The 144,179-nt window shown below is 38.0% G+C and overlaps 3 protein-coding genes and 1 pseudogene across 6 annotated transcripts in view; 2 read left to right on the top strand and 2 right to left on the bottom strand.

Annotated features, from left to right (window-relative positions):
- Positions 1-7,058, top strand: part of LOC114287332 (protein DEFECTIVE IN MERISTEM SILENCING 3) — a 17,277-nt gene extending 10,219 nt beyond the window's left edge. For both annotated transcript variants that reach the window (XM_028230652.2, XM_082884336.1), the window contains 7 exons: positions 2,856-2,999; positions 3,180-3,294; positions 3,810-4,047; positions 4,473-4,664; positions 4,751-5,071; positions 5,672-5,897; positions 6,373-7,058. In XM_028230652.2, the coding sequence (XP_028086453.2) occupies positions 2,856-2,999; positions 3,180-3,294; positions 3,810-4,047; positions 4,473-4,664; positions 4,751-5,071; positions 5,672-5,897; positions 6,373-6,408 (1,272 nt within the window). In that variant the 3' untranslated portion in view covers positions 6,409-7,058. The remainder of the gene's footprint in view (positions 1-2,855; positions 3,000-3,179; positions 3,295-3,809; positions 4,048-4,472; positions 4,665-4,750; positions 5,072-5,671; positions 5,898-6,372) is intronic.
- Positions 7,059-39,003: 31,945 nt separating this feature from the next.
- LOC114287333 (CLP protease regulatory subunit CLPX1, mitochondrial) lies at positions 39,004-72,352 on the top strand. Of its 2 annotated transcripts, none has more exons than XM_082884364.1 (15): positions 39,004-40,264; positions 40,832-40,893; positions 41,064-41,164; positions 41,943-42,026; positions 42,591-42,637; positions 60,551-60,625; positions 60,734-60,811; positions 64,357-64,413; positions 65,916-65,986; positions 66,080-66,179; positions 66,406-66,510; positions 66,653-66,715; positions 67,043-67,165; positions 71,872-72,027; positions 72,130-72,352. In XM_082884364.1, the coding sequence occupies exons 1-15, from the start codon at positions 39,731-39,733 to the stop codon at positions 72,196-72,198; spliced, it is 1,725 nt and encodes a 574-aa protein (XP_082740490.1). In that variant the 5' UTR covers positions 39,004-39,730; the 3' UTR covers positions 72,199-72,352. The 2 variants fall into 2 exon arrangements, with proteins under 2 accessions (XP_082740490.1, XP_082740497.1); XM_082884371.1 differs by having other exon boundaries at positions 39,210-40,264; positions 41,060-41,164.
- On the bottom strand, positions 48,406-51,369 carry LOC145797377 (large ribosomal subunit protein uL10z pseudogene; annotated as a pseudogene). The gene has a single exon (XR_014338848.1). The product of XR_014338848.1 is annotated as a large ribosomal subunit protein uL10z pseudogene (transcript).
- A 34,713-nt stretch (positions 72,353-107,065) lies between the features above and the next one.
- LOC114304472 (uncharacterized) lies at positions 107,066-113,738 on the bottom strand. Its single transcript, XM_082914096.1, has 2 exons — positions 113,634-113,738; positions 107,066-107,629 (listed from the first exon to the last, which is right to left on the bottom strand). The coding sequence occupies exons 1-2, from the start codon at positions 113,736-113,738 to the stop codon at positions 107,066-107,068; spliced, it is 669 nt and encodes a 222-aa protein (XP_082770222.1).
- Between the last annotated feature and the right edge of the window lie 30,441 nt (positions 113,739-144,179).

Here is a 144,179-nt window from a genome sequence, read left to right as displayed (position 1 = left end):
GAGGATGTCTCATATGAAGAGCGGCCAGTTCAAATTTTAGATGCTCGAGAACAAGTGTTGAGTGAAGGTGTTGTGGAGGCACCATGGAGTTGAGGAGGCAACTTGGGAATGAGAGGCGGAAGTCTGCTCCAAGTATTCGGATTTGTTTAAGAACGCTTAGTTGTTCTAGATTGTAATCACTCTTATGTTTGAGAATAAATAGTTGATATTGTAAACCATTTCTTGTTGTAATTGTTGTTGTCTTTTAAGCATGAGAACTATTGTAGGATTGTTACAATTGTTGTTGAACTCGTGCTTGTGATTATCATATTAGTAGTTGTTCGATTGTGGCCTTGGCCCACAGAAAGATTTTGATAATGATAGTAAAATGTTATTGAGATTAAGATCTTCATGTTATAATTGAATTGTTGTCATTGTGGATTCTTTTTGTCATTAGTGTGGTTGTTACCACTCAGAGCCTTGTTGTTTTGTTCTTGTTCTTTGGACGTGTTGGTAAGAGGTGTAACCAAATTTCGGGGGTGAAATTTCCTAAGGGGGGAAGGTTGTGATATACCGTGGTTTTAGGTTTGAATTGTTTTGCATAGTGGAGTAGTATGTACTTCTTTCGATGTTTTGTTCATTATTTTGAGTCGTTGAAATTTCTTTCTACTCTTACTTAACCTCTTTTAATGTTTCCGAGTTGAAAATTTTGAGTTTTGTGGGTTAGAACTTGCCTTGGGGTGTAAAATCATTTTCTGGGCTGCCTGGCAAAACCGCTTGTGCGGATTGGTGGAATCGCTTGAGTGGAACCACTCAGTGGAGGGGTTTTTTTGCGGAATTAGGAACCGCTTGAGCGGATTTGGGTGGATTTTTTGGGCCGCCTCTAGGTCATTTTGCTCGTGAAGAGCAATACCAAACCGCTCGTGCGAAATTGGAACCGCACGAGCAGATTCGGTGCGTCACTCTCGAATTTCGTGCTCTTTTTTTCCCAAAACTGAAGCCAAAAGGGTGTTTTGACCACTTTTTAAGTTCTCTCTGTGTATATATATATCCATTTTTGCTCTCCTTTCTCTCTACAAACCACCAAATTTCAATCTTCTCTCTAAGATATAGCAAGATCTATCAAGAATTTGAGAGGGCTTCTTACACTGAATCGAAGAGAGCAACGAGGGCTACGTTCTCACCGATTAAATCGAGTTTTCATCAACATCTATTTTTAGGGTTTTTCTTTCCTTCCTCTTCCAAACTTGAGGTAGGGATTCTCTTAGAGCTATATATACATTTTTGCAAGTTAATGTTGATTTTGGAACTTCCTCTTATAGTATTGAACTTTGATTTTGGCTCATGAGTTCTTGATGTTGATTTTAAAAGTGGGTTTTCTCAATGTTTTTCTAAAAACTCTTGAGGATATGAACTATATTGTTAAGGAGGGATGTTGTCTTGGAAAAATCCTTTCAAAAATGAAGAAAAACGTAGTTTTGTGGAAACCCTAGGTATTGGGTTTTTTTTTTTTTTTGGAAAATGATAAGAGGTTAAGAAATCTATGGTTGTTTTGTATTACGTGATAGAGATATTCCTATGATTGTGTATAAAGAGGAAATCACATGGAAAGAAAATGAGAAATGGTTAAATTGAAGCTTGTTGTATAGCTTATTATTGGTTGGTCTTGAAGTGACCAAGTGGAAAAATAGATATTAACATGTGGAGAATACATGAATGTTGTGGTTGTTATATCATCCTTTAGAATTATATTATGATGATTAATATATGAAAAATGCTTGAAGGGTAATGTTGTATTATTTTGTCTCTTGTAATGTGATACGATATTGCATTGATAATAGATGTGGAAAGTGATCACAAATGGAGAATTGTGTGGGGGAAATTGAAAATGGATTATGATTGGACATTTTTGCATCGCCATGTCATTTTAGCATTGATGCGGTTGATTTTAATTGTTGCATTGGAAAAAGGAAATTGTTTTGTGAAATAAGATTACATTGATTTGTTTTTGGAGTAAATACGTTGGTAAGTCCGGATAGGGGTGCAGTTGGTATTGGTTCAGTTGGTATTGGTTAAGTTGGCCAGAGTGTTCACGGTGAAAGACTGAAAACACGCGCGGAGAAGATACCACGTGCCTTCGGGTTAGCTACTGGTAAAGTGAGGATTTGATAGTGCTTGTTATGCCTACTTGCAGATACCAACCTAGGGATTACCTGAGTTGTATTTACCTCTCCGTTGAACTACATTGAAATTATTTTATTATTAAATTTTCAAGATTGCATTGTGCACAAAAGTTTCAAAGGATAAAGATATATGTTTTTGAACGTGGTTTGGCATATGCATTCATCCCATGAGATTGTATAAAATGTATATACTTTGTTAAGATTTTCCTATTGGGATTTGTGCTCACTCTTATTGGATTTTGTATGAGAAAGGATGTGGCGATCCTACCAAGTTAGAGGCGTGGAGATATGTTTTGAGAGCACAAGGCTCTTTTCGTTGTTGCAACTATTTTTGACAAGGCAAGGGCTTTATGTGTATGGGTTTGAAATCACTTTTGTGTAACCGGGCTTAAGCCTTGGAATTTATAGCCCGTGAGGGTATTAATTCGTGCTAAACTTCTTTGCTACATGCTATAGATTCATATTTTAGAAATGTTGAATATATAACCGCATGTGAAACATTCTTTTGTATATCTCTTAATGGTTAATGAATACAAATGTTGGAGATTTGAGGATAATGTTAATATTGAGTTTTGGTTTCCGTTTACATTAAACAATGGAAGTTAGTGGATCTATATTGTGTAAATTTTCGGGGCGTGACAATATTTTCTTGGAAATGATATTTGTAGATATCTGATGATTTGTTTCTTTCAGCTTACGGTCCATACAAATGCTTTATCCATCCAAGATTCATCAGCACTGAAGCAAGTTGGTCAGAATGATTCCTGTCTAACTCCAAGGGATGAAGTGCAAAATGGAGCATTCTGTCAGGGAGAAACAGTTTCATTTACTTCTAAGGTTGTTAAGGATTATTTGAAGTTGAGTCATAATGTTATGGTCAATGGATCTCGTGTTTTAGTTCTCATCCTGGTTATGACAAAGTTGTTCATGGTGCATATATCCTGTTAAACTGTTTATATACATTATAAGTGGGGGTTGGTCAATTGGAGTAACTTTGTGTTGCTTTAATTCCTGCAGAAGCTCCAGGATGATCTACAAATGATAGGCCTAAAAATAAAAGAGCATGAAGACAATGTAAAAAATATGAAGGCTCAGAAAAACAGCTTGGATGACTCGATTCTCGACATGCAAGGTATATTATTTTCTAATTTTTAGTTTGGGTCACCGTCTTTGTAAAATTTACTGTCTAATTTTCTAATTAAATGTTTTAGGATATTACGTTTTTGGAAAAAAAAAAAAAAAAAAAAGAAACTGCCAGAAATTAGCTTGATTGGTATATGTTGTCATAGCAAAAGGGAAGATGCAGCATTCAAGTGCCAATTAGCAAAAATTATGTGTCCTAAGCCCATAAGCAGAGGCCACATAGTGTGCTCCGTGAGTGTGATTGGTTTTCGTCAATAATGCATTTCTAATGAGCATAACTCATTAAATTTCTCCAATTTCTGTTGTACCCCTTGTTCACACCGAAGATCAACTTCATGCTTTTTTATTACGATTACATGGAATTAAGTTATTATGTTAGTAAGATCTGCATTCAAACTTTAATAATTTTGAGTTTGAAGAAGTTAGGATCTTGATTCTCTTGCGATAATGTATGATTTACTTGTGTCATTCGCTTATATTTTTTCCTGATAATTATTATCTTAGTTAATCTTGGGAAATATCATTCATCAAGTATGCCTATGATGGAAGATGAGGATCATACTGGTGTGGACAGTGAGGAGGAACCATTAGAACATATAATAGGGCACGAGAAATCCGCAGCTGGCATTTTGTGCTTGCTGAAAACTCGCCATGGCAATGAGGCTTCTAATCTTCTGTTGACCAAGGATGTGTTGGGTATTGTTGCTACACTTGGGAAAGTGGATGATGACAATCTCAGCAGGTTGGTTTGAAATTGCAGTCTTCTGTGTTTTTAATTGTTTACTTTGTACTATTGTCATTGCTTCTTATTTAACTGTGTTCGATCATTTTTCAGCTATTTTGACATGGACATGGTAAAGAATTAATTGTCCCATCCTAATGATATATAGCTCTAGTGATTGAATAGCTGTAATCTGGTAAATGTTTAGTATATTATTAGGTTCATTTGAAGTTTGCATGGACGTGTGTGTTTTTGGATGGGTGCAATGAGTGTAGTTGTTACATTGATGTCTTGGCAGTTCTGATGTTAAGATGGTTTGCTACCTTTACTGGCTCATGGATGGTAGACTTCCTACAGCATGTTGATTAAGGTGTAGTCAGAGTCTTACAGTTATTAGTGATCTATAGTATACTTGACATGTTCTGTTTTTCCAACTCTGGAGTCAGGCTTCTCTCGGAGTACTTGGGTATAGAAACTATGTTGGCAGTTGTCTGCAAGACTTATGATGGTGTTAAAGCTCTGGAAACATACGAAAATGATGGTTCTGTAAGTAAAAGATCTGGTCTTCATGGGCTTGGAACTTCCATAGGGAGGCATTTGGATGGCCGTTTTCAAGTCATTTGTCTTGAAAGTTTAAGGTATGTGGCCCCATGTATCATCTTTTTCTTGTGCAATCTGGAGTTCTAGTTTGTTGATATTATAAAACATTTATTTTTCTTGTCAGACAATTCCATGGCGAGTTTGTAGCTGAGGACCCCCAGATGCAGCTTGATCTTTTCAAGCCAAGATTACCCAATGGCGAGACTCCGCGCGGATTTCTTGGGTTTGCAGTGAATATGGTTAACATTGATAATTTCAACTTATTTTGTGTCACAGCCGATGGGCATGGCCTTAGGGAGACTCTTTTCTATAATCTCTTCTCCCATCTTCAAGTGTACAGTTCAAGGGCAGACATGTTACAGGCTCTTCCTTGTATAAGTGATGGAGCCATATCTTTAGATGGTGGGATAATAAAAACTACTGGCATGTTTTCTTTGGGCGATCGGTAAGAACCTCAACCTAATAGGGTAATATTTTTTTCAATTATATATATGATAATAAACTCCCCCCCATATTCTCCTCTTCGAAATTTTATGATTTGTTGCAAATCTAAGGAATGTTTATGATTTACTTCTAATGCGTCTTTGAAATTAAGACCACTTTCTGAAGTTCTGTTGTGTTGTCAACTAAGGTGGTTGAAATATCCTCCCTTGCTTTTTGACAAATAGAATATTTATGATGTGCCAACTATGTCTTTGTTCCCTTCAAAAGTTCAGGATTCTGAGGATAGTTGCAATCCATGTGATTTTCTTTCAGCCACTAGCTGATGTTCAATCTGCATTTGGTCTGTAAGGTTAAACTCGTTATGGCTGTCCAAAAGAAATTTTCCTGTCATTCTAGCAAATTTTCGTTTCTGTTCAAATGTTCTTCCTGCTGGTGTTATCTCTAACAATTTGAACCGTTTTCCCTTGCATATATTTATGATCTTTATATTGCATCAAATAAGTTTGTGTTATTTTTCTTGATGAAACTGTCAAGTCTAATTACAATTTTGATCTTTGTTCCTGCTGCTGCATTGTTCCTTTTGAATCTATCTGAATATAAGGGAAGGCATAGATGTAAAATTCCCCAAAAGCCACGGGGCCTCAAAACAACCTGCAAACTATTTTGAAACTGAAAAGCGGATAAAGGAGATGCAATGGAAAAAAGAGAGAGTTCTGGAAGATATGCAGAGGGAACAAGCATTACTGGACAATATGAGGATTAATTTTGAAATGAAAAAGCAGGAGTTTGTCAAGTACCTGGCAGAAAGCGCAGTATATGCAACTCAGGTAATGTCTTGAGCATATCTTGAGTAACATACTAACAATTTGTTATTGTTTACCAATGGTAGTAGTAATTATTTTCTGAACTCAAATCAGTGGTTGCCAAGCCGACAAATAAAAGTAAATGATCTATATTCTGTAAGTTGACAAGGACTGATGTTAAATGCCATGTACAAATTTGATCATAATTTTCTTGTTTAGTTGGGATGTGTAGGGGCACATACATTTGTTGCCTAAAACCACTTCATGCTCAAAGTACTATTCTGGTAATTGGGTATTGAATTTGTGTCCTAAAAAATTGATCATAATTATACAAATGTGGGAAGGGCATGAAACTGTTCAATCGTGCTCAATTTTTACCGGCTAATTTACCTCCTGAAAGACCAGATGAGCAAACCTATTAGCGCTTAAAGTGTTCTGTATGATGTTTAATCATTTATCTTTTGTAATTATTTTTTAGATGTCTTAATATTATGTGCAGGCTCAGGCTGGGAGAGACAGATTGACTCCGAGATGATATTTGCATTGAAGAACGAACCAAGTACGTACATTATGAATGCAGCCGAAGTGTACAGTTTGTCAATTTGTACCTCAACTCTAGCTGGGACACTCATTTTCTGGTTGTGAATGGAAGTGCATCTTGATTGAAAGATGAGGAATTGTTGCTTCAACCTCTGGTTTTGCCGTGGCAAGGATTAGCTCAGGCATCTGTGGTCCTCTGTTCTTGTGGGTAAATAATCTCGCACTTGATTGTCCATTGAAGACATAGTTGTGCCCAGAACTGCATGGAGCAACAATTATTTTCAGTCTATTGTGCACGCAACTTGTCGATGTCGGTCCGAGGCTGTCAGTTTGCATCATTTTCTGATGTGTGTACTTATGTAACTGTACTTAGGCCTCAATTCTGTATGCATTTTTCATGTAATCGCCTAGGCTGCAATAAATCGTTACTCGTTCATTCGAGGAAGCATCCTTTTAATTTAGGAGCAAGGGTTGAGTTGTATTTGCTGCAGATATTGTCACCATGTTATTTTGTTTTTAAAATAGGGGCTTAGGTATTAGGGTATCTCTTGGAGCTTAGGTTGTTGAAGTTTTGCACTTGTATGAGGTGGGCCCTAATTTGGGTTGGATTACCCATGAACCTAGTGAATTCCTTGTGTGAGCTTATTTTTCGGCGGTTCAGCTTCAGCAGTTGGAGATCAACTGACTTGTGCTTGTGGAGCCATTTTTTCTCAAGTTTTCACCTATAAGATCGTGGGAAATATAAAAAGATGGTTTTGACTTATATTCCTTATCAGATCATAATTAGGATAAATCTGCAGCAATGATTTTATGTAGAGAAACATGAGACATGCAGAAATTGAAGTAATCGAGTTTGTAAATAACTCGGATTTTTTAACTTTGCTTTTTTTTGAAAAAAATATTTCTCAAATGGAGGTATTTTTAAATTTATTTCTCAAATTTAAATTAACACACTTCAAAAAAAATATTTGAATTTGAAAAGGCTTAAATTTGAGAAATACGCTTTAAAAAGGCTTGATTGTGTTTTTTTTTTTTTTCTTTGTTTCTTTTAAAAAAAATGAACTCCTACGGTGTGCATATATTTTTGGGTGGGTGTTGGAACTTGAAGGAAGTGGCTGAGCATTTGAGATTGTTTTAGGAGGAAATTTGGGAAGCCCCAACGTCGGCATTTGGGATTGTTTGGTTTACATGTTTCTTGTTTCTGTAAAATAGAAAATATATTTTTGTTTTGTTTCATTTTTATTTTTGGTCGAGGGAGTTCTAAGTTGAAATGGGGAGATTGAAATCATCTTCATTATATCGGACCATCCAATAGTAGTGAAAAAGATCACATATGGTTGGATTGACTTTTCTTTAATTTGAAATAATGCTAAAATTTGCATAATTATTTTACAACAGTTAAATGATGTAATGACAATCATCCATCATAACTATGTAGGGGGGGGGGATTCATAATAACCACATTACAATAAGGCATAACTAAATAATAAATATTATAACTAAACATGTGCTACATCAGTCCAAATCCTCTATGGTTTAGTGCATTAGCTCCAATGACCCCCAAGCCCTCCATGCTTCCTCTCTCTTCTTTATTTTTCCCCTCCCCCTTTATATCGGCTTTTGCTTCAATTGCCACCAACACCACCGTTGCACTACCATAATCTAAAAACCCTATCTTTTTTCTTCTCATCCTCCTTCTCCTTTCTCTTCAACTCCCATTAACAACACCAACACACCACTACAATCTACTTTTCATTCCCCTTCCTCTTCTCCTCATCTCATCCACTTCCTCGCACAATTGGCGCAAACCCTAGATCTAGGGTTTTTAGTGGCAAAAAAGAGAATCGAGAGAAAAGAGGCTCGCGACAGTGGTAGCTGGGCAGTAATGGCATAGGGCGGGGATGGGTTGGGAAAGATTGCTAGAGTTGGGATAAGCGTGGACTGTGCAACTGATGATGGTGGCTAGGCGGTGGTAGCTAGATACAGATCAAGAGAGAGAGAAAGAGAGAGAAGGGGGCTTGCGACGGTGGCACTAGATTGGGATTGACCAAAGCTGGTGCGAAAGGCAAGAGGAGGTCGAAGGTGGTCGTGTTGGTGAGGGTCATCAGAGAGTAGCTTTGGTGGTGTCTTTTGTCTTTTTTTCTCTCTCAGCTTCAACGTGAAAAAAAAAAACAAAAACAAAAACAAACAAACAAACAAACAAAAACGCATTGTTTTTGGTACGAGTGATCTCAACCTTCCATTCCTCTGACTTTTGACATGGCGCACTCTTAGCAAAAGAACTACATATCACACTACACCACTAGTACTCGAGGGGATGTAGACTCGATGGTACATACTCTAAAATAGGACTCCGGATCCTCTATAGTGCTTTTCTGTAGTGGTTCCTGTAGTACCCTAAAACAAAATTATTTTGAGGCAAAATTTTCTAAAAAAAAAAATAATAAAAAGAAAAAGAAAAGAAAAGTAGAAGCTAAGAGAGAAGAAAGGAATAGAGCATCACTGGCAGCCCCATGCTTTCTCCGACAACCTTCGTTTCTACCAACCGCCCACTCATCATCTTCCCCTTTCTCTCTTCCACTGCCTTAGTTGCCACCAGTACCACCTTCGGCGACTTCGATCACACCATGGGAAGGGAAACAACACAGCTCTGAAGATATCCTCTCTTTTCTCTTCTTTCTTCTTCTCCTTCCCTCTTCCCATTCGTCTTTGCTCTGGCTACCACCACAACTCTTGCACCATCTCTAACCCAAACCTTAGATCTAGGGTTTTTACGATATGAAACCCTAGATCTAGGGTTTGCGTTGAGACCTTCCGCTTTCATACCTTGTCAAAAAACTCTTATGCCACAATCGTCATCGCCACCACCACTTTGCAGCCTCCGCCACAACAGATTGCAATTGTGATTGTATGTGTGTGTGTGCGTGCGTGTGTGTGTGTAAGAAAGAGAGAGAGAGAGAGAGAGCAAGTAGGTGAGGGTAGTAGAGCGATGGAGAATAGACAAGGGAAGCTATGAAAATGGTGGGGAGAGGAGGCGGATCTGGGGGGTAAGCTGGGGAGAGGAAATGAATCTTAAGAGTTGTTGGGAAGAGTGGGTAGGTCGCCGAAAGTGGTGTTGATGGCACAGAAGGGGTTTGGTCAGGGAGAGGAGGGAAAAAGAAGAGGAAGGGTTGGCCGCTGTTAGAAATAAGGCCCCGTTTGTTTTCAGAGGTAGAATGGAGGGGATTCATAGTGAAGGGATTAAGTAAAATTGTGTTTGTTTTGATAATAGTTCTTAGTGTAGAAATTGTTAAATTATTTTTATATAAAATAATAAAACAAATAAAAAAAATATAAAAAATTAAACATTAATATTTTAAAAAAATTCCCAATATATAAAAAATAAAAAAAATAAAAAAATTTATAATCCCCTTACTATTTTTCTAATACCATCTCCACCTCCACCTCCTCCATCTCAATCTCCCTTCCAACCTCCATCTATATCACCTCCTCCATCTTAATCCCCTCCTCAACTCTACAAATAAACACAACACTAAATAACTCTACCTCCATCCTAATCTCCTTTCATTTATTTAACCCCAAAACAAACGAACCTAAAGGTTGACGAAAGAGTGGAAGATGTTGATGCTTCTTTGCTTTTCTCTCTTCCAAATTATTATTATTACTTCTTCTTCTTCTTCTTCTTCTTCTTCTTCTTCTTTCTTTTTTTTTTTTTTTTTTTTTTGAGGAGGGGAGGGTTTTGTGCACCAAAACGATCTCATTTTGTTGGTGCAATACAAAATGCACAGCAAGAAAATACTTCGAAAGATCTAGACTCCTGAAATTGAGTTGTATTATAGAATTTCCCCTCATGAAGAGAGTTTGGATTCCAGGGTTTTACTTATTTGGGAAAATAGAAAGGTCCAGCTTTCATGAACCTATAATCAACTTTTACTTTTAGACTTTTGGAACAATAATGATGACATGCTTGTGAGCATCAAATTGCATACTTTACATTCTTTCAATTCACAGTATTATTAGGTTCACACACATTTATTATTTTTTCTTAATTCACGCCACTTAATCCCCTCATTTTGAACCTTTTAACCATATTCAACCTTAATTTTAAGTCATTGCACACAAGTAGGTGTAACCTCGTTGTCGACACCACCTTGGTTGCCTTTATCTACCTAGTCCTAGGGCACGGTTAAGTAGTATTTTAAGTCCCGTTTATTTGGAGTTATACTAATACTTTGGTATTACTAACACCTTGTTTGTTTTGAGAGATTTCCTTGAGACTACTAATACCTTGGTATTACTAATACCTTTGGAAGGGAGATTCATAGTGAGAAGGTAGAGATGGTATTAGAAAAATAGTGAGGGGATTAGAAATTTTTTTATTTTTTTATTTTTTATATATTAGGAATTTTTTTAAAATATTAATGTTTAATTTTTATATTTTTTTATTTGTTTTATTATTTTATATAAAAATAATTTAATAATTTCTCACTATTAATTCCCTTACTATCAATCATCTCTATTCTATTTCTGAAAACAAATGGAAGTATTGGTGATTGATAGAGACTAGACCCATGTAATGTGCTTAGATCATCTAATAATTTTTCCATGTTTTCAGAAAGCAGAATAATGTTGCTCATTGTTTAGCTAAAAAGGCCTTGTGTCATGTTTATCCAAGGATTTGGATGAAAGATGTTGCTTCTTCTTTTCTTTCTATAATTTTGATGAAGGCTTGCTCTATTTTGCAAACTAGCCTCAAGCACTTTAAACATCTAAAAAAATAGAAGGAAATTACAACCAAAAAAAAAAAAATCTTGACTCTAATAACAAAATAAACTTTTAATTTTTAATTTATCAATTTAAACTTTAATTTTGAATTTGTTTTTAATCTAAGCTATTTTTTTGTTTTCGTTAACTAAAATAGATGAAAAAGGATATTTTAGTAATTAAACTCAACAAAAAAAATACATTTTAGACATTTTATATACACTTATATTAAATTTAATGGTTAAAATACAAATTTTTCATTGATTTTACTTGATGAAAATATGCGAATGATTTAGATTAAAAAAATTAAAAGATTATGATTTAAATTAATAAAATAAAAAATTTAGAATTTATTTTGCCACAAAGGTCAAATCTGGAGGTTTATTTATTTTTTCTTATGATTTTCTCATAAATAAAATAAATTTAGGATAAATTACCAATAGGTCCTCATAATTAGATTTAATTCTTATTAAGTCCTATAGAAAAGTAGTCCTAGTAAAATCATTGCTGTAAATAAATTTTTGTAACGATTTTTTGAATGTCTCTAAAAACTAACAATTAGTGACTTTTTTTTATCACACTTTTATAAATTGTCGCTAAAACTTACAATTAGTGACTTTTTTGTGACGAATTTTTCAAACTATCACTGAAAATTGAAAATTAGTGACAATTTTTTTAAACTATCGCTAAAGTTTATAATTAGTAACTCTTTTGTAACAAAATTTTCAAGTTGTCGTTGAAAATTAACAATTATTGATTTTTTTTTAATAATGTTTGATAAAAAATACCGTTAATTATCACGGGACCTATTGGACAATAAGTCCCCATAAAATTAATCTAGCTCTCTCATTCCTAATCCAGTTATAATAGGTTAATTTTTAATTCTAGGGCACTCAGGCCAAAAGTTTATTTCTGAAATTTTTTTGCCTATACCTCCAAGCTTAAATCTTTTTTTGGCCAAAAGGTCATTGATCTATTCAAAATGACAACTATCTATCCAAAACTTACTCACTTGTCTATCTGTTTAAATATCACATATTTGTACATATGTTATATATTTGTCCAACAATTTATTTAAATGTCACTTATGTGTACACGTGTCACATATTTATTCACTAATCTATTCAATGTCACATATCTGTTCATCTTAGCGCCACCAGACGCCAGCCATTGGCCAATTTTCAATGTGTGTCATTATCACTAAGTTTTGATAATAAAAAATATATATATATATGGCCTCATTGACGTAAATTTTTCACCACTTAACCCTTAATTATACTAATAAGTTTCTACTCCATAGCCCCCTACCCCCTCATTCATTCTCTTTATATGTTTAATTTTTATTTTTTATGTGAATGTTAATGTTTATTAATTATAAATTACATAAAAAAAACAAATCATCTGTTTACTAGTTACAATTTAATTCTATATAAAATTATCATATACATATTTATTTAAGTTACAAATTTTATAATAGAATAAGAATGATATTTTTCTTGAATTATACATATATCGTAACATACTTTTTATTTAATTTTTTAAATAATTTTTAATATTGCTTCAATTTCTATAAATAAAATAAAGTAAATTAAATATTTAAAATGACTCAATAATTTAGATTACTACTCCTCCAATTTAATAATTATTTCTACTATCAATCTATGCTTCTTTTAATATATTATAATTTAATATCATATAAAATTATTATATATACATACATATATATATATATTTAAGTTACATTTTTATAATACAAAGGGACGAAAATTCTTCTTCACAATTGTAAACATCACAACTAGTTTCAAAAGAATTTTATATGTATGTGCATGTTGACATGCACATTAACGATTAATAAAATTTATAGAATAATATTTTAATTTTTCCTCTTATCTCACACATGACATGATTAAGACTGCAAATAAATCGAGTTCTCGGCTCATTTGTTTATTGTGCTCGATTACTCAATCTGAGTTTGACTTGGTTCGTTAATATTAGCCGAGCTTGAGCTCTCGAAACTCGATAATTAATTTTTTTTATTGTGAAAAATTACATTATTTAATAAAAAATTAAATAAAATTATTTATATTTAAATATTTATATATTTAAAATATAAATAATATTTTACGCTTTTAGTTAATATATAAATAATATATTTATTTTATAATTTAAATAAAGATAAATGAGTCGAACTTGACAGGCCGAATTTATTCGAGTTCGAGTTCGGCTCCTTTATTAAACGAGCTTAAAAGTCAAGTTCGAACTCATTTATTTACTTAACGAACTGAGTCAAGTTCGCAAACAATTCGATTCGTTTGCAACCCTAAACATGATCAATTACTAGTAGTAAGAGCTTCTCCTATGATAAAAGGGTTGTCATCGCTTCAAAAAATCGAAAAGCGCAATTTTGAACTTTTCAATAATTAGTTAAACCTTGTGTCATATTTTAATGTAGTTAATTTTTTTTAAAAGCCAAATTTGACATAAGATCTGACTATGACAAAAAATCGATAGCCTTTTTGTTTTAACATCTCTCAGACTCACTTGTGGCAAGAAAAACAAAATAAACAAAAATTTGCATAATTGAAATAATATTGTTAAAATATAATTTTTTTGACACTTTTTTTTTTTTTTTGGTTACGGGGAAATCCTCCCTACTCTCTCACAGGTCCAAGGCAGCGCCCCTTTGTAGAGATCACCAAGGTGTCTTGTTAGCCGTTCCGAGCGAGGAGACTATAACTTGGGAACTTGTCCCAACCTTCCAAGACAAGCACCGCTTAAGTCAAGACTCGCACAGCGGGAGAGCATTGAACCCACACCAAGTGCTGGTTAGACAACTTGAGGTCCAACCTCCTAACCAACTATAACCTGGGAACTTGTCCCGACCTCCCAAGACAAGCTCCGACCTCCCAAGACAAGCTTCGCTTAAGTCAAGACTCGCACAGCGGGGGAGTATTGAACCCACACTAAGTGCTGGTTAGACAACTTGAGGTCCAACCTCCTAACCAACTGTGCTACTCCCAGAAAATTGGCTCAGTGAGAATTTGAACTCATAACCTGCGGACTTAATCCTCATGTTCTTTCCACAAAGCCACCTACCCGTGGGTTGCAATTTTTGACACTCTTTGTTTATTGGTATGACTTGTTTATGAACAAATTTGTTTATTGGTATAATAATAACTAGTTATTTGTTATCGAAACATCTCCAATGGTGCGTTACTACAATGGCCTAAAGTCAAATCTTGACAAGCCACAGGGCGTCTTTAATACTGTGCCAAATCTTTGAGCCAAATTATTTTTAATTATACCCTTAACAAAAAATTAAAGTAAAAATCATTCAATAATGTGTCAAATCTTAAGCCATTAAATTCTGCGCCAAAATTTGCCCGCATCAATAAAGGCAATTATTTGAGAAATAAATCTAATAATTAAAAATTAATGTAAGAATTGATTGTGCAAAAATAATATAAAAACTAATAAAATAATAAAATTTCTTTTTGCACGGTAAAAGTAAAAAAAAAAAAAAAAAGAAGAAAAAAAGAAATTGGCAAAGTCATTTTAGCTTTTCACAATAAAGTTGCTCTTAAATATTATATTTGAGAAATGTCACTATAAGAGCATCCCACCGGAAGCCCTAAACCCCCTCCTTATCTATTTTAAAGGGTAGATAGTTCCCTATATACTTGCATCAGCTCCTCTAAACAATGACTTCCCATTTGTATAGAGTCATTGTAACTCTTATATATATATATATATATATATATATATATATATATATATTTTATGTTTTTTTCACTTTGCTTTGTTTAGCGACTACAGTATACATTTATGATTTTTATTTTTAAAAAATTTATAATTAAAAATTATATTTTAATAAAAAAATAGGGAATTTGTTAATAGAATAGAGAAAGAATAGATAGTCTGTTGGGAAAAGTAAATGGAAAAGTGATTCTTAAAATAGAAAATGATTTTTTTAATAATATTTTAGGATAAAATTTAGGTAAACTGGTGGGGATGCTCTAAGAAAGCCAATGTTATTTTTTCTAAGAGTAAATTGGTGATAAATTTAATCTAAAGAGGATATAAGATATTAAGTCTAGTAATATTTTTTTTTATTAATGACAGGTCCATTATTTATGAAATAGTTTGGTAAAAAGTTCTTTGGTTATTTTGGAAGGATGGTTTGCTTTCAATTTTACCGATTAATTTATTTGTTGATTTTTTTTTATCTGTTAACTTTTTTGACTATATGTTCAAATTTATATCTATCTGTTCAAATTTTTTGTCTATCTATTCAAATTTATATCTATCTGTTGAATTTTTTTTCCCTTTATGTTCAATTTTTTCCCCCATCTATTCAAAATTTTAGGTTTTTCTCTCTATCAATTTAAAATCTGTGAGTTTCTCTCTCGATCTATTTAAAAAATGTCTAGATTTATCTCTCTGTTTAAAATTTGTGGATTTTTTTTTGTCTCTCTATAGATCAAAATTATCTGTTCAATTTAAGATCAAACACAACATTATCTATTCAATTTTTGATTAGATATAGAGCTATAGATCAAACTAATCTATTCAATTTTAGATCAAACACAATATTATCTGTTCAATTTTAGATCAAACACAACAAATCAAAAACAATATTATCTGTCCAAAACACAATAGATCAAAAACAATATTATCTGTCCAAAATAGATAATATATACGAGGAGAGAAAGAGGGGGAGGAGGAGGTGAAATCAACAAATTCAATAACTGGATATGGATATGTGTTTTCTTCATCATATTCATCAATAGTGCTAAAGCAATCATCTTCATCAGCACCAAAGCAATTGTCTTTTTTAGTACCACCAAGACTAACCCTAGCTACTTCATCACCCTTCTCTTGGACTTTCTTCAACAACAAGAACAACTCAGATATACACGTAGATATATATATATATATATATATATATATATATAGAAGATGGGGGGTTTTATCTGTTGAAATCAAACTCAATGTTGCCATGATTTCAATGTGTTTTTGGGGTTATCTTGCCATGACATAACTCTGATTTTTGTTGATTAAGTTATTTCATGCTTGGTCTTAATAGGTGTAGTGTAATCCACTTTATTTGCCTTGCATTTACCATGTCTTATGCCCCTCATGCTAGCTTGTTTTGGCTTCCTTCCATGCATGTTTTAGTATCATTTTGACATGTTCTAGGGTTGTTTTGGGTTGCCTTTGCCATATCCTTCATGCTTTGTATAGCTGTAGTACAATTGGCCTTACTAGCTTTGTGTTTTGTTGGCTCATGCATGCTATCTTTGAGCTATTTGGATGATTTGGCATCATTTAATATTTCATTTTAGAGCTTATAACATGCTTATATTCCCACTTCTTTCATGTTTTGAATGCCTTTAAGTGTTGTGCATTGTTGCCTTACTTAAAGCCTAGCATGTATGCCATCTTACCTAGGCCTTTAAGCCTCCATCTTAGCATGTTTTGGTCATTATTTTGACCTATTTCAGCTCTGTCCATGGTTGGTTCATGCATATGTGCCATGTATTGCATGCTCCCTTTGTAGTCCTCTTTAGTAGCTTCATGCTTTAAGGACCTTTGCATGCTATACTTATTTTGTTTGAATGATTTGACATCATTTCTTACTTAATTTCAGTGCATTTAGTGTTGTTACACTTCTATGTTTATCACTCCTCGAGCACTCTTGAGAGTTGTGCTCTTAGGCCTAGTTGGTTGGCCAATGCATTGTGCATGCATGCCTTGCCTTTTTGTGCCTTTGTTTCATTATCATGGCCTCTATTTTGGACATGGCTGAGGTCTATCCATTTTGGTTTAAGTCTATTGAGCATTGTGTATGCCATGTTACATTGCATCGTGCATGTTATGTTATTGTTTGCATTGCGCATGCCATGCTCTTGATTTGCATTGTGTATGCCATGATCATATTGTATTGAGTATGCTAGGGGACATTTGCATTGTGTATGCTAGTTGCATTGTATCATATTGTTGCATGCTTATGTTGTCTTGCATTGAATATGCATACATTAGTATTGTACATTGTGCATGCCATTAGCCTTGTTAGGTTGTTCGTGTTGCATGCTTGTGTTGCATTTTGTTTAGAGTAGGTGTTAGCCCAAACACGAGAAACGAGGGACGTTACATACTTAAAGTGATGAAACGTGCCTTAATTCCCGGTCTCCGATGCTCTTGATCATACATGATAGAGTTTTAGGATTTATGTGTTTACTTGTGCATTCATTTCATATTGAATTGTGCAACTTCGCCTCTTGACCATCATGCATTAAAATGCGCGATTGGTGGCTCGAGGGTTGAGAACCACACTCCCTTGAGCTCGTGTAATGATAGGGGGGATGGTTGTGCACACATATCTTGCAAATACATTGCCATGCCCTTTCTTGCTCTCTGTTGCAGCAAAGTGGAGTCTGGCAGCAACAACTGGTCGGCCAACCAGTAAAGCTGGCTGGCCGAAAACTTTTTCTTGTTTTCAGCACAAAAAGTGGTCGGCAGGTGGTCTCTAATGCTAACAACTGGTCGGCAGCCCTCATTTAGGTTCCCATGGTGGAGTTTAAGCTTTCTGGAGCTTGGTGCAAGGTTCTGAGGACAATTGCAAACAGAGGCAAATTGGGGCATCGCGATGGATTTTCGAACGAGGCGACCGGGCATGCATGCATTCTTCTCCCTCTGAAGCTCCTGTTTTATTGCTTTCCTTAGCAGCCATGCTTAGATAGCTAGCTTATGCTTTGTTTTGTATTTTAATAGTTAATGCGTTTAGCTATTTCAATTTGTTTTGTAATAGTTAGTTAACTAGGATTAGTTAATTAGCTTTACTCTGTAATAATTAGTTTAATTAGCTTAGATTAGCTAGTTAGCTCTTTATTCGGTCCCTCCGTCGAGAGGGCAAAATGTTGTAATAAGTATGCGTGTGTGTAACGCATGTCTTCCAACCCCCATTTCTTTCTCCCTTTTACTTAACCGCTTACGATGGTTAGTTTTAAGGCATATTTCGATTAGCATACCTTATGCTTTGCATGCGTGCATCAATTCATCTGTTTTGCATGCACCGGGCTCGGCGCATCATACTAACTGCATTGTATTTCAATTCCAAGTTCAATACACGTATCGAATTGTTGCATTTCACATGACATTCTTAGGATAACTGAGCCTATTTGAGTTGCATTCTCTTATGTGTTGCATTAGCCATCTTAACATGAGCTAGGATCATGCATGATTTCTAACTAGTTTTTTGTTTTGGCTCGGAGTACACTGTGAGTGTTTACGCTTTAGCATACTGTATGTGTGTTACTGATTGCCATAAAAGCATGCTTGCCATGTGGCTAACTGCTTATTTGATATAACTGCTTGAATGCTTGTGAGTGAATGTTGGATTATTTGAATTGGAACAATTCATCAAAATTCGCATTTTAGCCTACTTGCGAGTAGCAAACTTCAGATCATTTTCACAAACGAACATGCAATGTTTTGTTCCAAATTAGGCAATCTAGTCTATACTTGTATGCTGTGCGCATCACATAGTAATTCTAGCCAATTAACTGGAATAAGAGCACATGTGTTTTCAAAAACAAAATATCATGCTTAGTAAAGGCCGATTTTTTGATCGGGCGAGCGGGGGTGCTCATTGCATGACCTTTCCCTCTCATACCCAAGTTCCCGAGCCGAGACAACTTTGGTGATGACAGACACGTGGCCTTTGGCACGAGTCAGGGTTTCCTAAATTCCCCAAAAAATAAAACATTTTGGTGGCAACTCTGTATTCGCCAAAGCAGTCCATGTTTGGTACTTCTTTATTAAAATCAATTTTCCAAAACGATTTGCCGGATTTGGACTCTTTAGTGATTTATCAGTCTTACATCGCATATTGTAAGATTAGATTCAGAACCGTGACATTTAAGTCCGAACTGTAGTAGCTCAGAACAAAACGAGATCTGTCCCATCGCGAGCGCGGATATTGGAGAGTTCCCGGGAGCGCGTCTACAATATGGTTGAATCACAATTAAATGAAACTACCAATTGCTACAATTAAGATAAATAATATTTTGATATAATCATTATGCAAGAGGCCCACCAAGAACAGGGTTATCTTGATTTTTCATGAACAAAGTTAAATTGCAGTTTAAAAAAAAAAACCCAATGAAATATCTTGATATTGGAGTAAATCACAAACTTAATATGCATTAGTTTTACAAAATAAACAGTAAATATGTATACACAGATAAAGAGATAGATATATACATATATATATATATATGTATTGTGGAGAAGTGTGGTTTGGAAATACTCTCTGGATCTTGTAGGACGCTCTTGATCCTCAGCTAATCACCTAAAAAGGAATGAACACTCCGGTCGGAGGTGTCGGAATGAACACTCCGGTCGGAGGTGTCGGAATTAGCACTCCGACGGATAAGTCAGTATATACTCTCTTGGTTACTTTTATCTCAAGTTAATCAATCTTGTTCTTACATACCTTTTCTTAGCTGATACTCTTCTTATTTATAGCCGTCCTTGATGTTGATGGTTGGGCCCACCTTTTGTCCAACGAACAAACTCTTATTCGGCTTCCTGTTCTTATTCGGCCTGGTTTACACCTGAGCCTTCAACAGATCTAGTTATTCGACATGTCCCTCCGGGATAGAGTCGTATAGCACACGACTTGATTTCCTTCTTTAAAATATTCGGCTTACCTACGTAACAACATTTTTTGCTCCCATAATTACCCCCCAAACATCCTACTAATGGCAGTTAGTCGGCATGTTTAGTTTTGGACTTAGAGGGTCAAAAAATATGGCGGTTTTCCTTATTCCAATGCAAGCATCAGAACGCCTACTTTTTTTAGGCATGATTACAATTTCTTGCCCCTTCGTACGCTTCATTCATTTAATACGATTTGAAATCGTGTTGTCTCTTCATCTGTATGTTTTTTCGAATGCACAAGGTCTCTCGCCGCCTGTCAGTTCACTTCCCTTGCTTTACGCTCTCTGTAACTTCTTTCCGTTCTTCATTGTCCTTCTCATTTCTTGTAAGTTTCTCTCTTCCATTTCGACTCCTTTTCCTTGTTTGTTTACTGTTTAGAGTGTCCACTTTACTTGCTATGATGACGAAACATTTGAGAGCCCTTCTTTCTGCAGATCGAGTCTCTGGTTTTCGTCGCCATTTTTCTATTCCTGACGACGTCCATCTGTCACTCTTGGCAGAGAATGTGATTGACATGGAGAGAACCAATGAGAGTATAATCGTCTTTCCTCTCCTGTTAATTGTTGAGGGAGGAGTCCGTTTCCCCCTTCATTCACTTTTGAGGGTTGTCCTTCGCCATTGGGGTTTAATTCCTTCTCAGTCGAATGTAAATTTCTACTGTATAATAATGGGAATTGTAGAACTAAACCGACGCCTTAGGCTTAACCTTGGAATCCCTGCTATTTGGCATTGTTATGCTTTAGCTAAATCCTCTGGTCAGCAGGGGCGCTATTTCTTCACGGCCAAGGACACCGACCATCATCTAGTGATAATGCTTGCCAGTTCTGGCAAGCGTGTTGATGATGTTATGGTCGTCGTCCGTGGTAACTGGGAATTCGGCGAGGGTGAAGATCGTCAAGATCCAGTGCCTAAGTGAAGGGGCGAACCAGGTGGCCGTTTAATCCCCCACAAATTTTTATTAAATATTTACTTGGTTCAAATCCTATGTACTTACTATTTTATTTGTGCAGGAAACGATTTGAAAAAAGTTCTCGTTTCGGCCGACGACGCTATACTTGCACAAATCAAAACCGTACTCCAGTTCTTCGGCCTTTCGAATCTCCATGAACAAGGGAGAGCGGCCCACATTCTTTTGAGATACGAACCAACCTATACTACTTTTTTGGCCGTAGATAATATTCCAATTATTTTTTTGAGCTTCAAGAACCTTAGGCAGATTGGTTTCGAGGCTTCAAACTCAGAGCCGACGGACGAACAAGCAGCGGAAGGGGTCGCTGAGCAGCCGAATTAATCGTCCCAAGATGAATCCGACGGATTAGAGGAGGAGGTTGACGTGGCACTAAATTTGGCTTTTGAAGAAGCTGGCCTTAATCCTCCATCCACTTCTGGCCAAGCGGACATGTCTTTTGAAGATATTTTCACCAACTTGGGGGACTTACCTAGCTCATATCCTGACAGCATGGCTGGCAAGTCGCTTACTCAAATGGCCAGGTGTAAAAATGTCGAAAGGATGGCTGCTCGTAGGAGAACCGAAGCCGAGCGAAATGAGCCTCCGCCCCCTCCACCCGACGTTAGGGTAGAAACTCCACATGCTCCTGTTGAGGAGGTGGTTCAGACTGATGTGGCCGAAACGGAGCCCGTTGTCGATCAACAGGAAGGCTAAGTAACGGAGCAAAAGGGCGAAAAACGTCCGGCCGAACAAGAAGCAGGCTATTCAGAAGACCTAATGGATAAAAGACCACGAATGGAAGAGTCGAACCTGTTCGTGCCATTTATAATACAACCAAGGGTAAGGAACACTTCTGATGCATTTGTTGTAAAAGATCCAACTGTGGCCTTGAGCTTGGCCTCCTCCATTTTTTTGCCAGTTGACAGAACAACCTTTAGGGCAGAGCACGATCTGCTGTCCATCGCACGAGCCGCTTAATTGGCAATATTGGTACGTGATCCTTGTTCGTAATTTTGCATGGCTAACCAAAAGAAAATTTTACATTGGCTTACCGATTTCTTGTTTTGTAGGCGGCGGGAAGGATAGCTGAGATTGGTCGTCGCCAACATGACGCTATCGAACAGATCAGCTTTCTGACGATTGAGGTAGAAAACGAGAAGGGAAAAACAGCAGAGGCCTCCCTCAGAGCTGAATCTGAGGCAATGAAAGCGACAGTAGAAAGAGCAAGGGCCAATGTCGAAGCTGATAAGGCCAAGACTGCTGACTAGCTGAGATTGGCCGCCGAGGAAAAGGTGAATGCTAGCGAAAAGACGCTCAAATTGGCCAACGAGACAATTGCCAAGCTGGAGGCTGATTTGGAAGAGTCGAAGAGGGTGATGGCAAACACCGAATCTGAGATTTCCTAATCATTCCAAGCTGGCAAGGATGCGGCCTTGGAGAGTTATGTAGAAGAAGTACCGAAGTTCAAGAATAGGGGGTTCAAACAAGGCTGGCTCAAGGCCTTAGCTGTCGCTAACGTGGCATCGGACCAGCCGATTCTGTACGAGCAGGTAGACGTTGAGCCGCTGGCGTCTGACCCTGAAGACTGACCTAGAGTCCAAGTACTTTTTGTTTCGTTTTGGTATCCTGTGTATGTAGGTTTTGTTAGATTTTTGACTATTTATTTTTGTGAGAAGCCGACATAAGATAGTTTTCATTTGTAAAATGACTTCTATTTGTGTTCAATTTATGAATGAAAATTGGTTTTGCCTTTCTGCCTGATGTATGTACTTGTTAACGGCTAAGTAAGATGTAAAAAGATGAAATGAATGGAACAAACTATTGAATTAATCCAGTGCAAGAATAACTGTAAAACACTACGACTTAGCTGAATATAGTAGTGAATATGCCCTTGCCCCAACAAGTTGAACAGGACCGCCTAAAAACGGCAGTTCAAGGATTAGCTGGGGCACAAAAACAATTCGGCTAAGAGCTCTGATATTTAGGCCGAATAGATTGATGAATCTGCCCTTGCCTTAGCAAAATTATTGAACAGGAACAACCTAAAAACGGCAGTTTAAGGATTGGCTAGGAGCTCTGATATTTAGGCCAAACAGATTGATGAATCTACCATTGCCCCAGCGAAATTATTGAACAGGACCGCCTACAAACAGCAGTTCAAGGATTGGCTGGGGCATAATAACAATTCAACTATGAGCTCTAATATTTAGGCTGAACAAATTGATGAATCTGCCCTTGCCCCAGCAAAATTAAACAGGACCGCCTACAAATGGCAGTTCAAGGATTGGCTGGGGCACAATAACAATTCGGCTAGGAGTTTTGATATTTAGGCCGAATAGATTGATGAATCTGCCCTTGCCCTAGCAAAATTATTGAACAGGACCACCAACAAACGGCAGTTCAAGGATTAGTTAGGGCACAATAACAATTCGGCTAGGAGCTCTGATATTTAAGCTGAATAGATTGATGAATCTGCCCTTGCCCCAGCAAAATTATTGAACAGGACCGCCTACAAATGGCAGGTCAAGGATTGGCTGGGGCACAATAACAATTCGGCTAGGAGCTCCGATATTTAGGCCGAATAGCTTGATGAGTCTGCCCATGTCCCAGTAAGCTGATGAACAGGAACTTTGGTCTACGTCAACTCATGGTGCGGAGTATTGAGGGGAACACTTTGGGAACGCTGCACCTGTGATTAATAAGGATGGTGGGGGCTGCGTTCGTTTAGGGTCCAAATTTGGCAGATCACAGGTGGAAGAAGAGTAGTGGGTTTGAACTAGATGTCTAGAAGGCTATTTTTCAACAGTAGAAGAGAAGGTAAGACACTGGCTGAGCTGGATTCAGCGATGAATCGAGGTGGCGAACCGTTGCGAACGGGGAGTAGGATGTCGGGAGAACGCAAAAGGCATCATTCTCCGCGTCGTCGAATCAGGTCACCTAGGAACAAAAGGCAACAGTGAGAGAACTCCCTTCGCTCGGGTAGTGAGGCCAATAGGGCATCGCGCCCACTGAGTTTTTCAGTCTTCGTAGGGAACAAACCGATGACAGAGGCGGACTCCATCATTCGCGATCTAAACGTGGCAGTGGAATTCGTCTGACAGATTTTTTCGCCGGAAGTCCAGTAGTAGATGGTTGGGCAACCTGATTTCAAAGTTTTTCAAGAGGGCGTCCATGGAGCGGTGAAGGGACTTTACACTTCATATGAAATCGGCATGCGCCTGCGTGCCGCGCGAAGAATGATAGAGCAAAGGGATGCTTGCATTCAGAGCTTGCTAGCCCGTGCGGAGAGAGCCGAAAATGAGTTAAAGAAGATTAGCACCTCTAGGACTCATTCGGCGAGTGAAGTGAATCCTATTGTTGCGGAGCGAGTAAACCGCCAAATTTTGGATTACACAATCGCTGACCGAGACATGGCCAGCATGTTCGCAATCAAATCGGCGAAGGCTAGGTCTTACGAAAAAGGCTTCCATGACAGTCGCAAAATTAGAATAGACAAGACCAAGGAAAAGCTAGCCAAAGAGGTCTATTGATGCGAAAATCGCGGATTTAAACATGGATAGACAAAGACACTCCAGGCTGTGGGCATTGACCCGGCGTCACCCTTATACTAGGGTTATACATTTCTGTTCGAGGCTTTTGAAGCCGAGAAGACTGACGATGAGGGCGGCGCCGAATAATTTTGACGATTTTTTTTTGTTTGTGTAAAGCGTGTACTTATGATCTGTTGAATAAAATGCGTTGTTCTGAATGTAGGCATGTGTAGACACCCCATTTTTGACCGACCGTAAGACTCAGACGTCACCGATTGAGCGCTTGGTGATGTTGCATAATGTGCTCGTTCAGAAGTTTCAGAGTCGCGGCCGTAAGCCCTGCCTCCGGACTTCCGAACCCTTTTCTGTGCCTTGTCTCGGTTTGCGAACCAGACTCGGTTTTCTCTGTTTCTTTTCCTGAAGGGAGGGAGAGGTCTCGTAGACCATCTCTCAATGTCCGTAGGCTACATTTGGTGGCCGTAGGCCATTTTGCCCATTTCGGAGTCCGGTTCCCGATTTTCGGAGCCGTCAGGCCGTGTGCCTCGGTTCGGGACCGCTTAACCATCTCCTATTGCTCTGATTTTTGGCATACATCTTATTTTCTCCCTTTTGAGGGACACTGGGGGCTGAGAAACCCACTTCGAGGTCGAATACCATTTTCGGTGCTTAACGGCCCATTTCCGGGACCCCGAACTGCGTGTTTTGGCTCCGGAACATTCGTTTTGCAACGGTTTTCGCTCATTTTTGGCAGGTACCTCTGTTTTATCACAAGGAAGGTCACTGAAGGGTGGGAGGCCAGCAATTGTTGCAGCAACCAGTTATCTCTCCTCCGGGGCCTCCCGGCGCCCGTTTTTGCAACTTCCGGGCTAATGTTGAATACCTTAGGGGTAGTGTTGCCAACTTTCAACCACATATCTGTGATCTACACATCTGGGAGGCCACTAAAAGTTGGTGGCCGGCCATTAAGGTCACCTGACCCTTTTGACCCCTTTCTTCCGGGCTAATGTTGAACCCCTTGGACATTTTTTCTTGAACTTTCAACCACATATCTGTGATCTACACATCTGGGAGGCCCCTAAAAGTTCATGGCCGGCCATTAAGTCAACTTGACCCTTTTGACCCCCTCTTTCCGAGCCATTGTTGAACCCCTTGAGCCCACTTTCTTGGAATTTCAATTACATGGTTGTGTTGTACACACATAGGGCTACCTGCCCAATATCTGGCCGGCCAGAAAAGCTTGTTGACCCTTTTGACCCCTAGCCGGCCGGCTAGGGGGTGTGGCCGGCCGGCCACCTCCAGCAAAAGTATGAGGCCGGCCGTATTCTCCTCACTGTACCTTTTCCAGCTGTTGGGCAATATCCCCCAGATATTTTCTGTATCCGGGGGATATTTCGTGGGAGAGTTTTCCTCTCCATTTCATCCCCCTTTTACACCCCTTTCTTGACCTGATAACCAGCTGAGGGTCTTCTTCTTGAGGGTTAGAAAAATTCCTCTCCAAGCACAAACCCTAAACTCCATTGTCATCCTTCTCAATTCTCCAAAAAACCCTAACTTCTTAACCTTCATTCCTTCTACACCACCAAGCTCTACCACCACCATCTCATTTCCAGCAGCAAGGGAGGATTCTTGAAGGCTAAAGAAGTTGCAAATCAACCCAAGAAGCAACAAAATCTCGAATCTTCAAGGGTAAGTTACACTTTTACCCTTTTGACCCTTTATCTTGTTCCATTTCTAAGCCTCATTTATTTTTGGTTTCAAGCTTCGGCCCTAACTGAAAAGGGCCATATTTTGAGCTCATCTTCACTTCTCATTAAGGGCTCAACCCTGTTTGAGCCCTCCATAATACACTTACTTCATTGACCATCTTGTATGTCATAGTTTTGCATGTTATTTTTGACCCATGAGCAATTTATTTTCGAGCATATTGTAAACTGATATAGGGCTTATTTTGAGCCCCTCTTCAACATTGGAGAAGGGCTCAACATTGTTTGGTGTCTCCATGTGTCACTTGTAGTTCAATCCCTTATTTGGCCCCATTTTTGCATAAGTTGATAGCCCTCTTGGCTTCTGTTTTTGGACCTTGGTCTGAACTGAAAGTGGCCTTGTTTTGTCCTATACTTCATGTTTCATGCACACTTTTTTTCTGTTTGGTGATTATTTTATATACTTCATGTTTTAGCACCTTTTGAGCCTCATTTTGCATCACATGTTTAGCATATTTGTATACTGATTTTGAGGCTGCCATATATTGTAAATGTTCATATTTTTGGTCCATCTTCAGTGTTGTAGAAGGAAATTTTTCAGTTTGGGTTTAGCTTATACCACTTGCTTCATTACCCCTATCTTGGCCCCTATGCTTGTATGCTATTTTTGCCATACCTATATTTGCTGTTTGGCCATGTTTATAACTGGAAAAGTGCTTATTTTGGGGCTGTCTAGCTTCTGTCTTTGCATTGCATGTCCATGTTGTGCATGTTTGGCATGGCTATAGGCCATTTCGGGTGCTTAATGTTGCATTTCGGGACATTTTCTTACATTTCATGTCGTTTCGCTTCATTTCGGGACTGTTTTCCCCATATTTTGTTGCTGAAATTTCATTAGCATGCTTGCATATCATTTTTGCCATCTTGCCATGTCATTTTAGCACCGCCTCGGTTTGCGTGCCCGTGTGCACGCATTTCGAGGCACTCCATTTTTATCCGACGGCATCCGATGTGAGTGTGGCTGAGGCTCACTTATGTTGGTATAAGCCCATTTGTCATTTCCATGTCATTTGCATTGCATTTGTCACTGCCTCGGTTTGCGTGCCCGTGTGCACGCATTTCGAGGCACTCCATTTTTATCCGACGGCATCCGATGTGAGTGTGGCTGAGGCTCACTTATGTTGGTATAAGCACATTTGTCATTTCCATGTCATTTTCATTGTATCTGTCATCGCCTCGGTTTGCGTGCCCGTGTGCACGTACTTCGAGGCATCTCATTTTCATTGTATCTGTCATCGCCTCGGTTTGCGTGCCCGTGTGCACGTACTTCGAGGCATCTCATTTTCATTGCATTCCGTCATTTTCTCGGTTTGCGTGCCCGAGTGCACGTATTTTGAGGCCTATCATTCCATAGCATTATGTATGTTAGGATTGTATATTAGTTGCATTTCATGCATATCATGCATATTGCATCATGTCCGGAATAGGAATTAGCCCGGGCACGGGAAACGAGGTACATTTCGTACTCCGAGTGACAGAATGTGTCTCAATTCCCCAGTCACCGACACTCCGGATTATCCATGATGGAGTTAGGTTTTAGCTGTAGTTTCATGTGCATTCATCCTATATTGAGTGGTGCATTTCGACTCTTCGGCCATCATGCCTCGGTATGCGTGATTGGTGGCACGAGGATCGAGACATGCATATATCTGTGCAAATACATTGCTGTGCCCCTTTCCTGCTCTCTGTTGCAGCAAAATCAGGAATCAGCAGTTTTTCGGGATTCGGCACGCATTTCGAGGATAACTGCTAAACAGAGGCTAATTGGGGCATTCCGGTGGATTTCCGCGCAAGACAACCCGGACATGCGTCATCCATCAGAAGCAAGACAGTCCCTGGCTTGCACGCCAGTTTTATTTGTTTTCCTAGTTAATTCATTAATTAATTAGAAATCTGTAATATTCTTTTATTCGGGACTGTAATATTTAGACTGTATTATTTATTCGGACCCTCCGAGTGAGGGCACAACTGTAATAAGTGTGGGTGAGTGTGATGTATGTCTTCCAACCCCATGTCTTTCTCCCTTTTATTTATCCGCTTTTGTTGGTTAGATTAGGGCATATTTAAATTAGCATACAGTATGATAGCATGTTTGCATTCATCCATCTGTTTTGCATGCATCGGGCTCGGCGCATCATACTAACTGCATTTGTATTTCAATTCCAAGTTGAATACATGATAGTTGTAGCATTTCACATGCCATCTTAGAATAGCCGAGCCTACTATAATTGCATTTTGCATGTGTCGCATTAGGCATTTCTGTATATTTAGGATCATGCATGATTTCTAACATAATTTCTATTTTGGCTTGGAGTACTCAGTGAGTTTTTATGCTTTAGCATCCTTGCATGCGTGTGAGTGAATGCCATGATAGCTTGCTTACCATGAGGCTATTTGCTTATCTGACATAACTGCCTGAATGCCTGTGGGTGAAGGTTGGGTTGTTTAAATTGGAATAAATCATCAAATGCTTCAAAGCCTACCTGCGGGTAGCAAACCCTTTTCAAAAACAAACAAGAAGTGTTTTGTTCCAATCTAGGCGACCTGGTCTATACTTATATGTTGTGAGCATCACATAGTAACCTAGGCTAATAAACCGGAATAAGAACTCGCAATGTTTTCAAAAATCGATATCATGGTTAATAGAGGCCGGTCTATGACCGGGCGAGCGGGGGTGCTCACGAAGTGACCTTCCCCAATCATACCCAAGTTCCCGAGCCGAAGCAGCTTTGGTGATGACGGACACGTGGCCTTTTGGCACCGAGTCAGGGTTTCCTAAATTTCCCAAAATAAAATATTTAGGTGGCGACTCTGTATCTGGCAAAGCAGTCCATGTTTGGCACTACTTTTTCAAAAATCAGTTTTCTCAAAACGATTTGCCAGATTTGGACTCTTTGGTTCAGATTAGGAACCGTGACGAACATTTGAGAGTCCGAGCTGTAGCAAGGCCCCCCCGCGGGCTTGTTACAGCATGCAATTTCGATTAATGCTTGCAGATTTATTATTTATGCAGTTCGCGATAACCAGGAAAGGCACTCCAGATTCGGAGACTTATTCGGCCTAGACGTGTAAGTCACGTAGGGTGCTCCGAATTCGAAGTCTTTTGTGTTATCCCATTGTTATTCACAAAGGGCGTTCTGAATTCAGAGGATTTATTCGGCCCAAAAGTGCCTTGCACCGATAGGGCTCCGAATTTGGAGGCTTTCAACTTGGCCAATCGTGAATTCTATGAAGGGCGCTCCGAATCCGGAGGCTTAATCGGCCTAAAAGTGCCTTGCACTGATAGGGCTTCGAATTCGGAGGCTTTTAACTTGGCCAATCGTGAATTCCACGAAGGGCGCTCCAAATCCGGAGGCTTAATCGGCTCAAAAATGTCATTCACTGATGGGGCTCCGAATTTAGAGGTTTTTAACTTGGCCAATCGTGAAATCCATGAAAGGCGCTCCGAATCCGGAGGCTTAAACGGCTCAAAAGTGTCATTCATTGATGGGGCTCCGAATTCGGAGGTTTTTAACTTGGCCAATCGTGAAATCCACGAAAGGCGCTCTGAATTCAAAGGCTTAATCGGCCCAAAAGTGTCATTCACTGATGGGGCTCCAAATTCGGAGGCTTTTAACTTGGCCAATCGTGAATTCCACGAAGGGCGCTCCGAATCCGAATGCTTAATATACCCAAAAGTGTCATTCACTGATGGGGCTCCGAATTCGGAGGCTTTTACTTGGCCAATCGTGAATTCCACGAAGGGCACTTCAAATCCAGAGGCTTAATCACCCCAAAAGTGTCATTCACTGATGGGGCTCCGAATTCGGAGGTTTTTAACTTGGCCAATCGTGAATTCTATGAAGGGCGCTCCGAATTCGGAGGCTTAATCGGCCCAAAAGTGTCATTCATTGATGGGGCTCCGAATTCAGAGGTTTTTAACTTGGCCAATCGTGAAATCCACGAAAGACGCTCCGAATTCGAAGGCTTAATCGGCCCAAAAGTGTCATTCACTGATGGGGCTCCAAATTCGGAGGCTTTTAACTTGGCCAATCGTGAATTCCACGAAGGGCGCTCCGAATCCAAATGCTTAATCTACCCAAAAGTGTCATTCACTGATGGGGCTCCGAATTCGGAGGCTTTTACTTAGCCAATCGTGAATTCCACGAAGGGCACTTCGAATCCAGAGGCTTAATCGCCCCAAAAGTGTCATTCACTGATGGGGCTTCGAATTCGGAGGTTTTTAACTTGGCCAATCGTGAATTCCACGAAGAGCGCTCCGAATCTAGAGGCTTAATCGGCCCAAAAATGCCTTGCACTGATGGGGCTTCAAATTCGGAGGCTTTTAACTTGGCTAATCGTGAATTCCACGAAGGGCGCTCCGAATCCGGAGGCTTAATCGGTGCAAAAGTGTCATTCACTGATGGAGCTCCAAATTTGGAGGCTTTTAACTTGGCCAATCATGAATTCCATGAAGGGTGCTCCAAATTCGGAGGCTTAATCGGCCCAAAAGTGTCACTCACTGATGGGGCTCTGAATTCGGAGGTTTTTAACTTGGCCAATCGTGAATTCCATGAAGGGCGCTCCGAATCCGGAGGCTTAATTGGCCCAAAAGTGCCTTGCACCGATGGGGCTCCGAATTCAGAGGCTTTTAACTTTGACCAATCGTGAATTCCACGAAGGGCGCTCTGAATCCGGAGGCTTTCATCTTCGAACTAAGATTTCATATAGCGAGATAAGAAGTCTTGCATTATAAAAGTGAAAATTATACACGGTGAACATTCAAAATAAGTTATCATTCCCCACAAATCGGGTTAATGATAAAATTTACGCAAATGCATGAAATTCCAAGGACGTGGCAGACTTCTCCCAAACATGTCTTTGAGCCGATATACCCATGTTCCCGCGATTGAATCGATCTGATAGGGGCTGTCCTAGTTAGGACCCAATTTTCCGTCAGCTGGATTCCTGGTAGCTGACAGTACCTTTTTTAAGACCAATTCTCCTGGTGTATAATGGCGTAGCTGAACATGTTGATTATACGACTTAGCAAGCTGTTGTTGGTATCGTGCCATGGATACAAGGGCTCGGTCTCGTCGTTCTTCAATCAGAGTCAAATCCAAAGCCAATATCATGTCATTTCGGCCTATATAAAAAACTTTCGATTTCAAGGTTGGGAGGCCGATCTCCATGGAGATGATTGCCTGGGTTCTGAAGCACAAAGCAAATGACATTTCCCCAGTGGATCGCCTTGGAGTAGTGTGATGAGCCCACAATACACTCGGCAATTCTTCGACCCATCTGCCTTTAGCTTTTTCCAGCCCCTTCTTGATGCCGTCCAAGATGGCTTTTTTGGAGGCTTCAGCTTGACCATTGCTCTGTGGATAAGCCGGGATAGAGAAGTAGGGCCGAATACCATACGTGCTGCATAATTCTCGGTAGACGCCACAATCAAATTGGGTGTCGTTGTCTGAAATGAGTGTTCTTGGAATGCCGAATCGTGTTATGATATTCTTCCACACAAAATGCCTAACATCAGTATCTCGAATGTATGTCAGTGCCTCCGTTTTGACCCATTTTGCGACGTAATCTGTCGCGAAAATCAAGAATCGCTTGTTCCCTAGGGCCCGTGGCAATGACTCGATGATATCAGGCCCCCATTGAGTAGACGGCCAAGGACTAGTGATTGAACTCAACTCCTTAGCAGTCAAATGGGGGGAAAAACTTCTATCACTGTTCATATTTCTTGACCTAACACTTGGCATCAGCTCTCATGGTCGGGCAATAGTACCCCTGTGTTACAGCTCGATGAGCCAAAGAATGCCCACCAGAATGGGCACCACAATTACTTTTGTGTATTTCAATCAAGAGTTCTTCGACTTTATCCGGATGAACACATTCTAGGTATAGACCAGAAAGGGATTTTTTGTAGAGCTTTCCCTGCGGATCTAAGGAATATCGTAGGGCTTTGTTTCATAATTTGTGCGCTTCTTTCTTGGGGGCAATGCTCGGCTCAGAAATGAATCCTACATCAATTGTTCGTTTAATTTTTGAGTTGATGACGGAGGCTAGGCAAGCCAGGGCATCTGCATGTGTGTTCTGATCCCGGGTTATTTGATTTAGTTCATGATAATCGAATTTTGCTAGCAAAGAATTCGCCATTTTCATATAAGCTGTCATACGGTCATTTTTGGCTACGTATTCCCCCTTCAATTGGTTGATGACTAGCTTTGAGTCGCAGAAGATAAGCAGACGCTGAGCACCAAGGAGAAGTGCATTTCGCAAGCCGGTTAATAATACTTCGTATTCGGTCTCATTGTTCGATGCCTCGAAGCCCAGTTTGACAGCCTGCTCGATTATTGCCCCGTCAGGAGCCATGATTACTACGCTCGCCCCACTGTCACCTTGGTTGGATGATTTGTCACAATACAACTACCAAACGTCCTCAACGTAAATTCTCCAGTTCAGCTTGGGTTTTTTTGATCAGACTTAAAGTCGGCGAGGCTTCTAGTGAATTCGGCCACAAAGTGGCGAGCACTTGCCCCTTGATTGAGGTTCTGGACATAAATTGAATATCCTACTGGCCGAGTTCGAGAGCCCATTTTGAAACGCATCCTGATGCTTCTGTACTACGAAGTACTGACTGGAGGGGGTAGTCCGTTAGTACCCCAATGGTATGCCCCTAAAAGTAATGCATCAGTTTTTTTGCTGCCACAATGAGAGTAAGGACGAGTTTTTCCAACGGAAGGTAATGTGTTTCGGCGTTAACCATTGCTTTGCTCACATAATAAACTGGCTGTTGCTCCCCAAGTCCTTCCTTTATCAGTACGGCGCTGACGGCCAGGTCGGAAACTGCCAGATATAAAATGAGCGGATCACCTGCTGAAGGTGTTGTCAAGAGTGGAACTGATCGGAGGTAAGTCTTCAAGCCATCCAAAGCGGCTTCGCATTTGGAGGTCTATTCAAAAGCTTTACCCTGCCGAAGGGTATGAAAGAATTGTCGACAGCGGTCTATGGAACGACTGATGAACTTGTTGAGTACGGCGGCCATCCCCATCAGCTTTTGAACCTCTTTGACCAACTGAGGAGAGCCGAGTTCTAGAATTGTAGTGATTTGCCTCGGGTTGGCTTCAATTCCGCGGTGGTTAACATTGTAGCCATGGAATTTGCCGGATCCGATGCCAAATGCACATTTGGAAGCGTTCAGCTTCATTTTGTATTTGCGAAGAATGCCGAATGTCTCTCCCAGATCGGCTAGATGAGTTTGCTTTTCTTTAGATTTGACCACCATATCGTCAATGTATACTTCCATAGTACGGCCAAGTTGCTCCTTGAACATGGTAGTGACTAGTCTTTAGTAGGTTGCCCCCGCATTCTTCAGCCTGAAAGACATAACCTTATAGCAATAGGTTCCTCTTGGGGTGAGGAATGCAGTTTTGTCTTGGTCCTCCGGATGCATGGCAATTTGATGGTAGCCTCTGTAGGCATCTAGGAAGCTTATACGTTGATGATGTGCCGTTGCATCGACGAGTTGGCCTATTCTGGGGAAGGGAAAGCAATCCTTGGGACAAGCTTTGTTTAAGTCTGTGAAATTCACACAAACATGCCAAGTTCTATTTTTCTTCTTTACAACCACAGTATTCGACAGCCATGTAGGATAGGTCACTTCGTGGATTGCCCCTGCATTAAGCAATCGGTTGACTTCCTAGTAGTGTGTTCCGCGGCGGACCGTCGACTTTTTTGAATAATCGGCTTACATTTGGGATCAACGTGTAAAAGATGCTGAGAAACAGATGGATCCACTCCCGGCATTTCATATGGTGATCATGCAAATACATCAAGGTTGCTGAGTAAGAAGGAAATTAGTTGTTCCCTGTCAACTTTATTCAAGGAAGCGCCGACCATGAAGAACCTGTCGGGATTTTCGTCAATTTCAACTCCATCCAGGGCTCTAGTTGTCTTTTCACTTAGGAGGTGTCCAACGTTGTCTAGGCTCTCTCGATCTAGCACCTCAATTGAATTCACTTCCAGTTCTCTCTGTGTCTTTGCGACAAGAAGATAACATGCTTGCGCCGATTTCTGGGAACCACGAATTTGTTCAATATCGCGTTCAGTCGGGAAATGAAGTAATTGATGATAGGTGCTTGGCAAGGCCTACATAGCATGCAGCCAAGTTCATCCCATGATGAGATTATATGGCGAAAGAAGCTTGACAAGCAAAAATTCCACATCCACTGACCGGGAGCTTGCCTGAACGGGTAGTGTGATCTTGCCCAATTGATATTCCGGATTAGCGTTGAAGCCGAATAACGGATAAGGAGCTGGAGACAGGTCCGACTCAGTAAAGTCGAGTTTGATGAAGGTCTTGTAGCACATAACTTCCGAAGTACTCCCCTGGTCAATGAGTACACGTTCAACAATGAATCGGTTTACGCGTAGTTCGATGACCAAGGGATCAATGTGGGGGAGTGTTACGCCGACCAAATCAGAATCATCGAAAGTAATACTCGCAGCTTCATGGGGTCGTTTCGTTGGTGTGATATGCTTTTGGAGGTTAAGTGTAACTGAATTGTATGTATCGCGGATGCCGTCGGCAAGTTGTATATCATATGGATCACACCGAGTGGAGGTGAATCCTGCCGTAAAGCAATTGTTTTGGTTGAGTTATTATTTCGGACGTGTTGTTCAAGCCAATCGTTTTGTACCAACTCTTCTAGGTGATCCTTCAACGCATAACAACTATCAGTATCATGACCATGGTCTTTGTGATATTCGCACCGCTTATCCCGTCTCCTCGTGTCGGGAGGTCCCACCATCTTGGGTGGCCACTTGAAGTACATAAGGTGTTGAACTTTAGACATAAGTGTGCTGATTGGCTCTGACAACTCTGTATATTTCTTGTCCGCGCGCCTGGTGCGCTTGCTATCTACTTGCAGTTGTTCATTAGCCCGGTGTGAACATTGGTCGCTTGATCGGCGTGAATCACGTCTTTTATCTCGCTTAGCTCGATTCCGTGGTTCAGGGCTCCGTGATGGTACAGAATTTATCGGCTGAACGATTTCAGATGGGGCCGTCTTGTTGGCCTTGTGCTCGGCTTTGACCCGCAAGGCATCATCCTCCACTTTGCAATATTTCTCGATTTTCTTCATCAACGACCATACTATTTTGGGGGGCCTTCTGGTCAAGGAACTGCGGAGGGCACTGTCAGGATGTAATTCCATTTTAAAGGCGGTGATGGCCATGGAGTCATTGCAGGCATTATCTACTAAATTAAAGTATTCTCAATAGCGCGCCGAATACGCACGTAGGGTCTCCCCTGGTTGGATTTGGATTCCCTAGAGAGAATCAGCCTGCTTCGGCTGGACTTCATTGGTGATGAACCTTGCCCTGAAGGATTTTTGGAGTTGATGGAAGCTCTTAATCTATGCCAGTTTCAATTTATAATACCATCTGACGGCCCATGGTCTCATACTGCTTGGAAATATTTGACACATGCGGGCCTCGTCGTTTGCATGAAGCGTCATGGCTTGCTTATAATGATAAATGTGATTGGTGGGGTCCGATTTTCCATCGTATAAGGTGAACGATGGAGCTTTGAACTTTTTGGGTAGCACTGCCCTTGCGATCCGTTGCACAAAGGGGTCATGCTGATCCTCTTTGTCTGAATCATTTCTTCTTCGCTTGTTCCGCGCTCGCGGACTTCCTTCGGAAGAACTGGAGACTTCAACTCATCCCTTCCTTTGGGTTCTGGAGATGATGAGTCAGAATCACTGCCATTGTCATGTGTCCGAATTCGAGGTCGTCGACCATCCTTTCGTAGAGGTCATGCTAGATCTTGGCACGCGGCTTGTTGGGTTTTTGCCACCTCCAAGGCCAAATCCTGTCGAAGGCGCTCGTTCTCAGCCATCATGTTTTCCAACCTCTGTTCATTTTGCTTTGCCTGATCTATAATCACTTGCATTGTCTCATGTGCTGATGTTGAAGGTGAGGTCTTGGCAACTGAGTCGAAGTTTAAGGCCCTTCGTGCGGCAATGTTCTCTGGCCCAAGCATGTTGCTTGGAATGGTATCATCTCGTGGCGTAAGGTCGTCAGCGACTACCGGAGGATCTTCCGTCATGCCCGCCATGGATGTGCTGGAGTATTCCCACAGACGGCGCCAATTGTGGAGAAGTGTGGTTTGGAAATACTTTCTGGATCCTCTAGGACGCTCTTGATCCTCAGCTAGTCACCTGAAAGGGAATGAACAATCCGGTCGGGGGTGCCGGAATTAGCACTCCGACAGATAAGTCAGTATATACTCTCTTGGTTACTTTTATCTCAAGTTAATCAATCTTGTTCTCACATACCTTTTCTTAGTTGATACTCTTCTTATTTATAGTTGTCCTTGATGTTGATGGTTGGGCCCATCTTTCATCCAACGAACAAACTCTTATTCGGCTTCCTATTCTTATTCAGCCCGGTTTACACCTGAGCCTTCGGCAGATCTGGTTATTCGACCTGTCCTTTCGGGATAGAGCTATATGGCACACGACTTGGTTTCCTTCTTTAAAATATTCGGCTTACCTACGTAATAACATTTTTGGCCCCCATATATATATAGAGACCTTGCATCTGAGCGGTGGTGGCATCCAAGAGAAGAATAAGAGAGAGGGCGATAGAGAGAATGCGACGTCTAGTAGCCTCCATTTCCCTTGTACTGTGAAGATATAAAAATGATGGGAAAAAAAGAATAAACAAAAGAAAGATAGAAAAATGACTGTATTATTAAAGCACAAAAACAAATAAGAAATGAAGCTTTCAAGTAATCAATAAGAAGCCATCAATGAACACACACAAAGTATCTAGATTAGAGAGAGAAAGATAAAAACCTTGCAATTCGAGGAGCTGCGAGGGAGCAACCGCCAATTGAGTTTCCTTGGGTGATGGATCTCAGGCGACGGTGACCAACAACGAGGTGAATTCGTGCTTCGGTTGCAGTGACCGCGAAGGAGGGGAGAGGAGCAACAGAGAGGGAGAGGCAGAGAGAGAGAGAGAGAGGGAGAGAGGTGCTGGTTTGGGTTTAGAAATCACACACACACACACACACATATATATATATATATATATATATATTACATCATTACTGACTAAATATTTTTAGTCGCCAATTAATTTTTTAAATCCCTTCAAAATTTGAAATGTCTCCCTCAAAATATTTTAGTTTTTTGGCGACTAAAATATTTTTTTGTCGCTGAAAATGAGTTTTTGGCGACCAAACTTTTGGTTGCCAAAGATAAAAAATAATTTTTTATTTTACATTCGGCGCCTAAATTGTTTTAGTAGCCAAAACTCAATATATGGTGACTAAAATATTTTTTTGTCGCTAAAAATATGTTTTTTGTGACTAAACTTTTAGTTGCCAAAGATAAAAAATAATTTGTTATTCTACATTTGGTGACTAAATTGTTTTAGTAGCCAAAACTCAATATACGACGACTAAAATAATTTTTTTTCGCTAATTTTTTTATTTTTAGCGACTAAAATTTTTTTTAGTCGTCAATAATCAATATACCCCGACTAAAAAAAATTAGTAGCTAAATATTGTACTTTTGCTGACTAAAAAATTTTTTGGTCGCCAATTCCACAACTTTTGGTGACTACATTTGTTTTAGTTGCCAAACGTGCATTTTGTTGTAGTGTCTATTGTAGACGTTGGTGGGAGCCACGAGGGCTCCGATGATGGAGAGAGAGTAGATCAGTGGAGAGAACAATGTGGCGAATCGGTGGCGGAGGTAGCAACAGACTCCAACGGTGTAACGCTTCTGGTTGATGTTGATGCGACGGCGCTAGCGATGCCAGATCTTTATTAGAGCGAACATTCGGCTGGCACGACACATGTTTCCAAAGACACCTTGGTCGGCACAGTGAGTGCCGCTGCCAGGAACGCGGGGGATACGGAAGACAACGCGGCTGGTGCCCAAGCCTTGGCAGAGGTCTGGTGGCTGGCCTTTTTGGAGACGAACACAAAGAGAAAAAAAGAAGAAGAGAGAAGAGAGAGAAAATGGAGGGTTTGGTGTTGTGTTTCACTGTTTAATATATATGCATAATTTAGTTATTGTACTTGAACTTGTCATTTTGACAAAATATTCCAACATATAAACCTTGACCAAATAAAATTGAAATTTAGAGTTTTAAACTGAGTGCCTTTTTTTCTATTGTATTTATAAAAACTAAAATTAAAATGTCATTTATGAATCATATAAGAGCAAGGAGTAAAAGAGATATTGCTACATCTTAACTATTATTACTTCTAATAAACAAGTGGAAACTCAATCTTCAATTTCATGGTAAATTTTGACAATAAAACTATAAGAGCAAGAAGGAGAAAAAGAGATATTGCTAAATCTTAACTATTCTTACTTCTAATAAACAAGTGGAAACTCAATCTTCAATTTCACGGTAAATTTTGACAATAAAACTATGAGTTAAAACTAGCCATAGGGGTCATGTTCTAGCACTTTCGTTTGCTGATTTTATTTTTATTTTTTAAAAGTTAAAAATAAAAACTTATTTGATATTTTATTTTTATTTAAGAAAATATAATTTAATTTTTTTTTTACTCACTCTCTCCAATCTATCAACACTCATTTAGGTTCCGTTTCGGATTAGAGTTTGGGCTAAAATAGTCATATAAGACAAAATAGATTATTTTAGTCAAATAGAATAAAATGTCACATTCAACTCATAATCATTTTATTTTTTTTCTCATAAAAATAAAAAAAACTAAAAAACTTATTCCAAACAAATTTTTTTTTTACCCAAAATTAAAATAATTAAAAAATCAACTTGCATTCCAAAAACCTTAAAGTAAGTTGATGAGTTCTCATATTTTTAGTAACTCTTTAGATAGTCACCAACTTCATCACTTGCCACCATTTGACCACCCTCCGATCACTTTTTATGGCCTCTCACTGCCAGCCATTACGTGTATCCACCATCCATCGTCCATCACTAACTTGAACAATTCATTAAATACAATTTTTAATTTTTACATTTAAAATATTATTTACACCAAATAAAATTTATATATATATTTTTTGAGAGAATTATATACAGATAGGAAAAAGAAAAAAAAAAATTATAATCACATGAAAAATGCATTTGTGGTGACATAGGAAAAGGAAAAAAAAAATTATAACAGCATGAAAAATGCATTTGTGATGACATAAATAAAAAGTTATGGGATGCTAATGTTAATTTTTTTTCTCCCCCCTTTGTTTTTTGGCAAGTAGAAAGTTGGAAACTGAAACCACAGCCAAATTTCTGTGGGTCTTCTTGGATATTTTTATGCAGCTTGTCTGTTTCTGGTATGTGAAACTTGCACGGTTTGCACTTTGTTTTTCTGTTCTTCATCGTAGTTCCACATATATCTTTGGGAATCCTCATATACATGATAATCTCAAAATCTAACGAAGACCCACTTCAAATCACCTCCAATTCTGTCTAACCCTTGTCCCTATTTTCCTTCTCATCCCCTATATGAACCCCAAAATTCGATCTTTGTAATAGAATTTTCCTTCATTTTCTCTAATTTATTTTTTCCCGGGAAAATCCCGTAGACCTACAACCATGGCTGCTGCACTAAGATCAAAATCATCTAGAGACACGGTCACTCAATTCAGATTCTTCATACTCAACCACTTGCACGGTGGTGGTCGTATGCTTAGTTCCTTTTCCAATTACAGAACCAAATGGGACAATTCATTCTCTAACACTCACAGCCATTTCACTTCATTTAAACGAGTCTCAGTTCATGGGGATTTGGTCGATAGGGGCACTGGAATTAGCGATAATCGAAGGTTTTTGCCTAGTTTTGTCAAGAATAGGAGGAAATCTGGGTATGCCTGTAATATTTTGAATTCTTATGGAGAACCCCCTGAGATTTGGCAACCTCCTGGAGATGGAATTGCAGTCCGTCCAGGTGTGAAATTGGTTCGGGTTTCGGATGGGGACACTGCGACCACGGGTTCGGGAGGTGGGTATGGGTCGACTTCGAAAGATGGGAGTTGGGGAGGATCGAATTTGGGTAACAATTTTCCGACCCCCAGAGAGATCTGTAAAGGGCTTGATAAGTTTGTAATTGGGCAGGAGAGGGCAAAGAAGGTGATTCTCAATTTAATTGCTTCACTGTTATTGTTCTATGCTCAACTTGAACTCTCTCTCTCTCTCTTTTTTTTTCCTAATTGATTATTTGAAGATGTTGAATTTGAAATGCAATCTATATGTGGTATTGTTCATGCAAGATATGTTAAAAAGGAAGGTGCTTTTCGGAGGACAACACCATGTGTTGTTTTCTGAAACTGGGTTTTATTTTTGGACAGGTAGTTGTACTCACTGAATTCAATCACTGCTGATCCGTGTCTAATGGTAGTTATACTGTTTTTTATTATGGTTTTTTTGACATTGCCATTTTGTTGTGCGGCATTGAATTCCTCAATGCATACAAGGACTCTTTTGTGGGTTCTGCTATTGAAGTAGAAAAAGAAAAAAGAAAAGAAGAGAAAAAGAAATGAAATTAAGTTTGTATTGCAAAACACATATTGGAGCTAATTGTATGTACAACATACAGTTGATTGATTTCTGGTTGTTGATGGTGTAATTTAATGTGGAACATTTGTTTTGATAGAGTTTGTCTAATACAGGCTCCCTAATTGTATGTCCTGATTACAGGTGCTTTCGGTGGCAGTTTACAATCACTATAAGAGGATTTCTAATGACTCTTCACAGAAGTGGTTAGTCCTAAACCTTTGGTTGCCAACAATTATCTTTTATTTCTTTTATATGTATTACTCTTGGAAATAATTCCAGTTGCAATCTACGTGCTGTTTGCTTCATAATGCTTATGGCAATGTCTATGATTATATTCACTGCTAACATTTATCACTACAACTTGGAAAGTAAGGCCTGCAGGAGACTCAGTCAATGACAAAACAGATGCCATGGGTGATGAGTCTGTGGAACTTGAGAAAAGTAATGTGCTTCTAATGGGGCCAACAGGTTCAGGTAATCTAGCATTGTATTACCTTGAATCTCCTTTGATTTTTGTGCTTCAATGTGTATACTTTGTGCCCGAATATTGAAGTGTGGTAAAGAATCTTAAGTCAAACTGCAACTTTTAGGAAGGCTAGTGGTTTGAATTTGGTTGGATAATTGTAATTTTCAAGGCATGTGCCAGGTGTGCTTGAAAATCTCTCTCTCTCTCTCTCTCCACACATGCACTCACGCTTTAGGCATGTGAATATCATATGAGATATCTCAGTTACAAACATCTGTTGTGAATGCTAGTCTATGGTTTGATCTAACATTAAAAAGTATCTATGCTTTAGTGTGATTCTTTAGTCTGCATATGAAGTATCAAGATATTTTTATACATTTTTAGCTAATACAATAGTCTTTTGTTTTTTTTCATTATTGCTGCCATGTTGTGATTTCTACAACAAACCATTGAAATGTTAATTATAATAGATCTCTCTTTCTGTAAACATCCACGTTGGTGCAAAAAAAATTAGTGCACAAGGCTCCCGTTAAAGCAGGGTTTGGGATTTGGAGAAGTTGTTTCTGACTCAAACCCGCGCCACCTGGTGAAAAAATTAGTTTGTTGAATTTTCTTTTAAATGATTAAAAAAAAAAAAAAAAATACATTTATAGTTTCTTAGCATAAATTTTGCAGTCTCAAAATTGATGAAAGCAAATTTTTAGTAGATGTAACTTCCCCTGTTCTGACCTGTTATCTTCAGTTACTGGTTTTCTCTCTTAATCGTGTAATGCATTTCAAGGACAGGGAAGACATTACTCGCCAAAACTTTGGCACGGTTGGTGAATGTTCCCTTTGTTATTGCGGATGCCACTACACTAACTCAGGCAAGTTGGTAGCTCTTCCTCATGGCTATCCCTCTGATTTTGTCTTCTGCTACTTTTTATGCAAAATAATAGTTTGGCCTCCCATGTACTAAGGCTTTGAGCTTTGATATTCTGTATGTGCAGAAAAATTCAAATCTCTCATAAGTTTGCTTGCTTGTAAATCTGAAGGTTTAGAATCATGTTTTGTTGTAATGTGCAAATTACTCTCTCTTTAGTGGATGATGTGATCTGGAAGTTCAATTTTCTCTTGGAACATGTTCAATTCATGATTAGTCTGAACAGAATGATCGAAAGTTGTTTTGGTTTTAAGCATGCATCTTGTTTTCTCTCTCTCTCAAATATGAAATTCACCTTTTGACAACCTAAAGAAAAGATAGCCATTTTTTCACTGTTAATTTTATAGTTTTTACCCTTTTTTATTTGAAAATACTGACAAATTTTATGCTTTGAATTTCTTTTCTATATTTGAGGTTTGGTTGTGATTTTTCCAGTTATAATGGGATACTGAGTTTGGTGCTGAGATATTTGATTTTGCTGACCATGACAACATATTGTTCTTTGCAGGCAGGATATGTTGGGGAAGATGTGGAGTCCATATTATACAAGCTGCTTATGGTAAATTTCTACAACACCCCCCATCCAAAACACCTACACAGGGACGGAGCCATGTCCCCTCCCACATTCCAGTTATCCCCTCTGCATGTATATATAATTTGGCAGAGTTTGGATTATGCTGTTAATGGCCCCCTTCCTGTAATAGTTAAAGCTCTTGAGTGTGTAACCACTAATTGTAGTTTCAGGAAAAAAACAAGTTTTTATATTTATTTTTTTGTAAAAAATGGTTTTAATTTGTGGCTAGGAAACTTCCAGCACCATAACTGTCTCCACTCTATCTGAGTAAAAATTATTAGCTGCTCTTCATTCCAATTATTAATTGACACTGTTTACATTGTGATGTAGATCATGGAAAGAAGAAAAAGAGCAAATCTGGAATTTCACATGAAGCATATTTAGGGCATCAAGAATTAAAGATTTGGAATAATTTTGAGTCTTCATACCATTATAGTAGGTTTTAGTAATTAAGGGTATAATGGTAATTCCAATAATTGTTGGACATGGGTTGTAGGGGTCATCCATGGGTTTTATTTTGGGTCAAGTTATTAAATGGGTTATTATATATGGGTTTTATTATGTCTAAAATAAACATAGTGATTAAAAGTGTAAGTTTTCTATTTTGATGTTGAAATAGAATTAGAAGTCGTTAAAGTTTCCTATTATGATTGAAGTAGAATTGGAAGTCATAGTTGGTCTAGAATATTAGTAGCTGCTAAATATTTTTAGTTTCTAAATTTGAGAAATAGTCCTTATAGAATTAGGAATTTTTAGCCTATAAATATATGTGTAATCTCAATAATTCAATAGAAGAGTTAATATTATGAAAATTTGAGATTGTGTTTGTGTGATTGGTCTATCCCTTGTGAGTGTGAAGCACTTTTCTCTCTCTCTCGCTCTCTCTCTGTCTTTCTTCTTCTTCTTCTTCTTCTTCTATCCAGTAAGGTTACTGTTCACATCATTGTTCACAGTGCTCAGAACAACCACCCAATTGTCCCTGAACACTTGTATTTTCATTCCCAAAACCCTACCTTTTTACAAATCTGTAAACTCCTTTTTTTTTTTTTAAATACTTTTGCATTTACAAAATCCCACCAAATCCAGCCGTATAAGGCTAATGTTACTGCTGCCAGTATACTTAACCCGGTCTCACTACTTTCAGCAAGGATACTATTCATAGTGCTCAGAACAGTCACCCAACTGTTCCTAAACACTTGTGTTTTCATCCCGAAATCCCTACCTTTTTACAAATCCGTAAACTCCTATTTTTTTTTTTTTTTTAAATACTTTTGCATCCACAAAATCCCACCAAATCCAGCCCTATAAGTCTATTATTGCTGCTGCCAGTATACTTAACCCGGGCTCACTACTTGTAGAAAAGTAATCCCTACTCGTCCTGCATCAGTTTGGTATCAGAGCTTCAAGATCCTACTTTTATTCTCCACTTTTTTTTTTTTTTTTGACATAGTTTTTTTTATTGAATACTATGGTGACAAATGATAAATTGAATTCCAAGTTTGAAGCCTTCTCCAAAGATTATGAGGCTACCAAGGAGGATGTTGCAACGATAAAGAGTGATGTGCATACTATCAAAACAACTTTGAATGGATTAAAATCTTCCATGGAAAGATTGTTGGCTGCTGTTTTGGAGAAGACTCATATTTAGGAGTAAAAGGATGATGGTGTTGAAGATTTTGAAGAAACTATGAAAGAACAAGATGAACATACTTGCTAATATTGAGGATATTGACGAAAGGAAGGTAAAAATTAATTTGCTTACTAAAGAAAGCATGAAAGATCATCATGATAAATGTTCTAAAGCCAAGGAAGCCAAAGGGAATGATGAGAATGCCACTGAATTTTCTGCTCTTCACAAGAAAAATGAAATTCACATTGATTTTATTGTTCCTGACAAATTCGATGTGGTCAATGGAGTGATGACAACATTAAGCTTTTTGATTTTCTCATTGTTCGGTCAAAACAATCAAGTTGAATGGTTGCAAGTGCAAAATTCCATAATCCTTATACTTCAACATTATAAAACTCAAGGTCGAGTTTTTTTGAATGGAGGGGAGAATGATGAAGATCATGGAAAGAAGAAAAAGAGCAAATCTGGAATTTCACGTGAAGCACATTTAGGGCATCAAGAATTAAAGATTTGGAATAATTTTGAGTTTTCATGTCGTTATAGTAGGTTTTAGTAATTAAGGATGCACTGGTAATTCCAATAATTGTTGGACATGAGTTGTAGAGGTCATCCATGGGTTTTATCTTGGGCCAAGTTATTAAATGGGTTATTGCTGGAAATTTGTGTTAATGCATATAATAAGATAGTGGCATGTATATAATATGATAGTGGTGTTGGTGGTAGATAGTGGCATGTATAGAATATGATAGTGGTGTTGGTGGTAGATAGTGGCATGTATATAATATGATAGTGGCAGATAGTGGTAATATATAATATGTAAGTGGCATATAATGGGTTATAATGATGTTTGTAATATCTCCTATATAAGGAGTGTCATTTGGTCTTGTAAAATAAGAAGTTTTGAATATAACAGAAATATATTCCTTCTTCCTCATATTTTCGGAGTTCTTCTTCCTCATATTTTCTAAGTCTTCTTCCTCATATTTTCGGAGTTCTTCTTCCTCATATTTTCTAAGTTGGTATCAGAGCAACAAAAAACACAGCAGCCCTAAAACCGTCATAGCCATGTCGGAAGTCACGTCCGAAACCACTTCAACCCCTGCCGCTGCCATTCCGGTGAAAACGTCCAACTCTCACTCTGTCCAAATCACCACCATTCGCCTAAATGGTGATAATTTTCTCCGCTGGTCACAATCTGTCCGGATGTATATCCGTGGGCAAGGAAAGATCGGTTACATCACTGGTGACAAGAAGGCTCCTGCTGTTAATGATCCGCTGTTTGACAGTTGGGACGCTGAAAACTCCATGGTTATGACATGGTTGGTCAATTCCATGGAGGAGGATATAAGCTCTAATTACATGTGCTATCCTACTGCACAAGAATTGTGGGATAATGTTAGTCAGATGTATTCTGACCTAGGAAATCAATCTCAAGTTTTCGAATTAACTTTGAAGTTGGGAGAGATTCGTCAAGGAGATGATTCCGTCACCAAATATTTTAATTCGTTGAAAAGGTTGTGGCAGGATCTTGACATCTTCAACACATACGAATGGAAATCGGTTGACGACTGCAACCACCACAAGAAAACTGTGGAAGACAGCCGTATTTACAAGTTTCTTGCCGGCCTCAACATTGAGTTCGATGAAGTGCGAGGAAGAATTATTGGCAGACCTCCTCTCCCATCCATTGGCGAAGTATTTGCCGAAGTCAGAAGGGAAGAGAGTCGAAGGAGCGTCATGCTTAAGAAAAAAGGTACTGGTGAATCAATTGAAATTTCTGCTTTAATTAGCGATGCTGCGGCCAACAAGGCTGCAAATTACCAGCGCAGGTTTGATGATAAGCCACGGGTCTGGTGTGATTTTTGCAACAAGCCTCGCCATACACGCGAAACGTGTTGGAAGATCCATGGCAAACCTGTCAACTGGAAAAGCAGCAAACAAGGAGAGAAGAATCGTGGCTTTCCTACCGCTAATGAAGCCGATTCAGGTCCCTTCAACAAAGAGCAAATTGATCAACTCTTAAAGCTGATAAAATCCAACTCCTCATCCGGTACTCCTAGTGTTTTGTTGGCACAAACAGGTAGAAATCCTAAAGCCTTCTCTTGCCTAAACTTCTCTCCGTGGATCATAGATTCCGGTGCCTCCGATCACATGACTAGTTTTTCCCATTTATTTAGTACCTATTTCCCTTGTTCTGGTCATGACAAAATCAGAATAGCCGATGGTAGTTTTTCACCTATTGCAGGAAAAGGATTTATTAAACTAACTGAGAAAATTAATCTCAATGCTGTTCTTCACGTCCCCAACTTAGCCTGTAACCTTTTGTCTGTCAGTAAACTATCTAAGGATTCTAATTGTCGTGTTACATTTTTCGAATCCCATTGTGAATTTCAGGACCAGAACTCGGGGAAGATGATTGGGCGTGCTAGGATGCTTGAAGGTCTTTACTACTTTGATGAAGTACCTGTTAGTAATAAAAAAGCTCAGAGCTTTAATAGTACTAGTTCAATCTCTGTTCGAGAAAAAATAATGCTATGGCACTATAGGCTAGGACATCCTAGTTTTCTTTATCTGAAACATTTATTTCCAGAATTATTTAAAGGGATTGATTGTTCTTCTTTTCATTGTGAAAGTTGCATTTTTGCAAAATTTCGTCGCTCTACTTATTTGCCAAAACCTTACCAGGCTTCCAAACCTTTTTATTTGATTCATAGTGATGTTTGGGGCCCTTCTAAAATCACTACTCTTTCTGGTAAAAGATGGTTTGTTACATTTATTGATGACCATACCCGCTTATGTTGGATTTATTTGATGAATAAAAAATCTGACGTGAAAAATTTATTCACAAATTTTTACAATATGATTGAAAACCAATTTCAAACCAAAATTGGTATTTTACATTCTGATAATGGAACAGAATATTTCAATGAGCAGTTGGGTGAGTTTTTGGAAAAAAAGGGAATTTTTCATCAATCTACATGTCGGGATACCCCTCAACAAAATGGCATTGCAGAACGAAAAAATAAACATCTACTTGAAGTAGCACGTGCTATAATGTTTTACATGCATGTTCCTAAATATTTATGGGGTGAAGCAATTTTAACAGCCTCTTATTTGATAAACAGGATGCCTACAAAGGTGTTAACATACAAAACACCTTTCGATTGTCTCAAAACTTTTTTCCCTGACACGAGGTTGTTTTCTGATTTACCCGCCAAAGTTTTTGGATGTACTGCCTATGTTCATGTTCCCAGTCAATTTCGTTCAAAACTTGACCCCCGTGCTATAAAATGTGTTTTTTTGGGTTATTCCTCAAACAAAAAGGGGTATAAGTGTTTCGATCCTCAAACCAAGAAATTTCATGTGAGTATGGATGTGTCATTTGTGGAAACAAAATCCTATTTCCCCAACACTTCTCTTCAGGGGGAGACAAGTGGAGTAGAAGACTGTTTTTGGGATATTTCTATCCCGCTCCCCAATGTCATTTATCCTACACAAAAACCACATCTGTCTGATAATGATCACTTAGGAGAACCAAGTTCTATGGTGCCTAGTCAAGAAAATTCTTGTTTAGGGGGAGAAGTACTACAAAATGATCTAAATCCTGAGCTTTAGGTTTATACTAGGAAGCGATTTCATCTGAGGAATAATGACCCGAATGTCCATCCTAATGACCCAAATGTCCACCCGAGTTCTGGCATGGAAATTTTAGGTAATCCTATTCCTTCTATTTCCGACCTTGATGTTCCTATAGCAATTAGGAAAGGTGTCCGAAATTGCATTAAACATCCTATTGTGTAAAAATAAATTGATATTGTAAAATAAATTGTATTATTATTGATTGATGTATTACAAGATTGATATTTTGTATTACAAATCAGAGTGGCATTATATAGGAGAGGGTTTGGGTAGTAGGTGAGGAGTAGTGGAGTGTAGTAGGTGAGTGTGAGTAGTGGAGTGTAGTAGGTGAGTGTGAATGGTAAATTCTAACAGCCCCCCGCAAACTCAAGGAGGAGAGAAACTAACCAACTTGAGTTTGGAGAGAGTAACAAAACAAGAAAATACATAAAAAAGGATAGGAGACACTGTATGGTCGTGTCAGACCGTTGGTGAAGACACTGTATGGGGTGTCATAACGTTGTAGAGGACACTGTATGGTGGTGTCAGACCGATGTAGAAGACAGTTTATGGGGTCATGTCGGACCGTTGTAGAAGACAATGTTGTGACAGTTTACGGAGTCTTGCTGGACCCTTGTAGAAACTAACCGGAATCAATGTCGGGACAGTTTACAGAGTCTTGTCGGACCCTTGTAGAAACTAACCGGAATCTATGTCGGGACAGTTTACAGAGTCTTGTCGGACCCTTGTAGAAACTAACCGGAATCTATGTCGGGACAGTTTACAGAGTCTTGTCGGACCCATAAAGGAGCTAACCGGAATCAATGTCGGGACAGTTTACAGAGTCTTGTCGGACCCATAAAAAAATCGCATCCTCAAAAGGTGCGCTCAATTTTTCAAAAGGCGTGCCATCAAAAGGCGTGCCGGACATGATGGCGAGGCACGTGGGCGCCTTGGCTTGCGTGCCCGTTTGTCGGCGTCAAAAGGCGCGCGATGCGCGTGGCTGCCTCGGCTATTTAACCATGACAGAGCCTGAGGCCGAGGCAGAAGCAAAAAAACTGCGAAATCCTCTGTAAAACTCTTCGTTGTGCTGAGAGAGAGAGGCTGTAACACTGTTGTGCTGAGAGAGAAACTCTGTAATACGCTGTAACACTCTGTTGCCCAAAAAAATGGCCTCGTCCTCGTCTTCCCGTGGACTGCTCACCCTCTTTCCCGACCTCAACGAGTCAACGAGAGAGAGAACTGGTGCGGTGGCACTGGAACCTCAACCAAACACCGCTGGGTATACTCCGTTGAACTTTTCGATGCGGTCTGTGGAGCAAAGAATGGCAGTGCTGTCGGATGTGGAGGCCAATCAGTATACTTTGAAGGTATGTGTGGAAAGCATGACGGCGGTCACAAACCTGTCGAACCGGCTGCAGAGTAGGACAAATGAGGTGCAGCAGTTAAACTCCCAACTGGCTCTGCTCCAACGCATGTATAAGGATGCGCGAGCAGAGATAAGTGTGCTGAAGGCGGAAAATAAGGAACTGAAGCGGAAGGCCACCGTGATGTTCCGATTTGGAGGACCGCCAGATGCTGCAGTGGAGGAGCAGACTGGAGGCAAAAAGAAGAGGCCGGCGGCAGAGTAGAGAAGAAAAATCCCACTGTGGGTGTGGATGTTTTGTGTTGGTTTGTTGTTGTTGTTTTTTTTTTTTTTTTTTTTTTTTTGTTGTAAAATGATGATCGGGATGAGCCCCAACATGAATAAAATGAGTGTGGTAGCAGTTCGTCTTCTGCCTTGGTTTTTTTTTTTTTTGTTTTTTTTTTTTTATTTTTTATTTTTTATTTTTTTGTAATAAGGAAAGAGGGTGATGCTCACGAGTTGTATAATAAGGAAAATTGATGGAAAAAGAAAGATAATAAAAAAATAAAATAAAATAGAACAAAATAAAATAAAAGTATGAGTAGTGGAAATATATTATAATAAATATAATGTGCAAAGCAAGTTGTGTGTCGGTTTCTTTTCAAAGAAGATGGAGTAAAAATAATAAAAAAAAAAAAAAGAAAAAGAAAGCTAAGTGGGTTTTCAAAGGATGGAATAAAAGAATAAAAAAGGAAAAGTTTGTGCAGAACCATCAAGTTCCTGATTTAAGAAGTCTAAAAGAAGAGAGTGGGGTGAATAAAGTAAAAAACATAATATAAATTAAAAATAAAAAAGGGGTAGTAGGGAACTGAGTGGTGCACGGCTCATCCTCGGCAATGCCATTGGGAAGGCTCCAAAAGATAAGATATTCAAGAAGACCCCACTTTGTCACCCTTCTTGATAAGCTCCACAGGGGTAATAATTTCAACAGTACCCTTGTTAATTTTGGTTGGAATATTGAGCACCTGGAAGAAAGATGTCTGGGAAGGGTCTAGTCCAGTGTTTCCAGGAGGGACAACGACATCACAAGGAGCTACCAAACCAACACGAGCAGGAGCTCCAACCTTGTACTTGGCGACCTCTTCGCTGACTTCCTTCAAATCACCCTTGGTGAAAATCAAACCCACATTTCCCTGGAGGAGGGGAATGAGATTGAGGAAAGCTGTGTTGCCAGTCTTCTCAGTATGAATCCTGATAGACCTCTTCATCATAGTGTTCTTACCCATCAAAACCACCGAATCGCCACGCAGACCTTTGCGAATGTTCTGCAACTGGTTCGATCCGACATTATCAGCCGCCACGATCAAGATCTGAGAGTACTCCTCGAGAAGTTGGCACAGTTTGTGATCGTAAGCGATCTTCTTATCAGCCTTGGATGTTTTCACCGCCATTGATGCTCGAATCTACTGAACTATTTATAAAAAATACAGTGCCTATATGAACAGAACAAAGGAAAACCCTAAGCAAAACCGAGGGCCAAGACAAGAAGCTGAGAGCTTTGTCAAGGCGGACAGCGAACGGAGCTGTCGCTTTAACCTCCCTCTACTACTGCTACCTTCGGATTGAGAGGTGTGAGCTGAAGAGAGAGAAAAAACCCTAGTTGCAGTAGGGAAGAGAGCCGGCTGATGCTGACTTCTGCTCGATTACCATTGATGGAAGTTCGGACAAAAATATATTGCAGCAGCGGTGGTCCACGGACTGCACAGGAGAGAGACTGTGAGTTTTGTGCTTGGACAGCAGCTGGGGAGGAAGCACATGCAGAGTGATCAAGGTATGTGTAGAGGTCCGGCGGGCGGCCAAGGCGAGACTGCCGCCCGCCGGTGAAGCAGAATGACTAGGTTGTTAAACTTGGCTCTGATACCATGTAAAAATAAATTGATATTGTAAAATAAATTGTATTATTATTGATTGATGTATTACAAGATTGATATTTTGTATTACAAATCAGAGTGGCATTATATAGGAGAGGGTTTGGGTAGTAGGTGAGGAGTAGTGGAGTGTAGTAGGTGAGTGTGAGTAGTGGAGTGTAGTAGGTGAGTGTGAATGGTAAATTCTAACATATTGCAAATTACCTCTCCTATCAAAGACTGTCTAAAAACCATAGAGCTTTCACATCTAGGATTTCACACTTGTTTGTTCCAAGGAATATACATGAAGCATTGGATGATCCGAATTGGAAATTAGCAGTCATGGAGGAGATGAATGCTTTAAGGAGAAGTGGTACTTGGGAGATAGTTGATCTACCCAAAGACAAGAAAATAGTTGGGTGTAAATGGGTGTTTACGATAAAATGTAACGCAGATGGCAGCGTTGAGAGATACAAGGCGAGACTGGTGGCTAAAGGCTTCACTCAAACTTATGGGATCGACTATCAGGAGACGTTTGCTCCTGTTGCTAAAATAAATTCCATCAGAGTACTGTTATCTCTTGCAGTAAATTCAGATTGGCCTCTACATCAACTTGACATTAAAAATGCATTTCTCAATGGTGATCTTGAAGAGGAGGTGTTCATGAGCCTACCGCCGGGATTTGAGCAGAGACTTGGAAGCGACAGAGTATGCAGATTGAACAAGTCATTATACGGACTCAAACAATCATCAAGAGCGTGGTTTGAACGCTTTGGGAAGGCAGTTATCAGTTTTGGCTTCTCGCAGAGTCAAGCAGATCACACAATATTTTATAAACATTCAAAAAACAGTAAAATTGCAATTTTGATTGTTTATGTTGATGACATCATTTTAACAGGTAATGATGAAGCAGAGTTAGCAGCCCTCAAAGAGAAACTCGCAAAAGAATTTCACATTAAGGATCTGGGAGCCCTCAAGTATTTCCTCGGAATGGAATTTGCAAGATCCAAGGAAGGTATATTCGTTAATCAGAGAAAATATGTTCTTGATCTCCTTGGAGAAACAGGTATGCTTGGTTGTAAGATGGCGGAGACTCCGATCGAGCCTAACTTGAAGTTACAAGCTGCTAAGGCTGAAGAAGTCAAAGAGAGGGAACAATATCAGCGACTTGTAGGGAAATTGATTTACTTGTCTCATACGCGGCCTGATATTGCCTTTGCAGTCAGCATGGTAAGTCAGTTCATGCACTCACCAGGGGCAGAGCACTTTGAGGCCGTTTATAAGATCTTAAGATATTTGAAAGGAACTCCAGGGAGAGGCTTACTGTTCAAGAAACATGGACATCTTCAAGTTGAAGTATACACAGATGCAGACTGGGCAGGAAGTGTTACAGACAGGAGATCAACATCCGGATACTGCTCCTTTGTAGGTGGGAACCTAGTTACATGGCGGAGTAAAAAACAGAATGTGGTCGCTAGAAGTAGTGCAGAAGCAGAGTTCAGAGCTGTTGCCCATGGAATCTGTGAAGTAATGTGGATTAAAAGAATTCTTGAAGAATTAAAGCTTTCTCACCCGACACCTATGAAGGTCTATTGTGACAACAAAGCAGCTATATCTATAGCTCATAATCCAGTTCTACATGATCGCACAAAACATATAGAAGTGGATAAACATTTCATCAAGGAGAAAATCAATGCTGGCATAATCTGTATGACCTACCTTCCAACAGGTGAACAATTAGCTGATGTGCTAACGAAGGGACTACACAAGAAGCAATTTGATAAGCTGACTAGCAAGCTGGCTATGGAAGATATCTTCAAACCAGCTTGAGGGGGAGTGCTGGAAATTTGTGTTAATGCATATAATAAGATAGTGGCATGTATATAATATGATAGTGGTGTTGGTGGTAGATAGTGGCATGTATAGAATATGATAGTGGTGTTGGTGGTAGATAGTGGCATGTATAGAATATGATAGTGGTGTTGGTGGTAGATAGTGGCATGTATATAATATGATAGTGGCAGATAGTGGTAATATATAATATGTAAGTGGCATATAATGGGTTATAATGATGTTTGTAATATCTCCTATATAAGGAGTGTCATTTGGTCTTGTAAAATAAGAAGTTTTGAATATAACAGAAATATATTCCTTCTTCCTCATATTTTCGGAGTTCTTCTTCCTCATATTTTCTAAGTCTTCTTCCTCATATTTTCGGAGTTCTTCTTCCTCATATTTTCTAAGTGTTATATATGGGTTTTATTATGTCTAAGTTTTCTATTTTGATATTGAAGTAGAATTAGATGTCGTTAAAGTTTCCTGTTATGATTGAAATAGAATTGGAAGTCATAGTTGGTCTAGAATATTAGTAGTTACTGAATATTTTTAGTTTCCAAATTTGAGAAATAGTCCTTATAGAATTAGGAGAGTCTTTAGCCTATAAATGTATATGCAATCTCAATAATTCAATAGAACAGTTAATATTATGAAAATTTGAGATTGTGTTTATGTGATTAGCCTATCCCTTGCGAGAGTGAAGCACTTCTCTCTCTCTCTCTCTCTCTCTCTCTCTCTCTTCTATCCAGCAAGGTTACTGTTCACTTCATTGTTCACAGTGCTCAGAACAACCACCCAACTGTCCCTAAACACCTGTGTTTTCATTCCCAAAACCCTACCTTTTAAAAATCCGTAAACTCTTATTTTTTTAAATACTTTTGCATCTACAAAATCCAACTTTATAAGTCTATTGTTGTTGCTGCTAGTATACTTAACTCGGGCTCACTACTTGTAGGAAAGTAATCCCTAGTTGTCCTACATCACATTGTCTCCTAAAACACTAACAAAAGTGATAGGTCTTGTTGTCTTAACCATAACTATCACTTTGGAGCACTACTTGGACTTGCTTCCTCTTTACATCACTGTCCACTATACACTAAATACAACTCCCATCCCCTTCCCTTTTCACTCCTCCCTTTTCTTTTCTATTTTGTTGTTTTTGTTGCTTTTACTTTTATTGTTATAGTTTATTTTGTAGTTGTTCTAGGTAAGATGGTCAAATCGAGTACTATTTAATAGATGACTATGTGAATATGTATATAAAAAACTATTTATTTTGTTTGGTCCATTAAAAATATTTGTTTATAATAATTATTTTGTCTTATACATTTTAATGCATTGCAAATTAAGGTTTGAAATTATAGATGATGGTGAAAAGTTTGTGGACCTCTGGGAAGATGGTAGTATTTCAATGGCTTGAGTTGAGATCACCGGAGGTGAGAAGGAGAAGACTAAGGTAGCCTTAGAGATAGAGAGGGTGGTAGTGAGAAACCTTGAACACTTAGGTTTCGATGTGTTGTTTTGTGACCACAATGGTGTTGGTATGTTGTGGTTGCATGCATGATACCCTTGTATAGATTCTTGGAGTACTGGAGCCCAAGCTACTTGAGGGCAGGTGGCAAGTTCTCCTTAGCTAGACAAGTTGGTGATATCAGCCCTACTATTGCATCGTATGTTCAAACCTTGGGAAGTCTGTATCATAAGAGTTGCAAGGTAGGTATGATATTTTGGTAGGTGTATAATGGCATGCAACTGTGAGAATATTATGCTAATTATGTAAATATATTAGATTGATTGTGTGAATATTAGATTGATTGTAAGAATATAGGTTTATTCTTATTTCCTCTTTTAGACTAGGTCTATATACCTTGGTTGTACTCTTTGTATTATACACAATAGAATATATAGAAGTCATTCAGAATTTTTACATGGTATCAGAGATGAGTTTGAAACCCTAGTCCCATCATCGTCTTCATCTTAGCTGATCCAAGAGTCAACTATGACGCATTCTGGTTATTTGCTTTTTGGTCATCGTCTTCATCTTTTTCATCTTCTCGCTATTTGCTTTCTGGTTCATGGGTCATAAGAGTTGTGTTTCTTGCTTGCATCACGATCGCGACTTCGCAACTTCTCTGTCTCTTCATGATTGCGATTTCTCTCTCTCTGTGGTCCGAAGCTCTCTGGACAAATTTCGCAACCTGGTTGGTGCGAAATCACTACCCTTCAACTTCCCGATTGCCTCTAGTTCGCAAACCTTTGACTCGCGACTTCTTCTCGCTCCTCTCTGACTCGCAATTGTCCCTGGTGTGTGGTTGTCTGGTTGCTTTATTGCATCTACTGGTGGCATTGAAGTGAAGTTACCTCTCAGCTTCTCTCTCTCTCGCAAGGGCTTTGTCTGAGGCTGGTTCAAAACCCCTATCTTTTGGTTGGTCACTTATTGGTATTTGACCCATCGGATTTTGCATATGAAATCCACTAGTATTGATTATTCTCATTATTTTCTGATATTTCATTTAGACCCTACACTCTTTTTGTTTTTATATTGTGATTTTCGATATATTGGTTTGTTACATTTGCCCCATTAGACTTCTACTTAGTACCCTTTGACCCCTGGTTTGGCTATTTAGGGTTTATTTCACTCGAACCTCTTAGCTTTTTGATTATTGTGATGTCTCTGGTTTTTGATGAGTGTGCTTTCTGCCATCAACAAGGCCATTGGAAGTATCAATGTCCCAAGAAGGGACATCTGCCTGCCTTATCTTCTTAGTAGTCTTAGACCTAGTTCTGCTTCCCTTATATTGCATCTGCACCGGTTCTTGATCCTAACTTGGCTTTCTCGAGTGCTCAGATTAGTCAGCTTCAACATATACTATCTACTTCCTAGCCATCTGCCTTTATTGTTTCCTCTCTTCATTTAAGTTTGCTTGGGTCTTCTTCAAGTATCTCTGTCTATCTAGATTTTTGACTCTGGTGCCTTTCATCATATGACTCCCCATCTCTCCTTACATCAAAATTGTACTCCCTTTCATATTACTGTCAATGACACTAATGGGTCTAGTATGTTTGTTATATCTGTTGGGTCTGTTCTACCGTTTGTTATGTTTGCTGTCTCTGTTCCATTTGCCTTATATGTTCCGTAGTTATCTGTTAGTTTATTATCTATCAGTCATCTTGATATCTGTGATTTTGATGCTATCTTTTTTTCTTCTATTTGTTCTGTGCAGAATCGGATGTCCAAGCAGCAGATTGGAACTGGCCGTAGAATTGGAGACCTCTATGTGGTGGAGAGCTTGCATCTACCTATGACCACCTCTTCGACTGCCTTTTCCTCTTTTCAGTTAGATTCTCTGTCAAGTCCTTTCTATTTGTGACATTCCAAATAAGGGTATTTGTCCGCTAACCGCCTACGATCTTTAGCTCAGTTAGGTATATTGGTTAAAGTTTCTCCTAGTCAACTTATCGAGTGTTAGGGGTGTAAACTTACCAAAATGATAGCCTTACCTTTTCGTAAAAGTATTTCTATATTTGATACATCGTTTTTTTTAGTTCATACTTATGTCTGGGGTCTTTCTCCTCTTCTCACTAAAACGGGTTCTTCATACTATGTGTCATTTGTTGATTGCTGCACTTGTTACCCTCGAGTGTGTCTTATGACTCATAAGTCTGACTTCTGCCAGATATACCGTACTTTTCAGTCTATGGTCACTATACAGTTTGGGTCTACTATTAAATTGTTACGGTTTGACTTGGGTGGAAAATATTTTAAAACTGAGTTTTATGAGTATTTAGCCAATTTGGGTACCATTCACCAGACTTCTTGTATTGATACACCTGCCTATAATGGTCGCGCTGAGCGTAAACATCGTCATCTCCTTGAGACAGCTAGGTTTCTCCTTCTCTCTGCATCTGTTCCGGCTCCGTTTTGGGGTAATATAGTTCTTACTGCTACTTTTCTTCTCAACCGTATGTCTACTCCCCTTCTCTCTGGTTGGTCTCCTTATGATGCTCTATTTTCTCAACTTCCCAATTACTTCCTTCTTCGTGTGTTTAGATTTGCTTGTTTTGTCCTTTTACCCCGTAAAGATAAAGACAAAACCGAGTGTCAGGTCTCTCTTGTGTGTCTCTTTGGGTTACAGTCTCACTAAAAAATGTTATTATTGTTATGACCCTGTTTCCCATCATCTATATGTCTCTTGCCATGTTACCTTTCTTGAACGTCTACCTTACTTTTAGGTTCCTTCTCTCACAGTCCTAATTTCATATTAATCCATTTCTTTCTGAGGTCCCTTCTGATGAGTACATCTTTACTATTCCCCATGAGCTTGTTTCCTTTTCTCTTCCTCATTTTCCTTCTCCTCCTCCTCTTCCTCCGTTGTTAGTTTATTCTCGGCGCAAGGCTCTCCGTTCACAGTTGTTTCTGTTCCTGCTGCTGATCCCCTGCTTCTGACGACTCTGATCTTGCTAACGATAAGTATACTCTTCGTATCCGTAAACAGGTAGTCAAACTTGGTTTTGCTAAAACATATTTTTCTTCTTCATACTGCACCTTTTTGTCTGCTATTCACTCTTTTTCAGAACCGTAGTTTTACAAGGAGGCCTGTCAGGATTCTAATTGGGTTCGAGCTATGGAGGATAAGCTGTCTGCTTTGCAGAAAACTACTAGTTGAGAGCTAGTTCCGTTGTCTACTGGCAAAAATCTGGTTAGTTGCAAATGGGTCTATAAAGTCAAGACTCACTCTAATGGTTTTCTTGAGCTCTACAAAACTCACCTGGTTGCCAAAGGTTTCTCATAGGAGTATGGTATTGTTTATGAGGAGACATTTGCCCCTATTTCCAAGATGACTATTGTCCGTACTCGGATTTTTGTTGCTTCTGTTCGTCATTGGTCTCTCTATCAGATGGATGTTAATAATGCTTTTCTTAATGGCCATCTCACTGAAAAAGTTTACATGCATCCTCCCCCTGTCCTTTCCTATTCCTCTAGATAGATTTGTTGCTCTGTATAGTTTGAAGCAATCTCCTCGTGCTTGGTATGATCACTTTCAGGCCGCTGTCACTCAGCTCAGGTTTCATCCTTGTGCTCAGGATTTTGTTTTGTTTCTCCTTCACACCTCTGTTGGTTTTGTTGCCTTGTTACTGTATGTGGATGACATGATCATCACTGGCTCTGTCTCTTTTGCTATCTCTGAGGTCAAGTAACATTTTTTCCGTACCTTCAAAATGAAGGATCTGGGCCCCTTGAGGTGTTTTCTTGGTATTGAGGTAGCTTTTTCTCGTAAAGGCTACTTTCTGTTTTAGGCTAAGGGGTGGTTTGGGATGTTCTAAATAAGTGTACTTTTTGACTTTTTATAAAAAAAAAATGTGTAGAAAAGTAGAGAAAGTGATTAGAAAAGTAGAGAGGAGATATTAATAGATGTTAATTGATGTGACCCAAATAAATGTATATATGCAAAAAAAGTACACTTTTTAAGGTCAACCCAAACAAGCACTAAGTATGCAAATGAGGTTATTCACCGTGCTGGTCTTATTGGTCTTATTGACACTAAGATTTCTGATACCCCTATTGAGCTTAATGTGAAGCTTAACAGTATTGATGTTGCCTCTCTGGATGATCCTACTTTATATCGAAAACTTGTGAGTTGCGTAGTCTATCTAACCGTCACTCGCCTTGATCTTGCCCATGTTGTTCATGTGGTTAGCCAGTTCGTTTCTGCTCTTTGTTCTACACATTGGCCTGCTTTGGTTCACGTTTTTCGCTATCTTCGGAGTACTATATTTCACGGCTGACTATTGTCCTCCACTTCCTTTTTGGACTTGGTGGTTTATATTGATTCTAATTGGGCTGGCGATGTTACTGATCGTAAGTCTACTTTTGGCTTCTGTATGTTTCTTGGTCATTCCTTGATTTTTTGGAAGAGTAAGAAACAAACTGTTGTTGCACGTTCCACTGCCGAGGCTGAGTTCTGTTCTATGGCTTATGCTACTGCTGAGATTGTTTGGTTTCGTTGTCTCTTATTTGATTCGGATGTACCTCAGTCGTCTCTGACCTCTCTTTACTATGACAATTGCAGTGCTATTCAAATTGCCCATAACACTATCTTCCATGAGCGAATGAAACACATTGAGATTGATTGTAATTTTATTTGTCAGCATCTGCAGTCTGGCTTCCTTTCGTCTCTTCGGCACTTCAGCTTACTTACTTCTTTACCAAGACTCACACCACTGCTCGTTTTCAGTTCCTTCTTGGCTAACTCTTAGTGTTTTCTACTAAAACATCTTGAGTTTAAGCGGGCGTGTGAGAATATTATGCTAATTATGTAAGTATATTAGATTGATTGTAAGAATATAGGTTTATTCTTATTACGTTTTTTAGATTAGGTTTATATAATTCGGTTGTACTCTTTGTATTATACACAATAGAATATACAGAAATCATTCAGAATTCTTATAGCAACATGCATGGGTGTAAGGTCAATGTCCCCTTTATAAGCCTGGTTAAGGTGGAACTGTCACAGCAGGGAGACAACCAAGCCACCTTGACGAACCCTGGGTCTTATTCTCCAATTCACAATCCTCCAATGATCCCGTGCCTAGGTCTTGCTCCCAACCTAGGCAGCCATGTGGTTGAAGAAAACAAGTGAGCACATAGGCGAGCCAAGGTCTCAGCCCTAGGCCGCCAATTGAACATAGGTGAGCCAAGGGCCCAACCTTAGGATGCCACGTGAGCATAGGTGACCCAAGGGCCCAACTATGCTGCTGTAGGGAGAGAATGTGCTTCCTATTGGAATGAGGTATGAAGGACCATGGCAAGCAAGGGCTCTAGGTGAACCATGGTGCTGCCAAGCGAGTTGGCTTCGCTGCATGAGGTAGGCCATGTCAGGCTCTTCATACTACGACTTATTTGCCTTGGAGCTCTTATGTTTAAGGTAGCAACCGCACTAGCAAGCTCCATACTTGGTGGTGTGTATGCCCCAGCTTAGGCTAGGCATACAACCCCAACTGATCATGGTGCCTCGGAGGTTTGCCACACGGGGGTGTGATGGCGATGACACGGCGCCCAAAGGGCTCACCACATGCCGGGCGTGTTACAACTTACATACAAGTACTCACATACTTATTTAGCCTTGTGCTCCGAAGCTTTGCTTCTTTATTTTGTAGCACCACATCCTTCCATGTTATCCTTCCATGTTGTATTATTTAGTTGTGGCCTCTATTGTTTTCCCTATTGAATCACTTTAGGTTCATGCTGAATGCCTTTCTGTTCCTATCTACCGTATTCTTCTCAAAATCCTCAATTGGAAAAAATCAAATTTCTTGCAAGTAACATTCTTTATCGGACTAAATAATGTTCCAATGAAAAAAAAGGGGCAAGTGTAATACAAATTGGTCCGAAATTCAGTGCACCTATGTTTAGGGAAGAACAGACTTAGTGCTAAGTAACATTTTATTTCCTTGGATAATGCATTTGTTACCTTTCAAAATTCATCTTGAACACTTTTTTGTACCATAAGTTTTTCATTTCATAGGATCTTTCGTTCTTATGAGGGCTGGTATTATCTCAGGTTGCTGACTATAATGTGGCAGCTGCTCAGCAAGGCATTGTGTATATTGATGAAGTTGACAAGATTACAAAAAAGGTTTATCTAACACTATTTGAGGGTCGAGAATTATCTTTTGTTTATTTTCTAAATCTGAAATTGCTATTGTCTGCACTCTTCCTATAATTTTCATTTTTCATATTGCAGGCTGAGAGCCTCAATATAAGCAGGGATGTATCGGGTGAGGGTGTCCAGCAGGCATTACTAAAAATGTTGGAAGGAACGGTAAATGCATCTTCTACTTGGTATACTATGAGTTTAGTTAAATGGGAAATACTTGTTGGTCCATTGGGCACTATGGAGGAACTGAAGGGTTTTTGTTCATTTTTTTTGCGGCATTCTTATGACCCATCTGTTGATAATTAGTCCAATTTATTTAAACACACTTGATTAGTCACACTGGCAATGATGATGGTCAAATAAACAAGAATTACAGCTGCAATCCTTAATCCCAAGTTTCTAATAGCATGAAGGTTATCACCCTGAGAGATAAATTAAGTTAAAACAGACTTAAGACAAAAATAATGAAGCATATTAGATTATTTCACTGAGTTTTATTGTTCTAGCCATTCTTCTGAATGGAGTTCACTCTGTAGTGAATCACCTTCCCTCAATCAAGATGTTTGTTGGTGTTGGCGAATCTGCTTGAAATTATTTTTAATTTGTAAACCACTGGCTTCATTATCCTATAGGTTCTCCACTCCCTATGCATGTTATCTCTTTGAAGTCTCAGGAACATATTTTGAATATGGTCATCAAAAGCATGTTCAAGGAAATTTTTGGAATTACCCTTCTGCTGATTTTTTTTTTTAAGGGCAGGCAACGAATGTGTAAATCACCTTCCTGGAATCAGCAGGTCATGTTAGACTTGACAGGGAATATTCTGGTTTAGGTCACCATCTATCTCGCTCTCCTGGACTTAAATATTGGGGTAAATTACAAATACACCCCCGAGGTTTGTTTAAAATACGGATTGCTCCCCGTGGTTTGAAAAATACCCCATTGTTAGGATTTTTCATTTAACAAAATTAACTGAAAAAATGAAATTCATAACTATTCTCGTATACAATAATAAAATTACTTGAATTATTAATTGAAATATATTTCTAACATCATTAAAAACTGTTAATTGACTTGATTATTTATTTATAAAAGAGTTCATTTATTATGAAATTAGAAACTTCGAGAGGTGGGATGTAATTTCCAAAACTACAGAGGCCAAATCGTATTTTAAGTAAAACTCAGGTGGTGTATTTGTAATTTACCGTAAATATTTCACAACTGGGTCCATGTAATTGCCTCAAAGTAATTGAAAGTTCTATCTTCCCATTTTTAGTGCTTTACCAAAAAGACTCCTTGAATTCCAAAATTATATTTAATATGTGATACCCATCTCTTGCATCTCTTATCCTTTATCCATTGAGCTTGTATCTTTCATTAATTTATTTGGGTTGAAATGAGGTGCTGCAAATTTATTTATTTATATATTTTTTGGGTTGGTAAGCGGTTAGTTTTATACCAAAAAAAGGAGATATTACAGTGATGCTCAAGACACGACTCCTATGGTCAACACAGCTTAGAGAAGTGATACCCAAGCCACAGGCTTGGACAAAATAGTACACCTAACCTAATAAGATAAATCTCTTACAACTCGGGAGGCTAAATGAAACTAACATGCCCAAGAACCCCCATAAAACAAATAAAAAACCTTCACAGAAAAAATAAAGAGTAGTTGATGCAGGACAACTTTAGGATACTTGAGTATTGCCGCCTACGATAGTCAACGGGTATTCTGGTGGGTTTTGTTATGGAAAGCTTCTAGTGTTAGGGTTTTGTGAAGGAGAAGAAATTTTGTAGGGTTGTTAGATGAAAACGGATAATGTGGGCTTAATTTTCAAGAGTTATAAGTTGCAGTATTTTTTAATCTAATCTCAGTATCTTTTTGGCCAACAACTATTTTATGATGTTTTAGTTGGAATGGCCAAAGGATAGGGAACAGGTTGGGGATGATTTGAACTTGATTTGCTAAGGTTTAGGTGTTAAAAAGGGTGCTTGTTTATTTATCCAAAAAAAAAAAAGGGGCTGTTTATGGCCATGAACAATAACATGAGAATAGTAAATTGGGTATGTTGACAAAGAAAAAGAGAAGGAAATAGATGATCCTCACAAGGATTAGGCAAATTCACACAAAAACAATCTCAATTTTTTATTTTTATTTTAAATCTCAACTCTATTAAAAATAAAGATTTTTCCTATTCCTCTTAGGTGTGTTTGATTGAAGGGATAAAGGGGGGATTATTTATTGTGCGGCTTGTAATTCGGGAGAAGTATTCAATCCGGCATTTATTTTTTTTTTAGTTCGCCAGACATGGAGTTCGGTCGGACTCCTTATCCCTCATGTGGGGAACTATTGTATCCTGGGGGGGTAAGGACAAATTTCGGGGGACTATCCACTGTTAGGATTAGGTGGTGAAATAATCATTTTGACCCTCTACTATTTAATTATGTATTATATTTAGTAAAATTCAATAAAATTTAAATGTCTCAATTTAAAAATAAAATAATTTTATTTAACTTTTTATTGATGTTTTATTTATTTAATTTTTTAAAATAATTTTTTATAGACATTTTATTGATGTTTTATTTTAAAATTTTGTTTATATTTTATTTAATTTCATTATTTAAATTTTAATAGATGTTTTATTTAATTTCATTGTTTAATTATTATTATTTTTAAAAATAAATTTATTTAAAATTTTAATTAAAAAAATAACATATATTTTTATTGATATTTTATTTATTTAATTTTAAAAAAATAAATTTATTTAATTGTGTAAAAAATAAAATAAAATAAAATTTTATTTAATCTAGCTAAAAATAATTAAAATATTGAAGATATGTTTAATATTGCTATTTCTTAGTAAACAATTGAAAAATGGTAAATTAGTCTTTTGTTCATTTATCCTATCTAGTTCGTCTAACCAAACATTGGATTCATTAAAAATAGTCATTTTCAGACATCTAATCTCATGAAAAAATAAACACGGGATGCACATCCAATCCAACCAAATGGTCCGGGGAATTCACAATCTCAGGATTCAAGTCTGATAGATTCTAATTTCCCCTTATCCAGTCCGTCCAATCAAACACACCCTTGTGGACTATGATATCATAATTAGAAATTAAGAAATTTTGACCAAATAGCATATTATGGATCTAATCAAGACTCCTAAAAAAAAAAAAAAACCCAGTAATATATTCGTACCCATAAAAGACCCATGGGTGACTGCTACAAGCCTACAACCCATGTCCAGCAAATAACAAAAGTACTAAAATACCCCCAGCTACTAATACTTAATATAATGGCATAAGATCTATCCAACATCACACTAAATTAAAATAAACACAAATAAAAACTCACTCCATGATACCCTAAACATACCCCATGTAAAGCTTTCAGATTTTCCATCCTTTTTCTTCTTTCCATTTTCTTCATCACTAGCATAAAGTGAAAGAAAAGAAAAGACCAAAAACATTAAAAACAAAAAAATTGCAAAAATTCTCTTTTTTGTCCCTTTATGACTAGTTTTTGGTACCTTTTTTAGCTACTGCACTTGATTGCTGATTATCTCAACTTGACAATATCTTTCTAATCCATTCAATTTTGAAATTAGTTGGAAGAGAGGAATCTTCTTTTGCACTTAATATTTGCTATGATAATGAAGAGGTTAATTAACTGTATTCTGATTTATGAAGCTTTCTCTGTCCAGGTAGTCAACGTCCCAGAGAAGGGGGCTCGAAAGCATCCTAGAGGTGACAATGTTCAGGTACACAGGCACTAGATTATTGTGCAAATATGTTTAGCATGATAGTTTGGATGAATGTGCTTACACTGAGTATAAGAAGTGTCAAACCAATCTAGACCTGAAATCTCATTGTGAAACCATAATATTTTAAAACAGAAATGCGTTAACTCTCCCAAAAAACCAGGAATTATAATTTTGTTATCTTCCTGTAGGTCATAATTCACAGGATTTTAATTACCAAGTGATATGCAATGATCTAAAACAGCAACAAAACTATAACAGGATATATAATAAGAGTCTACTGAGCATAATTTATGACTTTGTGATCATAGAATTACTTATAATTGAAAACTCAGAGATGCATACTTTAGTGGTTTGTTGTTTTAATGTGGTTTCGTCTTGGATTTTTGAGTGGCTGAGAAGTTTAATGGGAAGCACTTAATCAGGAATGTCTGGGCTTATAGGAAGGATAAAAATTCTAGCATATAAAAAGTAACAAGAGTTTGCCTTCCTTTGTTCATTTTTCTCGCATTTGTTTGATTTCAATTGATAAAGATGCAAAACTTCAAAAAATAAATAAATAAATAAAAGAAAAGAAAGTGTTACTGTTTCTTGAATTAGTTAAACATCTCTTATTATTTTTCCTAAACATATGACAAATGTATTCTATACGTATCACCATTTTTTGATAGAAGCATCTTGTTACATGGACTCTTCCATTTCCCTTGAAATACCCATTTTCGCTGGATATGACAAGGGTAAGGGTGTGGGATATGTGCTGGACACCTGTACCCAATTCATACACTTGAATCTACTAATCTTTTTATGATTTTGTGGAAGAAGAAACTAACATATGCTAATAAAGAAAACATTTGTAGCCTCTTACATGGTTGAGAGAGAGAAATTCCATATTTTCCTAAATAATATTTAATCTCAAGTACATTCATAATTTACAACATCTTGGCCCTGTTTGGTAGAGCTGTGGGAAAGTGTTTATAGCTTATGCCTCAACAGCTTATAGCTTATAACTTTCAGCCAGCTTATTCTTAAAGCATCTCCTGCCCCACTCAAAGAATAAGCTGATTTCTGACTTCCAAAAAGCTATAAGCTATAAGCTAAACTAAACACATCAAAATAGCTTAAATTAAGCTGAAAGCTGAAATAAGCTGTAATTAAGCTCTGCCAAACAGACACCTTATCTAAGACAATATATGTGTCCATGATGCGTCCTGATACCTATATCCAATTTTCAGATACATGTCCCAATATCCTAAGGTTTAAATTTATGACAGGCACTCGCACCAGATACTCGTTTCCAAGTCCATGTAACACAATCTTTAGTTCTCTTTTTCAGTAATACTTCCAATTCCAATTTTTTTGCTGTTTCTAATATCTGATTAGGGTTAAATTAAGTCATCAGATAAGTTTTAACCTGATGGCTTTGCTTTGGATGGATCATCTCAGTCTTTCTGCTCTGGCTCATAAATCAGTTTATATATTCCTGGTGTTTATATTTTTCACAGGTTGATACAAAAGATATTCTCTTTATATGTGGGGGTGCCTTCATCAACTTGGAGAAAACTATCTCAGAAAGGTAATTACTAAAAGTAATTTTTTTTGCCTTCTCTACAGTATTAACTCTTTTGAGCTTTACTATAACTTGTAAGATCAATACTTCCAATTTCAGGCGTCAAGATTCTTCTATTGGGTTTGGTGCTCCAGTCCGTGCAAACATGAGGAGCAGTGGCATTACAAGCGCTGTTGTGGCATCATCACTATTGGAAACTGTAAGCTCATTCCAATCTTTTTATTGATTAAATAGCTGCCTGAAAGCCTTCTCTCTTTATGTGTACATATATATTGATATTTACAAGAAGAAAAACAAGTTTTCTTACTCGCATTGTGGAGTGTGAAGATACTTATAGATTTGATATTTACAAAAAGAAAAACCAGTTTTGTCTTACACCGCGAATTATGAAAGATACATTCTGTATGAACTATCATGTTTGGCAGGTTGAGAGCAGCGATCTTATTGCATATGGTTTGATACCTGAATTTGTTGGACGATTTCCCATCCTTGTTAGTTTGTCGGCTCTCACCGAGAACCAACTTGTTCAGGTATTTTTGCAGACATGTGCATTTGTTAGTTGTCTTGTATACCTGGCCTGCTGGTCTGTTTGTTTATTCTTCTTTTTCTTATTTTTAATATGAAATTTAATTGTTTGTCAATCTTAAATAAATGCTCAATAATGTTTTGTAGGTGTTAAGAGAGCCAAAAAATGCCTTGGGGAAGCAATACAAAAAGATGTTTACAATGAACGGAGTAAGTTTTTTTTTTGTCAGGCCTCTCTTCTCCCAAGTCGGTTTGTAGAAATTTAAGTTTAAAAGTTTGACATTGAGTCGCGGATCTGTGGCAATGGGTGTCATTCAATTTTTTTTTCTCCCATGAACGTATAAGTTTTCTTGTCGGGCCTCTCTTCTCCCAAGTCGGTTTGTAGAAAACTAAAGTTCAAAAGTTTGACACTCTGAGTCGCAGATCTGTGGTAATGGGTATCATTCAATTTTTTTTTGCCCCCTGTGGTTCTAGACCGGTATTATTCTTTTATTGACCTGGTAGACAATATGTATGAAATGTTCTTGGATTTACCAGGTGAAGTTGCATTTCACAGAAAATGCATTGAGATTAATTGCTAGGAAAGCAATAACAAAGGATACTGGTGCTCGGGGTCTAAGATCCATCTTGGAGAATATTTTGATGGATGCCATGTATGAGGTATGTCAGACCATTTTTTTATCCACTAATTTTGGTCTATGTACAAGTCAGGAAAGGATGCATATGTGGAAGTTGTAAGTTAACAGATTATCTTGCTTGAACTTGAACAGTTGAACTTAAAAGGGATAGTGATGTGGGTATACATTAAGTTTCCATTAGAAAAATAAATGTCCTTGACAAAGCTTTGATTGAGTCTTGGAACCAAGGTTTCAAGTATGGTTGCGGTTGCTGTAAATTGTAATGGTAACGGTTGCGGCAATTGGAGCCATCAAAATTTTCATTTTTTAAACTACTTTGAAAAAAATTATCGATACATATGTTTTTATTTTAGAATCACATTTGTTGAGATTTAAAATGGTTTTTAGAAGATTTAGGCCTTGTTTGGGATGATCTAAATAAGTGTACTTTTTGACTTTTTATGAAATATGGATTGGGTTTGAAGTGATGTGGTAGAGAGGTGATGTGATTTAAATAAGATGATGTGACTTAAATAGGATAGTGACTTTTTGACTTTTTGTGTTATGCCAAACTTAGCCTTAGTCCTATATTTTTTTGAGCAATGCTATACTTACCATTTGGTTTGACCATTTACATTTACCATTTGATGTGGCACACTCTACCATCATTGATACAATAGATTCCACATACATAACATTAATATCTAAGGGTTGGGGAGCGTGATAAATGAAAATGGTAAAATATAAATAGTCACCATAGCATTTGTCTTCCTTTTTTTTAATTTTTAATTTTAACGTGATCTAATATATATGTACTAAATTATATTGACATTTAATGATTTCATGTATCATAAATTCATGATGCACCACTTTACTCTTATTTTTTTATTAAAAGTTTGGCCTAATAACCTTGAGGTCATGGATTGAAATCTCGAGGCAATCACTTTGTGCATTATACCAAAGGTTAGGTGTGTACTTAATATTTCCCTTTCCAAACACATATTAATGTGTACTAATTGGGCGTTGTTTTTTAATAGGTATAGACTAATAATGTTGTGTTGTGTTTCAAGTTTGCAAGTTACATATGTTCAATAAAAAAATTTGAATATCATTGCAATTGTTAGAATTTCCCATCTTTACCTTCACCTACTCCACTACACACTCCACTTCACCTACCTCCACTTCACCACACACTCCACTTCACCTAACCCACTATCACCTCCACTACACCTACTACCACATTTTCTTCTATATATAGATTGTATAGGAATTGTAATTCATCAATCTTGTAATCAATCAGAATCAATCAATAATACATCAGTTTATTTTACATGGTATCAGAGCAGGTTTAGAATCAAATAATTCTGCTTGACCGGCGGGCGGCAGTCTCGCCTTGGCCGCCCGCCGGATCTCTACACATACCTTCACTCCGCTGCCACAAATTCCATATGAACTCTTCTCTGCCTTACAATGGCTCAATCAACTTACTGAGCTCTAATGATGCCTGACTTGGTGTCGGGGAAAACCCACTTGTCTGTTTGGGGCTTAATCGTGATCCTCTTCACGCCCGGGTATGTCTCAAGCCCATGCATGTCAATTTCATTATCAAAATTCTGAGACCACATCTTCGCTGGGTTAGAACTTGGAAATCCTCCATAAGAGCCTGAAGACAGTTCGCTAACCTAAGCCATGAGCTTACTAGATCAGCCCTGGGACGACACCGTTGCTGGTCCTCGTCCGGAAAACGGCCTCGGAAAGCTCCGTAAACAACACACCTTCACTGTGCGACCGAGCAAAGACTCGGAGGGTGGAGGTGCGGAGGAGGGTATGAGGGTAACGAGGAGCATCATGATACTGAAACCACCGCCGGCTCAGAACGGTTCGCCTCCGGTTTCGCCTGCTGGATCTACGCCATCTCCATCCTCGACTCGCTCTCCATCGTAGGTCCGACCGGCAACCCGTTCCAACAGTCCGTTACATTCGGACCCACATTCTCTGGCGCTGCCGCCGCCGCCGCCATCGGAAACGACCTGCCCTTGGCCACCAGACACAAATTCTGGCTTTGTAGATGAAAATTCTGGTGCAGCCTGAACCTACACACCTCACTGCTACCACACTTTTCCTCTCTCTTTTCCTTTTGCCAGTTTGAACTCACGTGGGTGGTCCTTTTGGCACACGGTTTTGATCAAAACAAGCATCTAGTTTCAAAGGATTAAATATATTATATAAATTTTTTTATTTTAAATTATTCTCCACCCACAAACACAATCATCCTATTCTTCAGCTTTTACTTTTCTTTTCTCTCCCACCAACACATCTTTTCCATCCATTCCCACCACACCTTTTTTTCGTTTTTAATATTTCCACCTTCGCTTCTTTTCTTTCTTTCCTTTTCTTTTTATTTATTTCTTTATTTATTCATCTGTCCCAGCAAAATAAAATAAAATAAAATAAAAATTAAATACATAAATAAATAAATAAAAAAAAAAAAAAACAAAACCAAAACAAAACAAAATACACCCTCTTTTATTCATGGGGGGTTCACCCCGATCCAAATTTTCAAAACCACAAAACAACATTACAAAAAAAAAAAAAAAAAAAAAAAAAAAAAAAAAAAAAAAAAAAAACAAACAAACTTCCACAGGCGGGATTTTTCTTATCTACTCTGCCGCCGGCCTTTTCTTCTTGCCTCCGTCCTGAGCGGCCCTTGACGGTACGGCCTCCGTGTTTTCCACGCCGCCGGGCAAGTTCACTCCCCCATACTCCTCCACTGCAGCATATGGCGGACCTCCAAATCGGAACATCACGGTGGCCTTCCACTTCAGCTCCTTGTTTTCTGCCCTTAGCACGCTTATCTCTGCTCGCGCATCCTTATACATGCGTTGGAGCAGAGCCAGTTGGACGTTTAATTGCTGCACCTCATTTGTTCTACTCTGCAGCCGGTGCGACAAGTTTGTGACCGCCGTCATGGACTCCACACATGCCTTCAACGTATACTGATTGGCCTCCACATCCGACTGCACCGCCATTTTTTGCTCCACCGACCGCATCGGAAAGTTCAACGGAGCAAACACAGAGGTGTTTGGTTGAGGTTCACTGGCCACCGCACCAGTGATTTCTCGTGTAGGCTCGTTCAGTTCTGGAAAGAGCGTGAGCAGGTTCTGGGTAGCTGGACGGGACGAAGAGGCCATGTTTTGGGTTGCTCAGTGTTTCTGCGCAGGGTTTACAGAGTGTTTCAGACTGCCAAAATTCAGAGGTTTCAAACTGGTTTGCACAGCCTCTGCCTCAACCTTGGTTAAATAGCCAGGGCCGATCCGCGCATCGCGCGCCACTTGCCGACAGACGACACTCGGGCACGCAAGCCAAGGCGCCCACGTGCCTCGCCATCATGTCCGGCACACCTTTTGATGAATTGGGCACGCCTTTTGATGGCACGCCTTTTTATGGATTGGGCACGCCTTTTGATGGCACGCCTTTTGAAAAATTGGGCGCACCTTTTGAGGATGCGATTTTTTCAAGGGTCCGACAAGACTCTGTAAACTGTCCCGACATTGATTCCGGTTAGTTCCTTTATGGGTCCGACAAGACTCTGTAAACTGTCCCGACATTGATTCCGGTTAGCTCCTTTATGGGTCCGACAAGACTCTGTAAACTGTCACAACATTGTCTGCTACAACGGTCCGACATGACCCCATAAACTGTCTTCTACATCGGTCCGACATGACCCCGTAAACTGTCCTGCTACAACGGTCCGACATGACCCCGTAAACTGTCTTCTACATCTGACACGACCACACAGTGTCTGCTTCAACGGTCCGACATGACCCCGTAAACTGTCTGCTACAACGGTCTGACACGACCATACCGTGTCTCCTATCCTGTTTTATTTTATTTATCAGTTTATTTTTTCTGTTTTGTAACTCTCTCCAAACTCAAGTTGGTTAGTTTCTCTCCTCCTTGAGTTTGCGGGGGGCTGTTAGAATTTCCCATCTTTACCTTCACCTACTCCACTACACACTCCACTTCACCTACCTCCACTTCACCACACACTCCACTTCACCTAACCCACTATCACCTCCACTACACCTACTACCACATTTTCTTCTATATATAGATTGTATAGGAATTGTAATTCATCAATCTTGTAATCAATCAGAATCAATCAATAATACATCAGTTTATTTTACAGCAATTATTTTATTAAACAAACTAAAATGATATGATCCATGTCTTCAAGTTACACAAGTAACACAACATACAACTTACAAGGTACAACTGCATGTAAAAATTATGTTTAATCTTTAATGTTGAGTGAATAAATAAATAAATAACAGGCTGAAAGAGGAGAAAATGAGCAAAAAATTGGCTTCAAATATAGCAGATGCCGCCACTATTATGTAACAGTTGCAGCCCATTTTTAAACTATGCTTGGAACACTAGAGTTAAATATTTCAATTTTTTTCCGTGTGCTGATTATTTGTAGAAATTGCCAAATTTTGTACACAAAATTAGTAATTTTTTTGAGAGAATTAATATTTATGGAATAAGAACACCTGAAATTGAAATTCAGGAATGTTTTTCTGTGTGAAATTGCTATTCATCACAATCATTTGTGCAAAAACTTTATGATTTAGTCACAATCCACAAATGTTACTGATGTTCTGTTTCTTCACAGTGATTCACTTGTTTGAAGAATATTATCTTTTTATTCTTTTAATAACTGTGATTTTATATTTGAATCTTTTGCAGATTCCAGATGTAAGAACCGGTAATGATATAATAGATGCTGTTGTAGTTGATGAGGAGGCTGTTGGATCAGAGGGACGCGGGTGTGGAGCCAAAATCCTCTATGGGAAGGGTGGATTGGACCGCTATCTTTCACAAAATAAATTAAAAGATATAGAGGTCGAAATCACTCAACCATATATGTATCTTGTCAAATTAGTGTTGTATGCACTGAGTTTCCAATAATTTTTGGGGCAATTGCCCTTCGATGTTGTGTTGCAGATGGGTGCAGAGGTCTCTGATGCGGAATCCGAGGTGGAACCGGAGCTTCCTTCAATTGTTGCTTTGTAACCATTTCCTGAAGGTTTATATTTCTGGTCTCACCCAATGTACAATAATATAAAATTTAAATGAAAAACATTAGTTTAATAGATTAACTATGCAATTATTTGTCTTCTGGTGTTTTCAATTCAATTATGAAGTAACCCAGTCCCATCTGATAAAATGAGACTTCAATTTTTGTCATGGACCTCTATGGGTCACTACTAGTATCTTGCTGATTGTTTGAAACTCTGCTCCTGTCCTATAGGAAAGTAAACTAGTTCAATTTCTATGTGGATATGCTGACTTCATAGAATCAGAATAATATTGTATTATCAACAGTCATTATGCTTTCAATTATTTGTTGAGTTATTTTACGCCAAACTATCCTCAATTATTAGAAAATCCCACTTTTCCCTTCAACTATGAAAATATATCACTTTCATCCTTGCAGATCACCTTTAAAAGGGGTGTACTTGTATCATTTTCATAGTTGAAGGGGTCAATATGGGAGGATATAGTGATATTCATTAATAATTGAGGGATCTTAAGTCACGTTTGTTTGGCGGAGTAGGTTGGATGGAATTATTAGTAAAATGATAGTTAGTGAAGAGATTGTTAATGTGGAGATGGCTAGTGAGGAGATTAAGTAAAAGTGTGTCTGTTTTGATGATAGAGGAAGAGATGGTTAGTGATGGGGTTGTTAAATTATTTTTATATAAAATAAAAAAAGAATTTCTATATTTTAAAAAAAAAATTCTGAAAGAAATATAAAATTTTTTTTACAAACAACAAGCTGCACTTGGGTACCAAAAAAAAAAAAAAAAAATTGTACTTTTCAATCGACCGGATACACTTAATCCCCTTATTATTTTTTTTAATCTTACCAAATCAGCAAATCTAATCCGGTTACTGGGAGGGATTGTTAATACCACTGGACTAACACTCCACTTACAAGAGTGAACCAAATATGATTTCATGGACCCGGGAGGCATCTTAGTCTAATCTCACCCTCCAAACTTTCAAAGAAACGTAATCTTAGTATAATTAACCCTTATTTCTTCAAAGAATTTGTGGAAAAAGTGTATAGTTAAGTGTAGGGTAAATTACACTTGGTACCTTTGCATTTTCACCAAATTTTTACTTTGATCTCTTCACTTTCAATTGTAATAGTTTATTTCTTACACTTCTAAGTCAAGTTTCAATCTCATCTTCTTATTCATCTGGCGTTAATAAAGCTAATGGAAAATGAAAATCAATTGTAACGTTCCAATTTTCTAACCTAAATGATAATACAACAATCATGGCTCTTTCAAGGAAAACCGAATATAAATCCCCAAACTTATATTACATGATACAATAGTTTTTTATGCAACAATATATTAATCCAACAACAAGTAAATAAACAAATATATACTTCCAAGGGTTTACAAGTTTCCAAGGTTTGAGTCTGGTTACATAAAACGATTATTCAAACCTACATATATAGAGTCCTTAGCTTACACATAGAGTCACAGCAAAATGAGAATCTCGTACTCGCAACACATATTTTCTCGCATTTAGTTAGGCGGCATCACAACATCTTTTCCTGCACAAAAATCCCGTAAGGTGAGCATAAAGCCCAATAGGAAATTCTTAACAAAGTATATACATTTTATACAAGTCTCAAGAGATAGAATGTACATGCCATGTTATGTCTGTTTTGAAGATAAATCACATTTTCATCTTTTGAAAAACATCATGCTCAATGATGTTATGCAATTTCAATTGTTCAAAATTTAACAATTTATTTCAAGGGCGGTAAATACGACTCTGGTAATCCTTAGGTCGGTGTCTGCAAGTAGACCATACAAGTACTACCAATTTGTCATTTTTATCGGTATTAACCGGAAGGCTCGACACCTATTCGCGCGTTTTCGGTCTTTCACCCCGGACTCTCAGGCCAACTTATTCAATATCATCTACACTACCTATCAAGGCTTACTAATGCATTTATCCCAAAACCATTCCATGAAAGCTTATTTCTCAACATTATTTTCTCAATGCAAGTTTTCAAATCAACTTTCAAAGTTTAATGTAATTAAATGATTGATATGCCAATAACACAAGATGAATATAAATACTGTTATTCCAATTCATCATCCAAGGAATAAGACAATTCCCTCTTCTCAAGTATCATCAACAATTAGTCATTTCAAAACTATTTTAACGTTTTGAACAATAATTTTCAAAATGAACAACAATTCTCATATTCCCTAAAATTCATCATTTATATAAATATAAATAAGAAAATTTTCAAACGTCCATTTATTTTGACACACAAAATAAATATAACAATATCATTCATGGATTTTCAGTCTCTAAAAAAAAATCTCCAAATTCTAGGTTTTCTTACCAAAACTATAAAACTCAAATCTTTTGAAAGAAAACTTTCCAAAATCATATTTTTTTCAGTCAATGAAAATCAAAACTCATAAGATAATTTTAAAAGAACAAAAGACAATCCCACTTTCAAAATCGCTCAACTTCTTGAATCAACAATTAGTTTTCAAAGCTATCGAAAGATGATTTCGAAAATCATATAGATCTTGCAAAAATATATATATGACTCTAAGAAAATCCTTATCTCAAGTTTTGAAGAAGAAATGAGATGAAACCCCAAAATTTACAATGTCGAAACTCGATCACCATAGCACACAACGAAGCCCTCAAGAAGTTACATAGCTTTGATGAAGAACTTTGGTCTAACTCCCAACGGATTTGGAGGAATCAAAGTGAGAAGATGACTTCTAGAGAGAGAAGCTCTAGATCTGAAAATTTTGGAGAGTTTTAGAGAGAGAGAGAGAGAGAACTGAAAAAGTGATCTGAAATCTCCCCTTACGGACTAATATAACATGGTCCGCTTGAGCGTGAAATACACTTTCCCGTAAGCAATTTCGAATGCATTTTGTATTTTTGCTTTCGGCGAGCTGTCCGAGCAACTGGACCCCCGTACGTTGACCGAGTCAAAATCGGGATCACTACAGCCTCCCCTTTTAAAGAATTTTGTTCCTGAAATTTCAAATCAAACTACCCAAACAAAGGGGGTTTCTAGCGATCAAAACCACGCTATTTCATTTTAAAATTACAATATTAACTCTCAACCAATATATATATATATATATATATTTTTTAATTTCCACCATGGTTATCTCATTAACAACAACCGTCCACATCAACCTAACACATGAAACAAAGAAATGACAATCCGTAACTACTTCATGGTTAATATAACAACATACATAACAACATGTGGTCAACAATTTTAACACATTTCCCTCAAACACTAGGGAATATTACAAGGAAAAACAATTTAAGCATTTTCAAACAAATCCGAATACTTAGAGCGGACTTCCGCCTCCCGTTCCCACGTTGCTTCTGCAACTAGGGGTGTGCATAATACCGCCGAAACCGTCAAAACCGCACCGAACCGCACCGCCAAGGCAAATTCGTTATTATTTGTCAATCGAACCGCCGGTTTTTGGTAAGAAAAATGGCAAATTCTAGTGACACTTTCATCAATCCGCCGGTTTCTATTTTTCTTCCAAACCGCACCGCACCGACCCGCACCGCTATTAAATCATGTTTTATAGGATTCTAAAAATTCTTTTTGTAGCTTCCACAGATGCTTGTAATGAACTGATGGCATAGTCGTTGATATTATCATGTTGTTGCTACACTTGCTGCATCAGAAGAAACCTTCGCAAGATGCTTAACATCATGATATCTCTCGTCTTTTTTTTACTCTTTGATTTAAGTTTTGTAATTTGAATTATATTTTTTATAAACCGCCAATCCGCCCGAACCGCCAAGGCAAATCCGCCATTATTTGCCAACTGAACCGCCGGTTTTTGATAAGGAAAATGACAAATTCTAGTGACACTTTTATCAATCCGCCACCCGCCATACGGTTTCTATTTTTCTCTAAAACCGCACCGACCCGCACCGCGCACACCCCTATCTGCAACCCCATGGTGTCTCTACAACATCTTTACCAACGGTATAGTTTTTCCCTGTAACACTTGCTCTCGGGTATCTAATATTTGAACCGGTCGTTCTTCATAAGAGGCATCCTCATCTACTTCCAAGTCAACCCAATCAAGCACATGAAAAGGGTCCGGTTCATACTTCCTAAGCATAGCTACATGAAACACGTTGTGAATTCCCGAAAGTTGTGGCGGTAAAGCTAACCGGTATGTCACTTCCCCAATTCACTCTAAGATCTCAAAAGGCCCAATGAACCTTGGAGATAATCTGCTACTCTTACAAAATCTCATCAAACCCCGCCTTGGTGAGATTTTTAGAAACACATGGTCACCAACTTCAAAAGATAAATGTCGTCTCCTCTTATCGGCATAACTCTTTTGTCGGCTTTAGGCCGTAGCTAACCTCTTTTGTCGACCCCCGTAAGTTGACCGGGTCAAAATCGGGATCGCTACATCAATCGACTAAAGTGAGATTTTGGTAAAAATGTGAGGATTAAAGTGAGATTTTAGTGAAGTGCATAGGTGTTAATGAGATAAAATGTCACATATGCTGCAAATGAAAAATTCCACCCACTTTGTTAATGGTGAATGAATGGAATGGTGAAATTGAAACTTGATTTAAAATGTGAAGGGTTGATTATTACAATTGAAAGTGAATTGATCAATATGAGATTTTGGTAAAAGTGCCAGTGTACTAAGTATAATTTAGCCTTAAATGTGCGGTTTAAAGTGATATAATTTTATAATTAAGGGTTTAAATGTATGGTTTATTATTTAATAAAAAATAAATAATATTCAGTGAAAATTGAGGGACCATTTGTATAATTAATTTGAAATAAAATATACATTTAATAAAAATTTTAGTCTCTCAAAGAATGCGTCTTGTGTTATTTTGGTTCTAATGTTTCAAATGTGTCAATTTGACATCAAATGTATTAGTTTTGTTACTAAATGGTCCCTACTTCTGTTGTCGTCTACAATTAATAACAAAAGTAAGGGTGTTTTTGTCACAAAGTATGTGATTTATTTTAATTTGGTATCCGATGTTTTCAATTGTGTCAATTTAGTCTTCAGTTGTTTGAGAAATGCTAGATTAGTATATTTTTTGGTTTTTTACGAAAAAATATGAAATGTGGGTTATGGTTAAAGTGATATGATAAAGAGATGATGTGACCTGAATAATAAGTGATATGATCTAAATATGATAATATGCTAAATAGACATGTGTTATTTTAGCACATGTCAAACAACCAGTCATAGGTGTTTGACAAAAATACCTTTTTGTTATCAATTGTAAACGAAAATAGAGGTATAAACTATTTATTGACAAAATTAATAAGTAGGGACCAAATTGACATATTTAAAATATTGAGTACTAAATGTCACAAAATATATATTTTGGGACTATTTGTGTAACTAATCCCTAAAATATATTTTTAAAAATCCAAAATAAAAGTAGAATTGAATAAAGTAAGAGTATGACAATAGTAAAAAGAATTGGGTCAGGATAGGATTAGGGGTGATAAATGAGCTGAACAATTAATTATATAAGTTTGATTTGAAAATTTTAACGAGTTTTAAAATTTGTTCAAGCATGTTCGTTAAATTTTCGAGCTGAACTTAAATAGTTTGGTATTTTTATATAGTTTTAAACTTATTGAATCGAGTTGAACAAACAATATGACCTTGATTTAAAAAATTTAGATCATCCCAACCCAAACTCAACCTATATTTCACAAAAAGTCAAAAAGTACACTTATTTAGATCATCCTAAACAAACCCTAAAAATTAAATAATATTCAATGAAAATTGAGGGACCGTTTGTAAAATTAATTTGAAATAAAATATACAGTTAATAAAATTTTTGGTCTCTCAAAGAATGCATCTTGTGTTTTTTTGGTTATGATGTTTCAAATGTGTCAATTTCACACAAAATGTATTAGTTTTGTTATGTGATTTATTTTATTTTTGGTCTCCGATGTTTTCAATCGTGTCAATTTAATCTTCAGTTGTTTGAGAAATGCTAGATTAGTATACTTTTTGATTTTTTACGAAAAATATAAAATATGGGTTATGGTTGAAGTGATATTATAGAGAGGTGATGTGACCCAAATAAGAAGTGATGTGATCTAGATAAGATAATGGGCTAAATAAATATGTGTTATTTTAGCACATGTCAAACAACCTGTCATAAGTAGTTTGACAAAAATACTTTTTTGTTATCAATTGTAAACGAAAATAGAGGTATGAACTATTTATTGACAAAACCAAATTGACATATTTAAAATATTGAGTACTAAATGTCACAAAATATATATTTTGAGACTATTTGTGTAACTAATCCCTAAAATATATTTTAAAAAATTCAAAATAAAAATAGAATTGAATAAAGTAAGAGTATGACAATAGTAAAAAGAATTGGGTCAGGATAGGATTAGGGGTGATAAATGAGCTGAACAATTAATTATATAAGTTTGATTTGAAAATTTTAACGAGTTTTAAAATTTGTTCAAGCATGCTCGTTAAATTTTTGAGCTGAACTTAAATAGTTTGGTATTTTTATTTAGTTTTAAATTTATTGAATCGAGTTGAACGAACAATATGACCTTGATTTAAAAATTTTAACAAGTTTTAAAATATATTTAAGATTGACTTATTTATTTAACAAATTAATCTTGAACGAATTTTTAACAAATTAAATAGGAGTCGAATTCAAACAGTTTGATTGAATGCAATGATGCTAGACACAATGCAATTGGGGGTCCAATGTGGGATTGTGATACATCATTAGAGATACAGCCCCAAGTTGGCATCTCATTTTGGTTGGTTCATCCTGTGTTTACAGAAATTACTGCCCTATCAAACCACCTAGAAAATGTTTTATGTATGCAAAATTATGCATACTCTGATTTGTGTCTATCAAATATGTTTGTGGGCTCATTTTACTTGTTTTGATTTGATCATGGAATTAATGCACATTTCAATCTCTCTCAATAATTGTTGTAGATTGCAAAATGCTTTGCAATTTTGCACAATTATTGAATTCAATCATTGTGTTGAATTGTTTTTTTCTACAAATGACAGCAGTGTAATTTAGGGGTGCCAGAAAATATTAAATGACATTTTTATATCAAAATTTAATCCAAATAATACTAGGCGAATGTGTTGATGATCTTTTTATCTCGATGAAAAAGGTGAGTTTAATAATAATAATAAATGCCAACGCAAAAAATGTGTCAGAGTGCATGTTCGGGCGATCTCTCTCCTTTCTTCTGGCTTTCGGTTATTAGACCATACGTCCTCTTTCATACACAACAATACTACACGCTCCGAAAAAACAAGCACAAGCACACGACTCCACCCACTTGTGATTGATTAAAATAAATAAATAAATAAATAAATAAAAAAAATACATGATTGATCCACGTCATTTTAAAGTTATAAGAGTCCTAAACATGTTTGATACATCCCAATGGATCCTAATGCCTTCAATAGACCCAAGATAGATTCAAGGAAAAATTACATCGATAGTCCTTATATTTTTAATTAGCTCAATTTTGATTCATAATTTTAAATTTTGTGTCAATTTGATCTAATTAGTAATGTTGTTAGTGTTTTTGACGAAAAATGATTATTGAATTGATTGAGATTAACTCACTAGTGGGATTTAATATGATACAACTAAATGGGAACGAGTAGTAAGTGTGATTTAAATGAATAGTAAATCAAGTCCAATTGAGTAGTGTTAAGCAGTAATAAAGTGGAGTTTGATTGTGTGGTAAATTAAGTCTCATTAAGTAATAAACAGTGTTTAATTGGATAGTAAGTTAAGTTTGATGGAGTATTAAGTAAACAATTAACGAGTAGTAAGTAGAGTATCAACAGCAATAAGTGGCGTCTTATTAAATAATAAGTAGGGTTTAATTTAGTGGTAAGTAGAATTTTATTGAGTAGTAAGTGCACTGTAATGAAATAGTAAATGGAAACTCATTGAGTAGTAAGTGAAACCAAATTTGAGTAAATATTGGAGTCTATTAAAGTAGTAAGTGGCAGCTCATTAAGTAATAAGTGAAACCAAAATTGAGTAGAAAGTGAAGTGTGATAAAATAGTTAGTGGAAACTTATTGAATAGTAAGTAAAGACTACTGAAATGATAGCACATTGCTTAATCTTCAAGTAAGTTATGAGTAATATTTTGCGGTTATGTTATAAAATTACTTCTTTAGTTTGATTTGGTTTTAAGATTTTTATAATTTCATTCTAAATTTGAAAAATCTGTAAGTAATTGTTTGGTCATAAGTTTATTCTTAAACAAATCAAATTAAATCATGCTCACTCCTAATAAAGAAGTTTACTAATATGACTCTAATTACCATTTGTTGCGAGTTAATTTATTACTAAATACAATTAATCTTATAAGTTTGATATAATTATACTCATAATCAATAGCACAACAAGTTATAATCAAAGATCACAAAGTTCATTACTGAGAGGGAGCTTTTATGAGCATTGGGGTCGAGCTAGGCCCAGGCGTAGTAATAGGTTGTTCTATGGGCCACAGTGGAAACGGCTTAGCGAGTGGACCTTAGTGTTAGCTCGGTCCAAATATGGTTACAGTCACCACGGTCGGAGTGATGATAATTAACTCAGTCATAGTATTCGAAGCCGAGGTATTTGGGCTTCTTATGGTGGACCTTGCTCTTGTTAGCTTGGTCAAAGCTTGCTGTAGTTAACTTGGTCTCAACAGACAAAACCGAGGTACAAGTGAACAAAGAGCCGAGCTATGTGTTGCATGTGAAGGCGTTGGATTAAGTATGACAAAGGGCTAGTGTTAGCTCGGTCATACTGTCATCTAACCGAGGTAAAACCATCTCACTTGATTTAAGTAGTGAGGGGGGTGTTGAAGGATAAACATTATCTTTCAGGTGTGTGATTCCTAGGAGGACTCTACATGGAGGAATAAGAGTCCTAATAGGATTGTGCCAGGAAAAAACTATAAAAGCTCACAACATAAACTATGTAGAGGTAACACAACATTGATTCTCGAATACACAGAGCTTTTGTTTATTTATCTATTTTGTTGACTTAGGCATCAGAGAGGTATCCGGCATACACAAGCTGGCTAGCTCACGTTTGTGTTTTCAGGGAGTAAAGTGACGACGTTTGGAGGAGTGCAGACTTGATCAATAGGATTATACGAGAACATTATTTCGTGCTCGTACAATTGGCACCGTCTGTGGGAATTCCACAAAGAACAAAACCTTTTGATCAAGCTTTCCTCTCTAGTTGGAAGCAATGGCGCAAAATGAAGACTTACCGCAATCAGCCATTGATGGGCAAACCTCGGAGGGGGGTGGGAGGTGTAAAGGTTATCCCTCCTATGGCGGATTTAGAACCCCAGTGACAGAACCCCCGGAGGGATGCAAGGGGGAGACGGGGCGGCAGCCCCCATTGCTCTCAAAGTCCTGATAGACAGAGGCGGAGGCTAGATCCTCAAGTTCTGGAGGATTGCGCAAGGGACCAAGACGAGTTGATACGAAGGATGGCGGCGGACATGGAGTCAATGAAATGCCAGATAAAGGGAAAATGAGTGGCGACAAGAGAGGAGCGCAAAGGCAACACGCCCCTTCGTCGCTTTGAAGATCGTGACAGGCATACCACACCATCGCAAGCAGAAAGTAGGAGCCTTAGAACAGGCGACACTCAATCGAGGACCTCCAAGACTCGTTACTCTAGGTCTGAGAGAACGAGAATTGAGAGGTCGTATACCGAGGGAAGCACCTATTGGCCCTGGCACACGCACCAGACGTCATCTAGGCACACGGAGCTGCCTAAATCATCTAACTTGCAAATTGTGCTTGAAAAAAAGGCCCGGTGGAAGGAGGACACCAGGGCTCGCGACCTGCGTAGAATTTCAGCCCTTCAGCGGTTGGCCCCTCGGACGCATGGGAGCGTCAAGGTAGGAATGCCAATGCTGCGCCTTGCTTACGAACCTGCAGACAAAGTATTAGCGAGGTTACAGAGCTCGTCGTTCGTTCCGGCAATTGAGAACGCACCACTACCCTCACGCTTCTACTGGCCCAAATTCACCACTTATAAGGGGAAGTCCGACCCCTACATACACCTGAGCCACTTCTGCCAGGTTATGGCAGTATACCGGCAAAACGAAGCTTTAATGTGCATCCTATTTCCATCCAGCCTTGGTGACCTAGGTTTAACTTGGTTTGAAAGGCTACCAGAGGGGGCAGCATTGCCTCATAGGCGCAGCTGGCAGAAACGTTCGTGACTAGATTCAGGACGAACACCAAGACACCAGTGGAGATCGACCAGCTACTCTCTATTGACATGGGCGAAAAAGAGACGTTGAGGTCTTACAACAATCGCTACTGGGAAACCTTCAACCAGATTGGGGATTGCCCTACGAACCTCGCCATTGCGCAATACAAATGGGCCTGCCAGTCGGTAACAAATTGAGGGACTCAATTACTATGACGCCACCCATCATGATGAAGCCCTTAATGGAGAGAGTGCACCAACATGTTCGCGTGGAGGAAGATAGCGCCCGTGCTAAGGCAAAATCCGGCACAACAGCAATGCCAGATAAAAAGACTACAGTAAAAGTCAACACGGTAGAGCAACCTAACAGGAATGGGCGAGGCAGGCGGGCCAAGTGAACAAAGAGCCGAGCTATGTGTTGCATGTGAAGGCGCTAGATTAAGTATGACAAAGGGCTAGTGTTAGCTCGGTCATACTGTCATCCAACCGAGGTAAAACCATCTCACTTGGTTTAAGCAGTGAGGGGGGTGTGGAAGGATAAACATTATCTTTCAGGAGTGTGATTCCTAGGAGGACTCTACATGGAGGAATAAAAGTCCTACTAGGATTGTGCCAGACAAAAACTATAAAAGCTCACAGCATAACATATGTAGAGGTAACACAACTTTGATTCTCGAATACACAGAGCTTTTGTCTATTTGTCTATTTTGCTGACTTAGGCATCGGAGAGGTATCCGGCCCACACCCGCCGGCTAGCTCACGTTTGTGTTTTCAGGGAGTAAAGCGACGATATTTGGAGGAGCGTAGACTTGATCAATAAGATTATACGAGAACATTATTTCGTACTCGTACAATTACTATACATATAGTACATATCAAAAAAAGAATGTGTATTATAAATTTTCTCTATAAACACAAGAATACATACGAATGTGTATATATTTCAATATTAAATAAATAACATCATTTTTTTTTATTCATGTAACTAACAAAATACTATTGAGATATTAGCTAAATTTTATTTAAATTAATAAATTTTGAAGAAAGTTCAATAGAATTATGTTAAATTTTATGATACTTAATATACTTTTTAAATTTTAAAAAAGATTTGTCTAATTTTTTGATATAAATAATTTAATGTGAAACATTATATAAACGTCATACTATTGAAAAATTATTTTTTGATTAAGGAGTGCCACTTAGCCATATCTGTTATCAATCACAAATCACCATATGTTATTTCCAATCACCTAATACAGAATTATAGACCCCACCTCTTTCACTAATCATAACACATTTGAAATATCACATTAACTATGTTCCATGAGTACCAAATAACTTTCTCACACCACTGTTAGTTATTAAAAAAAAAAAAAAAGTCACATCACATCACTGATAAAACCGGTGACTCCTGGTGACCTATCCCTTTTTTTTTATTAGAAAACTCCTTTTTGGTATCATACATGAAAACGTCTTTCATGTATTGTAGTTGAACCCAATTAACCAACACAAAATTTATCTTTCTACCAGGCGAAGTGTTGGTCCATTTCTCTCTACTGTAGATAGAAGTTTTCGGTATGGAATAGCGGTGCATTCCTTCACATTTTCGCCATGGCTTCATCATCCAGGTCTAATTTCATCCCATGAGATCATGGACATTGGAGAGCCGGTTTCATAGGCGAGAGATTTGCTATGAAGAAGTTATGTGAAGTCGCTTATATAAAGTCGGCTTTTAGTGCTGTGTTGCGCAAGATGGCAAATTGTCATAGGTTTTGTTATGTTTTGATGTTGCAAATGTCAAGGGTTGGAGTATTTATTTTATTTTCTTCTCTTTGAAGTTTGTAAGCGTGCAAGTTTTAGTCTCCATTTTAGGTTTGTGGTGGTGGGTCACTCTTTGCTTCTTTGTAGGTTTGTTTTCCTTTATTTCAGTTGTATTACTCTTAGCCTGTACTTCTTTTTCACTATGGAATGAGTTCGATTAAAAAAATAAAAAAAGAGAAAAGAAAAGAAAAAGGAGGGAAAAAGTAACTGATTGAGTGAAAACTATTAACTTAGTTAGGCGATTCAAGAGGGGAGTGAATTAAGTTTTTAAATAAATTGTTAAATTAAAATTTAAATCAAATAATAAATAAATGAAAATGCACAATAATATAAAATAGAGTAATGAAATAAAATAAACAAAGGAAAGAGAAAACAAACTCAGCGATTTATAGTGGTTCGGCATAACCGGAATTTACGTTCACTCCTCAAGTTCCTCCTTGAGAATTCTCTACTATTCTTGAAATAATAACTACATCACTAGTTTCACGAGTACTACTGAACTTTTAGAACAAGTGACCAATCCCAATCACTCTAACCAACTAGTTTAGAAGCCGGTGTCTAGTTACACCTCACCAAGTGATTTTATTCCAAAAATCACTCACAAAAACTCTCACCCCCCTCCCCCCCCAAGAATAATAAGAGGATACAAAACCTTTTTACAATTTTGCTCAAACTTTCAACAATTTTTCTCTCAAAAGAAATAATAAATCACTAAAAGAACACAACACAATATTTGAGAATACTTCGATATCACATAATTTTCTCTTTTTCACTTCTTATTTTTCTCTAAGCAAAATACTTCTTTTATAACCAAAAATATATCCGTTGGAAAAGAGAGACGCTCCACGCACGACTGACATATCCATTGAAGAAGGGAGACACTCCTCTTTTAACAACTCAATCACGTGGAGAAGCTTCATGCAGAGAAGACAATTTTTTGCAGCTCGGGCACGCCGCTATAGCTTTACCTCTTTCAAATTTATAGGGAGAAGTTTGAAATTATAGGCCAAAGCTCGCTTCCAATGAATAGTAAAATTTTAAATTATAGGCCAAAGGTCACTCTCGATTAATAGTGAAATACTATTTGCACAATAACTTTTCTATTAAAATATATGATGCACAGAAAATTCTATTCAAATAATATTTTTGAACGCATCATATATATACAAGCATGTAGCAAAACAGATAATATTTTGTGTTAAACGATATAAAATATGTATCATATAAAATCATAATATATCTAATGTATTTTAGAAATCATCAAAATCAAACAATATGATTAAGAATCTCTCCCTTTTTTTATGAAGGCAATACATGCATAAACTTGACACAAAATTTTACATGAATAAATACAATATGAAAATATTCAACAATAATAATATAGGCATTTATTTGCATTTTCTACCCCTTTGTGATAGATTCTTTGTCAAAAAATTCATATATAAATCATATTGCTTCTCCCTCTTGGACATATTCAAGATAAAATATTGATATACGAATTATTTATAGAGAACGAGAATTTTCAGCACCCAAAATGAAAATCATATGCACAATTTTTTAGGGATATAACAAATAATCTGATTTGACAAAAAATGTAATAATTTTTCTTATTTATCTCTCGTCGGCAAAAAAAATATGATGCAATGGCGCCGAAGATATTGACTAACAAAAGATTTGAGTAGATATGCATTAATTATTGTACCAATGGTGTGCATTAAAAATGACAAAGATGATGCGCAAAGATACTAATCCTTCAAGTGTTCCTAGTAAAAAAGAAATCAATTTGTTCACAATCATGTCATTCCTTACCTTGTCTATCAATGATTTTGGCTTAAATGAGGTGCCTGAGATTCAGGCAAATGAAGAGTTATCCATAGTGCATTCACACGCTATTCTAGTAATTGAGAGTCCTAGTATATTTGGTAATCGTAATGATACTGAGGCTATTAATAATGCTATGACTCTTAGTACTCAGACAATGACTGTGGTTCCCAATATGGCTCATTGACTTCAAGTAAGAATCCAAAAGAATCATCGATTAAAAGAAGTGGTGATCTATTTAAAACAACAATTTGCTAAAACTCGTCAGGCGAAGATAAGTCTAGACTGAAAAAATTTACAGTTGGAGAATGCGGTGCAATATTATGAAACCATTATAATGTCAAGACTCACAGAGATAAAAAAAATAAGGAGGTTCATGTTCAGGAGGCTCATGAAAAGCTATTGAAAGAAGTTAAGCGCAAAAAATTTGTGAAGCCTACTTAGAACTCACATGTAATCTAAAAATATTTTCTCATCTGAAATAAAAATGCAAGCATTTATTTTTTCCTCTTTGTCAAAAACTTCTCCTCATTTGACATAATTTTTTTTTTTTTTTGGGTGCACATAAGAAGTAAGATAAAAAATTTCATTTGATAATATTATAAACTCCCCCTGAAGTTATGCATATAATCAGAATATAAAATTCCCCCTAAGAATGTGCTTCTTTGCCTATTTCAATCTCAAAATATCACATAATTAAAGTCTCCCCCTAAAGTAATGCACAAAGAAATTATACATATTACATAAATTTAAAGAAATAAATTACCAATTTATAATACCAAAGGTCATAAAGATCCGGCAAAACACAACTATAGCGAGTGCATTAGTGAAAAAATAGAAAAAAAATAAAAATGAAACCAATTATTTCATACCAGGTAGAAGCAGTTGGTATAAAAGAAAAAAAAACGTTTGTAGCAAAAACAACCATAAAGAAATATTACACATTGCAAAAAAAAAATTTAACATTTTAATAGGGAAACGATACTGGTAGATGTGAGGGTCGATGACGATGATGAAGATCTGTGGCGATGGTGAGAATCAGAGATAATGGTGAAAATCTGTGATGGATTTTGTGTGGATCGAAGATGGATTTGGATGGACGATGGTGGTGATGGAGGTAGTATCAAAGAATGGGAGGAAGTGAGAACAAATGAGAGAGAGAGAGAGAGAGTTTATAAAGAAAATAATCACATAAAAAAGTTGGAGTTTATTTTTACTTTAAGATTACTACTACTCCATTTCTATTGTGACTTAAAAAAAATATTAATACAAGTAATTCATATTCATGCATTTTATAAGATGTAATCATATTAAGTCATGCATTTGACAAGAAGTGCACAATTGAAATTTCAGATTTTTCAAAATACAGAATATAGCCAAAATCAACAAGATAACCGATGGGAATGGCCCAGAAAAGAGAGAGGGAGAGAGAGTTAGGACTTTTGTAGCGATCATAATTTTCTTTAGTCATTATTTATTATTATTATTATCTTATTTTATTTTTGGCTCCATTAATTGCGTGATTACATGAGAATTTAATGTGTTATTTAGTTAATTTAATGTGATAATTAATTAATTTCAAGTGTTATTTAATTATATATAATAAATCAAAATATTTAAATATTTATATTTGTTATAGATATATATAAAAAAAGAGGTGTTATATATATATATATATATATTTAATCCTATATTTATATTTATATATATTATAATTATATTGTATTATATATTACAACAATGATTCATGCCCCTTTTCCTCCCATCCCCTTTGACTCCCTCTCTCTCTCATTGGTTACATTTTCTTTTTTTTTCTGCTCCTCCAATTACCACCTGCCACGTGGCAAATGGGGGGTGAGGGAGTGACCCCAAAAGGGGGTCTCAAGTATTATTCTATATATTATAATAGTTGATTAAATTCTAATAGGATTAGATTTTAATATAATATAATATGTAATCAACTAGGTTTAGAGTTGATAAGAAAAAAAAGAAGACAAAAAAAAAAAAAAAGAGAGGGGAAGCCGTCGGAACGAGAGAGAGAGAGAGAGATTGATTGAGATCAAGAGTTGATAAGAAAAAAGAGAAGACAAAAAAAAAAAAAAAAAAAGAGAGGGCAAGCCGTCGGAAAGAGAGAGAGAGACAGATTGATTGAGATCAAGAGTTGATAAGAAAAAAAAGAAGACAAAAAAAAAAAAAGAGAGAGGGCAAACCGTCGGAAAGAGAGAGAGAGATAGATTGATTGAGATCAAGAGTTGATAAGAAAAAAAAGAAGACAAAAAAAAAAAAAGAGAGAGGGCAAGCCGTCGGAAAAAGAGAGAGAGAGAGAGAGATTGATTGAGATCAAGAGTTGATAAGAAAAAAAAAGAAGACAAAAAAAAAAAAAAAAAGAGAGGGCAAGCCGTCGGAAAGAGAGAGAGAGAGAGATTGATTGAGATCAAGAAGAAAGCCACGGGAAGAAAAGAAAAAAAAAGGGAGACAACGGAGAGAGACAGAGGAGAGGAAAAAATAAAAGGATAGGTGCCGTTTGGTAACACTTACGTTTTCAGTTTTCTATTTATATTTACAAAAATTTAAAAAACTCAAATAAAAACTTGTTTGGTAAAATTTTTGATTTATAAATCAGTGGTCTCAGTTTATAAATTTGGCCAAAAAATGAAAACACAAAAAATGTGTTTCCATTTTGTGTTTTGAGTTTTTTTTTTTACCACCCAACACTAGCCACCACCCGCCACCATTTTCCACCACCGTCTTCCGCCACCCCCACCCACCCCCACCACCACCTACCACCACCACTCACTACCCACCAGCCACCACCCGTCACCACCACCACCCACCATCCATTTATCATCTACCCGCCACCACCCGCCACCACCACTCACCACCCACCTGCCATTACTATCCACCACCTGCCACCCATCACCACCACCCACCTGCCACCCACCCATCACTACCACCCACCACCCACCTGCCACCACCACCTACCACCCATCACCACCACCCACCACCTACCACCACCACCACTACCATCACCCACCACCCACCACCCATTTGCTACCACCCATCACCCGCCACTGTCACCCACCCACCCACTATCACCACCCACCGCCACCCACCTGCCACCACCACCCACCACCCACCACCCACTCGCTACCACCCTCCACCGTCACCCACCCACCCACCCACCACCACCACCACCACCGGCCATCTACCCGCCAACACCACCACCGGCCACCACCCGCCATCCGCCACCCAACTGCCACCACCACCCGCCACCACCACCACCACCCACCTGTTACCACTACCAGCTATCCACTGCCCACTGTCACCATTTTCCACCACCGTCGTCCGCCGCCACTTGACATTTCTCACTCTTTTTTATATTTTTAAAATTTTTTAAACATTTTGTCAATTACCAAACGCGTTTGTAGTTTATGTTTTTTTAAAAATAAGCAAAAAATAAACAAAAGCCAGTTTATAAAATTTTTGTAAATATAAACTGAAAACGTAAACGTTACCAAACACACCCTTAGAGTTTTGTTTTGGTGATTCCTTTAGTTCTTTAAATATTTTATTGATCTTCAAAATAATTGTGAGTACAAAACTCACTTCTCTTGATTTATGTTTAATTCTTGTTTTTATTTATTTATTTTTATTTATTTGATATTAGTTTGATTTTGTATTTACATAAAGATGATAGATTAATTTTAATTATTTTGACTAGTGGTGTATGTAAAGTTTAGGGTTCTTAGATAATTGATTGATTTTAATTATTTTGTTTAATTGTGTATGTAAGGTTTAGGGTTTTTAGTTGATTGATTGATTTTAATTATTTTGATTAGTTGTGTATGTCAGATTTACGGTTTTTATATGAATTTATTTTATGGTTGTAATCACCCTCATGATTATATAAAACTAAAATTAATATGGTCATATGAAATTAAAATTAATTAGGAACCCATAGATAAATTCCTTATACTCCATCATGATTTTATGGATTGCTATTTTATTTGAGTGATGATGAGAAAAAGTGTATAATAAAAAACAAGTGAGGATTATGAGATTTATTTGAATGCCTTAGGCTTGGCATTGTTATGTTTATTCTCATGAGTGAGATGTTTTGTATATATATATTGTTGCATCGTTCTCATGAGTAGACGAGTGCTTTGATTTACGTACGCACGTATATGCTAACCATCCGGGGAGTGTGAGTCAAACTCGGGACGATATCCCCGTGTAAGTTTGGCTTCGAAGCTGTGTTAAGTATACAGGAGGCACACGGGATATATGTGTAGGCCAGAAGTGGAGGGCCGAAGTGGTGGAGTTAAGGTACAAAGAATTTAATTATGAATTTATTGGTATAGTGTGAATTGTATTGATTTGTACATTTTGAAAAATAGTAAACGACCTCGATAAATTATGAAATTTGAGCAGTGGTATGTATACGTGATTCTAGACAACTATTGTGTTTTAGCTTTTTATTAAAAAGATCGATTAGAACTTATAATCGGATGATCTTGATTATTGTAGTTTTGATTCATTTTAACAATGCAGAGTTTAGAGGCTGTTTTAACCCACGAAACGATCTCATTGTTTTTTGGTTTCGCGCAAACTGAAGTAAAACATTATTCTGCACACTTTTAGTGTTTTGAACTTTCCGAAAAAAATCATCTTAGGGTAGTTTTTGTTCATATTCAGCTTTAGATTTTTCGATTGAATTCCGTTTAGGTTTTTCTATCAAGCTTTTCTCTCAACCTGTTCAGTTTATGTTAAATTCGTTCGCATAGTCTTTTAGAAAATTTGATTCTGTACAACTTTTGTTCTTTGAGTTTTGGTGAATTCGAATTATTTAAGTATGAAACGGTGTATTTTTATACTTCTTTAGCAAGTTACTTATGATTAAATTATACTAACTTTGTTTTTTTGCAGGATGGTGGGTCTTTCTAACTTTTTTATGCAAGGTTGACCCACCATATTTTGGGGCGTGACAACTTTGGTATTGACTCTATAGGTCTGTAAAGTCATAGAAAGTGTTTTTCAAGAAAATTTTTACAACAAAAGAAACACAAACATCACATAGGAGTATTCATCATACTAAGTTCAGTTCTAATATAACAAAATTATTCTTCATTAAGAGGCTTGGTAAATATGTTAGCTAATTGACAATGTATAGGCACAAATTTGAGTTCAATGTCAACTGTAAGTACATGATCTCTTAGAAAATGATGCCTTATTTTAATGTGTTTAGTGCATGAGTGCCGAATAGGATTTTTAGAAAGGTTAATGGCACTTGTGTTGTCACATTTTATAGGAATATGATCATAGTGAAGTCCAAAATCTTGAAGTTACTGCTTCATCTAAAGTAATTGTGCACAACAACCAGCGACGGCAATGTATTTTGTTTCAACGGTTGACAAAGCCACTAAGTTTTGTTTCTTGGAAAACCAAGAAGTGAATAAGTGTGCAAGAAAATGACAAGTGTCACTAGTGCTTTTATGGTCAAGTCTACATCCCGCAAAGTCGGCATCCGAGTAATTGAAAAGTTGAAAAGTGGTTCCCTTAGATACCATAAACTCAAATTTGGAGTGCTATAACAATTCTGGTTTAGACCCAACCCAGTAAATGCTTTGGATCCATTTTTCATTGCCTTATATAGTTGTTCATGTCTTGTTTGCCCTTACTCCTCCTTGGGATGCGTTGGTTGCATTTGGATCAGGTTGGTAGCTTGTTTTTTTTAATTATTACTGCCCAAGATTTTGCTTTTTCACTTGAGTGACACTTCTTGCGCTCGAGCGGTCTTTGTGAACTTCTAGTACTTTTGCAAGTCTATAGAGATACTAGGAGTTGACATTTTTCGCTCAAGTGATTTTTCTTGTGCTCAAGCAGTGATTGCTCGAACGAGCCTTCTTGTGCTCGAGCGATGGTCTTGTAACGTCCTCAAAATAATAACATTAATCCATCAAATAAGACATGCATTGACATATTAAAATAACCACATTCTTTTATACATCAGAGTTTCATACAAAAGTATTACATGTTAACAACAAAAGCAAAATGTCTTACAGGCTTACAGCTTTCCAAGTTAACACTTGGTTACAACAAAAGAGTTCTAACTCGTTTACACATAAAGCCCTTGGCTTGAAATTACATGTAATACATCAAAAAGATAACGACAAAAGTATGTCCGCCTCTAGCCTCCCAAGCTATGTCATTGGAGGTGGCATGCTACCTGTACCTGAAAATGATATTCCCATATAGGGTGAGCCACATCCCAGTAGAAATACACTAAACCAACCATGAACAATGACTAAAAGATTAGCAATTGATAGATGGCCAACACTGATACATTCACATAAATCACATATTTATGTCATACGACTAATGAGTCCAAGTTACTTTTCATTTTCCCTTTTTCAACGGATAGGCATATAAGCACTAGCCACATTCTCAACAGATATGTATAACAACAATATCCACATTCTCAGATAAGCAAATAAGCTATATCCACATTCTACAACAGATATGTATAACAACAATATCCATAGATAAGCATATAAGCTATATCCACACTTCACAAAGATAAGCATATGAGCTCTATCTTCACTTTACTAGACAAGCATATGAGCTGTATCTACGGAGTTCATCCCCTATCTTCTCCCAACACTATCCGGTTTAGAGGTACATCCCCCATCTTCCCTTAAACCGCGGAGTACATCCCCCATCTCCTCCTCTACACATAACGTATACAAACACATTGGTTCTATATACAATCACTCAATACATGTAGTTAATGTATTCTATCAATCGTCAAATTTCATGACACATTGCATTGATTAGTTTTCGTTTGCCTAATCATCATGCATTGTCTACAACAATCACGACTATCCTCCACCGATAGCCCAAAGCAGTTATTTCTAAACAGAAAATAAATGCACAAATGGATATTCAATCAACATTTCATTTCCTCATTTCTCACAATTAATTATCCCAATTAATCAAACAATGTAATTAGGTCATTTTCCATAATTAACATTACAACCCTTAGGTCCCATTTTCATCAATGATTCAATATTTATTCCATTACTCTATGCCAAACATGCATCTAGGTTTATTATGAATAAAACCCCAACTTTTGTAAAATAGCACAAAAGCCCCAAACTTTCACCAAATTACCAAACCAACCCCAACATCTCAAAATACCAAAATTTAAAGACAAAATCCATAGAGAGGAGTAGGATATCCCTACCTCAAATTCGGAGCCTCAAAGGAGAAGATGACAAAACCCAACGTGCTCCAAAACTTAAAATTTTCAGATTAAAATATAGCCCTCGACGATCAACAACCTTTTTGTAAAGGCCAAAGGTGAGCAAATCACTCCTACTAGATCAAAACCTAGAGAGAAGGTAGAGTTTTAGAGTGAGAGGCTCAACAATGGTGTTTTTGGAGAAGTAGGAGAGAGAAGAGGAAGTGAAAAAGTGACTTGAAAATTCAAAACACGGAACTAAAACCCAGTCGGCCCGCTCGAGCGTAAACACTCCGCTCGAGCGTAACTCACAGACTCCCGCTCGAGCGCCAACAATCCCGCTCGAGCGGCGAATACACACTCCCAGAACTTTTGCAGAACCAGGTCTCTGCTCGAGCTCCCAACTCCCCGCTCGAGCGGCACTCACGTAACCCCGCTCGAGCGGCCAATACCATGCTCGAGCGTCCAACACTGCACAGAAAATACTGGATGGGTGCAATCCCCGCTCGAGCGCCAACACCCCCGCTCGAGCGGACAGGTCAAAATCTGGGCAACTAGTTTTGGTTTCTAAACTCAACCAACCTATAACAAACTTGCCCAACACATCCTATAACTCAAATACGAAGTAAAAAGGATGCAAACAAGATAATACACAACTACCCTCAACCACGGACACATGTCCGGATCACTGTACAACAAGGGTAAACCCGGGATCGCTATAACTTCTGTCTGTAAAACTTTTGAGAGTTAGTATTCTTTGCTCAAGCGAAGATTCTTATGCTCGAGTGGTGCAACTCATTGTGTCTGGTAGCTCGAGCGACACTTCTTGCACTCGAGCGATCTGTGCGTACATTAGTTCGTAAGAAGCCACTTTTGAATAATTTTTTCATTTCTCTCTTTCTCTAAACATTCTAAAAAACCTAGATCTACACCCTCTCTCTCTAAAACTCTACTTCTCTCTACAAATACACCTAGATCCATCGAGTTCCTCACCCGTGTCCCTTTGTTAAAAAGGTAAAGCACGTCGTGGGCTTCCTTTTGATCCAAACAAAGTTGGGTTTCGGCATTTTTGAAGTATCTCCATTCTCTCTCGTTTTCTAAGCTTGAGGTAGGGATTCTTCGCACTTTCTATGAGTTTTAACTTAGTTATTTGCTATTTCAAAACAATATTGTGACTTCGGAGATTTTTGAAACAAACCTAGGGTTTTGGGTTAAAGATCAAAAGAGGGGTTTTCAAATGGATTAGTGGAAATGATTATGGCTTTGAAAATAAGATTGAGTTGTAATGAAGTAGTTAATTTTGATACTCGGGATTGATTTTGGAAGAAAAGGGGTTTTGCCCCAAGGCCACGTTTGTTTGGGTGGACATGAGCTTGGGATTAGACTAATAGTCCAATATAATTATTAATCCAACGTTTGGTTAAACAATTGAAGTACAGATTAACAATCTATTCGGATATGGTATCCCACATATGATGGACTATTTAATCTCACAGAGGAGGATGTGATATAAATTGGAGGACTAAGTGAAAGTCTAGACTATTAGTCTCTCCTTATAATTCTAACTCAATCCAAACATAGGATAGGATACATAATCCAAAGGGATTCGTAGTCTTAAGACTATTAGTCATGGGAATGTTAATCCAACCTAATCCAGTTCGCCTAAACAAACATGGCCTAAATGTCTTGAATGTTGAATTTATATAAATAATGAACTGATGTTGTAAACATGGAATTGGATTGATATTGAGGAGGATGGTGGAGTTGGATATGTATTATCACTCACATCAGAAAGTTTATCTTTATTGGTAATGGTTTATCTGTTTAGAAATATCTATTTTGGGCTATTGATGGAAAATATCTATGATTATTGTAGAAATTACATGAGAATTAGGAGAATTAAAACTATTTTCTCATTTATTTGCATTGAGTATTATCTCACACTTATGCATTGGAAATGTTTATCATTTTGAGAAAAATGGGTGAATCTAGAAAGTATGTATTGTCTCGATGAAATAAGTTGGCCTAAGTGTTCATGGTGAAAGTCCTAAAAACCGCGTGTATACATGGATGTTGATCCCGCGGACGAAATTTCTATGAAAAGGCAATAGTAGTACTTGTATAGCCTACGTTTACATGGGTGTCGGTTTATGGTTCCCGCAGACGAAATTTCCATGAAAGGTTGTATTTGTTTTGGAGTTCTCAGAGTGTAATTCACTATCCTGTTTTCATTTGTAAAGGATTTATGAATTATGATATCAACTTGGCATTGCTTAGTTTTGAAAGGAGATATAAAAATGTTTGGCACGAGCATTGCATATGCATTCTCCTTATAGCTTTGTTAAGGTTTATATACTGTGTTGGATTATTTCTACTAGGTTTTGGCTCACCCTATGTGGGAAAAACATTTCAAGTGCTAATGATATACCTCCGCCAAGGCAATAGCTTGGGAGGACTTAGAGCAAAAGCTTCATTTTGTTGATTGTTGTAGATGTTTTGTATATGCCAAGGGCCTTTAACTGGATTGGATTCAAATCCACTTTTGTTGTAATCAAGCACCGTCTTGGGAAGTTGTAAGCCTTCAGGACATTTCTTAATTGTTTAACTTTCTTCCTATTTCCTTATTATGTAACATATGCTATAGATTCAGGGTTAGAGTTGTAAATGTGTATCAGCATATGTTACTTTTTTGAGATTGTGGATAGATAATCACTTTATCATTGTTCTCACTTATTGATATTGTGGATAGGCTATTGTATTTATTTCGGGACATTACAAGTGCCAACAAAATATCTGAAAATACATTGGCTGTAGTGATGTGTAAGTCTTTAGATCTGGATTGAAAACGTGCACAAATACATACACTAAACATTATGTCGAGTCTACTTGCAGTAAGATAAAGTAAGGAACTGATCACACCCCAATATTTCTTTTCATCTATCGGTTTACGTTGCTCATCTTTGTTGATTTTGCTTGATGTGCTCATTGGAGTTGCTACAAGCTTTGATGATTCTATTTCAAACCTTTTGAGTATATCCTTGATGTATTTTGCTTGATTTAAATGTATCTCATCCTTGGTTTGTTTAATTTGTAGTTCAAGGAAGTAATTTAACTCCCCTATCATGCTCATTTCGATTTCATCTTGCATATCTTTAGCAAAACTTTTTGCATATATTTTCATTAGTCGCATCGAAAATAATATCATCAATTTATTGAACAATTAGTAGATCCCCATTTTTGGTTTTTATAAAAAGAATTATATCTATTTTTCCTCAAGAAAAACCTTTGTCAAGTAGAAAATTACTCAATCTTTCATACTATGCTCTGGGAGCTTGTTTTAACCCATATAAAGATTTTGAAAGTTTGAAAACATGGTCTGGGTGTTTATGATTTTCAAAATCGGGAGGTTGTTCAACATAAACTTCCTTCGAAATGTACTCATTTAAGAAAACACTTTTAACATCCATTTGATACAATTTAAAAATTTTAAAGCAAGCAAAAGCAAGTAACATTCTAATAGTTTCGAGTCTAGCAACCGGTGTAAATGTTTTATCATAATCAATGTCTTCTTCTTGATTATAACATTGGACTACCAATCTAGCTTTGTTTTGACTAACAACTCTGGAGTCATCCATTTTATTTTGAAAAACCCATTTTGTATCAATAACAAGCTGATCCTTCGGTCAGGGGGTCAAATACCAAACTTCATTTCTTTCAAACTAATTTAGTTCTTCTTACAATTTTCATCATTTTCAGCTTTTAAAAACGATTTTGGTTCAATTTGCGAAATAAGGGCTAAGTTACTCTAATATTTCTAATAGAGGAGCGAGTTTTTATACCTTCCATTGCATCAGCTATGATAAGATTCTTAGGATGACCATGGGTGTACTTCCATTTCTTTGGTAGATTTGATTTGTTTTCAGGATAGCCATATTCTTCTTGAAGATTCTCTATTGTGATTTCTTTTTCATGTTCAGGAGATGGGTTTTCTTCTTTTTCTGTTATGTAAATGTTCTCTATTCTTGGATATGTTTCTGTAGTATCATCACTTATTGGATTCTTGGAAATAACGTTGTTAGATTTATTAAAAACACGTGTACAGATTTTTCAACAAGTAAAGACTTTTTTGTTGAATACTCTATAAGCTTTATTAGAATTTGAATAATCAAGAAATATAGTTTTATCTGATTTAGCATCAAATTTTCCTCAGTTATGTTTCTTGTTATTCAATACAAAACATTTACAACCAAAAGTACACAAGTGGCTAATATTAAGTTTTCTACATTTTCAAAATTGATATGGGTTTTTTGTTTTAAGAATAGGTTTAATTATAGCATGATTTACAATATAGCATGCAGTATTAATAGTTTCACCCCAAAAATATTTAGATAAATTATTCTCACAAAGCAGAGTACGGGCCATTTCTTCAAGTGTTTTATTTTTTCTTTCAACCACACCATTTTGTTAAGAAATTCTAGGAGTAGAGAAATTATAGTCAATACCAAGCTCATTGCAATACAAAATAAAGTCTTCATTGTCAAACTCTTTATCATGATCACTTTTAACACCACAAATAGTAAGACTTTTATTTTTTATTTTATTTTTAACCCTTTTACAAAGTTTCAAAATGCAGAAAAATCTTGTCTAGTATAATCATCAATACAAGCAAGAGCATATGATTTTCCTCCTAAACTTACAGTTCTAGATGGTCCAAACAAATCAATATGCAAGAGTTGAAGCAGTCTAGTAGTTGAAATAACATTTTTAGATTTAAAAGAAATTTTAGTTTGTTTTTCCAAGTTAGAATGCATAACAAAGTTTGTTTTTTTCAAAGCTAATTATAGACAAACCAATAACTAACTCAATTTTTGAAAATTTTAAAATTAAATCTAAATGAGTATGTCTTAATCTTATATGTCACAACTCACCATTCTCATTAATAGCATATAAGCATTTAACATCAAATTGAGAAGATAAATTATGTGACACCCCAAATAATTTTTTTAATTTTTTTAGTACATCAAAGGAAATTAAATAACTAAATAACTTATCAAATAAAAGTTTTAACATCTTAATAAGAAAATTTCATTTCTTACACATCCAAAAGTCTAACAACACTAAATTAAAATATATAAAAAAAAAAAGATTTAAAAGTCCAAATATAACATTAAGCAGCATTATAACATCCTTAATCATTAATAAATAAGATAATAAGATTTTATTTTGCGAAAGTCCTGGCTTCAAGTTAGCCAAGGCTCTATATTAGTAGCGGCTCCAATTTCAACTTCCACTCCTTCCTCGTCAAAATCTGGCATAAAACACTAGGGCAACAAAACATATGCCATGAGTTTTGCAACATAGTAAGAAAAATAACAAACCTACAATTCTTTTTAAGAGAAAATAATCAGATTAACAATCTATCACACCCCAAAATTTGGACAATTAAATATTAAATTAGGACTAAACCCCAATCAATATTCTATCATCCAAATTCTAGGAGTGAAACAAAATCTAAACGTTCTCGTTTCCATAAGGTTTAAGTAAATTTCAATGCTCAAAAGATTACAAAGGATTAAAAAAACTAACAAAATGCCAACCAAACTATCTATCATAAATTCATAACTATCCAATACCTCCAACATTAAAGTAGCAACAATTAGTCAAAACAACTTAAATAATGTAAAGTTGAAAAATAACCCACAATGCCAAATTGTCAAAATACTAAGGTCATAAATTTTTTTTTTAATAAATACATAAACTAATATCAACCCTAAGCTCAAGAAAACAAAAGAAATTCAAGAGACATGTCCAACAACTACAGTTATTTCTCGTCACCACCGTAGTTCCAACTAATCCTGCAAGGGAAGCTCGGCTGCGCTCAAACAAAACGCACCCGAGTTGCCAAGAGACAAAACGGGTCAGTATACAAGTATACTAGTATGAGTACAAGATTTAACACCCATGTGTCCACCAGACACAAACAAAATTACATTTAATTCTTGTTACGGGACAAGACAAGTAGTTCCACCCGCACCGAGACAAATGACTAGTTTCCCGAGATATGGTGGCATTTAGTTTCTTGCCCGTACACAACCAAATATAAATTGAGTATAAAATAAATAAAATAAAAATAAAAAATATGGTGGATCAGCCCTACATAAAAAAGTTAGTAAGATCCACCATTCTACAAAAAATAAAGTTAGTATAATTTAATCATAAGTAACTTACTGAAGAAGTAAAACAAAATTCATCGTGTCATGCTTTAATAATTCGAATTAACCAAATCTCAAAGAATAAAAGTTGTACAGAATTAAATTTCTTAAAAGGCAGCGTGAACGAATTTAGGAGAAACTGAATAGGTTAAGAGAAAAATTTGATAGAAGAACCTAGACAGAATTCAACCGAAAAAATCTGATGCTGAAAACGAAAAGAAACTGCCCTAACATGATTTTTTTCGGAAAAGTTTAAAACATGAAAAGTGTTAACCAATAAAAATGAGCTCGTTTCGTAGGTTAAAATAGCATCTAAAATCTACTTCGCTAAAATGAACAAAAATTGTTGTAACCAAGATCATCCGATTACAAGTTCTAATCGATCATTTTAGTAAAAAGTTAAAACACAAAAGTTGTCTAGAATTCTGTATACATGCCTCTGCACAAATTTCGTAATTTATTGAGGTCGCTTACTATTTTTCGAGATGTACAAATCAAAGCAATTCAACCTATACGAATAAGTTTATATTAATTCTTTGTACCTAAACTCCACTACTTCGGCCTTTCACTTTTGATCTACACATATATCTTATGTGCCTCCTGTATACCTAACACTGCTCCGAAGCCAAACTTGCATGGGAATATCGTTCCGAGTTTGACCCACACTCCCTGGATGGTTAGTATATACGTACGCGTGTAAATCAAAGCACTCGTTTACTCCTAAAAACGAGACACCAATATATACACAATCTCTCATCTACTCATGAGAACAAACATAACAATGCCAAGCCTAAGACATTCAAATAAATCTCATAATCCTCACCTTTTTTTTATACACTCTTTCTCACCAACACTCAAATAAAACCACAATCCACGGAGTCATGGTAGAGTGTAAGGAATTTATCTATGGGTTATAAGTTTATTTTAATTTCATATAAGTATGAGTGTGATTACAGCCATAAAATAAATACATATAAAAATCCTAAACTTGACATACACAACCAATCAAAATAATTAAAATCAATCCATCATCTACATGCAAATAGAAAATCAAACCAATATCAAATAAATAAAAACAACGAATTAAACATAAATCAAGGAAAGTGAGTTTTGCACTCACAATTATTTTTGGAAGATCAAAAAAATATTTGAAGAACTAATGGAGCCACCAAAACAAAACCCCAATCCTTTTTTTTCTTCTCCACTCCTCTTTCCTGCCGTCCCTTTTGATTTCTCAGTCTCTCTCTCTCTCTCTCCGCCACACAACACACAATCCTCTTTTTCATTTTCTTTTTGTTTTGTTTTGTTTTGTTTTTTTTGGCAACACTCTTGTGAGGACCTAGTTAATGATTATATTATATTTTATTATATAAATGCAATATAAATAAATATGCTTTATAAAATCAATACATCTAATACCCTTTTTTATATATAAAAAAATATATATGTATATAAATATTTGGATTAATTATATATAATTAAATACCACATTAAATTGTCATGTAGCCACATAATTGATAAAGTCAAAAATAAAATAAAGTAATAATAATAAATAATGACTTATGAAAAATCAAGATCGCTATAATATACACACCTTAAAAGAATCTCGTCTTGAGATTCGATAGGAGAGAGTACTAAACAAAAATCTCTAGGTACATACGCTGAACTTTCTCTTCCAATTCCCAAGTAATATCATTCTTATCTTCGCTCCATTGCACTCTCACCAAGTTTACTTTCTTGCACAGCAACTGCTTTACATCCCAGTCTAGAATAGTAACCGGTCGCACCACATACGTTAGATCATCATTGATCTCCAACACCTCTGGTGATACTACTTGGGAAGGGTTTTGTACACACTTCCGCAATAAAGATACATGAAACACATTGTGAATCATAGCTAAAGTAGGTGGTAGAGCTAATTTGTAAGCCACATTACCAATCTTCTCAGTGATCTCGTATGGTCCCACAAATCTAGGTGCGGACTTTCCCTTCCTTCCAAATCACATGATCCCCTTCATCGGTGAGACCTTCAAAAATACAAAATCTCCAACATTCAACTCAACCCTCTTACGTTTTCTGTCAACATAACTCTTCTGACGACTCTGTGCAGTCCTAATATGTTCCCGAATAATGTTCACCGTCTCTGTGGTCTCTCTCACCAACTCTGGCCCTAACAATGGCTGTAGACACCCCATTTTTGACCGCCCTTTAGACTTGGGCGTCACTAATTGCTTACTTGGTGATAAAAGTTGTGCAGTGCAAATGTTCGATTTCTTCGGCAAGAGAAGAGCCAAATCCCAACCTTACACCCCATTTTGGACCAAAGCTATTTTGAATGGTTTTTAGACCTTAAAATCCTCTCTTTCAAAATATTTTTGAAAAATGATTCTACGATGTTCCGAGGCTCGCATTTCGTTAAATGTTGCGTTTTTCGGTAAACCGAGTAAGGACAAAGTGGAAATGAATGAAAGAGAGATGAAATCTTTGAAATTTTTTCCAAAACATCTAGTTTATAGGTTTGGAGTTGAAGAAAATAGGAGAGGAGAGAAGAAAACTAGTTTGGGAAAAGTTCGGTATGAATCCGAGAAGGATAGAAACTGAGCGGCTTCACCAAAACAGGAATAACTTTTTGCATAGTTAGAATTTTGATGTAAGGCTGCCACCATTGGAAAGCTTACTTTCAGGGCTTCCATTTGGACATGAGAATAACCGGAAAAAGAGTCCAAATAAAGGAGATAAGGAGTGTGGCGGTACACACATTTCCTTGCAAAATACATTGTTGTGCCTCTGTTGCAGCAAAACCAGAAGCTTGGAACAGCAGGTGGCCGATTGGCCAGTTCAAGTAGTTGACCGGCCACTTTCACTAGCCGACCGGCTAGTTAAGGTGGCCGGCAGCCATTTTTTGTAGTTGATCAGCCACCAGTCCAATTTCGTACAGAAATGATTCTTTTTTGAAGCAGAAACAGTTTGGAGGTTTGGTTCAATGTTCAGAAACCAAGGCACGTGCAAACAGAGGCAATTGACGGCAAAGCAATGGATTTTCGGGTGAAGCCAACTGAGCATGCATGTCTCCCTCCCCTTGAGGCCATTTTAACTGCTTTGCTTAGCTAGTTAATTTATCAGTTTTGTAATTAATTAGTTAATGTGCTTGGTTAATTTAATTCATCTTTGTAATATTCTAATTAGCTTAGTGTAGCTAGTTTCAATTTGGTTTGTAATTAATTAGTTAGATTAGTTAATTGGTTAATTTGTAATGAGTAGCTTAGCTTATTTATTCGGACCCTCCGTTGAGAGGGTAAATGTTGTAATAAGGGTGCGTGTGTGTGTGCATGTCTTTCAACCCCCACTTCTTTCTCCCTTTTACTTATCAGCTTTTGATGGTTAGTTTAGGGCATATTTCGATTAGCATACCTTATGTTATGCATATTTGTATCATTCATTTGTATTGCATGTACCGGGCTCGGCGCATCATTCAAACTGCATTGTATTTCAATACCTATTTGAATACATGTATCAAAGTGTTGCATTCATATGCCATCTTAGGTAGCCGAACCTACTCATTGCATTTTGCATGCGTTGCATTAGGCATCTTACATAGTTAGGATCATGCATTGATTTCTAACTAGTTTTTCTATTTTGGCTCAGAGTACACTGTAAGTGTTTACGCTTTAGCATGCTTGCATGAGTATGAATGTTGCCATGACAGCATTCTTGCCATGAGGCTACTTGCTTAAATGATTAACTGCATGAATGCCTATGGATGAAGGCTTTATTGCTTGAATTGGGACAATTCATCAAATGTGCATTTTAAGCCCACTTTGCGGAGTGACAAAATCATCATGTTTTCAAGCCCACTTGAGGGTGGCAAATCCGCGCTTTAGCCTACTTGCGAGTAGCACTTTCAAACCATTTTCGAAAAACAAACATGAGTTGAGTTGTTCCAAATTGAGTGATTTAGTCTATACTTGTATGCTGCGCGCATCACGTAGTAAGTTAGCTAAATAACTGGAATAAGAACACATGTGTTTTCAAAACAACATATCATGAGTAGTAGAGGCCGATCCTTTGATCGGGCAAGCGGGGGTGCTCATTTCAGGACCTTCCCCTCTCGTACCCAAGTTCCCGAGCCGAGGCAACTTTGGTGATGATGGACACGTGGCCTTTGGCACAAATCAGGGTTTCCTAAATTTCTCAAAAATAAAATATTTAGGTGGCGACTCTAAATCTGGCAAAGCAGTCCATAATTGGCGCTTTTTGATTAAAATTGATTTTCCAAAACGATTTGCCGGATTTAGACTCTTTGGTGATTTATCAGTCTTACATTGCACTTTGTGAGATTAGATTCAGAAACGTGACAAGAGTCCGAACTGTAGTAGCTAGAACCCAATTCGCGCCTTCTCCGAAAAGGGGGGCGCGCGGAGAGAGTTTAGGCGGTCTACAATGGCTCATCTCCTACCTCCATCCAACAAGCAGGGGATCGACATGGCCTCCCATACAAAGCCTCAAAAGGTGCCATCCTGATACTGGAGTGATAACTAATATTATAAGCAAGCTCCACCAATGGCAAGTGTTCTTTCCAATACAAGCTCTCAACATATCTTCCAAGATCTGATTTACCCACTCAGTTTGCCCATCTGTCTGAGGATGATAAGCCGTGCTTAGGTCTAACCTAGTACCCAAAGCATGCTAAAAACTCTCCCAAAACTCTGTCACAAACAACGGATCACGATCCGAAACTATAGAAATCGACGCAACATGAAGTCGCACCACCTCCTGAATATACAGCCTAGCCAATTTATCTGTAGTTCGGTGAACACTGATAGGAATAAAATGAGTAGATTTGGCGAGTCTATCCATTATCACCCAAATAGATTCATTGCCTCGCTTAAACCGCGACAATCCATCCACGAAGTCCATAGAGATGTACTTCCATTTCCAAGTAGGGATCTCGAGAGGCTGCAAAAGTTCAAACAGTCATTGGTGTTCTGCCTTAACCTGTTGACACACATAACATCGAGAAACATATTCTCCAACATCCTTCCTCATACCTTCCCACTAAAACGTCCTCTTCAGGTCATGACACATCTTTATCCCACCAGGGTATATGGTATATCGGGACCTATGGGCATTATCCATAGTCTTTTTTCTCAATTCAACAATGTTAGGTGCACACAACTTGCCCCTAAATCGTAATCGCCCATCTGAGTCCACAGACCAATCAGTAAGACAATCATCGATCAAATCCACTTCAAGGTCATCGAGTTTGCTGATGAGAAACCTATCTAAATACTGACGAACTTTACCTAGTAACGTCGACTGCACGGTCAAACTACCAATGTATGTCCTCTTGACACTCTCTATTGGTTGAACATCATGCATCGAAACAAACTCCAAGGACCTCTATTCCTGAACATCATGCAACCACATTCTTTTCCCCGGGTGGTAAAGGATCTCGAAATCATAACTACTGATAAATTCAACCCATCTTTGTTGCCTCATGTTGAACTATTTTTGAGAAAAAAAATATTTGAGGCTCTTGTGATCTGTATATAACTCAAAGTGCTCCCCAAACAAGTTTTGTCGCCACACTTTCAACACAAAAACAACTGCTGCCGACTTTAAGTTATGAGGAGGGTATCGTCTCTCATGAGGTTTTAGTTGTCAAGAAGCATAAGATACAACCTTCTGATGCTGCACCAACACACATCCCAACTTAGTTCCACTCGCATCAGTAAACAAAACTAACTTTTCCCCTTGTACTGATATAGTTAACACTGGTGCTGTAGTCAACCGCTATTTTAACTCCTGGAAAGCTCTCTCACAATCATCTGTCCATAAGAACTTCACATTCTTGTGGGTCAACTTGGTCATGGATGCTGCAATAGTGGAAAACTTCTCTATAAATCTCCTGTAATAACTAGCTAATCCTAAAAAACTCCTCATCTTTGAAGGGTTTGTGGGCTGCTTCCATTCTTTGACTGCAACAACTTTATCAGGATCTACCGCTATCCCCTAATTGGACACAACATGTCCCAAAAATCGAACTTATTTTTTCCAAAAGTGACACTTACTGAACTTAGCGTATAACTGCTGCTCCCTCAAAGTCTGCAACACGACTTTCAAGTGTTCTCTATGCTCTTCCTCATTTTTAGAATACACCGGTATATCATCTATGAAGATAGTCACAAACTTATCTAGATACGGTTAAAGGATTCTGTTAATCAAGTCCATAAAATAAGTAGGAGCATTGGTTAAATCAAAAGGCATTATAGGAAGTTCGTATAACCCATACCGGGTCCGAAAAGTAGTAAGTGGTATATTTTCCTCTGACACACCCATTTGATGGTAACCCGTTCTGAGATTAAATTGAGAGAACACTGATACCCCTTTCAACTAATCAAACAAGTCATCAATTCTAGGGAGCGGATACTTGTTCTTGATAGTCACCTTGTTTAACTCTCTATAATCTATGCACATGCGGAGAGTGCCATCTTTCTTGGAAACAATGATCGTAGGTGCTCCCCACGGGGAGTTACTTGAACGTATGAACCCTTTCTGAAGCATCTCTTCCAACTGCTTCTTCATCTCCATAAGCTCTTTAGGCACTATTCTGTATGCCGCTTCAGAAATCGATGCAGTTCCCAACACTAGGTCAATGTGAAATTTTACTACCCGTCGAGGTGGAGGTGGAGGTCCTCCTGAAATACATCCTCAAACTCACGTGCCTCATCTACCTCACTAATATCCTGCTTAGGGATTTCTACCGAGCATAGAAAACTTGTCATTTTTTACTCTTCTCCATCACTAGAAGTGTGGGTAAGCCGTGGCATACCGAAAATATCTATATTTATAGTCTTCCCAGCATAATCTAGAGTAACAAAGTGTTTTCGCAGCTAATCCATACCCAAAATAATTACAAACCCCTTAAACCCTAAAACAATTAGGTCCGCATACAAGACTCTTCCTGCAAAGTCAATCTCAAACTCTTTACACATCTCATAAAGAGTAATTGCCCCTCCTAAAGGGGTCTCAACACGAATAGGTCTAGACAATGAGGTAGTTACAAGGTGTTCTCTTTCTACAAACTGTATAGATATGAAAGAATGAGAGGCACCAGTATCAAAAAGTACTCTAATAGGTTCTTGAAAAAGATTAAAAGTACCTTGCACTTTGTCATTTCCTGGCATCACTGCAAATGCCCTGGCTGGAGCTGCCGGACTCTGTCATGCCTGCTGTCTCTAAGGGCAATCCTTGACTATATATCCCAACTGTTGACACCCAAAACACTCCTTATTGATTGGTTGATGTGCTACTGCTTTGATAGGTGGAGGCCCCTCCAACTGAGGTACAAGAGGACAATAACCCAATTGTGGCACTTGCTGCCGCTATCCTTGATAACCCTGTAGGAGCAGACCACCCTGTCTCTGATAATAGTGCCTCTAGGGCTAGAAATTTCCTTAAGGCCTAAAATTACCTTGAGGTCTGAAATTTCCTTGACTACCTTATTGTTGTGGCCTCTGAAACTGCTGACCCCTATAGTGACTTCCTCTGGAAGTCTCTCTGACCCTAGCCTTCCATTTTTTAAACTGCTTCTCATTTTCCTCATACTTCAGTGCCAAGTCAAGAACTCTATCAAATGGTTCAGCATCAAAGGGAATAAGGGATTTAGACAAGTAATGATTTAATCCCTTAATAAACTTCTCATTCTTCTTCTCTTGCATGTCAACTAAGTAAGGGGCATAACGAGACAACTCATTAAACTTAGTGACATACTCGATCACTGTTCTACCCTCTTGAGTGAGCTTCAAAAATTCATCACTCAGTTGAGACCAAATAGCCGCAGGAATAAACTTCAGATCAAAACAGGTCTTAAAATCTGCCCAAGTCAAAGTTGTCAAATCTAGACCCTCCTTCCACGACTTCCACCAAAATAGGGCTGCTCCCTGAAGCTGATATGTAGCCAACTCCTGTTTTTGGACCTTGGTGAGCTGCATACGACCAAACACCATCTCACATTTCTGAACCCAAGCGTCAGTTGCAGTGGGTCTTCCATCTCCAGAGAATTTCTGACCTCCCAAAGAACCAAAGTCTTTGTTTCTCTTCGCAAATGGATCTCCCTACTGGCCTTGATTATTGTTCCGCACAACCTGAAGTAATTAAGCCATCATCTCCCCCACATTAACCTCCACCGTATTGGTTGCCCCGGTAGCAGCTGCCTCTACCGTTGCCGTGTTAGCAGTTGTTTTTTTTCATGTGCCATTGAGCTTAGCACTTCTCAGATTATACCTTCCGGCCATCACCTTCAAGTTAAACACACACAAAAAATCCGTTCATAAATACTCAGAATACATTCAACTACCAAACTAAATCAGCTAACCCATGTTTCTACAATCCGAGGATTACCTAAACTCTCACATGTCTAGGGTAACCTAAAGCTTTGATACCAAACTGTCACACCCTAAAATTGGGACAATTAAATATTAAATTAAGACTAAACCCCAATCAATATTCCATCATCCAAATCCTAGGGATGAAACAAATCTAAACGTTCTCGTCTTCATAAGGTTTAAGTAAATTTCAATGCTCAAAAGATTTCAAGGGATTAAAAAAACTAACAAAACGCCAACCAAACTATTTATCATAAATTCATAACTATCCAATACTTCCAACATTAAACTAGTAACAACTAGTCAAAACAACTTAAATAATGTAAAGTTGGAAAATAACCCACAATGCCAAATTATCAAAATACTAAAGTCATAAAAAAAAATAATAAATACATAAACTAATATCAATCCTAAGCTCAAGAAAATAATAGAAGTTCAAGAGATATGTCCAACAACTATAGTTATTTCTCGTCACCACCGTAGTCCCAACTAATCCTGCAAGGGAAGCTCGGCTGCGCTCAAACAACGTACCTGAGTTACCAAGAGACAAAACGGGTCAGTATACAAGTATACTAGTATGAGTACAAGATTTAACACCCACGTGTCCATCAGACACAAACAAAATTACATTTAATTTTTGTTACGGGACAAGACAAGTAGTTTCATCCGTATCGAGACGAAGGAGTAGTTTCTCGAGATATGGTAGCATTTAGTTTCTTGTCTGTACACAACTAAATAGAAATTGAGTATAAAATAAACAAAATAAAAATAAAAATTATAGTGGATCAGCCCTGTATAAAAAATTAGTACGACCCACCATTCTGCAAAAAAATAAAGTTAGTATAATTTAATCATAAGTAACTTGCTGAAGAAGTAAAACAAAATGTACCGTTTCATGCTGAAATAATTCGAATTGACCAAATCTCAAAGAATAAAATTTGTACAAAATTAAATTTTCTAAAAGGAAAGATGAACCAATTTAGAAGAAACTGGAAGAACCTAGACAGAATTTAATCGAAAAATCTGAAGTTGAAAACGAAAAGAAATTTCCCTAAGATGATTTTTTTCGAAAAAGTTTAAAATATGAAAAGTGTTCAGAATAATGTTTTACTTTAATTCATCCGAAACCAATACAAATGAGCTCATTTCGTGAGTTAAAACAGCATCTAAAATCTGCATTGTTAAAATGAACAAAAATTGGGTTAACCAAGATCATCCGATTACAAGTTCTAATCGATCCTTTTAGTAAAAAGTTAAAACACAAAAGTTGTCTAGAATTACGTATACATGCCTCTGCACAAATTTCCTAATTTATTGAGGTCGTTTACTATTTTTTGAGACATATAAATCAAAGTAATTCAACCTATACCAATAAGTTTATATTAATTCTTTATGCCTAAACTCCACCACTTCGGCCATTCACTTCCAGCCTACACATATATCCCATGTGCCTCCCGTATACCTAACACCGCTCCGAAGCCAAACTTGCACCATGATATCGTCCTGAGTTTGATCCACACTCCCCGGATGGTTAGCATATACGTACGCGCATAAATCAAAGCACTCGTCTACTCCTGAGAACGAGGCAACAATATATATATATACAATCTCTCATCTACTCATGAGAACAAACTTAACAATGCCAAGCCTAAGGCATTTATATAAATCTCATAATCCTCACCTTTTTTTTTATACACTCCTTCTCACCAACACTCAAATTAAACAACAATCATTGGAGTTATGGTGGAGTGTAAGGAATTTATCTATGGGTTCTAAGTTTATTTTAATTTCAAATAAGCATGGGTGTGATTACAACCATAAAAGAAATACATATAAAACCCTAAACCTGACATACACAACTAATCAAAATAATTAAAATCAATCTATCATTTACACACAAATACAAAATCAAACCAATATCAAATAAATAAATAAAAACAACGAATTAAACATAAATCAAGAAAAGTAGGTTTTGCACTCACAATTATTTTTCGAAGCTCTATAAAATATTAAAGAACTAATAGAGCCACCAAAACAAAACCCTAATTCTTTTTTTTCTTCTCCACTCCTCTTTTATGTTGTTCCTCTTGATTTCTCACAGTCTCTCTCTCTCTCTCTCTCTCTCCGCCGTACAGCACGCAACCCTCTTTTTCTTTTTGTTTTGTTTTTGTTTTTTTTTGGCAGCACTCTTATGAGGACCTAATTAATAATTATATTATATTTTATTATATAAATATAATATAAATAAATATGCTTTATAAAATCAATACATATAATACCTTTATATATATATATATATATAAATATTTAGATTATTTATATATAATTAAATATCATATTAAATTAATTAAATATTACATTAAATTCTTATATAACCATGTAATTAATAAAGTCAAAAATAAAATAAAGTAATAATAATAAATAATGACTTATGAAAAATCAAGTTGCTACATAATCATGACAATTAAAAGAAAATATAACGAATATTACTAGAATAACAATATAACAACTATTAAAATAATTTTAACAATTTTAATAGTTTAGGTGATACTCAAAATCTCACCAAAGAGATTTTCTTACCAACCACTAAGTCATGGTCACGGTTAATTTGAAAACTCCCCTTGGTCAAATATTCAAGTGTTACCAATTGTAACTACCAAGGATGTCAACACCCAAGGGTTATATACCCAAGCTGTGACATCCATGGTTTGCCCCAAAGGAGCAGTTTGCTAGGGGTACATAACCTCCCTGCGTGCCACACGTACATCCACCTTTATCCCAAAACCAAACACCGATAAGAGTTCAAATAAGTCACGTGCTACCTTAGGATTTCGCAACACAATTATGTAAAAATTATCAAAAATCAAGGCTCACCCTAAATTATCAGTATTAACCCTTAATCGTTAATTTTGTACATGCTGTTAATTATTTTAGTTAGTTTTTATATTAATCACAAATAATTAAAAATTTCACTCACCATAAGTGTTATACTTTTTCATTAAAATTTCCAACAGAAATATTACACATGTTATACAATAATCAATCAATGTACAAAATTATAATAAACAGTTAAATTAAACCATAGTATGAAATAATAATTTTAAATACTTAAAAATGAACCACAATAACACACATGCATGGGCTACTAATTCACAAGATTCAATTAATTAGACTAGCACAATATTTATTTTTGGCCCTAATAAATAATTGAAGTAATAGTCTTGGTTCCTTCTCAATCTGCCCAGAAAATTTCAGAACACATTCTTTGTAATTAAAATTGTAAATAAATTATTTATACAATTTTAAAATTCATGGAATTAAATGGAATATTCAAAAAACATGTTATGGTCATTTTCCAGAAATAAATTCTCAAAAATAAGTTATAAATAATTATGTGAAAATTCAAGAAATTTCATGACACAAATTCGTCACATTTTCTTAAAATAATTCCACACTTAAATTTGTAAATCAATTCCATAATCTAAAACTTTATTATGAAACTAGACTTCTCAAATTTCATATTTTATTTAGAAATTACTAGATTTGATTTAATATAGGATTTTTAATAATTTTTCAAATATGCAATAAAATCTATCTACAGTTTCAGATTTAATTAAAATTTTGTATAAATTCGTACAAAATTAGAATAATTGTTACAAAAATTCCTAGATGAACTAGACATCATTCTTAACAACTTTGTAAAAGAATCATCTCAAAATTTTGAGTATTAAATTGTCTAAAAATTTGTAAAATTTCTGACAGATTAAAGAATCATATAACCAAATCTAATAAAATCTTTAATCATCTCTTTAATGGCACAAACTATACATGAAAGTCTAATTCTAAATTTTCACCATGATTTTAAGGATATTAATAATCTTTAAATATTTAATATACAAATCGCAAAATTTACATACAACTATAAATAAAATTCTATCTACAATTTTAGTCATTTTATCACATAAATACAATATGAAAATTTCAATAATTAAAAAAAATGAGAGGGTTGAGAGGATTTTCTTACCTAATAGTAGGATTGAAAAGGGGTGCTGAAATGGTAGGAAAAAAAAATTATAAACTCCTGATCTTCTATTCTTCTTCTTAGCTTAACTCATAGAATTTTTTATTTTTTATTTTTTTACTCTTCTCTGATCAGTTTGAGGAGAAGGATGCAAATTGTATGTATTTATATTGGCCTCTCACCTGAGTCTCTCTCTCTCTCTCTCTCTCTCTCTTCTAATCATTCTACTGAGTCCCATCGTATTTCCTAAATCTAGCACAATTGATGGCCCCATCTCTCTACTAGTACATGCATGCATACAAGTGTATTGCCACTGAATTTCTGATTTATTTATGTTGTGTATTTGTATGAATTTCTTAAAATTAATTAACTAAGGTTTTCAACTAAGATATTTAGTAAGGATAATTATTATGTTGAATCCTTGTTCAAATAAATTATAAACAAAAAATAATATTGAATATCCACAAAATTATTATTCTTAACAATGTTTTGGTTAGTGACTGAATTGAATTAATTTAAAACTAACTTATACACTAATATATATTTTATATAGACTCTGGATAAAATCAATTTATTTATTTATTCATTTATTTAATTATTTTCTTTTAAGAATAATTAAATGTGGGTTCTCACAATTATGCAAGTCAAACACGTATATATTCTCATGTTTATGACCAATAAACAAAATTTTACTATCTGTGATGCTTTGAATTGTGCAGTGTGATTTATCAAAAATAACTTTATTACCTTTGTCACATAATTGAATAATAGTAAGCAAGTTATGTTTCAAACCTTTAACAAGTAAGATATTTTCTATAATGGGAGAAGGACTTTTACCAATATTACCTATACCAATAATTTTTTATTTACTATTGTTGCCAAATGTTACATGCCCTCTGTTCTTTAGTTGAAATGTGGCGAACATGACTTTATTTCTGAGCATATGCCTTGAACATGCCTTGTCGAGATACCATCTATTACTATTGGATTTTGTCTTGAAACATACCTATAAAAATTTAATTTTTCTATTAGTACCCATACTTTCTTGGATCCATAAAAGTTAGAATTTGACACACTTAAAGTATCTTTAGGAACCCACATTTTTTTTTCAATTTTAGCTAAAAGAATTTCTTCTAACAGCATATGTAGGTGAAATATGATATTTTCCACCACAAAAATGACATGTAAGATAAGAGTGTCTAGAAAATGCATGAAAAAAGATCATTTTTGAAAGTTTTTTTTTTTTGAAAAAGGTTTATACCCAATTCTAACTCTACCAAATGTATGATTTTGAATTTTAAGAAGTTTATCCAAAATATCTCTTCCTTGCGTAAATTTTGAAAGAATATTTTTCAAATCTTCTATATTTTAGTTCAAAACAACTTTCACCTTTTTTAAAGAATAATTTTCGATTTTCAAATCATTTAGTTCTTTTTCAAAATAGGAGATTTTTTATATTTTAAAATGTCATTTCTTATTTTATCTTTGAAAAACCTTTTTGTAACACTTCAATTTTATTAGATAAATATTCTTTTTTTCTTTTTATTGAACTTGAAAGCATCTTTTTAAGAGCAATATTTTTAATGCCAAGTTTTCTAAGTTCATCATGCAAATCTTCAAATGCGGATTGTAATTCATCAAAGAATAAGATTCGTTGTTTACCTCATCATCATCTCCAAATGCTATTAGGCATAGGTTAACAACTTCATTGTTGCTGCCATCATTTTCTGAGTTACTTTCAACGCTATCTTCCCATGCAGCAATCATGACTCTTCTTTTGTCTTTCTTGTATTGTTTCTTGATTTCTAGACAATCGGTTTTGATGTGATTGGGCTTGTTGCATTCATAACAAGTGATTTCAGTTTTCTTGTTGTTTTCTCTTTTTACAACATCCTTTCTGCTATGTTCTCCTTTGTTAAAAGCTCTTTTGAAAAATCTTCTTCCTCCTTGTTTTTTTTTCATAAATTTCTAGAACCTTTTTGTTAAGAAGGCCATTTTTTCATCATCATATTTTGAATTATCTTTAACCTCTTCTTCACGAGTAGTAGTGGATTTGAAAGCTGTTCCCTTTTTTTTTTTTTTTTTTTTCTTGTTATCTTCTTCTTCATCCCTTTCTTGTATGATGAGCTCATGCGTAAGATAAGATCTCATCAGTTCATCTAGACTTAGCTTTGATAAGTCCTTGGCTTCCATGCTAGCGATGACTTTTGTCTTTCAACTCTCAAGTAATGATCTGAGCACTTTTCTTTCAATTTTAGAATTAGTATATATTTTACTAAGAGATTTTAACTCTCAAGTAATGATCTGAGCACTTTTCTTTCAATTTTAGAATTAGTATATATTTTACTAAGAGATTTTAAACCATTTATAATATCGATAAAATGAGTAAACATTTGATTTTTCAGCTCTCATAATTCGTAGATTGTGTGTGTATCGTCATCCTGATTTTTCAATAGCTAAAGTTTGTGCTGCTAAATAATGGTGGCCTATTGGATGCTTGTCTCTTAAGTAATAAACAATTAGGAGTTGTCATAATCTACTCTAAGACATTTAAGTCACTAAAACTAGAGTTCTCTCTCTTATACCAATTGTTAACTCAGGTAGACAACCCAAGGGGGGGGGTGAATTGAGTTTCTAAATAAATTGCTAAATTAAAATTTAACCCAAATAATAAATAAATAAAAATGCTCAACAATATAAAATAGAGTAATGAAATAAAATGAGTAAAAGGAAAAGAAAGCAAACTCAACAATTTATAGTGGTTCAACACAGCCGGACCTACGTCCACGCCTCAAGTTCATCCTTGAGAATTCTTTACTATTCTTCAAATAGTAACTACACCACTAGCATTATAACAATTCCGGTTTAGACCCGACCCTTTTTATGCTCTTAGATTCGGGATTCTGTACATTTAATTATTATGGATACCCTTATTATCTTGTTGTTAGTTGAGTTTGGTGGTTTAGAGTTGTTGGTTGTGTTTAAAACAGGTTGGGAGTTAGTTTTTCCATAGACTCATTATCCATTTCATTTCTTGTTCGCTCGAACGGTGCTTTGGTTGCTTGAGCAGTCTTTGAAATCTCTTGGTATTTTTGCAAGTCTATAAAACTTTTAGGATTAAGGTGATCTTCACTCGAGCGGTCTTTTCTTTATTCGAGCAGTCTTTTGTAGGTCTGAACTTTTGGGATAGGGTCATTGTGTGCTTGAGCGGTGTTTTAGTTGCTCGAGTAGTGTCACTTATTGTATCTGACGCTTGAGCGGTGGTTTGGTTACTCGAGCGGTCTATGCGTATATCAGATCGAGGAGAGGCCTTTTTCAATCACTTTTTTATCTCTCTCTCTCTCTCTAAAACATTTCCAAATCTAATTTCTTTACTCACTCACTCACTCACGCTCTCTCTCTCTCTCTCTCTCTCTCTCTCTTGCCTAAATACCTGAAATACACCTAAATCCTTTGATTTCTCCACCATAGTTGCTTGGAGAAAAATGTAGAGCTCATTGAAAGTTTCGTTTTAATTAGAGAAGATTTTTTTTTTTTTTTGGCTTCATCAAATTTCAACCCTTGCTTTCTTCATCTTCTACTCTTAAGATAGGGATTTCTTTAACCTTTGGTATGATTCTTAGCTTGGTTATTTGGTCTTTAAAAAGGTTTAGTGATTTGGGAATTTTTGGTTTACATCTAGGGTTTGACTTTGAAATGTAAAAGAAAGATTTTTCAAATGAATTCTTGAGAAAGGTTATAGGGGTGCAAATGTTGTTAGGGCGAGATGAAATGTTGGAAATTGCTTCCTTAAATATGATTATTGAAAGTAAATGGTGTTTTCTTAGGAAATCATTGATTGTTTAATATATGAAAGAAAATGAAAAGATGTTGGATTTTGAAAAGATAGATGAATGCCTTTGTTGATGATGAAAGTGGAGTTGGATATGTATTATCGCTCCCATTTTGAAATTTATAAGATTATATCTGTTGTTGGAAAATTATCTGTTGAGTAGAAATATTTGCTTTGGTTTATCGGTGGAGGATAGTTTTGATTGTTGTAGAAATTGTATGAGGATTAGGTTAATTAAAATTAATTACGCATACATCTTGCATTAAGCACTATTTCATACTTAATATTAAAAATGGATTGTTTTAAGAAAAATGTGTGTATACCTTGGTGAATCTAGTTAGGAGGTGTGGTTGTGGTTTATTATGTTAGCTTGTGTATTCTTAATGAAAGTCCAAAAACTCACGCGGTTAGGTACCGATTCTTTCAGTTAGTACCAATAAAATGGCTTTGGTACTGCTTGTATAACCTACTGGCAGACACGTACCTAGAGATTCTAAGTGTTTTGTATCCAATGCCCTATTTTCTAATATAAAAGTATATTTTGTCATGAATTGACATAATATTGGCATTGCATTGTTTTGAGATGAAAAAGTGTAATGTTTGAAAAATGACATCCATATGCATTCACCTTACGACTTTGTTAAGCTTCATACGTTGTGTTCAAGTATCTCTACTAAACTTTAGCTCACCTTACGTGGAAAACAACTTTCAGGTGTTGATGATATGCCTCCACCAAGGACATAGCTTAGGAGGACTTGGAGCCAAGAGCTTCTTTTTGTTTTTTCTTGTGTAATGATTTTTGTATAAACCTTAGGCTTTATATGTATTGAGTTTAACTCATTTTTGTTATACTTAAGTATTAACTTGGAAAGATATAACCATTAGGACTATAACGCCCCCAAAATAATTACAATAAACCAACTCCAAACACTAGTACAATGTGATATAAATAACATCAGAAGCTTTCATTAATCAGAGTTAATATACAAAAAGTGACACATGCGATATACATTCATAAATCGTTCATCATGAATCTACAGCATGTGTTACTAGATGTAATAAGAAATGAAAGCTAAACAGATAATCATATGCCCTAATGGCTTACATCTTTCCAAGACCATGCTTGATTACAACAAAATGAGTCATAAGCTCGATACAAATAAAGCCCTCGGCTTGTGAAAAGTAAATACAAAATAAACAAAAGTGAGCCCTTAGCTCCACAATCCTCCTAAGCTACGTCCTTGGCGGAGGCATATCACCAACACCTGAAAATGGTTTTTCCCAAATAGGGTGAGCCAAAACCCAATAGAAACAATCTAATACAATATATGAATCTTAACAAAGATATAAGTATAATGTGCATATACAATGCCTGCAATAAAATCATTCATAATTTACAAGATCATAGTATGCCAGGTTTTATATCCCATTTCATTATTCATATCCATTTCGTTTAATCTCCCAATATTGAAAATACAACTCATCGGGTCTCAAATCAATACAGTTATCATACAAATACATTCATTCACCATTTTACGAAAATTTTATCCGCGAGATTGGCACTTATGTATACAAGCAATTTTTGGGACTTTCACCCTAGATACACAGGCCAACTTAATTCACTGGACTCCACTCCCTTCTCCACCCAAACATGGAGTACATGCCATTTCTTCTCCTAAACATCATACATATACAATGTATTAAAACACAGTCATATTCAATGAAAACTGATAAGAGATTAGTTTCAATTCACCTAATCCTCATGTAATTTCTACAACAATCATAGTTATCCTCCACCGATAGCCCAAAATAGATATTTCTAGACAGATATACAATCTCCACGACAGATAAATTATCTAAATTTCCATAAGTGAGAGATAATATACATCTAACTTCACAATTGATATAAACATTCGTCTAATTTTAGATTTCCTATACCAATTTCATTATTTAGACAAAACAATTATTTTAAACATTTTAGGGAAAAACTTCATTCTCTCCCAAAACCAACCCATGTGTCAAAATCAACAATTTCAACACAACACATCCTCATGTCTATATCCATAACCATTTTCAATACCTTCATTTGAAAACTCCTTTTTTGATTTTAAACCAAAACCAATCCTCCAAATCCTAACATTATTTACACCACAACAAATAACTAAGTTAAAATTCATAAAAGAGTGTAAAAAGTCCCTACCTCAAGCTTAGAAGACCAAGGAAGAAGTGGAGGAACTTCAAAGATGCCGAAATCAAGATCTATTCGGATCAAAATGGAGCTCTTGAGATGCTCTACCTTTTTTCCCAAGACACTACAGTAGGGAAACCAACGGATCTAGGTGAAAATGTAGAGAGAGAGGGTCCCAATCTAGGGTTTAGAGTGAAAAAAATGTGAAAAAGTGATGTAAAAAGGTGCTACTGTGAACTGATATACGCATAGTCTGCTCGAGCGCAAGAGTTGACACTCAAGCGTCAGACACAACAAATTGTTCCGCTCGACCACAAGAAACGACACTTGAGCATAGAATGCACACTCCCAGTAGTTTTGCAGATAACAGACCAACGCTCGAGAGCAAGAAGGGCCGCTTGAGCTAAACCTGCTCGAGCGTAGAATATATCCTCCCAATAGTTTTTCAGACCTTCAAAAGTATTGAGAATTCATAAAGGCCACTCGAGCGCAAGAAATGCCACTCGAGCGTAGGAGCAAAATCTTAGGCAACTAAAGGGTTGAAAACTAAGCAACTAACCTGTTCCAAACATGTTCGATACAACCCAATAGCCAAACTCAAGTAAGAATAAGTGGAGAAAGACATGGACAATATTCAGAAACCATAAAACCTGAGTCCAAAAAATCAAATGGGTCGAGTCAAAACCGGAATCGCTATAAGGACATAAACTTATCTGTACTTTCTTTTGTTCTAATTCATTTACAGATGACATATGCTATCGATTCATGATCTAGGATTTATGAACGTACACATGCATACGTCATCTTTTTTACAATTAGGCAGTATCAATGAAATGTTAAATATCTCGCAAGTTATACTTTCTACAGAATATCATGCTATGAGTTATTATTGTTTTGGGGCGTCACAAGTTTCACGGGTGCTAGTGAACCTTCACAACAAGTAACCAACTCCATTTTTTTTTTTTTGGTTTTTTACAAGAATAATAAAAGGATAGAAAATCCTTTTACAATTTTGATCAAACTCTTAGCAAATTTTCTTTCAAAAGAAATAATAAATCGATAAAAGCACACAACACAATATTTGAAAATACTTCAATATCACAATTTTTTTCTTTTCTTCACTTCTTATTTTTCTCTAAGCAAAATACTTCTTTTATAACAAAAAATATATCTGTTGGAGAAGGAAGACGCGCCACACATGCTTGATTTATTTGTTGGAGAAGAGAGATGCTCCTCTTTTGACAACTCAATCACGTAGAGAAGCTTCACGCAGAGAAGACAATTTTTGTAGATCGGACACGCCACTGCAGCTTTTTGTCTTTCAAATTTGCAGGCAGAAGTTTGAAATTATAGGCTAAAGGTCATTTCTGATGAATAGTGAAATACTATTTTCACAGTAGCTTTTTTGTTAAAATATATGATGCACAAAAATTCTATTTAAATAATATTTGTATTTGAATGCATCATATATATACAAGCATGTAGCAAAGCAGATAATATTTTGTGTCAAATGATATAAAGTATGTATCATATAAAATCATAATTTATCTAATGTATTTTAGACATCATCAAACTCAAACAATATGATTAACAAAGACTACAATTACTAATTTGCTGAGGAGCAAATTGATCCACACTTGATAAAGAGTTCAACAAATAAATGAGAGATACCTGATTCATTTGTAAAACAAGACACCATTAGTTTTGCTTGATTGATGGTTACTGATCGGAGGATATTTTGATGATTCAATCAACAAATAAATAAAACAATGAATATTTATAGATAAAGTTTAAACATACTTCATTTTCAAGAGTTTGTCGTCTATCTATTGCCCATCATATTAATTCAGCTAAGTTAGGTTAAGCCTATGCTTGTGTAATTTTAACTCCTTCAACTAAGAAAGAAATTAAAATATTAATTAAATGAACATTATAATTACAATTACAATGTATATCACCTTGTGACTCCTATCTTTAATGGCTGCAAGCACTAAATCTAGTCCTAACTACTGAAGACCAGAGACTGTGTAACGCCCCAAAATTTAAAACATCTCAAGGATACAACAACCAACATTTATTATAGGAAATGATACAATTTCTTAACCTTTACATCATTAATCAATAAGGTGTGTGCAAAATGGTCCCACATGCGAATTATACATTCAATGATATCACATACATGAATCTATAGCATGTAGAACGTCAACCTCAAAAGAAAATAAGAATGCCCTCAAGGGCTTACAAATTCCAAGGCTTAAGCGTGGCTACACAAAAATGGTTTCATAAACCCAAACAATTATAACCCTTGACTAACAAAAGTATACAACATCAAAATAAGAGCCCTGTGCTGCCAACACATACGTCCACGCCTTAACTTGGCGGGATCACCATGTCCTTTCCTGCATCGAAATCCCATAGGGGTGAGCATAAAGTCCAATAGAGAATTCTTAACAAAGTATATACATTTATGCAAGATTTCCAATATGAAATGCACATGCCATACTATACCTTTTAAAAGAAGATTACATTTACATCTTTTGAAAACCACCATGCTCAATGTTAACTTGAAATCTCAACGATTCAGAAATTTTACAATTTTATTCAAAGGGGCGGTAAATACAACTCAGGTAATCCCTAGGTTGGTGTCTGCAAGTAGGCATATCTAGCACTACCAATACCCCACTTTATCGGTTGCTAACTGGAAAGGAAGTGGTACCTCCTCCGCGCGTGTTATCGGTCTTTCACCCCAGACACTTAGGCCAACTTAATCAATTCCATCTACACCTCCTATCCGGATTTACCACCGTATCTACCCCAAAAAATTTCAATAGTTTCATTTCACCACATTTCTTTCCCAATGCAAATGTTTTCAAATCTCAACTCAAAATTTGTAACTATGCAATAATAGAAATGCCAATGCAATATATATATATATATACATATATATATATATCAAAGCAAAATAACAATCTTCCATTAACAATATTTCCCACACAATTTCCCATTCTCCTTTCCAATGTGATTTCATCCATTATCATGTATGAATATATATGTATATATATATATATCCAAGTGTAGCAACAATTCCACATTTCATGTGTTCTCAACAATTGCCATTTCATAACTACATATGTATATTGTAGACACCCCATTTTTGACCGTCCTCAAGACTTGGACGTCACCGTTTGAACACTCGGTGATCATCCATGTTCGTGTTCGTTTTGAGTTCCCGGAGGCCTCGGCCGCGCGCCGTGTCTCAGGATCTCTTAACTTGCCTGTTCTGTGCTTGGTTTTGCACCAAGGACTTGTGTTTTGTGCTTCTGAGGGTGGGAAGAGGCTTGTTAGCCATCCCTGAAACCCACCGGCCGTGGTATGCTGCCACCGGCCTTGTTTTTCTTCTACTGATCAAATGTTTGGTCGGTCGGCATTCTCTTAGGTGTATCAGCCTTTTCTTGTGGTCGGCCGACCATTTATTTGGCCGATTGACTCCTGTTCTGCCTGATACCTCATTTTTGCCTTTTTCAGGCATGGTGCATGCTAGCTGTGCCAGCTGGAGTGCACGGACTTGTCCTCCATACACGTGTATAGAGGATTTGCCCCTTTTGTACCATTTTGTTCTAAGCTTCTTAGAGAAGCTTGCACCCTTTGCTCAAGCTTCTTGAGGAAGCTTGGACCTTTGTCTTAGCTTCCTCAAGAAGCTTGGACCTTTGAGTTAGCTTCTCTTAGAAGCTTGACCTCCTTGACCCTTTTGCCTTAGCTTCTTTAAGAAGCTTAGGCCTTTGTCTTTCTTTATAAAAGGAAGCCTTCCTTCTCCTTTGAAGAGGTTCATCAAATCAGATATATATAGCATATATACACCACTCTCTCTCTATATCTCCCTCTCTCTCTTCATTTGTGTGTGTTAGAGGGCCTAAAAGGGTGTTTTGTTCTTAGTTTTGCACTAAAACACCTAGTATTACACCATACTTCGGTTTTGGAGGTGTTGAGAGTTTGTTCTTGGCATTTTGAGTCGGTTTTGATTAGAAAAAGGGGGCTGGACTTGCTGTTCTTGAAGTGTTCTTCAAGGGTAAACATTATTGCTTTATATTTCCCAATCTTGCACTAGCTTTTAACCTACTTTGCATGTTGTTTTGAGCTTTGTGTATAACTGATAAAAACTCTGATTTTTCATGCTTAAGATGTTTCATTAAGGTCTCTTTTGTGTTTGGGGTCGACCTCCCCCTCTTAGGCCTTGTTTGGCCCCTTTTGTGCCTTCTTCGGTTGAGCTTTGAATACTTTTGTGCATTGGCCTTCTCACCACTGAAATCCAGAGGATTTTCAGTGGTGAAGAAGAGGTTTTGAAGTCTTGCATAGGGTAGGGACACCCCTCTCCCTTGGTGTCTCATTTGTTCATGTTTTTGGCTCATAAGGGTAGCATGCATGCTTAGCTTTGTTTGGTCTTGTTTCAGAGGTTATTTGGTGTTTTTTTAACATGTTTTACCTCTGTTCCATGGTGGTTTGTTGACCCCTTGCATGCATAATATACTTGCCTCGTATTCCTCCATTTTTCCTAGAAATGCATCTTGCCTTTAGACCCCCATGCTTGCATGTTCTAGCTTAACTTCATGAAGCTTTTGGTCATATTTCATCATGCTTAAGGTCTGTTGGGTGCTGATTTGATCATGTTTGCCATGTTTGGTATAGCCCCTTTGCATTTTGGCTTGTGAGCCTTGAGTGTGTGAGTCATTAGCTTACATTACCTAGGCTATTTCAGTGATTTGGAATCACTTATTATGCCATTTTAGTCCATGTTTTGTGCTTACATGCTTGCATTTGCTACCCTTTCAATGCCTTGAAGAGATGTGATCTTATGCTCCATGTTAGGGCCTTGGTGTACGCCTATGTGTTTGAGGCTTTGGGCTGCCATATCAGTGGGTTTTGGGGTGCATTTTGATGTATTATGACTCTGTTTTTCATCACATAATCCATGCCATGTTTGGTTGGGGTGGGTGTAAAGCAATGCTCCCTTTCGTGGCTTTGAATGCCCTTTGTTTTGGGCCCATTTCTTGGCATGTTTTGATCATGTTCTATGCATGCTTTAGTCTTATTTTGGAATGCCCTAGGACTGTTTTTAGTCATTATGGTCCTTTGGGGTTTGGTTGTCATAGCTATGGTTTGGACCCCCTTGTTGGCCTCAAGTTTGGGGTCCTATTGCATGCCTTACTTGCATGTTTTGTTTGAGTTCGCATCACTCCTCATGAGATTTCAGAGTTTATTATAATGCCACATCCTCATATTCATCGCATTTCACTCATACTTGAAGGTTGTGCATCGTGGTCTAAGTAATGGGCCAATTAGTAAGCTTGTTTGCTTTGCATTTTTATTGCCTTCATCCATCATTTCGGCCACTGTTTTGGGATGGGCTGAGGACTCCCAATTTCGGTTTAAGTCCACTATTGCATGTTTTGACATGTTGCATTACCTTGGTTTCATGCTTGCATTGTCTCATCTTTGCACGTTTGCATGTTGTTTAGCTAGTCGCATTCCATATCCTAGCTGGCATGATAGGTTGCATTGCATTGTATCTTGCATGTTTGGCACATTGCACTTCGCATATTTGTTACCTTAGCCTCATGTTACATGCTTGAGACATGTTGCATACTTGAGTCACATTGCATACTTGCATTACATTTTGCTTGGTTTGGGGTGTCAAACCAAGCATGAGGAACGAGGGGCGTTCGTACTCAAAGTGACGTAACGCGCCTCAATCCTCGATCGCCGATGTCCTTGATCTCAACATGATAGGGCGTGTAGCACTCATATGTTTTATTGCATTCATTCACATTGAAATGCACACTTGACTTCTTGGACCATCACGCATCGAAATGCAGGATTGGTGGCCCGAGGGTCAAGAACCAAATTCCCTTGAGCCCATAGCATGATAGGGAGAGTGGCCATGCACACATTGCTTTGAAAATCCCATACCAGGCACTGTCTGTCCTCTGCTGCTATCAAAACAGGGCTCTGCAGGAAGAAATGGCCGGCCGACCACTCTTTGCGCCAACCGACCATCAGTGTCCAGCCGGTGGTTCAATATTTGGTTGGTAAGTCTACTCCCATAGCCGGTGGATTGAATTGTGGCCGGTGATATTCCGCAACACTCAGGGAGTGATTCAGAAGGATTCTGGAAACTTTCATGAATTTCAGAGGAGCAGGGCAGTGTAAACAGAGCCAACAGTGGCATGGTACCGGGTTTCCAGCCGAGGCGAACTGAGCATACATCATCCCATCATTCCGAGGCGGGCTGCGACCACTTTCCTGCTGTATTTAATTTTTTTTAATTAATTAATTAGAAGCTTTGTAATATTTAATTAGCTAGAGTAGTTAATTATTTGTTTAATTTGTATTATTCTTTTAGTCCCTCCGAGCGAGGGCGAATGTGTAATAAGTATGAGTGTGTGTGTGCATGTCTTCCAACCCCCACTTCTTGCTCCCTTTTACTTACCTGCTTTTGATGGTTAGTACTAGGGCATGTTTAATTTAACATACCTTATGCTATGCATGCGTGCATTCATTCATCAGTATTGTATGCACCGGGCTCGGCTCATCATACTAACTGCATTGTATTTCAATTCCAAGTTGAATACGTGTTAGTTGTAGCGTCGTAATATGCCATCTTAGAATAGCTGAGCCTATTGTGGTTGCATCTTGCATCTGTTGCATTAGCCATCTTAACATGAACTAAGATCATGCATATGATTATTAACTAGTTTCTGTTTTGGCTTGGAGTACTCGGTAAGCATTTATGTTTTAGCATCCTTGCATGAGTGTAAGTGTTGCCATGATAGCATGCTTACCATGAGGCTATGTGCTTATATGTTATAACTGCCTGAATGCCTGTGGGTGAAGGTTAGATTGTTTGAGTTGGAACAACTCGTCGAAATCCATATTTTAGCCTACTTGCGAGTAGCAAATTTCAAACCAATTTCCAAACAAACGGATATTCGGTGCTCTGTTCCAAATTAGGCGATCTAGTCTATACTTTTGTGTTGTGCGCATCACATAGTAAGATTAGCTAATTAATCGGAATAAGAATGCATAATATTTTCAAAAATAGATATCATGGTTAGTAGAGGCTGATCTTTGATCAGGCGAGAGGGGGTGCTCATAGCTGACCTTCCCCAATCGTACCCAAGTTCCCGAGCCGAGGCAACTTTGGTGATGACGGACACGTGGCCTTAGGCAAATGAGTCCGGGTTTCCTAAATTCCCCCATAAAAAATATTTAGGTGGCGACTCTGTATCTGGCAAAGAGTCCATGTTTGGCACTCCTTTCTAAAAATCTATTTTCTCAAAACGATTTGCCGGATTTGGACTCTTTGGTTCAGATTTAGAACCGTGACAATTTGAGTCCTGAACTGTAGTGAGCCCAAAACGAACAGAATGGGATTCCCTCCCGGGCCATTCGGGGAACGTCTACAGTTTCTGGCGACTCTGCTGGGGAGTTAGAGAACTTGACTCAGACTCGTGATATCTGGTTTTGACTACACTTATGTGTTTCTTTGCATTGCATTTGCATTGGTGCGCCTAGGACACCATGTTTGCCATCTGCTATTCCTGAGCGGTTAGCCTGAGGCTGCATGCCATAAGGTTGATCGGTTACGGGCTCTGCCACGATGGGAACACAAACCCCGAGTTTACCGGGGCACCCTTTTTGACCATTCGACCTAGTGCATATTCGGAATGCATAATGACGATTCCAAACTAGGACAGGTTGCTTACCCGATGTTAGGTTGTTTGAAACCGCTGCGTGCGTAGTGAAACCTTAACTCCTGATAAAATAGGACAGGGAAACCCCACCCTAACATAGGGGTGTTTTGGCACTCACTTATCTGCTATATGCTTTAGAGTTGGCCTCTACAGGAATGCATGTATCAGCCTACAAATTTGGGTATCAGGCCTGCGGGCACCAGTTCAGCATTTTGGGAATCAGTTATCTGCAGGTATCAAATTCAGTTTTTTTTGGGGGGGGGGGCAGTGATTCGGGGATAAATAATCAGTGTTGGAGGAATAGTGTATTGAACTTATCAACCGTGTGTTGTGATGTCCAAACTGTGTGTTGTGTGTTTATTTTAAGCCGTTATGCTGTCCGTTTGTCTGGTTATTTATATCCTTATTATTGCTTTATTTATCTTTTTGCTAGGGGTAGTTTAGCACGATTGCTTCTGACCCAATAGATATTTCCCAAGCACTCTGGACTAGAGGTCACTGACTCAATCGATCTGAGGATCTGGTCGACGGACAACCAGTGTTTTATTCCTTACCCCTGGTTATCAGACGGAGGTCGAGAAGACGCAATGTATCGGTACCGAGATTGCCAGATCAGTGGTCTTTGAACAGTCAGGTTGAGATTTCCGAACCTACTACAGAGGTAGATACACCGGCAATTCAAATAAATCAGGACAGTATGTCAGGGATGGAAGACATGGTGCGCCAACTCCAGGAGAGCATGAAAGCCATGCAGGAGGACGCTGTCCGCCGAGCGGAATTGGCCAAATAGCAGGCTGTGATCATGGCCCAACAGGCAAAGCTAATCACCCGGTTACAACAACAAACTGGGGCATCTACTTCACACCAGGCTCCTCCTCCAACAAGAGTCCCAATACCAGAGGAGACGGCGAATGTTCAGAATGCCCAAGAAGATACAGACATCCCAATGGGGCCGGCTCCGCCCCCGATTCTACCTCAACTATCCAAGGCACTCACGCCTATCAATCAACCAGACTCCCCCTTTGAGTTCGAGGTGGACCCTACAGCATTAAAGCTGAGTAAGCTTGAAAAGCTATTCAAGAAATCCCAAGGAGTCAAGACCATCCCTAATATTGAAGATGGGTATACCGACGCAGCCGTGACGCTGCCGGACTGATTCAAGAGGCCACACATTGACCGTTTTGATAGATCCGGGGATCCCATGGTACATCTACAGTTATTTTCAGATATCTTAAGGCCGATGGGCCTTACCAGATTACAGAAGCTGTCTTTGTTCGGCCGGACCCTGTCGGGTGTGGCGGCCATCTGGTACGCAAAATTAGATGATGATGTCAAGAGAAACTGGGATGAGATGGCTTAGGCGTTCATTGCACAGTACTTTTATAACACGCAAATCGATATTACGAACCGTGATCTTGAGACGACAAGACAGGAGCCTAAGGAGAGATTTTCGGAGTTTGTAAGCAGATGTAGGGCTAAGGCCTCCATGATGACCCTAAGGCCCACCAATAAAGATCAAATTCGGATGATTGTGCGTAATCTCCAGCCTAAGCTGATGCAGAAAATGATCGTGCTCCCCTTCCCTACCTTTTCAGATCTGCATGAGATGGGAGTACAGATTGAGGATGCCTTGAAGCAGGGCTTGATTGACAATGATAGAGAACAACCCAGGAGAACTTTCAACCGTAACACCAATGCAGGCCTGAGTGGCGCTGCAACCACAAGAGCCTCAGAAGTGAGCATGGTCACCACCAACCCCCCTCCGAGAACCATGGCAGGTACGCCATTCTCCGGTGCGTCCGGAAGTAACACACAAACAACCAAATACCAACCCAAAAACCAAAGAACCTTCGCCTCACTATATATGTCCCTGTCCAAAACTCTGGAGGTTTTAATCAGAAAACCCCTAGAGCCGCGGCCATTACTGGAAAAGCTTCCCCCTACCCACAACCCAGCCAAATATTGCGCATTTCACCAGCAGCACGGTCATGACACCGACCAATGCTTCCGATTACGTCATGAGATTCAAGATCTCATTGATAATGGGGTGATTGTGCCTCCAGAAAGGCCCAACGTCATAACCAACCCTCTCCCACCACACAACCAAGCTCCACCTCCCAAACGCATCAACTTTATCCAAACCGGGGTCACGTCATACGACCCCAGCATCTATATCACCTCGTCTCACCTACCCAACTCAGAGGTGTTCGTTCTTGACTGCACTGACTTGTGCATGTTGGACATCTCCAGAACCCAACCCGAACCAATGGTGGTGACTGTTGAAGACAGAACATGGGAGATTTCAGTGGAGAATGGGATTATTGAGTCAGAATCTGAGGAATCTGGGAGTTTTGCTGAGGAGGCATACAGTCCGAGTGACTACATTCTGTCAGTAGGCCAGGTTGGGCCAAATGTGGAATTGCCGGTAGAGGCAGAGCTTTGTGTGATACAGGGGGATGGATTTGGTCAGAGGATAGATGACTTGACGGTTATTGAGGGGGACTTTGCTAACCTCCAGTTTTTCAATGAACAAGACCCAGAGGGCGTAGCAGTCAACTGGTCTGGTTTTGAAGAGTCAGCAGAGGTTACCGGCTGGCTTGATGACCTACCAGACATTGTTGAAGAATCTCAGTTGGAATAGGGCCCGGCAGGGGCAAGGATATCAATTGTGGCCAGAAGGGCCGGGGATTAGGATACATCGCCGGAGAGCGCCGGCGTTAAGAATTTCGCTCGGGATTTGGGCATTATTGAACAGGCAGCTGTACTGACGCAGTTGGAACAGGAAAGGTTTGAGGATTCTGAGAGAATTAGAAAAGCTAAAGCCCACGAGGGGATTGAAAGTGCCGTGTGCACGAGGATAGAGAATATTGTGAGCATGTGGATGAAAAGTACTGTGAGTACAATTGTACCGGAGCCAGACAGGTGTCTGTCGGCCGCCGATGGAATGTGGTGGGAGGACGGTGATCTATGTCTTGCCCACACGAATGAGGATTGGGGGAGCAACCAGCCAGACGATACCTGGTATATCGACGAAGTCGATCATATGACTAGAAGCGGGCGGTATTTCATGCCTCCTCACCTAGATCAGCCAGAGACGTCTAGGAAAGACAAGGAGGTAGAGAAACAGAAAGAGAAGCAACTCGAAGAAGAGGCTGCACTGAAGCAGTTGAAAAAGATACAAGCAGACATCTCCATCTGGGGCATGCTTATGGCTTCATGTGTTCACAGATAGGCTGTCTTATCGGCTATGAACAAGGCCAAGCTCGCAGTAGACACCACGCCTGAACAGCTTGTGGGCTTAGTTTTTTCGGGAGGAGCTACCCCGATGTTGACTTTCTCCGACAAAGAACTACCACCTAAGGTTGCGAGCCATAACAAGCCACTCTACGTCTCTATGGAGTGTAGAAACAAATGGATACCTGTGGTGCTTGTCGACACAGGATCCGCTATCAATGTGTGCCCGGCAAGAACTGCATATGCAATCGGTGTAAAGACCGCGGACTTTGTGCCGACAGCCCAAGTGATTCGGGCATATGACAACACGAGCAGAGAAGTAGTGGGGACGGTAAAAATTCAGACCAAGGTTAGGCCAGGACAGCATGAGATAGATTTCCACGTCTTAGAGGTTCCCGCAACTTTCAATATGCTTTTGGGGCGGCCATGGCTGCACCAGGTAAAGGCAGTTTCGTCCACCTTGCATCAGATGGTGAAATACCCCCATGGAAAGGGAGTAGCCATTATCTTTGGAAACGCGTCAATCCATCTACCGCCAGAAGTATCCACGCCAGTTTTAGAAATTGAGCATGGTATAGAGGATGTATTCATGTCGAGCTTTACCTTAGCTGAGGCTCGGGTTGTGCAGAACATCATGGCTATTAATGATGGCGTGTGTATCAGTGCACAATTAGTATACCTCATGAACAAGCTCCAACACATCCCCGGGATGGGATTGGAAAAGAGTGGCCGGAAGGGCGTCGCAGCATTGCCCAAAGTGCCGCACAACCCACATACCTTTGGCTTGGGTTATCTGCCCACCAAAGATGATTGGGTAAGGAAAGGCAAGGAGATGACTGGGAGAGCCAAAGCAAAGAAGGCCGGGAAGCCTTATGAGCTAATACACCGACCCATTCAGGGTACCTTAAACGGACATTTCGTCCGGAATGGGGAGGATTTTCCGTTCTGTGGCTTCCCAGAGCCGTGGCTGAATGTGGAGAGGAAGCGCGTACCAGGTTTTGAGATCTTCTTTGACCTATAACTATCCGGGGATGATGTTGCCAAAGAGCAGACAGACCCATTGGCTGAGGTTGAGCAGAGCAAGAAAGTGGAGTCTGAGGACGCTGAAATTGAAATGGGGGTAGCGCTGGCTTGTCTACTTTCAGATCCTTCGATCGAACAGAAGTGCTTGGGGGATAACTTCTCGGTGTCCATGATCGGGAATGAAACGGCTGCGAGCCTACCGTCAACTATTTTGGATGCACCCATCGCACCCTTCCTCATTTGGCAGTACGAGGAGGGATTTTTGTCAAGCAGCACCGGGTCAGGTAGTGAGCCAGAATCTAATTCCACTGAGTCTTGTGAGTCGGAATCAGGGTCTAGCTCGATTGAGTCTGAGTCTAGTATTCCTGGGGGTGACAACCCAGATGCCACAGTCCTGTCTAGGTCGTCTTTTTCTTTCTCTTTTGAGTCTGTTGTAACAGAAGAATCGAACGGTTTGGATGTGCTTAATGAGAATGATGTGGATGTGGGTTCTGAGTACTTTTCTGTGCCCTTGATTTATTGCTTAAATCAGGACTTTCAAAATTTTGATAAAAACGACGAGGAAGAAATTCCTCCGATTTTGCAATGATTAATTGATCAAGAGCAAGAGAGATTTGTTAAGCCCTTAGTGGATGAAATCACTACTGTGAATATTGGTACTGAGAAGGACTCGTGGCTGGTCCAGATCGGGTCCACATTGTCTTCGGAGGAACGCGAGAACTTAGTCGCTTTATTAAAAGATTTCAAAGATGTTTTCGCGTGGTCCTTAGTCGCTTTGTACAGTACCGGATCCCTCTTGACCCCGAGGCCCGACCCATCAAGCAAAAACTCAAAAAATCCGACCCGACTGGGCTCTCGAGATTAAGGAAGAGATCACCAAGCAAATTGACGTAAGGTTCCTGCTGGTATCCGAATACCTAACTTGGTTGGCCAACATTGTGCCAGTGCCGAAGAAGGATGGTAGCATCCGGGTATGCGTGGATTTCAGGGATTTGAACAAAGCTAGTTCGAAAGACGACTTTCCCTTGCCGCATATTGATGAGTTAGTGGACTTCACAGCGGGGCATGCTTTGCTTTCATTCATGGATGGCTTTTCGGGCTACAATCAGATAGTGATGGCACCCAAGGACTGAGAGAAGACTGCTTTCACCACCCCGTGGGGGACATATTGCTACAGAGTGATACCATTTGGGTTGAAGAATGCTGGAGCTACATATCAACGGGCCGCGACCACGATATTACACGACATGATCCATAAAGAGGTAGACGTGTACGTGGATGACATGATTGTCAAGTCCAAAGAAAGAGAGGGCCACTACATCACCTTGTAAAAGTTTTTCCAAAGGATCAGAGAGTTTCGGTTGCGGCTGAATCCTCAGAAGTGCACGTTTGGTGTTACAGCAGGGAAAATGCTGGGGTTTCTGATTACACAGAGAGGCATCGAAGTCAACCTTTCCAAAATCAAGGCCATCTTAGAAATGCCACCACCTAAGACTGAAAAGGAGGTGCGAGGCTTTCTGTGTAAAGTGCAATTCATAAGACGATTTATCTCAAAATTAACCTTGACTTGTGAACCACTTTTTGGTTTCCTGAAGAAAGGAACGAAGTTCCAGTGGGACGGCCGATGCCAAGCTGCTTTTGAACAGATCAATGAATACTTACAGAACCCACCCGTGTTGTCACTGCCTAAGCTGGGGAAACCGTTGATTTTGTATCTGTCAGTAACTGAGACTACAATGGACTACATGCTCGCGCAAGAGTCTGAGGACAAGGTAGAGAGAGCCATCTATTACCTGAGTAAGAAGATGCTAGAGTATGAGACCCGCTACACACCGTTGGAGAAGGCTTGCTTAGCCTTGGTATGGGCTACCAGGAAGCTACAGCACTACCTGTTAGCTCACTCCGTAATGTTGGTTTCTCGACTGGATCCTATCAAATATCTTTTCAAGAAACCAGCACTTACGGGTAGGCTAGCTCGTTAGTTGCTGTTGCTTTCCAAATTCGATCTGAAACATGTGACGCGCAAGTCAGTTAAAGGAAGAGCAATAGTAGAATTCTTAGCTGATCATCCAGTGGAAGGGGGTGAAGCAGTTGAGTACTTATTCCCAGATGAGGCCATTTTGCATATCGACAATGAAACTTGGACGATGTACTTTGACGGAGCGTCAAACCAGTATGGGTATGGGATATGAGTGTTGTTGATAGCACCCGACAATTCCCATATCCCTCTAGCATTCAAACTCTGATTTAAAGTCTCAAACAACGAAGCAGAATATGAGGCGTGCATTGCCGGTCTAGAAGCAGCCCTGGAACTAGGGACAAAGCGGTTGGACGTTATCGGGGACTCGAACCTTGTTGTGTCTCAAGCAAAAGGAGATTGGAAAGTCAAAGAAGAAAAAATGATAATGTATCACCAGACCTTGGACTTGTTAATTCCTCGGTTTGAGAAGGTAGACTTCACTCATCTACTTAGAGAAAACAATAGGTTCGCAGATTCACTAGCAACTCTATCTTCCATGATAGACATCCCGTTTAGAGTCCGGATGCATCCAGTCATTATCAACCAGAAATTCGTGTCGGCTTACGAGTCGATTGCTGCTATATATGAGGTCCAAGATGAGAACCCCTGGTATTACGATATTTGGAATTTCTTGGAGAAGGAAGCATATCCACCAAGGGTAAATGTCAAGGATAAAAGGGCAATCAGAAGAATGGCCATTCAGTTCATCATCTGCGGAGGTAAATTGTATAGGAGAGGTCATTTGGGAATGCATAAGCTATGCGTTGAAGCTGAAGAATGAAAGCGCCTAATGGAGGCCATCCATGGGGGAGAATGCGGAGCGCATATGAACGGGGTAATGCTGGCCCGAAAGATCCTCAGACAGGGTTACTACTGGTCCACCATGGAGAAGGATTGTATCGACTTTGTTCGGCGATGCCACAAATGTCAGATCCATGCAAACCGTATGAACATCCCGCTGTCGAAGCTGTACAACATGACTTCGCCATGGCCATTTTCAGTGTGGAGAATTGATGTGATCGGAGCTGTTACTCCAAAGGGGTCAAATGGGCATGAGTTCATCTTGGTCACGATAGACTACTTTACAAAGTGGGTCGAGGCCCAATCTTATGCAGTGTTGAAGGCGTCACACGTTGCAAAGTTTATCAGAAACAATATCATCTGTCGTTATGGGGTCCCAAACGAGATTATTTCAGATAACGGTTCCCACTTCAAGAAGGAGTGATTGACTTGTTGGAAAAATACAATGTGGCTTTTCATAAGTCATTCACATATCGGCCACAGACCAATGGAGCAGTTGAGGCCGCCAACAAGAATGTCAAACACATACTGCAGAAGATGGTGGAAACCTACCGGGATTGGCCAGATAAGCTGCCATTTGCTCTGTGGGGTTACCGGACTTCAATTAGAACTTCTACTAGGGCGACTCCATATTCATTGGTTTATGGGATGGAGGCCGTTCTACCTATTGAAATTGAGGTTCCGTCTTTGCGAGTGCTGGCTGAGTGTCAGATAGCTGAAACAGATTGGCAGCAGCAGATTTGAGGAACTCATGCTCTTTGATGAGCACAGACTGAAAGCACTGTGCCATGTTCAAGGATATCAGCACAGAATTGCCTGGGCTTTCAATAAGAAAGTTAAGTCTCGGAATTTGAAAGAAGGAGATTTGGTGCTCAAGGACAACCGAGCTCCCATTCACGACCCAAGGGGCAAGTTCAGACCCAATTGGACCGGTCCCTACATCATCAAATCTATATGGTCAGGTGGAGCTGTGGTTCTAATGGACCTAGATGGCCTAGAGTTTTCACAGCCGATCAATATGGACAAGTTGAAGAAATATTACCCCTGAGAGGCTCGCTAGGCCAAAAACCCGAAAGGGCGACCTAGGCAAAAGTTAGAGTACATAAAATTTGAAATTATAAAAACTGAGCTCGCAAGGTTGAAAACCCGCAAAGAGCGGCCTTGGCAGAAGTTAGAGTGCAAAAGGAGAGCGAAAATACTCGAGTGAACCCAAGCCTGAACTACATAAGGCTTGATTCCCATCTTTGGGATACGTAGGCAACTTCATCCTGAAGTTCAGCCATAAACTTTTCCCCGATCAACTTTGTCCATTTGATCATCTCGGCCATCTTTGTCTATTCAGCATTCAAAAGCTTCGGTAGTGATCTCCGGTATAGTGCTATTCAGACTAGGGGCAACTTTCCAGTTGCTGAGATTCGGGGTTGTGCATCTCAGTGACAGATCTCAGGTGTGTCCAATTCTGATCCATATCGAAAATGGTTTTGAAAAGTTTTAATAAAGGTTGACTTTGTTCAAATTAATCTTTTTACAACTTAGACCATTTTTTTATCAAAGCGGAAAATTTTCAGTACCTACAACCTTCAATTTCATTGATTTCAATACAGAGTTCTCTTGCTCTTGCATACAAATTGAAGTTGCTTTGTTTATTACATTCGCAAAGAAAACTTGAAAGTACTAATAAAGCAATAAATTCGGGGCATAGATAAGTCAGGTGTTCCTGCGCCCCCTCCCAGAGCTGGTCGAAGCCTCTGATACCAAGCTGGGCCCAATCTGTGCCTCTTCATTGAGCCAATCTATGCACTCATCAGACAAAGTGCAACTAAAAATAGAAGCGGGGGCCAGGAGTTCTCTAGTCCTCCACGCTGTGGCGTACCAAGCAAGCTGCGCACCTTGGACTAAGAATGCAGCTAGGTACTCTATTCCCTCTGGCGGGCAAATCTGATCATGGCCAAACTGGCGTTAGAACCAGAACGGGAAATAGAATACACAGTGAGTCAAGCCAATCAACTGAATCCCAGTCTGCCGGGACATGCTGTAACTCATTGCAGGTAGGTTGTGCCAAGGGCACCGCCAAGCAATGCGGTCCGTAGACAAGCTGCACATCCAATCGAACCACCATCCCTCATCAAGGGCATCGACTAGGTGTTGCCAGAAGAAGTAGCCGCGAGCTGAGTATACTGGGCAAGAGTCCACAACCTGCAATTTATCCATCAACCACACCTGGGAAGGGATGAAAAATGAGAGAATAAAGAATAGAGAGATGTACGATGAGAGAAAAGTGAGAAAAGGGTTTTGTGAGAAAAACCGAGCCTGAGGGCCGAGTGATGTGAGCAATACATATGTGAGAGTGGGTGGGAAACATTACCTGCAACAGTAGTGGACTCCCCGCAAATCTGGTCGTTTCTCGGCGATGGAAAGCGTCCAAGCCCATCAATGTTTCAGCCAATATCATGGCAATGCAGCTCTTGCCCTCCTTCAAACCTTGGGTAACTTAGATCAACCGGACACTAGATCCTTCGGAGCCCGAGAAAAACAAGAAATGAGATAGCACGCACAAATAAAGGGCATGTCGTCGAAAGCCTTGCCAATGATGGTCACCGCAGTCACTGGCATCGGAAAACTGGCAAATCAAACTCGGAACATCCAGCATTCCATCACAAATCAAGGGGCGAGCATCGTGCATTGTGAGCCCACACATTCGCCCTAAGGCTTGGGCATGGCCAAAGCGAAGCTGGGGCAAGACTTCTTCATTGCGCTCAGATTCCATCAGAGCTTGGAAATCTTCAAAGGTAGGACACACCTCTTGCCCGCCAAAGCTAAAGACATGTGTTACCGGATTCCAAAACCTTGCCGCGACATAGAGAAACGGAAAGTGCAGCGGAGTACGACTCAGAGTGAATAGTGCATTTATATCAAAGCCCTGGAAATTCAGCTTTTCTGAGCCGTCCAAGTCAACAATCCAAGCTGTGAGATTCTGGGCAAGAAACTCTTCCATTTGGAGCAAATCAGTGTTGGATTCAGAAAACTACGAAGTTGAGGCCTTTTGTAGGAGATAAGATGTGAGTGGAGGACAAGTGTCAGCATTTTGGTGGTTCTTTCCATTCACGGCCGACCGGCCAAAATTAGTGCCGATCGATCATAATTTTTGGTCGATTTGTCAAAGCTGTTGGCCGATGGCCACTTCTTGAGGCCGATGGCTTTCCCCTGCGGCCGGTGGTCTTCTTCTTGTTCCCTGAGCTGTTTGTGTGTTGAACATGCTGGGAATTTAGGACTAGCACCACTTCCAATGCCCTCCGATGTTTGATTTTTACGGAGTCGCGCCCATTTGCTTATCGAGTTGCATGTCACATTCTTTATGCTTTTGCTTTACTTATCGAGTCGTACTCGCACTTGGTTGGCTTATCGAGTTTTTGTTTTGCTTATCGAGTTGTACTCGCGCTTGGTTAGCTTATCGAGTTTCTTTGTTTTGCTTATCGAGTTGTTAGTCGGTTCACTACCTGATTATTACGAGGCAAATGCTTGGTTTTCAAACAAGATTCAAATCTCATTTACATTGTTATGTAATGCAATGCAATGCAATGCATGGAGCGTACCAGTGCAACACCTTTTTGGACAAAATAGTTGTTTTATTGCCATCATGTCTTTTGTAAAAAAAGTAAGTAAAAGTAGTTTTGAGAAAGTAAAAGCCTACCTGAGGCAGTGCAATGTGCTTAAACTACCAGTAAAAAGATAAGTAAAGCAAAAGGAGAGCAGGGCAGCAGAGTATCGGGATTGATATCGGTAACCTCCCCTTGCGGACGATGCACATCCCGCACCCTGGTTCGGGTCAATTATGTGGTTTGGCACCTTTATTACTCAAGACAGTGCAAGGAAGTGCACCTTTTGGAACGTTAGTAGACCTTTGAGTTGACCTCAAGCCGTGTTTTCTATGAGCGATGCTCGGTGCGTGCAAGGATCATCCCTTCCCGTATCCTTTTTCTATCTTGCGAATCCCACAAATCGCTTCAATTATGTTGTATTGCATTGCTTTGTTCTGACTGTAATTGTCACGCACGTTACGCGTCCTTTCATACACATTGCATGCGTTGTCACGTTATACTTTACTTACATGTGTTCAAGTCTCCTTTTATATACATTGCATGCGTTGTCGCGTTATGCCTTACTTACATGTGTTCAAGTTCCTTTTACACACATTGCATGCGTTGTTGCGTTATGCTATACTTACATGTGTTCAAGTTCCTTTTATACACATTGCATGTGTTGTCACGTTATGCTTTACTTACATGTGTTCAAGTTCCTTTTATACACATTGCATGCGTTGTTGCGTTATGCTTTACTTACATGTGTTCAAGTTCCCTTTTTATACACATTGCATGCGTTGTCACGTTATGCTTTACTTACATGTGTTCAAGTCTCCTTTTATACACATTGCATGCGTTGTCGCGTTATGCTTTACTTACATGTGTTCAAGTCTCCTTTTATACACATTGCATGCGTTGTCACATTATGCTTTACTTACATGTGTTCAAGTTCCTTTTATACACATTGCATGCATTGTCGCGTTATACTTTACTTACATGTGTTCAAGTCCCTTTTATACATATTGCATGCGTTGTCGCGTTATGCTTTACTTACATGTGTTCAAGTTCCCTTTCTATACACATTGCATGCGTTGTCGCGTTATGCTTTACTTACATGTGTTCAAGTTCCTTTTATACACATTGCATGCGTTGTCGCGTTATGCTCAAGTTCCCTTTTTATACACATTGCATGCGTTGTCGCGTTATGCTTTACTTACATGTGTTCAAGTTCCTTTTATACACATTGCATGCGTTGTCGCGTTATGCTTTACTTACATGTGTTCAAGTTCTCTTTTTATACATATTGCATGCGTTGTCGCGTTATGCTTTACTTACATGGGTTCAAGTCTCCTTTTATACACATTGCATGCGTTGTCGCGTTATGCTTTACTTACATGTGCTCAAGTTCCTTTTATACACATTGCATGCGTTGTCGCGTTATGCTTTACTTACATGTGTTCAAGTTCCTTTTATACACATTGCATGCGTTGTTGCGTTATGCTTTACTTACTTGTGTTCAAGTTCCCTTTTATACACATTGCATGCGTTGTCGCGCTATGCTTTACTTACATGTGTTCAAGTTCCTTTTATACACATTGCATGCGTTGTCGCGTTATGCTTTACTTACATGTGTTCAAGTTCCATCTTCACGCATTGTGCACGTTGTCACGTGTTCTTTACTTACATGTGTTTGCGCCTTCATAGCATTGTTATGCTTGCCCCAAGTCGCATTGTTACGCTTCCCGCTCGATTTGCGTTGTCACGCACTCTCAATTGCATTGTCATGCATGTTGCTAACGATATCGTACCTGTTAAGTTTTCTTTCTCTTTCAGGCACGATATTGTATGTACGGTTCATTTGAAGCTGGTGCAACCAGACGAGCCGCATAGGTATTGTGTTCTCCGTGTGAGACGTATCGAGAATTGAATAATTCTCTTACATCCTTTCTGTATTGTAATGTAGCTTGGTTCTTGCTTAAAACTGTTGCATGTTATGCTTCGTTACAGCTTTCTTTGCATGATCATGAGTTATGTTCGGCTTCTTACATTGTCAGTTGCATTTTGCCCCCGCCGTCGGGCGCATATCTTTATTGTCTTGCATGTTTGTCTAAGTCTTCGGCCTTGTCAAAAATGGGTCGTCTCTAGGCTTTGACATTCACCCCCGTCATTGTTATGACTTTCGAGTTCTGTCAAAGAGGGATAACTGTAGACACCCCATTTTTGACCGTCCACAAGACTTGGACGTCACCGTTTGAACACTCGGTGATCATCCATGTTTGTGTTCGTTTTGAGTTTCCAGAGACCTCGGCCACGCGCCGTGTCTCAGGATCTCTTAACTTGCCTGTTCTGTGCTTGGTTTTGCACCAAGGACTTGTGTTTTGTGCTTCTGAGGATGGGAAGAGGCTTGTTAGCCATCCCTGAAACCCACCGGCCGTGGTATGCTGCCACCGGTCTTGTTTTTCTTCTACTGACCAAATGTTTGGTCGGTCGGCATTCCCTTAGGTGTATCGGCCTTTTCTTGTGGTTGGCCGACCATTTATTTGGCCGATTGACTCCTGTTCTGACCGATACCTCCCTTTTCGCCTTTTTCAGGCATGGTGTATGCCAGCTGTGCCAGCTGGAGTGCACGGACTTGTCCTCCATACACGTGTATGGAGGATTTGCCCCTTTCGCACCCTTTTGTTCTAAGCTTCTTAGAGAAGCTTGCACCCTTTGCTCAAGCTTCTTGAGGAAGCTTGGACCTTTGTCTTAGCTTCCTCAAGAAGATTGGACCTTTGAGTTAGCTTCTCTTAGAAGCTTGACCTCCTTGACCCTTTTGCCTTAGCTTCTTTAAGAAGCTTAGGCCTTTGTCTTCCTCTATAAAAGGAAGCCTTCCTTCTCCTTTGAAGAGGTTCAGCAAATCAAATATATATAGCATATATACACCACTCTCTCTCTATATCTCCCTCTCTCTCTTCATTTGTGTGTATTAGAGGGCCTAAAAGGGTGTTTTGTTCTTAGTTTTGCACTAAAACACCTAGTATTACACCATACTTCGATTTTGGAGGTGTTGAGAGTTTGTTCTTGGACTTTTGAGTCGGTTTTGATCAGAAAAAGGGGGCTGGACTTGCTGTTCTTGAAGTGTTCTTCAAGGGTAAACATTATTGCTTTATATTTTCCAATCTTGCACTAGCTTTTAACCTACTTTGCATGCTGTTTAAAGCTTTGTGTATAACTGATAAAAACTCTGATTTTTCATGCTTAAGATGTTTCATTAAGGTCTCTTTTGTGTTTGGGGTCGACCTCCCCCTCTTAGGCCTTGTTTGGCCCCTTTTGTGCCTTCTTTAGTTGAGCTTTGAATACTTTTGTGCATTGGCCTTCTCACCACTGAAATCCAGAGGATTTTCAGTGGTGAAGAAGAGGTTTTGAAGTCTTTCATAGGGGAGGGACACCCCTCTCCCTTGGTGTCTCATTTGTTCATGTTTTTGGCTCATAAGGGTAGTATGCATGTTTAGCTTTGTTTGGTCTTGTTTCAGAGGTTATTTGGTGTTTTTTTAACATGTTTTACCTCTGTTCCATGGTGGTTTGTTGACCCCTTGCATGCATAATATACTTGCCTTGTATTCCTCCATTTTTCCTAGAAATGCATCTTGCCTTTAGACCCCCATGCTTGCATGTTCTAGCTTAACTTCATGAAGCTTTTGGTCATATTTCATCATGCTTAAGGTCTATTAGGTGTTGATTTGATCATGTTTTCCATGTTTGGTATAGCCCCTTTGCATTTTGGTTTGTAAGCCTTGAGTGTGTGAGTCATTAGCTTACATTACCTAGGCTATTTCAATGATTTGGAATCACTTATTATGCTATTTCAGTCCAAGTTTTGTGCTTACATGCTTGCATTTGCTACCCTTTCAATGCCTTGAAGAGATGTGATCTTATGCTCCATGTTAGGGCCTTGGTGTACGCCTATGTGTTTGAGGCTTTGGGCTGCCATATCAGTGGGTTTTGGGGTGCATTTTGATGTATTTTAACTCTGTTTTTCATCACATAATCCATGCCATGTTTGGTTGGGGTGGGTGTAGAGTAATGCTCCCTTTCGTGGCTTTGAATGCCCTTTGTTTTAGGCCCATTTCTTGGCATGTTTTGATCATATTCTATGCATGCTTTAGTCTTATTTTGGAATGCCCTAGGACTATTTTTAGTCATTATGGTCCTTTGGGGTTTGGTTGTCATAGCTATGGTTTGGACCCCTTTGTTGGCCTCAAGTTTGGGGCCCTATTGCATGCCTTACTTGCATGTTTTGTTTGAGTTGGCATCACTCCTCATGAGATTTCAGAGTTTATTATAATGCCACATCCTCATATTCATCGCATTTCACTCATACTTGAAGGTTGTGCATCGTGGTCTAAGTAATGGGCCAAGTAGTAAGCTTGTTTGCTTTGGATTTTTGTTGCCTTCATCCATCATTTCGGCCACTATTTTGGGATGGGTTGAGGACTCCCAATTTCGGTTTAAGTCCACCATTGCATGTTTTGACATGTTGCATTACCTTGGTTTCATGCTTGCATTGTCTCATCTTTGCACGTTTGCATGTTGTTTAGCTAGTCACATTCCATATCCTAGCTGGCATGATAGGTTGCATTGCATTGTATCTTGCATGTTTGGCACATTGCACTTCACATATTTGTTACCTTAGCCTCATGTTACATGCTTGAGACATGTTGCATACTTGAGTCACATTGCATACTTGCATTACATTTTGCTTGGTTTGGGGTGTCAAACCAAGCATGAGGAATGAGGGGCGTTCGTACTCAAAGTGACGTAATGCGCCTCAATCCTCGGTCGCCGATGTCCTTGATCTCAACATGATAGGGCGCGTAGCACTCATATGTTTTATTGCATTCATTCACATTGAAATGCACACTTGACTTCTTGGACCATCACGTATCGAAATGCGCGATTGGTGGCCCGAGTGTATTGCATGCACCGGGCTCGGCTCATCATACTAACTGCATTGTATTTCAATTCCAAGTTGAATACGTGTTAGTTGTAGCGTCGTCGTATGCCATCTTAGAATAGCTGAGCCTATTGTGGTTGCATCTTGCATGTGTTGCATTAGCCATCTTAACATGAACTAAGATCATGCATATGATTATTAACTAGTTTCTGTTTTGGCTTGGAGTACTCGGTAAGCATTTATGTTTTAGCATCCTTGCATGAGTGCAAGTGTTGCCATGATAGCATGCTTACCATGAGGCTATGTGCTTATATGTTATAACTGCCTGAATACCTGTGGGTGAAGGTTAGATTGTTTGAGTTGGAACAACTCGTCGAAATCCATATTTTAGCCTACTTGCGAGTAGCAAATTTCAAACCAATTTCCAAACAAACGGATATGCGATACTCTATTTCAAATTAGGTGATCTAGTCTATACTTTTGTGTTGTGCGCATCACATAGTAAGATTAGCTAATTAATCGGAATAAGAATGCCTAATGTTTTCAAAAATAGATATCATGGTTAGTAGAGGCCGATCTTTGATCGGGCGAGAGGGGGTGCTCATAGCTGACCTTCCCTAATCGTACCCAAGTTCCCAAGCCGAGGCAACTTTGGTGATGACGGACACGTGGCCTTAGGCAAATGAGTCCGGGTTTCCTAAATTCCCCCATAAAAAATATTTAGGTGGCGACTCTGTATCTAGCAAAGCAGTCCATGTTTGACACTCTTTTCTAAAAATTTGTTTTCTCAAAACGATTTGCCGGATTTGGACTCTTTGGTTCAAATTTAGAACCGTGACAATTTGAGTTCTGAACTGTAGTGAGCCCAAAACGAACGGAACGGGATTCCCTCCCGGGGCGTTCGGGGAACGTCTACATAAACGCATTTAATAGTAAATTTAAACGAGGTCTCAAAATCCTCATACATCAAAAAGTTTTCCATATTTGCAAACCATAAAATGAAATTTCCACTCACTTCTTCATTTAACACAAGAAAATCCATAGATTCTCAACATTTTCCAAAACCCCCAATTTCTAGGTTTTTCACCAAAACTAGATATTTCTTCATTTCTTAGTAAAACCTCACCAAAAGCATCATTCTTAAGTCAATGTGATTCAACCATTCAAGAAAATCTTTAAAAGAAAACAAAGGATGAATTCCTTTTACAAAACCACCAATTTCTAGGGCCAAAAACCAATTTTTGAAAACAATTGGAGAGGAAGTCTCGAAATTAACCAAAACTTGCAAATATATATATATATATAATTGTAAGAAAAATCCCTACCTCAAGTTCTTGAAGGGAAATGAGATGAAAGCCCCAAGATCAATGGTGATGAAACCTGATCTTCACCGCACACAATGAAGCTCTAGCTTTGCTCTCCAACTTTAATCAAGACACTAGGGTCAAAAGGTTTGTGGATTTGGAGAAATCAAAGATTTAATGGGTGTTGATGTAGGAAACATAGAGAGAAGGGGGAGAAAAGGGTTTTTAGAGAGAGAGAGAGAGAGAGAGAGATCTGTATAAAATGATATACACTCAATCTAAGGAAGGAGGAAAAAGAAAATTTTCAGACTCAGCCCGTCCTGCACGTGCGAGACACTTCCCCCGCACATGCGGAGCGTGCTTTTCGCACGTGCGACCCTCACCCCCGCACGTGTGGCTCTCCCACTCCACACATCCCACACCTGTATATTATGCAGTGAGCAGCCCAGAATTCCCCTAGTTTCCGCACTTGCGGCCCCTCTCCTATACGTACGGCCTTGGTCCTCCAGCCTAGAATTTCCTTAGCTCGATTCCAGACGCTTCGGGCTCGACCATGCACTCTTCGAAACAAGTGAAACTCAATCCTGGAATAAACAAGGACAAGAATTTTGAGAAAAACCTCCGAACACAACAAACCCAAAGAAAACGATGAGTGAAGAGACGCACAACGTAACCGATTATCACAAACTGAGCCAATGAAGGCCTAGGGGGCACGTGATCCTCTTTATGTTTTGAAAATTATATTAGTACCCATGGATAAAAAGAGTATCTCTAATATATCCTTTGTAAAATTATATTAGTGCCCCTCTTAAATTATCTTAAAGTATCTAATATTTTTAATTTTTCAAAAAGAACTCCTATATGATGTTTTAAGAAAAGATAATATACAAACATAATGCTTGTACAAAAAATCTATATAGAATGAGTTGGAATCTTGTGATTATTTCATTTTCAATCAAAACATCTACTATTATCTTTGTAATTTCACAAATGTCATTGACACATCAATCTAATGAATTTTTTTATATGAATTTTAATTAGGGCATTTGGCCTTGTGGTTGTGTGGCACCCTTTGTGGTGTGAGGTCTTAGGTTCAACTCTTATGTAAAGTAGTTTGATACCCTTTATAGTGGTTGGTTTATTTTCCCCCCATTATGGGAGTTTAAAAGTGTCTCCCTATATCAAATTTCTAGATCCGCCACTATTGAAGACTATTCCTAAAAAATATTATGATTTGCATTTTTCCACGGAAGAGAGATGCTTCATCTTTGAGTGACGATTGTAGTTTTAGGCACAATCTTGAACTTTTGATAACTACTAAAAGAACTCATGACTTTTCACTTGCTCCTTTTCCTTTCCCTTATTTATTAATATTTTCTAAATCCAAATTTCAACACGAGCCTTTCTTTTTTGTGCTTCAAGAAGTGTTGTAAGCTTATTTTACCTTTTAATTTCCATAACTACCCATAATCTATGGTTGTTCTATCTTCTTAAGAGATTTATAGACTATCATTCATTCTTCTACCTTCGAAAGCTCTTGA

This window comes from Camellia sinensis, chromosome 1, assembly GCF_055761805.1.
Source record: "Camellia sinensis isolate YWXY chromosome 1, ASM5576180v1, whole genome shotgun sequence".
In the NCBI taxonomy this organism is placed as follows: Eukaryota; Viridiplantae; Streptophyta; class Magnoliopsida; order Ericales; family Theaceae; genus Camellia; species Camellia sinensis.
This window is presented reverse-complemented; position numbering and strand designations above follow the sequence as displayed.

Coding starts and splice junctions, on each gene's coding strand:
- LOC114287333 (XM_082884364.1), top strand. CDS start 39,731: ATGGCTGCTGCACTAAGATCAAAATCATCTAGAGACACGGTCACTCAA. Junction 40,265..40,831: donor GGCAGGAGAGGGCAAAGAAG/GTGATTCTCAAT, acceptor TCCTGATTACAG/GTGCTTTCGGTGGCAGTTTA. Junction 41,165..41,942: donor AATGGGGCCAACAGGTTCAG/GTAATCTAGCAT, acceptor TTTCAAGGACAG/GGAAGACATTACTCGCCAAA.
- LOC114304472 (XM_082914096.1), bottom strand. CDS start 113,738: ATGATTGCTGCATGGGAAGATAGCGTTGAAAGTAACTCAGAAAATGAT. Junction 107,630..113,633: donor CATTTGGAGATGATGATGAG/GTAAACAACGAA, acceptor TTGGGAGGTCAG/AAATTCTCTGGAGATGGAAG.